The sequence below is a fragment of the Leucopleurus acutus genome, assembly GCF_964270905.1.
Source record: "Leucopleurus acutus genome assembly, chromosome: 10".
NCBI lineage: Eukaryota > Metazoa > Chordata > Mammalia > Artiodactyla > Delphinidae > Leucopleurus > Leucopleurus acutus.
Genome location: NC_139153.1, coordinates 49,417,700 through 49,527,186, shown reverse-complemented (window position 1 = coordinate 49,527,186; position 109,487 = coordinate 49,417,700). Strand labels below are relative to the sequence as shown.

At 46.1% G+C, this 109,487-nt stretch overlaps 1 protein-coding gene across 1 annotated transcript; it reads left to right on the top strand.

The window, feature by feature from the left end:
- The first annotated feature begins 15,190 nt into the window (after positions 1–15,190).
- On the top strand, positions 15,191–97,346 carry TRANK1 (tetratricopeptide repeat and ankyrin repeat containing 1). Its single transcript, XM_082848448.1, has 25 exons — positions 15,191–15,218; positions 31,919–32,050; positions 34,279–34,329; positions 36,310–36,436; positions 38,225–38,375; positions 40,991–41,109; positions 43,667–43,750; positions 44,346–44,484; positions 46,237–46,368; positions 48,533–48,703; positions 54,516–54,677; positions 55,219–55,473; positions 57,019–57,195; positions 57,835–60,726; positions 67,303–67,502; positions 67,785–67,922; positions 73,703–73,849; positions 75,170–75,326; positions 78,249–78,337; positions 80,657–80,760; positions 80,866–80,998; positions 87,366–87,511; positions 90,703–93,752; positions 94,834–94,932; positions 95,954–97,346. Exons 2-25 carry the CDS (start codon positions 31,920–31,922, stop codon positions 96,052–96,054), a joined length of 8,955 nt encoding a protein of 2,984 aa, XP_082704574.1. The 5' UTR covers positions 15,191–15,218; position 31,919; the 3' UTR covers positions 96,055–97,346.
- Positions 97,347–109,487: the final 12,141 nt, after the last annotated feature.

Here is a 109,487-nt window from a genome sequence, read left to right as displayed (position 1 = left end):
TATAGTATATATTATATCTGACCTCATTTGCTCAATATTATATTTTGAAATTCATGTTGTTGCATGAGGCTGCAGCTCATTCATTTTCATTGCTGTATTCCATCAGATGAATCTAATACAATGTATTTAGCACTCTACTGCTGATGCATATTTACGTTATTTCCAGTTTTTGCTACTGTGAATAATGCTGCTATAAAATATCCTTGTCTTGGAGATTTGTAGAAGAATTTTTTATGGGTTACTAGTATAGCATTGTTAAAATCTCCCACCAGCGTTGCAAATTTCTCTTTGAAGAAAAAGTCTGACAACTTTTTCTTTAGACATATGGAGGTAGTTATTTGGTATGTACACATTTGAATTGTTCATTCATCCTGATGACTTGAACCTTTTGTCAGCATGAAGTGGCTGTCTCTAATGCTTTTTGACCTAAATTCTGTTTTTTTGTTTTTTGTTTTGGCTGCATTGGGTCTTCATTGCTGCACCCGGGTTTTCTCTAGTTGCAGTGAGCAGGGGCTACTCTTCATTGCGGTGCACAGGCTTCTCATTGCAGTGGCTTCTCTTTTTGCGGAGCACGGGTTCTAGGTGCGCAGGCTCAGTAGTTGTGGCTCGCGGGCTATAGAGTGCAGCCTCAGTAGTTGTGGCACATGGGCTTAGTTGCTCCGCTGCATGTGGGATCTTCCTGGACCAGGGCTCGAACTCATGTCCCCTGCACTGGCAGGCAGATTCTCAACCACTGCTCCACTAGGGAAGCCCCTAAATTCTGTTCTGTATGATGTTACTAAAGCAAGATCAGCTTTCTTTCTTTCTTCCTTTCTTTTTTCTTTCGGCCATGCCATGCGGCTTGTGGGATCCTACTTCTCCAACCAGGGATCAAACCCGGGCCCATTGCAGTGAAAGCACTGAGTCTCAACCACTGCACTGCCAGGGAATTCCCCTCTTTCATTTTTTAAATTGTGGTAAAATACACATAATGTAAAATTTGTACTTTAGCCATTTTAAAATGTACAACTCAGTGGCATAAAGTACATTCACAATGACCACTATCTCATTTCAGAACTTTTTCAATCTTCCAAACAGAAACTCTATACCCATTAAACAACAACTGCCCCTCCCCCTTTCCCCTCAGCCCCTGGTAACCACTATTCTACCTTGTCTTTATGAATTTGAGTGTTCTAGGTACCTCACACAAGTGGAATCATACAACCTTTGTCCTTTGGTGCCTGGCTTATATCACTTGTTTTTGGAGCTTTAAACAAACTTGCTATAAGACATCATCTTCATATAAATGCACTAAGCAGAGATTTAAAAAAAAACAAAACAAAACATCCACTGAGCGTAAGGCCCTGTGGTAAAGCAAAGATAAATAAACCACTGTCCCTACAGCGGAGGGCATGATGGATTGTGAGATGAGTGGCGTGTGGTCTTCCTTTTGCTTGACCTCAGCTGCTGGAAAGAGAAGTCTGTGTATGACATTTAGATGCCACTGAAGTTGCATCCCTAAGCGTGCGGGGCCAGAGCTGTTTTCGCTTGATGGAGGTAAACCCCGAGTCCACTGCCCAGGTGTAGTTGCTTGCTCCGGCCTCACGGTGGCGCATTTCCAAAGCAGCAAGGGTGCTCCTACCAGGGGAGGAAACAAACCCCTTGCCAAATATGGTGGCCGTGATCAGGGTGCTGCAAAAGCTTTCTTCTTCTCATGACGCCACCTCCGTTGTCCCTACACAACCCTCACCCCACAGTCCCCCTTTACACAGTCACTGCTTTTCACCTGCGGTCTTAACATTTCCCCCTGCCATCCTCACCGTCACAGCCCACCAGGGCTGTCCTTTGAGCCCTCAGTTTCATTTCTGGATTGTTCTTCGTTTGCTCCTCCCTCTGCCATATGAGAATCAGTTTCCACATTGAATTGCAAATTTCTTGGCAAAATCCTGCTGAACTTTTTTTGTTTGCCCCAATCCTAAGCTCTTAAGATGAGACACTCGTTGTCACAAATACCAACTTGGAACTATAGTCAGCAGCTTCGAGAGGAGGGGCTCGTTACTGACATGTATTGTTTACTCATTCATTCCACAAGCATTGTGTCACTAAGTGCCAGGGAGCTAGCAGCACAGAACCAACAAGATAAAATCCTAGGGTTCAAGGTATGTGCTGTCCAGGGGTAAATAACAAGTAAACTGTTATAAAACAATGTGGTAAGGGCTGTAAGAGAGAATAAGCGGCAGTGAGCAGGAAGTGCTGAAGACGGGGAGGTGGGGCTGGTGGATGGCCAGCTTAGGCTTCCATGGGAAGCGAGGATGGAGATGAGTCATCCAGAGACTTTTGGAGTTTACCAGATGGAAGAGGGCAGCAAGGCCATATCAGGCTGCAAAAATAGCCCCTGAAAACAACATTATTTCCTCATGCCTGTCTGGAGTTCAAGAGGTCAGGGCAAACCACGTGTGGGGAGCTCCCTGCTTGCCTCAGCTTGCCAACTGGATCTGGCAGGGGTGTTTAGTTTTATTAGTGATGATAAGTGTGGCTGATCTATCTGGCCCGTATTGCTGCTCTCTCTCAGTAGTTTTCATCTCTTGCGCACTACCAGTTGCCCTGCCGTCCACTCTAGCCTCCAGTTTACATTACTGAGAAATGGTCTGGTACGGAAAATCGCTGTGGTCCCTGTCAGAACAGCTTTCTCACAAGTTGGGCTCAGTGGGAACTGGCCAGTTGGCCATGGCTGCCATTGGGATAAGTGCCTGCCCACCCTTGTCCAAGTAACTGTGTCCAGGGTTGGGATCTTGTTGTACAAACCGTGGCCAGTTGTCCCAGAGGAAGCAGCCCCAACTGGTTTATTAGCAAGTTGCTGAGGGCAGGACAGTTGTCCCCTGCTTCTTCAAAGGCAAGGTTTCCCAGTCTTGGCACTATTGACATTTTGGGCTGTGTAATTCTTTGTCGCGGGGGACTGACCTATGCATTGTAGGATGTTTAGCTGCATCCCTTCCCCCTCTCAATGAGTTATGATAAGTAACAATGTCTCCTGGGAGAAAACTCATCCCTGGTTGAGAACCACTGTTCTAAGGGGATAGGAGACTTCAGGATTGGTCCTTTCAGGTGGATGTAGTCAGTGGTCAGGACTGTGAGAATGAAGTCTACTGCGTATATACCTGCCTCTACAGGGCTGGCTCAGAGGCTGAGAGGAGCAGCTCCTGCTGTGGGCAGGGATCTGAATGGAGCATTGGTGGGTTCAGATGTGAACAGCTATGCGCAGAGTGGGGAAACCAAGACAGAGTATCGTGTGTGTGTGTGTGCATGTGTGTGCTGCATGGATTTGAATGAGCATGTGCTTTGGTTTACTCTTTGTGTACATATTTCTGAGAATGTGCAGTTCTCAGTGTGGGTGTACGTATATGCATGAGGACATAGACATCTGTGTGTTTCGAGGTTGGACTGTACATAGTCCACACTGCCCCTCCTCCTGTGTTATCAAGATAAATTAGTGTCATATATGAGACTTAATTGGTACTCTCAGTACGCTAAGATTCAGCTCTACTGAAGTTGAAATGAAACTTGGTTTGGAGTGGTTTTTCCTATTGTGTAGACCTGTCTATCTCTAGACATAAGTAATGTGTAATGAATGGGTGTTAACTCCAATGGTCTCCAATGACATCATGCTTCAGCACCAGAATCCAGGGTGGACTGAACTCAGGGTCCAAGAAGCACAGCCAAGTCCATTCTGAGTTCATCTGTGTTCTAGAGACTAGAGTCTCAGCCCTTTGACCAACTGGTTGTACAACAAACCAGTTAACCTTTCATTTCTTTAATTTCCCTTCTTGTAAAGTGGGGTTAATTAATATGCTTCTTAGGGGACTCTCTTGAGAACAACTTACATTATCATAAAGACTTAAAAAAATAGTGCTACATAAATGTTGAGTGAAAATAAATTGTTCTTCCTCATTATATAAGCTCCTCCCTTAAAAAGTCAGCTGACGTTTATTTATGTACTCTGTGTTCCTGCTACTTTATCTAAATATTTGTCTTTCTTTCTTGGTTAGTTATGTGGATTGGGTCTGTATCTTCATTTGGTATAGTGGCCATTGTGGCCACTAGTGACTCAATTGTCATTCGTGTTCATGATGTTTTTGACAGTGATGATTCTGTCCTGCCTAATTCCCCAGATCATCAATCAATTTGAAATGAGTTCTTGGACACTTTCAAGAGAGAAGAGCTTGTATTCTTTCAACCAACCAACCAACCAACCAACCAACCACATGTGAAAAGCAGAAAGATATGTGGGTCACGACTCTGGCCCTGAAAACACGGTAGTAAGGGACAAGGCACAGACTTGGAGGAGAGAGACCCATGGATGCTCTTGCCAGGTGACTTTCCTGCTCTTTTAAATTAATACTATTTTTTTCCCTCCAACTCTATTGAGGTACAATTGACAGATAAAATTGTTTATATTTAAAGTGTACAACATGATGATTTAATATACACATACTTTGTGAAATGATTAACACAATGAACACATCCATCACCTTATGTAGTCACCGTGTGTGTGTGTGTGTGTGTGTGTGTGTGTGTGTGTGTGTGGTAAAAATGTTTAAGATCTATTCTGTTAGCAAATTTCAAGTGGTCATTGTGGGTTTTCTTTCTTTTCTTTTCTTTTCTTTTTTGATCACACTGCATGGCTTACGGACTCTTAGTTCCCTGAACAGGGATTGAACCCGCGCCCTTGGCGGCAAAAGCTCAGAGTCCTAACCACTGGACCAGAAGGGAATTTCCTCAAGTGTTCAGTATAGTATAGTTAGTTATAGTCATCATGCTATACATTGTATCGCCAGAACTTATTCATCTTACTGAGGCTTATATCCCTTGACCAGCATCTCACCATTTCCCCCATCTCTAGCCCCTGGTAACCGCCATTCTACTCTCTGTTTCTATGGGATTGGCTTTTTTTACTTTTGATTCCACATATAACTAAGATCATACAGTATTTGTCTTTTTCTGTGAAGCTTATTTCACCTAGCATAATGTCCTCTAGGTTCATCCATGTTTTTTGCAAATGGTAAGATTTCCTTCTTTCTCATGGCTGAATACTATTCCGTTATACTCTATCCACGTATGTATGTATCTATCTATCTCATTTTCTATATCCATTCCCTATCTTGGCTATTGTGAATAATGCTGCAATGAAAATGAGAGTACAGGTATCTCCACAACGGACTGATTTCATTCCCTTTGGATAAATATCCAGATGTGAGATTGCTGGATCATACAGTTCTCTTTTTAAGTTTTTTGAGGAAACTCCATACTGTTTTCCAAGGTGGCTGCACCAGCTTACATTCCCACCAACATTGCACAAGGGTTCCCTTTTCTCCACATCCTTGACAACACTTGTCATCTCTTGTCTTTCTGATGATAGCTATTCTAACAGGTGAGGGGTGATATCTTACTGTAATTTTGATTTGCATTTCCCTGATGATTATTGACGTTGAGCACCTTTTCACGTACCCATTCGTCATTTGTTCGTGGCTTTTTTCAATAGTAAATACTACTACACTATCTGCAGTTGGTTGAATACGTAGAGGCAGAACCTCGGATGTGGAGGAACCTCGGATATGCAGGAACCTCGGATATGAGGGCGAACTATAAGTTATACGTGGATTTTCGACTATGCGGAGGGTCAGTGCCCCTAACACCTGCATTGTTCAAGGGTCAACTGTAGATATTTATTTATTTATTTTGGCCGTGCTGCGCGGCACGCAGGATCTTAGTTCCCCAACCAGGGATTGAACCTGGGCCCCCTGCAGTGGAAGTGTAGAGTCTTAACCACTGGACCACCAGCGAAGTCCCCTGTAGTTATTTTTAATACTTTCGTTCTTTAACCTTTATACTAGAATTAAATGATTAACACACCACTATGTTACAGTATTAAAGTATTCTGAATTTGATTATACACTTACTTTTATTTTATATGCTCATATTCCTAAGTAGCATCCTTTCATTTCAGCTTTAGGAATACCTTTCAGCATTTCTTGTAGGGCAGGTCTATTGGCAATGAATGCCCTTGGCTTTTGTGTGCCTGGCAAAGGGTTTATCTTTCCTTTGTTGCTAAAGGACAGGCAGCTTTGCTGGGTAAAGGGTTCTTGGTTGGCAGTTCTTTCTTTCAGCACTTTTATGTATCACCCCACTCTCTCATGGACTGCAAAATTTCTGCTGATAGCCTGTTGAGGGTTCCTTTGTATGTGAGATTCTTTTTTTTCTCTTGCTGCTTTAAAAATTCTCTCTTTGTCTTTGATTTTAGAAAGTTATATTGCAATGTGTCTTGGAGAAGACCTCTTTGGGCTGAATCTGTTTGGGGACCTATGAGCTTCATAAACTTGGATGTCCAAATCGCTCCCTAGATTTGGGAAGTTCTCAGCCATTATTTATTTAAATAAGCTTTCTGCTCCTTTCTCCCTTTCTTCTCCTTTGAGGACTCCAATAACATGTTGTTTTGTCTGATGGTATCCTATAATTCACATAGACTTTCTTCATTTTCATTCCCTGTGATAGCTTCTTTGCTTTCTAGAACAACAAAGTATCCCAGGATCAACCTGTACATTTCTGCCCCCAACATGGAATTAATGATTTTCTTTAAAGAGTCCTGGCTCCTTGTATAGATAGAAAGGAATGGTGTTTAGGGATCACCTCCTGGGTGTCAGGGATGCATGCTGTTATTAAACCCAGCAATAATGCATCACATCAAGGATGAAGAGAATGTACAGAGCCAGACAATAAACTACAAGTTCATACTGATATTTCCAATTTAGTTTTCAGATTATAGAATTTTCCCTAACTTCTTTGATTTTATATTTGTATTTCTTTTCTCTTACAGTGAAAATCTTGATTCTGAATGAATTTACTATAATTGATTATTTGCTTATTCTGACTTATACACATTACTGAGTAATAAAAATATTTCCAAGTAATATCTGTAAATACATGTTTTTAAGAATGTTTGTAAAACATACCAATATTACTTAGTAACAATAAGACTATGAAATTCAAGATTTCTCTGTTCTTTCTTTCCCTTAGGGTATATCCCTTTGGTAAACAAAACTGTGTTTTAAAGTCATGTGAAATAATTTTTGTCTGGTTGTGCTACCCACTTGATATACAGTTAAGTTCATTTGTCTCAGTATGGTTTCAATTTTAGGAACTACTCTTCAGAAATTAGATTTAATTTTTCAATTATATTAAAGGTTCCCATGGTTTCAAAGTCAAAACTATAAAACAAGGTGTATTTAAAGAAGCCTAGCTTCCCTATCTTTCCCCTCTACTCTGTTCCTCCTTATAAGTAGCCACTTGTCTTAGTTTTTGGTTTTCCTTCCATTGTTTCAGAAAATATAAGCAAATGCATAAAAATATCCACCTCTTGTTATTACTCTAAAGGTAGCATACTATAAACACTTTTTCCCACTTAATAGTATTTTCTGCCTACTAGCCCATAGTGTTTTATCCTAGTGATCCTCCTCATGACTCAGTGCACAGTTCTCTATGGTGTGAATATATCATGGTTTATTCAATCATTCTCTATTAATGTACATCTGGTTCCCTCATTCTTAATCCTGAGCGGATAACCATCTGAGGAAAATCCATAACAAGGAAAACAAAACAAAAAACAGAAACAGAAAAAGGAACCTGGAAAACAGAGCCTATGTAGAGAAAACAATAACTACTATATCTGCAGGGAAATTAGAAAAGTTATGTAACCATGGAAAAGAGAACAGGGTACTCCAATGAAGGAATGCTTACAGAATAAGAAAGAGCTCTTGGAAAAATCAAAGTGTGGAATCAGAAATTTAAAACAATAAAAAACCAAAAACTTCATTAAGAAGGATCAGAAGATAAAGTTGAGGAAAGCTCTCAGAAATTAGAGCAAAAAACCAAAACCCCATAAAGATGGAAAATAGGAGAGAAGTGATTTGAAAATCAGGGGACTACATCATAGAGATCAGTCCTGGAAGTCCAATATTTGAATAATAGGAATTCCTAAAAGAGAGAATAGGGAAAATGGAGGAGAAGAAATAACAAAATTATTTAAGATAACTTCCAAGAACCAAAGAGCTTGAGTTTCAAGACTGAAAGAACTCACTCAGTATACAGTGGATGGATGAATAGGCTTGCATCACAGAATATCATTGTACAACTTCAAAACATTGGGGAGAAAAAGAAGATTATTTTAGATTTCTTAAAATTAAAAAAAAAAAGAGGTCACATAAGATGAGTAATTGGATGTTTTCAGAATTTGCAACAGCAGAAGTGGAAGCTAGTGGTCATTGGAGTAATAGCTTCAAAGTCCTGAAGGAAAATGATTTCCAACCTAGAATTTTATACCCAGCCAAACTATATTGAGGGTGAAGGTTTTCAGACAAGCACAATCTAAAAAAACATAAATAACCCGATGATGCATAAAACTGGAAAAAAAAACCCCAATAAGAAGTAGAATGTTATTTACAGACACAAACACAGCCATCAAAACAATCAGCTAACAGAGGTAAAAGTGGTTGCCCCTGGGAATAGATCATATGGGAGGGGGGAATTCTTTTTCAACTGTGAGAATGAGTAATTTTGATAAAAATAGCAGATAAAAATATCAGAGAGAGAAGAAACAATTTTTTTAAAAAAGATGACTTTTGAGAACTGTTTTAAGTTGATGTGACTGTTTTGAAGACTATGATAAAAGATACAGAGGAAGAAGTATGACTCTGAGATGTTTATGGAAACTGGTTAAAGCATCAAAGTTTAGAGGCACCTTTTAAACCATCTGCACTCACCAATCTCCTGGCTTGCCCTCCTTTATGTAAGAACCTGACTAGGCCTTCTGGAAAAAGAGACTCCTTTCAGTTGGTAAAAAACAGAAAACAAAAAACAAGAGAGAGAGAGACATGCTGGAAGAGGTGGCTTGGGCCTTTCCTAAATACAGAACTGGGAGATGTTGGGAAAAACATTGAAGAAAGGATATGTCAACTTTCTTAAAAGTGAAAGGACCAGTGATGCCAGGGAAATGCCAAATAGCTCCAATGATTTAGAGAGTAATAGTGTTTCCCAAATTTATTTCATGTTATAATCACCAGGGGAGCCTTTAAAAATCCTGAGGCCCATATCATACCGCATACCAATTAAATCAGATTAAGTAGGAGTAGGGGCCAGACATCAGTATTTTTTTTCTTTTTTTTTTTTGGCCATGCAGGAGGACTTGCAGGATCTTAGTTCCCCCACCTGGGCCCTCAGCAGTGAAAGCATGGAGTCCTAATCACTGGACCACCAGAGAATTCCCCGACATCAGTATTTTTTCAAAGACCCTCAGGTGATTCCTGTGTGCAGTCAAGTTTGGGAACCATTGGGGTAGAGTGTGTGTATGAGGAGGATAAGACTGAAAGGATAGGGTAAAATTGTGAAGGGTCTCAAATGCCCAGCTACTAGAGGGCAATGGAGGTGCCACTGAAAGCTTTTGAACTGGAAGTGATGCAGTGTGGTATATGGGGAGATTAATACGTAGAAGAAGTGGGAGGAGGTAAGTTCCAGAAGCACGGAGAACACTGGCTAGACTGATAGTCTAGTTCTTAAAGTCAGAGGAAGCAGCACAGAGAAGTACGCAGGCTGTGTGCGTTTGGTGTGTCCACGGGTCACCAAGTCCTCCCTGCCTCATTGGAAACTACTGTTCCTCTCTCTCAAGCTCCATGGGGCCCGTCTGGTGTGGTGGTCCCCCAGATGGGTGGGAAAACCACCAGGAGGCAGTGTCGGCCAAAGCCCGGCCCAAGAGAGGGCGGCGGACTCTGCTCTCTGATTGGGCCAGATCCCCGGCGTGGAGGAAAGTGATCCCCGTCCCGGAGAAGTTGAGGACCAAGCAGGGGCGGTGGGTAAGGAGGCTGTGCAGCTTTTTGCGCCAACAACCGAAGGGGCAATGACAGCCTGAGGTCGTCCTAACTGCCCCCCATCTCCTTAGGTCGTCACTGCCCTTCCTTGCTATTCCCGCCTGCGGTGAGAGGTTCACTCCTCTGCCGGCGCCATGAAAAAGCCAGTGAGGGTCTAGAAGTCGGCGGCCTCGCCGGCCTCTTCCCACCCGAATCCCCAGGACCCCTACAATGGAGGGCCGAACGCACAGTAAGTACTCCATATGCAAGGAAAGACTCAACGGAGGCAAACAGGAAGTGGGAGCTGCTGGGCACGAGGGGCATCGACCCCGGGCTTGTCCCCCTAGTTTCTTTGTTGTCGGGGACGGGAGGCCAGGGGCAGAGGCGGGCCAAGGCCGTGGGCTGACCATTTCCTCAGTCCCCCCGACAATCGCGGCGACCCAGCTAGGGCGAGAAGTCACGGTGACCGAAACCTTTTGGAGGGGGGCTGTATGCTCGCCCGGTCCCTCGTGGTGATCGGCCCGAAGCACTCGTTTTCCAAAGGCGGCCGAGAGCCACCCCACTGGAGCGCTCGCCCGCAAGATGGGATACATCGAAACGCCTCTTTTGAACACACGGTGACAAAGACCCCCTCCCACACAGCGGCGACGTGCACGTGACAGTTTTCGGGCCGTCGCAACTACGTGGGAACTTGGAATAGGTCTGCGGCTGCACACAGCCGGGCGCCGGGGTTCCCGCACCCACACCCCGCTCGTCAGGGCCCGGGGTCCGAGCCACTGCGAGCAGGGGACCCCCCCGGGGGCCCCCCCCCCCCGCCGCGTCTGTCCCCCGGGAAGCGGCTCCCGAGGCGGCGGCGCCGGCCATGTGGGACCCGCGGGCAACCAGGTGCGTAGCGGCGCGGGAAGCGCGGGGCGCGCCTCCGCCTTCCGGGCCCCGCGCCTCTTCCCGGAAAGAGGCGGACCCGCGCTGGGGCCCGCTACCCCCGAGGCTGCGGTCGGGCAGGCTGCCCTCGCGCACATCCAGGTGCAGACTTGGGCCTGTTGGGCGGGGTCGGACGCGGGGGGCGGCTACGGCCTTCCAGGCGAAGCGGGACGGGGCGCGCGCTGCGACAGGACTGCGGCGGCGTGCGGCCTGCCTCGTCCCCACCCGGGCACCGAAGATGAGGCTCCCGGGCCCATCTCCCACCTCCTTCCGGGGATCCCGGGGCCGCGAATGAAAAGACCAGAGAAAGCGCCCCCGGGGCACGCCTCGGGCTGGCAGGCGCCTGGGCGCAGGGCGGGATTTGTGGGGAACTTGGGAGAGTGCTGGCCACTTCCCGGCCGGAGGAGGTTGGCGATTCCAGCTCCAGGCAGGCTTCTCCCCCAGCCTGCTGGATCGTGAGCTGGCCTTGCCCGAAAGGGGCTTCACGACCCACCGTCCTCGGCTAAACGAGTGGGAGGAGGGGATTGCAGTAGGGGCCCGGGGCTCAGAAGCAGAGTCCCCAGAAGCCCAGGCTTCTGCTTCTGAGCGTTTGCAAACGCGGACTCTGGAGCCCGGAGCCTGGGAGGCGCAGTCCACCCCCTCGCCGCGCGCCCACTAGGAGCCCTAGCCGGATGAAATTGTGCCTTTCTGCAGGCCCGCTCCCAGCTGGGGGCGTTTCTGTGAGGCTGCAAGCTTTGGTGCTTCCCCGGGAAAATACTTCGGGAGATGTGCAATTTGGAAAAAAAAAATTTAAAGAGGAGAGAGAATGGGGGCCTCTGAGGTCTCTAGTCCCCAGCCCAGTTGCTTGTGGTCCAATCAGTCCATACTCGGGAAGAAAGCAGGGAGCCAAGGGCCTTTTGTCCCCAGCACCCAGGTTCTGCCCCCTGTCTGGTGCTGAGCCTCCATGGTGGAAGACGCCTTTCTGAAGAAAGGCTGTTACCCGGATGGCTTGGTCTTTTGTAGTTCACACTGTTTTGTGCTTTAGAGGAAGTACTACCTTGTAGGAGAGTCAGAAGTTTGTTTCAACTGTTTTGTAGTCAACTCTGTTTTGTAGAATTGCAGGATGGATGCTTGAGTTCTAAGTACCCTGTGCTGGCCCTTGCATCCTCCACAGGGCATGGAGGTGGGATGGGTGTGTGTGGCATTCGTCCCTAGGGTCAGATCCCTCTGCTTCAGGCCTGTGATCTTTTCAGTCTTTTCCTGATCAAGATCCACAGTAGAGAAGCACACCCACCCACACACATCTATAAGTACAAAACTGCAAGAAGAGCTGCACAGGATATTTATTCTCTCTACAGGGAGAGACACAGTGATATTTTCTATCCTATTCTATTTTCTGATTTTTAAGAAAGTTAGTCATAATCCCTTAACTTGATTTGATGACTGACTAACCAATTCTAGGTGGCAAGCTTTCTTTGGGGCACGCCTAGAGGGGCTGAGGAGAGAGCATCAGCATTTCCCTGGGAACTAACTTTGGAAGGGATGAGCTGGTTGATGAAGAGACATGAAGAAGGCTGAGATTCAAACTTGAGTAAGGAAATTCATACTTGAGTAAGGAGAGTATTATAGGTTGTGGCTGCAAAGGTGGGCTGAAGGGTACTTCTGGCTACTCTGGCTCCATGTGTCTGGCCCCGCCAAGCTGGCCGCCTGCCATAAGCACAGTGAGTGGGGTCTTGTGTGAGTGGTGTGAGTGCTGGGGAGGTAGGGGAGTAATGGCTTCCTGCCATCATGTCTTTTTTCTTTTCTTTTGTTTTCTTTTTTGGAGGAAGAAGGAAGGAGAGTGCTGAAAGGCTGCCACGAGCTCTGGATTCATAAATTCGAAAGGGAACTCTTAAGTCTCTGTGCAGAATTTCACAGCAGGGTCAGGAGCAGGGCTGTGAATATTTTATAGATGAGGACCCTGAGGCCCATCACCTGGTAGTCATTATAGCTAATTAGTAGTAGATCTGGGGGTAGACCAAAAAGAGGCTTTGTCTTTGTGGAATTCTTAAACTTCTCATTGCTGACCAGTCCTGTTTTCCTGCACTTGCTACCAAAGTCTCATGGCTATGCTGTGTACCCTCTTATTACTTTATTTTTGCTTCTTGGGATGAAGATTCTGTTAGCAGGCAAAGTAGAGCTTGCAAGCTCCATGTTTGGGTGGGGAAGGTAAGTGACCCTGAGGATGTTTTTAAAAACTGAAGTGGGGTTGGGCTGTGGGCCTCTGGTCATTGTCATGGTGTTGGCATTGCTTTTATTGACCTCGAGGAACAAGCTCTCCTCTGCCTTTCCAGATGAAGAAGTGGAGCTGACAAATCAGTGCCCTGCCTCTGGGTTTCTAGTCAGTGACACAGCTGACCTTGGCTCCTGGCTTTTGTAATAAGTTTTCTTGAAGTGTAGCCTGAGGTTCTTAAGGCCAAGAAATCTTTGTTATGAGAAATCTTTACAAGAAAGAAGACTTTGGGGGAAATGGACAGTCTCTTTAGCAAAGATGACACTTTACGCCACTGCTGAGATTGATGGTGTGGACAGTGGCAAGGGTGGGGATAAAATTTGGGTTTAAACTTTATTTTTTTATTTTTGGCCGTGACACATGGCTTGTGGGGAGTCTTAGTTCCCTGACCAGGGATTGAACCCGCGCCCTCAGTGAAAGTGTGGCGTCCTAACCACTGGACTGGCAGGGAATTCCCTGTTTGTTTGTTTTTTAATATTTGTTTATTTGGTTGCGCCAGGTCTTAGTTGCAGCACGGAGCTCCTTAGTTGGGGCATGCAAACTCTTAGTTGCGGCATGCATGTGGGATCTAGTTCCCTGACCAGGGATCAAACCCGGGCCCCCTGCATTGGGAGCACGGAGTCTTAACCCCTGTACCACCAGGGGAGTTCCTCCCTGGGTTTAAACTTTAAAAAAAAGGTATTGAACCAGGTAAACAGACATCTTGTGAACCCCAAAATCTCACAGTGCCCAAACCAAGAGCAGTGTTCTTTCTTTGGTTAGTGAGGTTGTCCATTCTGCCTGATCAGACTTTGTTCTTTGTTTCAAATTTCCTAAGTAAGCATTGCCTTGTTTCCTTGATTTTGTGGAAAATCTGGAAGTGTGAATGAGCCTTACCTCTGACCCCCTGACCCAGCTTACCTGATCTACTCCATCTTTCGCCTGGGCGTTGAACATCAGCATCAGTGCCCCACCTGCACCCCCGTGGCACATTTGTCTGAGCTTCGGTGAGCCTGGTGAGCTGGTGGGACCTCCTGTGTGTCTGTTGGAGACAAGCCACGTCTGAGTTTAGCTATGTCTATGTTTGAAGTTCCGATGACATCTAGATTGAGATGTTTTTATCTTTTAAGCACTGAGTCCTCCGATCAATGGGGTCAGCACTTGGAAAGGGGGCGGGATTGCTAGCCTTAGAAAATGGTGATGACCTTTTGAAGGTGTGGGGGCAGAAAAATGTTCCCGTCTTCTCTTTTATGTTCTTTGGCTGGTTCTAATAATTAAATTGACATAAGAGAGTAACAGGAAAAAACCAAATTTAATTTCCTGCATATGGGAGCCCCATAAAAACATGAGACTCAAAGAAGTGACCAATACAGGAAGCTTTTATACCTTTTAGGCAAAGAAACAATACATTTGTGAAGCATTGACAAAGGGGCTTGGGGTAATAAATTGGTGAAAAAGTAACAAGGTTTGTTTACACAGCTCTCTTGGCCCTAAATTCCCTGTCTCTGGTGACAAGGATGCCTTCTACCCTCCCGGTACCGGGAGGGTGCCTTTCACATGGGAAATTTATTTTCTGCTTCCAGGGGGACAAAGGAGGGTCACAGTGTCCTTTTGGCACTGGCTGTTTGTCAAGTACCTTTAATTCGAAATAATCACTATGCCAGAGGGGCATATTATTGGGTGGCATATTTAGAGGAAACCACGCCATTTTGGGGAAAACTGCACAACAACAGAAAATATAGAGAATTATGTGCTCTACTGAGCAGCTGGATTTACTGTGAAAAATACTCTGGATCACAGCCTTGAACTGGGATGACCTTCGTGTCCACCTGCGGCCTCTGGGGCTGTCTCCTTTGGTCACCCTCGGGCCAGCTCATCCTCTGCCATCAGAGTCCACTGCACCTGGAGGCTCCAAAATTGGTGACTTCCAAGGCTTATTGGCGTCTGGGGTCTGAACTCACTCACTGTCCAGGTACTAAGGGTCCCCGTAATCTGGCCTCAGACTTTCTCTCTAATAGACCCTTGCTTCTCCCGTCAGTATCTCACCTCTTTTTGCTTTTCTGTTTTCCAAGGCAGTTTCTCTCCTCATATACCTGAGGGCTCGTACTGGCCGATGAAAGGTGTAAACACCCAAGACCTAGGCGCTGCTAACGGGGTCAGAACAGAGGCAGTGCCAGGCAGCCCTGTGAGAAAGGGTGAGTGGACCTGCAGACAAGCCCTCCAGAAGGGTTCCCAGATCCTGAATCCTTCCCAGGACGAAGTCTGGGAGGTCAGCTTTGAGCTGTGCCCGGACAGATGGAGGGCACTTCCAGCAGGCAGATTGAGGGGCGCCAGGAGGGAGGGGGGACATTCCTGGTAAAAGGGGCAGCTTCGGGCTTCCCTGGTGGCGCAGTGGTTGGGGGTCCGCCTGCCGATGTAGGGGACACGGGTTCGTGCCCCGGTCTGGGAGGATCCCGCGTGCCGCGGAGCGGCTGGGCCCGTGAGCCATGGCCGCTGGGTCTGCGCGTCCGGAGCCTGTGCTCAGCAACGGGAGAGGCCACGGCAGTGGGAGGCCCGCGTACCGCAAAAAAAAAAAAAAAAAAAGGGGGGGGCAGCTTCTTATGAAGAATAATGGCGAGCACCGGTTCCTTACATACAGACTAGAGGTAATAAGACCTCGAGAGCGTGTTTGGAGGTTCTGACTGGGGAGCGAAGCTCCTTTTAAACCCTGACTGAAACGTGGTCCTCCTCTATGGGGGAAGGGCGTCGTCTTCCACTGGGCATGCGCAGGAGGCCGTGAGGGAGGAGCCGCGGCAGATGTCATTTAAGGGTACAATCTTGCAACTACTAGTTTTGGAGACCTAATGCACAGCCTAGTGATTATAGTCAACAGTATTGTATATAAATCTCAAAGTTGCCAGAAGACTAGATCTTAACTGTTCTCACCACAAAAAAGAAATTATACTTGTGTGTCATAATAGAGGTATTAGCTAATGCTATGGTGGTAATCATATTGAAATAGATAAATATCGGGAATTCCCTGGGGGTCCAATGGTTAGGGCTCCATGCTTTCAGTGCAGACAGAGAGCGTGGGTTTGATCCCTGGTCCGGGAACTAAGGTCCCACAAGCTGTGAGGAGGGGCCAAAACAAAAAGATAAATATCAAATCACAGTGTACACCTTAAACTTACAAAAGGTTATATGTCAGTTACATCTCAATAAATTTTTTTTTTTTTAAAAGAATAGTGGTGGGCTTCACTGGTGGCGCAGTGGTTGAGAGTCCGCCTGTCGATGCAGGGGACACGGGTTCGTGCCCCGGTCCGGGAAGATCCCACATGCCGCGGAGCGGCTGGGCCCGTGAGCCGTGGCCGCTGAGCCTGCGCGTCTGGAGCATGTGCTCCGCAACGGGAGAGGCCACAACAGTGAGAGGCCACAACAGTGAGAGGCCCGCGTACCTCAAAAAAAAAAAAAAAGGAATAGTGGTGAGCAAAAGGCCTTATACGCACCAATATAATAATAATAATAATGACAATAATAATAGTTGACCCTGTGCCAGGCTCTATATTAAGTGTATTTCATATATTTTTATTTAATCCTCATAAAAATATTATAAGCAATCTCCATTGTACAGGTTTATCTGCACCAGAATGTAAGCTTCATGAGGGCAGCAGAGGTTTGGGTCAGTCCTGCTTATTCCCATGTCCCAGCATCCAGCAGAGTGCCTTGCACACAGGAGGTGCTCAATACTTGTTGACTGGCTGAGGAAAGAGGGAGTCCAGTCATGTAGGTGATACTGTCCCTGTTTTGCACTAAGGAAACTGAGGCCCAGGGTTAAGGGAATTGGCTACCTGACACCAGGCCTGGGAGAGGCCCAGTGGAACTGGATCACAGGTTTCTGGACTTTCTCTTCTGTGAGGAGGAGAGAGACACTCCTATCCTCCCCGTGGTGCTGGCTGTGCAAAGGCATGTGCAAAGGCTGTGCAAAGACATGTGACAGGGAGGGAGCCAGATGAATTTGGGTTCATGTGGTTACAACGTGGAGAAGGCTGGAAAGGGAAGTTGAAAGGTGTGTGTGTGTGTGTGTGTGTGTGTGTGTGTGTGTGTGTGTGTGTGTGTGTGTGTGTGTGTGTAACAGCTTTGTATTTTATTTAGAAGGCTGGGAGAGTGGGTGAACCACATCTTTTCAGCCTGGCCCAGGTTCGTAGTTTTTTCAAGGCCAAGTGCAAAGCCCTGTGTTTCAGGAAACTGTCAGCTGGTGTTAGAACTTGGGCTAGACCTCAGGTCCCCCCAGCACTGCTAAGGGATCTCCCTTCGAGGGCGTGCCCTTCAGGGACACCTGTAGTCTCTTATTTATGGGGAGCTCCTGGGCACCTTTGGATCCTTCCCATGCCCCAGTGGATGGTGTGTCAGGCTCTCCGCTGTGTTTGTCTTGCCTTTCAGACTGAGGGGAAAGCAGGTTGCTGTGGTCTTAGGGGTGGGAGGTGGGACAGAGGCCATTAATCTGCATCTAAAGTATTACAGAGGGGCTTGGGGAGGGATGTGGAGGTGAGCGTGACTGGGCTGCTGTTATCCAACTTGAGTTCTCCTCTGGATGAGAAAGCACCGTTGTTCATGGGCTGTCACAGGGGTGGGGTGGGGGTGGGGCTTATGCCCTTGTAGGGGCTGCTCCAACTTCACAACCATCTGTAGCTCCCAGGTGCTCTGAGGGAGAGCGCGAAGCCTAAATGAAGGGATTGTGGCAGTAGTTGGGCATCCTGGATTTAGCACAGATACTGAGTCAAGACTTATGAGCAGCCTGATCTGGCCGATGTGTAACTTCCTCATTTGTCTTGGGGCAGAGTGTGGAATGCCAGCTTTTCAGGGTCGCTTTTTCCCAGGTTTGATTTTAATTTTCAAGGCCACCCTTCCTGTTTCCCCCAGTCCCCCTGACTTCTTGTTCACCTCATCTCTCTGGGGTATTGTGAACACAGATTTTGGTATCAGACTTGGCTTTGTGCCTTGTTTGGAGAAGTCCCTTTTCTTGTTTTTTTTTTTGTCCTTTTTAAAATAAATTTATTTATTTTATTTTTGGCTGCGTTGGGTCTTTGCTGCTGCGCTCGGGCTTTCTCTAGTTGCAGCAAGCGGGGGCTACTCTTCGTTGTGGTGCGTGGGCTTCTCCTTGCGGTGGCTTCTCTTGTTGCAGAGCACGGGCTCTAGGTGCGCGGGCTTCAGTAGTTGTGGCTCACGGGCTCAGTAGTTGTGGTGCGTGGGCCTAGTTGCTCTGCGGCATGTGGGATCGTCCCGGACCAGGGCTTGAACCCGTGTCCCCTGCATTGGCAGGCGGATTCTTAACCACTGCGCCACTAGGGAAGCCCCCCCACCCCTATTCTTTGATTAAACCTGTTTTCTGATCTGTAAAATTGGGATCATAATTATACTTCCCTCACTGGCATTGTCAGGGACATTTGATGAGAAAATGTCCGAGAGGGGCTTAGCATAGGGCCTGGCACATAGTAAGTGCTCCGTGAATGTTACCTGTTATCACACAGCTGCCTGGGACTACTCTCATTCGAACTGAGCAGTGCAAAAAGGCCAATCTGTGACACCCATGGAGGAGAAATTGTGCCCACCCCCAGCCACCAACTGGGAGGGGGGGGCCTCCTTATGGCCTTCCTCTTTGGAGGTCAAGTGATTGAGACTCCACTTCAGAGCCAGGGGTTGAGATGCATCCATCTTGGCCCTTCAGCGATATTTCTTGAGCATCTTCCAGGGACCTGGTGGTTTTAGGTACTTGGAACATCTGCCTTTCAGGGTCCAAACCATCTGCACTCTATCCAAGACTAACATGTGCTGGAAAGCTCTTAGCTCTTCCTTCCTTGAGAATGAATTTCTTTAGTCTGAGTTTACATTCTTCCTCCTATTTATTTATTTATTTATTGGAGTTAAAATACTCCTCTTGTGAAATTGTGGGGACAGCAGATGGTACACCTTTATTTATTTCTTTATAAAGATGGTACACTTAAAAAAAATGTTCTGATTTGGCAAATTAAGGAGTTGGCAACCTTATTTAGATTCCCTTCGATTTCTTTTCTGTGTGTGCAAATGTTACTGTTTGTCAGTTCCAAAAGTCTACCACTGATCTACAGGATTATTCTTTGCTTTTAGCATTTCTGAATCTCTGGGGCTATCATTTCACAGGTGATACGTGGCCCTGTTCGCTGACTGTTGAATTTTCAACAGGTGCTTATAAATTTGGGTAAACGTCTTTCTCCTTTGTTTTCCCCAAATTGCCAACAGCTTTGGCAGTTTTATTTTGGTTGGAGTCATCTGGTTGTTTCTGGTTTGTACTTTGTGTGGTTGGCTTTTATTAAATTTGTGTCCTTCTCTGAGGGAACAATTGACATTTCTTGGCTTTCCCCGGAGATGGCCAGAAGGCCAAACCACCAGTGAAATCGGCTAATTTAAATGAAACCCCCCCAAACCTTTCTTCCTCTCCCATTTCTCCCGCTTAATCTGTTTTTGATAGGTAAAGAAAGCCAGAGAATCATTTATTCAGGCAACAACGCTGAGTCCTCGGTTGCAGAAATAAAACTTAGTAAAACTTAGTTTCTGCCTTAAGGGTTCAGGCTAGTGGGGAAAGGCAGAAAAACAGTGTCTAGCATGGAGCTTTTGAGACCTAGCACAAGGCCTGCAATATCGAGGTTATGGGGGAAATACATGTTGAAAGAATAATTAGATCCTAACTCAGAGCGTTAAGTGGTTATAAAAGCTACACACGGGGCCTGACAGAGGCGTTCGGAGCAGCAGTGGTGACTTCAGCTGGGGTGAGCGTGGCAGCTGACAGGTTTGCAGGGATGTAGAGTGTAGGGGAGAAGGGCCACAGAATCTGGAAGTCCTTTGGAACTTTCATGGAACTTGTGCTTGAGAGGAGGTGGGGGTGGAGGAGGCCTCATTCATGATCCTGGAGGCTTTTTTAACCTGCGCACAGCACATGATCTGATGGATCTGGGGACTGTCTTGCTGATGGAGATGAAGAGGCTGAGCGGGAGCTGGGTGAGTGTGGAGCAGGGAGCGCTAATTACAAGGCCGATATGGTAGCAATCCAGGCTGATGGGGGCGGTATCTCTGGAGGGTGTGTGTGAACCCAGCTTGGGGACTCCTGTTCCGGGGCCTGCATGCCTCTTTAGGGGAGACAAAGCTGGGGTGCGGTGGGGAAAGTGACTTGCTGTAGGGCACTGTGGGTGTTCATGCTTGGATGCACAAATTGATTTTGGCCCAAGTCTTTGTTACGCAAACTAGGAGTGGCACACAGGATTCATCTGGGGCATGAAAGTGTGGCCACCTAGAATGAATGTTGCCAAAAGGATTCTGAGGCCTCCTCAGGCCCTGCGGGCATGAGTAATGTGACCAGAGGCATCAGGTGGGAGGGGCAGGACCCTGGATAGGGACGCTTGCCTAACGGAAGTCGTAGAGAAGGGTGAAATAGGCAAGCCATTCTCACTTCCTTCCTTTCTAGTGAATGAAAGAAAAAACTCCAATGACTTAGGCCAAAGGTGGAAAGTTCTGGAAGGCTGCGGCTGTCTTCGGCAACCAGGGAAGGTGCAGGGCAGCTGCTGGGCCTCAGAGGCAGGGGAATGTGGACTTGTGGGGCCCCAGAAGGCCCTCCTTCTGCCTCTCCTCTCTCCAGGTATAGGAACTGTCATCTCTCTCCCAGAGTGGTTTCTTCTCTGGGCTGGGGGTAAGGCCACACACACTCCTCTGGAGCCTCCTACCCGAGCGGCCACCACCAGAGGAACTTTTCCCAAAGTTCCAGTCCAAACCTTCCCAGGAGGGGGGACTCTCTGGCGTGGAGGTCTGGCACCCAGAGCCCAGTCGAGGCCCTGGGCCTGCCTCCACACACTTGGGCCCATCCTTTCAAAGGAGCAATCCCAGTAGAGAAAGATTTGGGGCCATTTTCAGATGTTAACACCGCTGATCCCTCCCACCCTTCATTCAAGGCCTTGAATCACAGATTTTCCTCAACTGCTTAACTGGTAATTTCAGGGAACCCCTGTGAAAACCGGCAAATCCTAGGGCTGTGGTTTTGCCCCCCACTCCCCTCAGGGCTGTGTATATATGTTTGTGTGTGTGTATGTATATATATATATATTTTTTTTTTAATTGGAGTATAGTTGATGTACAATGTTGTGTTAGTTTCTGCTGTACAGCAAAGTGAATCAGTTATACATATATATATATCCACTCCTTTTTAGATTATTTTCCCATATAGGTTATTACAGAGTGTTGGGTCGAGTTCCCTGTGCTATACAGTAAGTCCTTATTATCAATACTTATCTATTTTAAGCCAGGACATGGAAGCAACCTAAGTGTCCATCGACAGATGAATGGATAAAGAAGATGTGGCACATATATACAATGGAATATTACTCAGCCATAAAAAGAAATGAAACTGAGTTATTTGTAGTGAGGTGGATAGACCTAGAGACTGTCATACAGAGTGAAGTAAGTCAGAAAGAGAAAAACAAATAGCGTGTGCTAACACATATATATGGAATCTAAAAAAAAAAGAAAAAATGGTTCTGAAGAACCTAGGGGCAGGACAGGAATAAAGACGCAGACGTAGAGAATGGAGTTGAGGACACGTGGAGGGGGAAGGGTAAGCTGAGACGAAGTGAGAGAGTGGCATGGACATATATACACTACCAAATGTAAAATAGATAGCTAGTGGGAAGCAGCTGCATAGCACAGGGAGATCAGCTTGGTGCTTTGTGTCCACTTAGAGGGGTAGGATAGGGAGGATGGGAGGGAGACGCAAGAGGAGATATGGGGATATATGTATTCGTATAGCTGATTCACTTTGTAATACAGCAGAAACTAACACACCATTTTAAAGCAATTACACTCCGATAAAGATGTTAAAAAAATAGTTATCTGTTTTATGTACAGTAGTGTGTGTATGTCAATCTCAATCTTCCAATTTATCCCTTCCCCCCTGGTAACCACAAGATTGTTTTCTACATCTGTAGCTCTATTTCTGTTTTGCAAATAAGTTCATTTGTACTGTTTTTTTAGATTCCACATATAAGCTCTATCATACGATATTTGTCCTTCTCTGTCTGACTTACTTCACTCTGTATGACCCCAGGGCTATGTTTTTAACAAAATATTTTCTCTTTGCTGGGTAAACAAAGCAAAGGTTCTGTAAATGTTGCAGGGATCACCACAGCCTGTACTGCTAACCTGAACCTTCCTGAACTGGGGGCAAGACCAGGTTCTGGTCCTGGCTTTCCTGCCCACTCACAGGCGGTGTGGCCCAGGGTGCTGGGTGGGGGCAGGAGTCAGCCCAGGTCTCACCCCTGGTGCTCACCACAGTGTGACTGTGGTCAGGCCCCCGAATCTCTGAGCCTGGGGTTCCTTGCTCGGGAAAGTTTAGTCCAGCCATCTCACTTTCTGAAATCCTTTCTCTTTATATAATTCTGGGAATATATTCAGAGAGGTGTTGTATTGTGTTCCTAGGTCTGCAGGAAGTAATTGTGCAATCACAAACTGGGTGACTTGACAGAAAGGTATGCTTTCCTAGTTCAGGAGCATCTTCCCCATTTTTTTCAGATCTGCTCCTCAAAGATCACCACTCTTATTCATTTCTTTTTTTTTTTTTTTTTTTTTTTTTTTGCGGTACGCGGGCCTCTCACTGTTGTGGCCTCTCCCGTTGCGGAGCACAGGCTCCGGACGCTCAGGCTCAGCAGCCATGGCTCACGGGCCCAGCCGCTCCGCGGCATGTGGGATCTTCCCAGACCGGGGCACGAACCCGTGTCCCCTGCATCGGCAGGCGGACTCTCAACCGCTGTGCCACCAGGGAAGCCCAGCCTTATATTTTTAACAACTATAGTGTTCTCTACTGAGCTGTACATTCTTTATGTAAACGTCTCCACTTGTTGGACTTTTGGATTTGTATCCTTTTTGCTTTGACAAAGAATGAGGCAATTAACATCCTCATGTATTTGAACGAAGTAGGTCTGTAGAATAAATTCCGAGTGGCTGTGTGAGAAGTTTGTGCATTTCTGAGGACAGATGCTGCACCACTTAATCTTGCCATTTTAGCTGTATGTGAGAGTGATTCTCCACCCATAATCTTGCTACTTAGGATGTTATTAAACTATTTTCAGGGCTTTTTGATGTACAGAAGTTTTAAATTTTTAATGAATTCATGGCTATCACTGTATGGTTTCCGTTTTTGGTATCATTAGAATGGCCTTCTCAAATGTGAAGATTACATACAATTTTTTTCATTGCATTAAAACCTTTTCGAATTTATGTAATTCAAGAATCAAAAAATACAAAAAGGTTACAATGAAAAGGCGGGATTAGGTCTCTCCGCTCCTTCCTCCATCCCATACCCCAATAAAGGTAAATAATTTTATTTCTGGTGCATCCTTCCAGAATTTCTTTATGCATATATAAGCAATTGCAAATATATATTCTTATTCAGCCCTCCCCTCTGTCTTTTAAAAATTTTGCACAAAATGGAACGTAATGTACACAGTTCTAAATTTGCTTTGTGCAAATATATTTTGCAGATTATCCCAGATCAGTAAATACAAAGCATCTTCTTTGTTTTTTTTTCTTTCTTTCTTTTTAAAAACTTGTGTAATACTTCACTGTGGGGGGGGGCTACGCTATAATTTATTAAACCAGTCCTCTGTTGATGGGCATTCAAGCTGGTCCCAGTCTTTTATTATTGTAAACAATTTGACAGTGAATAACGTTGTACATCTACCATTTCCTGTGTGTGCAATCGGTCTGTAACATTGATTCCCAGAAGTGGAACTGCTGGGTCGAAGGTCCTATGTATGTGGCACTTGATTAGATCTGACCAAGTTTCTTCCTGGAGCAGTTGAAGATAATCTAAAATTTGTAGCTATGGTTTCTTTCTCTCAATGCTTTTTTTAAAAAGCATTGGTATAAAAAAAATGAGATATTTGCAGCTAATAAAAGGCACAGATTTTAAGGGTACTGTTCAATGAGTTTTAACCAATGTATATACCTGTGTGACCACCATCCCAATCACAGTAGAGAACATTTCCATCCCCCAGAAAGGGCACTCACACCCCCTTTCCAGTCAGTCATCCTCCCTCCTTCCCTAGGCAACCACTCTTCTGCTTTCTTAGATATGCCAGTTCTAGAGCATCAGCCAAATGGAATCACACAGTATATAGTCTTCTGAGTCTGGCTTCTCTTGCTTAACATAATGTTTTTGAGGTTCTTTACGTTGCTGTGTGTGCCAGCAGTTTCTTTTTATTGCCGTGGTGTCTTTTATTTTTTAACCTTTTTTTAAACACTTTAAAAATTTTTATTTATTTTATTCATTTATATTTGGCTGCGTTGGGTCTTCGTTACCGCGTGAGGGCTTTCTCTAGTTGTGGTGAGTGGGGGCTACTCTTGGTTGCAGTGCGTGGGCTTCTCATTGCGGTGGCTTCTCTTGTTGTGGAGCACAGGCTGTAGGCACGCGGGCTTCAGTAGTTGTGGCACACGGGCTCAGTAGTTGTGGCTCATGGGCTCTAGAGCGCAGGCTCAGTAGTTGTGGCGCACGGGCTTAGTTGCTCCGCAGCATGTGGATCTTCCCGGACCGGGGCTCGAACCCATGTCCCCTGCATTGGCAGGCGGATTCTTAACCACTGCACCACTAGGGAAGCCCCTGCCATGGTGTCTTTTTAACACTAGCAATTTTTTCATTGACTTAAACAAATTTTGGTATATGATGTGTTAGTTTTTTACAGCTGCCATATTAAATGTCCACGAACAGTGGCTGAAAATCATGCAGATTAATTACCTCACAGTCTGTAGGTGAGACATCCGGGTTTGCGCAGCAGGTTTTACAAAGCTGAAATCAAGGTATTGGCTGGCCGGGCTCTTACAGGGAGGGTCTGCCAAGAATCCTCTTCTTCTTTTTTTTTTTTAATATTTATTTATTTAGTTATTTGGTTGCACCGGGTCTTAGTTGTGGCAGGTGGGCTCCTTAGTTGCAGCATGTGGGCTCCTTAGTGTCAGCACATGGGCTCCTTAGTTGCAGCTTGCTGGCTCCTTAGTTGTGGCAGGCAGGCTCCTTAGTTGTTGCTCACCGGCTCCTTAGTTGTAGCACATGGGCTCCTTAGTTGCCGCAGGCGGGCTCCTTAGTTAAGGCTCCAGGGCTCCTTAGTTGTGGCATACATGTGGGATTTAGTTCCCTGACCAGGGATCAAACCCGGGCCCTTGCATTGGGAGTGCAGAGTCTTATCCACTGTACCACCAGGGAAGTCCCCAAGAATCCTCTTCTAAGCTCAGTCGTGTTGTAGGCAGCATCCAGTTCCTTGCAGCTGTAGGACCAAGGTTCCTGTTTCCTGTCACCCAGGAGCCTCTCTCTGTTTCCAAGGCCACCTGCATTCCTCCCCACGATGCCTCCCTCCATCTTCGAGGCACGAAGTGATGGGGCTAATCTTTCTTGGTTTTCACATCTGCTGCTGCATCTCTCTTGCCTTCCTCTTCCCCAGCATCTTTCTGACTCCAGCCAGAGAAGGTTTCCTGCTTTAGAGGATTCATGTAATTAGATTGGGCTCACCCAATCCAGGATAATAGCCTTGTTTTACAGTCTGTAATCTTGATTACATCTACAAAGGCCCTTTTGCCACACAATGCATTGACAGGTTCTGGAGATTGGGGCATGGGCATCCTTGGGGGAGGGTGTGTGTGTGTGTGTGTGTGTGTGTGTGTGTGTGTCTATTATTCAGCCTATCAAATAGTATGCATTAGAAATTTGACTTCTTTTCCAGATATTTCACCAGTTGTGTCAATGGATTCATTCTTTCCCTATTTTAAAAGCTACCTTTTTCACACATGGAATTCTTTTATAGTGTATGTTTATTTCTGGACGTTCTGTTTTGTTCCACCGATCTGCTTGCTTTCACGTTAGTATCAAACTTTAAAAATTAGTTAAGTTTTATGAATACATTTTAAAATGTTAGAGAAGGTTTTTCTCTTGATACTTTTCTTTTTGTTAAGAATATCTTGGCTATGCTGTCTTGTGTATTCTGAGATGAATTTGAGAATTCTTGCATTAATTTCTTTAAATATCCTGTTTTTTAATTGGAATTTTGTTGAAAATACATTAATTTAGAGAGGATTTGATATTTTATAATAGTGAATTTCTCCAGACAGAATAATGTTGAGTATTAAAAGTTAAAATTCAAGACTGTTTATTGTTGTGTTTTATTTGGCAATACGCAGGCCTCTCACTGTTGTGGCCTCTCCCATTGCGAAGCACAGGCTCCGGACGCGCAGGCTCAGTGGCCATGGCTCACGGACCCAGCCGCTCTGCAGCATGTGGGATCTTCCCGGACCGGGGCACGAACCCATGTCCCCTGCATCGGCAGGCGGACTCTCAACCACTGCGCCACCAGGGAAACCCAAGACTGTTTTTTTGAGTAAAGTTTTATTTGTTTTTTTCCATATCAGTTTTGCAATTTTAAGAGTGCTAGTGGCTATTTTATAAGGAGATTTTTTTTAAGTTTCTTTGAGAATTTTATGTGTAATATATACTTACATTTCTTTAGTTAAAAGTTTTCTTATTACTCTTTTTTCTTTGAAAATCTGTGTCTGTTCCCTCAGGTTGGACAGATAACAAGGTTCTTGTTTCTGCTTATTTGGGTTTTTTGTTGTTGTTGTTCTGTGTTAATTTAAGCCTGTAAACATCAAATTGTAAAGCAGTGTAAATATAACTGACTTCCCAGGAGTCCTGCTTCTGCTTTTCTGCACATAGTGACATGTTCCATTTGTAATCGAGAATTGAACAAAAAACATGCTTTGAAGTACTGGTTAGTTGCAGGACAGGAATGAGTCAGGCTGAGGTGAATCGAGTCAATATGAATATCAGGGGAAACAGGACTTTCAGTTGGCTGTATTGACAGGTCTGAACAGTAGAGATCAGGCTTGAATAGTGGACTAAAACTATTCTGTCCCCCTCAGACAGAAACCAAGCTGCTTCATGAAATCATGTCAGAACCCTGTCTTCTTTATGTTTGCTTCGCAAGGTCAATAACAGCTTAATTGACTCGTACCTTGCTTTTGCACATCTTTGCTCTGTTTAAGGGAATAAGTAGGATGGAAACTTAAGGTTGTGTATTTATGGGGAAGCTATGGAACAGTGAGCTAGTTTCTAGTTGTACTACTGCGGCCACTAAACGGAGGATATATGGCAACCTGTGACCCCACGTTCTATGCCGAAATGTGGTGCAGAAGTAATTCCATGAGAACTTAGCTCCTGATAGCAGATATTATTCATCCCAATGTGTTAGATGTTGTGTGGGATAGAAAGACAGCACGGTGCTCAGAGGTGGGAATAAGATAGTGCAAGGAGCGTGGAAATTGCACCCCTTCCCCCAAGAGAAAAAGAAAGAAAAACAAAGAAAACAAATTGGAGTCCCCAGAATGAGTTCTGACTTTCGATATTTATCCCGGACTGTCTGTACCCACCTTCCTGTGGGGAGCAGGAGGGAGTCGGTTTTAAGAATTGCTGTCTCTGGCCTCAGTCTGGAATTGTCTCTACACCCAGCTTTCCAGAGTTGATCTTGGATCATCCACTAATTTGGGGGTGTTTTGAAAGGATTTTAATAAAAAAAGAAACACCACCACCAGAAACCAAAAAAAGTAAACACATTTGCTGTTAGGATGTCAAGTCGTACCCAGATAAGAGATAGGGGAAAAGCGTCTCTCTGCCCCTTTCAGCTGTCCCGAGCCCACCCCAGTTTTCAGTTTTGCTCCTACAAGTCAGTTTTAGAAAACTTCATGTGTATATACACAATGGAACTATAATGGAAAAGAATTGAAAAAAAAGTATAGATATATACATATGTATGTGTAACCCAATCACTTTACTGTACACCTGAAACTAATACAACATTGTAAATCAACTATCCTTCGATAACCAAAACACACACACACACACACACACACAAAACTGTAACAACCTGCATCTGCTCTGTTTCAAACTTGCTTGTTTCAGAACCTCCCCCGTTCGTTTGCATTTTTCTTGCATCTACTTCCTCCATTGTTGCCAGGCAGCCCTGGCCACCTCCCAACAACTGGACCTTGAATCCTCCTAGGGACTTAGTGAAACTGAGCAAAAGACAACTCTACCCTGTGAAACTGCCTTTACGTTCTAATCTTTCAGCTTTAGCCCCGCTGACAAAACTGAAAGTGCAGGGGTGTGATCGCTCCGTGCCAGCAAGTGTCACACTCTGAGGGGTGTGACTGCCTGCTGACCGTTTAGCCTCTGCCTTGGCTCTTCAGGGTGGAGTCGAGCTCCCAAAGTCAGCCCACCTACCTTTGGATTCCAGCACTACCACTGTCCCTGGGACTATGGCAAGGCGCTTACCTCTCCTTGCCTCAGTTTCCCCATATTGTGTCAAATGGGGACACAGTCAAGCCTACCTCCTGGGGCTTCTTGTAAGAATGAAATGACGTGATGCTGTAAAGCATGTAGCAGATGCTAACTACATATTCGTTCTCAAGGGTATTGGCATTATGGTAAATTATTACCACTTGTATTTAACGGTTTCATCCTATAAATAGACTGCTCACTTGTTAAAAAGAAGACTCAATAGCTGAGCCCTAAGTATTCAAAGGCAGAGATATAAAGCATTCTCCCCTGCAATGAGGATGGAACTGTAAATAAATCCTACTGAGAAACAAAAAACCTTCCCTGTGGTTGGCAATCTCCCTTTCCCCTGTCACGTGATTGCACCAAGAAAAAATAGAGATGTAAGTGGATGAATACATTTGATGTCTACTCACATAACGTTAAGAGCTCACTCTTGGTTTCTAGAGGAGTATGAAAAAAATTTCTGACGTGAATAATTTTTATTGTATTTGTAAATACAGTGGAAAGGTTTTGTATTTGAATTCTTCAATTAAGCCCTTAAAGAGTCTCATTTTAATAACATTTATGGTCTGATTATGAAGGTGGAACATTCTTGGGCAATTGGAAATTCAAAAGGCACGAGGGGGAAGATTAAAACCCTGCCTAATCCCTGTGGTGTGGCTGTTAACATTCTGGCGTGTTTTCAATACTTAGATGTGTTTAAAATTTAATTTGGGATTATACGCCTTTTTATGTAGCCCATATCTTTCATTTACTAACATAGCCTATCATTAAGTGTTCTTTTACAACATGACTTTAAAAATAACTGTGTGGGGCTTCCCTGGTGGCGCAGTGCTTGAGAGTCCGCCTGCCGATGCAGGGGACACGGGTTCGTGCCCCGGTCCGGGAAGATCCCACGTGCCGCGGAGCGGCTGGGCCCGTGAGCCATGGCCGCTGAGCCTGCGCGTCCGGAGCCTGTGCTCCGCAATGGGAGAGGCCACAGCAGTGAGAGGCCCGCGTACCACAAAAAAACAACAACAACTGTGTGCTGTTCTGCCATATGGATATTGTACAACTAATTCAAATCCGTTATACACTATGAAATATTTAGGGTTATTTCTGGTTTTTCACTGTGGCAAACATCCATGAGGCTAAAAATATATCAGCGATGTAGTGTATTTACCCTGTAAAAAGGATATGACTGGGGCTTCCCTGGTGGCACAGTGGTTGAGAGTCCGCCTGTCGATGCAGGGTACACGGGTTCGTGCCCCGGTCCGGGAAGATCCCACATGCCGCAGAGCGGCTGGGTCCGTGAGCCATGGCCGCTGAGCCTGCATATCCAGAGCCTGTGCTCCGCAACGGGAGAGGCCACAACAGTGAGAGGCCCGCGTACCACAAAAAAAAAAAAAAAAAAAAAGGATATGACTGCTCCCGCCACTTGGGGTCATTCTTTTAAGTATTTCCCAGTGATACCTTGCCATTTTAATTCTTCATTTCTTTTCTTACTAGTGACGGTGGACCTGGGTATCCACTCTCCATGTATTTAGCAATTACTTGTATTCGTTTGTGAATTTTCTGTTTAGGGCCTTACACGTTTTGGTCAGGGTTGTTGGTCCTTTCTTGCAGTGAAAAGGTATTTATCAAAGAGGGGTATCGGGAATTCCCTGGCTGTCCAGTGGTTAAGACTCAGCGCCTTCACTACCATGGGCCTGGGTTCAATCCCTGGTCAGGGAACTAAGATCCCGCAAGCTGAGTGGTGTGGCCAAAAAAAAGGGGTGGGGTATTAACCCTTTGTCAGTTGTTACAGCCATTTCCTTTTTCTAGCTGTCCAAAACTGGCCAGTTTAAGATTATTCATTGGACACACTGGCCTGCGATATTTGAAAGAGAAACATGTTTTTATTCTCTATTCAATCAATTCTTTAAATTTTTTTCATGTTCTACTCTGTCATCTCTGTATAACTGTGAGCCATAAAATTGAGAGATTATCTAATGCAAAGTCTAGGTGGAATTTCGTATTCTGACTTGTTTAGCAATCACATGCCTCATTCTGGTACAGCTCTGCCTGAGGAACGCAGGAATGCAGTTCAAAAGCCCAATAAGCTCATATGGGTTTAAAATAAGCCACCACTTCTATCTGCTTGAGTCTGCTTCCCCAGCCCCAAAACCCCTGGACAAGATTTGAAATAAGAACAATAAGAATTATTCACTATCCAAGAATTGTGCTGGTGGAGAAGGCCTTTGGTAATCGTATGACCCCACAGGTACAGGGCCTATGCAGCCACCTGAAGTATCCTCATTTTTAAGACCCTCCCCACTGCCTTGCCTTTGCTGCTGCCATCTTGGGAGGAGAAAATTCTAAGGGGCATCTCTTCTGCCCCTACTTTTTTTTGGGCCACAGCACGCAGCATGCAGGATCTTAGTTCCCCCAACAGGGATCGAACCTATGCCCCCTGCAATGGAAGCACATAGTCTTAACCACTGGACTGTAGGAATGAAATGACGTGATGGAAGTCCCTGACCCCCACCTGTTCCCTGCCTCGTTGGCAGCTGCTTCTCAGGGCTCTCCAAGGCCTCTCCTCTCCACTACCTTGGTTCAACAAACACTTGCTGAGGCCCATCAGCTGGGCAGGGCTCCAGGCCCTTCTCTCCAACCACCCAGAGACCACACCAGAGAGAATCAGTAACAGACAGCCTGTCTGAGTCTGGCATTCAAATTTATTACACCACAAATATTTAAGTACCCGTTCTGTGTTAGGCCATAGCATTACAAAATAAATAAAGCAAGAGTCATGAAAGAGGCAGGTGCTTCCTGGGGGATGCAGACAGGTAAGCAGGCAGTGGCAGTCTCAGAGACAAATACTCTGAGGCTTATTTTACTAGTGTTTTTAGGAAGAGAGGAGGGTGGGAGAGGCAGTGGTGGTGGCCCCGTGTCCTAGCCCCTTGAGGCCTTTAGGACTGTACCTCCCCTCCCCTTTCCCTCCTTCTAAGAGAGTGGAAGGACTGTCAGCTCCTTGTATGAGTAGGTGATGCAGGACAGGGTCAAGGGCAGAAACTTGGAATTGGAGTCAGAATCGGGGAACGCCGTTAGAAGATCCTTAGGCAAGTGACTTGAACCCCTTTGAGCCTCAGTTTCCTCATCTGAACAGTGAGGACAGAGCCTCCTTCTGGGCTGCTGTGATGGGTAAATCAGAGAGTAATACTAGTGGCGGTTATGGGAAGAGCTGCCACTACCTACCAGCTTTATGTCGGCTTGTGCATGGAAGCAGCCTCTTTGCTCAGAGCCTAGCTGGTCATTAACACAGAATAAATGGAATCATTCTGGCTGCTGCTCCTGAGGTCAGAAGAGAACTGAGGAAGAAACCATCTCATCAGAGCAGACACCCAGTCTGGTTCCCGGGTGGTGAGGGGTGTGGTCAGGGTGTAACCTAGGCCGGTGGGAGGGGCCAGGATGAACCACCTGCCTCTCCAGACTCAGCGATGCAGATATAGAGGGGAAGGAGACCTGTTCAGGCGGGCAGCCAGCCTTTCCTCCGTCTCCTCACAGGATGGACCCCACAGCTTACGCTGAGCAGTTGAAAGAATTTGGCAACCAGGTTTTTAAGAATGGAAACTTCTCTTTGGCCATCAGAAAGTACGATGAAGCCATCCAGATTCTCCGGCACTTATACCAGTGGGGGTAAGTGTTTGGATTTTCTCCCTGCCTTTTGTTTGTAATTTTTTTAAGTAAAGGGGGACTCACTCTCTTGCTTTTGTTTTCTTCTCATTTGTTGCCACACCACCTAGTTTCTGTTTCCTTTCTCCTCCCACTTTCTGTTTCTCTTCTCTGCAGTGTTAGCGCAGAGACTAGAGGAATTCAGGAAACGGAAAGTGAAACATAGGGGACTGTTGATAAACATTACAAACTTCCCCTTCTTTCTGGTTCCTGGGATGACTGAAGCCCCCAAGCCCCTCACTTGTCGTTCATTTCATCTTGTTTATCCATTCCATCAACCCCCTGGCCACAGGGCACACCACCAGGAACTAAGCCTCACCTCTTCCCCTGCCCCTTCAACTTCTAGCAGACCTGTTCCCAAACATTTCAGGATCACGACTGCTTACAGGCAGGACCCCAAAGAGCTTTTGTTGATGTAGTTTGTAACTATCAATAAAGCCTGTATTAGAACTCAAAACTGAGAAACATTTAAAATATGTATTTATTCATCTTTTTTAAAATCGCAGTAATAAACCCATGACATTAACATAAGCAGCATTTTTATGAGAAATAACTATTTTTCAAAATGAAAAATTTGGTGAGAAGAGTTTTACATTTTCGCAAGTCTCTTTAATGTCTGTCTCAATGGAAGATGTCTGTCTTCTCACATCTGCTTCTGCATTTAGTCTGTTGTGATACCACACGCCAAGTAGCCTCTGGAAAATTCCCCGTCCACGTGAGAGAATGAATGTGAAAAAGGCACACACTGTCTTGGTATTATTGTATTAGTTTCCTGTTGCTGCTTTAACAAATGACCACCAATCTAGTTGCTTAAAACAATACCTGTTTATTATCTTACACTTCTGGAGATCAGAGGTCTGAAAGGAGTCTTACAAGGCTAAAATTAAGGTGTCACCAGGGCTGGTTCCTTGTGGAGGAGACTCCATTTCCTTGCCTCTTTTACCCTCGAATGGCTGCCTGTATCCTTGGCTTGTGGTCCCTTCCTGCATCCTCAAAGTGCATCATTCCAGTCTCTGCTTCTGTTGTCACATCACCTTCTCCTCTGCTGTGGCCGGCTCTCTCAGTCTCCCTCTTATAAGGACCTTTGTGACTGTATCATAATCCAGGATAATCTCCTCCTCTCAAGATCCTTAAATTAATCCCATCTCCAGAGTTCCTTTTGCCATAAAAGAAAACATTATTTGACATATATACACTAATATGTATTAAATGGATAATTACTAAGAACCTGCTGTATAAAAAAATAAATAAAATTCAAAACAAAAAAACCCGTCATTTGGAAACCATTATTCAGCCAACTACAATTGTGAAGATATTTTGACCTTGGGAACTACTTGAAATAGTAGTTCCCAAGGGAACTACTGTTGTTCCCTCTGGGGGAACTACCCCCCAGAGTTTCCCAGATCATACTCTGGGGACAGCTGTAGTAGAGGAAGCAGAAGTTGGCATTTGTAGGGTGTATGCAGCCTAAACGTGTACCGAGAAGGGGCACTGACTTGAATTCCCGACACGTGGCTCCCACCTCCTCCCTCCTTGGTGTCTACACTCCAGCTGGACTTGAATTGACTGCAGTTGGCCTGAGCCTGTGTAGTTCTGTCATTCTGCCCCCTCAGGTCAGACTGGGCCTAGAGCTCCTCATTCGGGGGAAAACATTGACCTTTCATGAAAAGTTAATGTTGTGTCATGGTTGTGGCCATAAACTGACCACACTGTGAGTACTCAGATCTCAGCACCACCACTTACTAGCTGTGCGACCACTAATGGGACACCTGCCTGCACCCTCACATGTCGCCTGTCATGGGACCTTCCTGACACAGTTCCCCGTGCCCATCACTGCCTTCCTGCTGCTGCCAGCTGACATAGGGGTTTAGGGAATTGTGGTTAACTGAGCAGGTGCTCTCAGGAGAAGGGGACTGAGGGAGAAGCAGGATGGGGCAGGGATGGTGTCTCCGCTGGAGTGAGCTGCAGCCTGATCCCCTGGGGAGCTCTGGGGCCCCTGAGATGTACTGCAGAGCTGTCCCACTTTAGGAAAGGAGGCTGACCTTTTAATTCCCATGTCAATCAGTCACCGGTCATAGGCTGTCTGGCCCCAGGAGTTGTCCTAGGGAGTGGGGCTGGATTAGTCAGCTCAGGCTGCAGTAACAAACTACCACTGACAGGGTGGAATAACAACAGAAATTTATTCCTCACAGTTCTGGAGGCTGGGAAGTCCAAGGTCCAGGTGCCAGCCAATTCAGTCCCTGGTAAGTGCCCCCTTCCTGGTTTGCAGCCAGCCACATTCTCACTACATCCTCACATGGTGGAGAGAGAGAACGGAAACCCTCTGCCATCTCTTATAAGGGCACTAATCCTATCGTGAGGGACCCACTCTCCTGACTTCATCTAAACCTAATCACCTCCCCAAAGGCACCCTTTCCAAATACCATCACTGTGGGGGCTGGGGCCTCAACGTATGAATTTGTGGGGGGAGGGACACAGTCCATAATGGGGGTGTAACTTTCTGGGGAGAGGGCAGCTCCCATTAGGCTGAGGATAAATCTCTGGAGAACGGGGCATCAGGAGACCCTAGCTGCAGCCAACACTCATTCCTGCTGGGGTCGGCTGCACTGGCCAGGTGTCTGGGCAGGACACGTGGTGACTACTACACTGTGACCACGGCTCCATTGTCAGTTACCCTCTGACAGCCCCAGTGCTTCTGTGCTTCTGGGTCCTCATCCTTCACTGAGAGGGAATGATGGGCAGTGAGAGGAGCCGGATACACCAAGCACTGCGGGTAGGGACATAGTAGAGGAGATTTTTGCTTTGCTTTATTTTTGTGGGTATCTATATTAACTAACTTTTCTGTTTGTATTATTTTTACAGTTAAAGTATTCAATTAAAAAAAAGAAGCATAAGCCTTGCTTTTCCACCTTGTGTGTCTTGAATTCAGCAGCACTTGGGCTTCTGTTGACCTGTTATGGTATATTTTGTGTTTTGCTTCTTGCAGCCTGGTTTCAGCACTAACCTTGCAGCTGTGTGACCCCCTAGACCCAGGCAGGAGGGGCCCTGCCCTGCCAGGCTTTACAGGCCTGCTTTGGCCGTCCTCCAGCTGTACCCTCCCCACAGGTGGAGTCTGGGGCCACGGGCTTTACCCAGCCAGAGCCCTTGCCTCCTCTTTCGTCCACACTGTGGGTACCAGGCCCCCCTGGAAGTCCTGTCCATGGACCCTGCTCCTAGGGCCTACACAGGCCTCTTACCCGCAGTCCATTCTTTGGAGCGCTGTCCAAGGTCAGGAGTGTGGACAGAGCTTGGGATTGTGTCTTCTGCAGTGCAGGATGAAGGCTGAGATAGAAAGAGAAGAGGGAGTGGGCAGGGGTGCCAGCTTGGCTCACCCTCCCCTGACAGTGCCTGTGTTCTAAATTTGAAGCTTGCCTTTCAGTTATTATAAAGTAGGCGGCTAAAAGATATTTTATTGAACATTTGTAAGCTTGAGTTATGGCCTTCAAATACTTAGACTAGCACTGTCCAATAGGACTTTCTGTGATGATGAAAATGTTCTATAGCAGAGAATTTGGCTATTGAGTACTTAACAGGTGGCTAATACAACTAAGGTACTGAATTTTAAATTTTATTTAATTTTAATTAATTTTAATTTAAATGGCTACACGTGGCCTGTGGCTACTGTATCAGAAAGAGATTAGCCACATGGTGTGAGGGCCTCCTTTTGCACTCTGGCCCTGGGTTCTGCACGCATTTGGGTGGCCCTGCCTATGTAGTAGAACAGTGTTCATCCTGCATCTTTCGCAGGGCCCGTGGGGACAGTGTGGTCATGTGTTCTGATGAGCTCTGCCTCCGTGCATGTGGGGTGGCTCCCACGGTGTCTGTTCTCTGCGAGGGCTCGGTGGGAACTCCCATCCTCTCCATCTTTTCGCAGCATCTTCTCCAATGGTCTCTAAAGGATAAAAAGACCTGTGGAGATCAGTAGGAGGTAGACCCAAGGTGTTGAGAGCATTTGTCGCGAAAAGTTGGGAACAGGATTTGGGAGTGAGGAAGGGAGATTGGGACATCGCAAACATCCCAGGCTTTCCAGGCTATGAGGGTCAGATGTCATAGGCATCATTGGGACGCTTCCTGCTGAAACTATCACGATGGCAGCAACCAGCACCAGAATGGTGGCCTTCGAGCTTCTGTATTTGCAGGACGAAAGAACTATTTACTGACCACCAGTTGGTCCTTTCTCACAGGGTTCCCGGCAGGGACTTGGCTGTGCTGCTGTGCAACAAATCCAATGCGTTTTACAGCCTCGGGAAATGGAACGAGGCCTCCGTGGCCGCCAAGGAGTGTCTCCAGTGGGATCCAACCTACGTGAAGGTATGGTGACCACCAGATGCTGCGGCTGCTGCCTCTTCCTCTTAATCTGCCTCCTTCCCTTCCTTCTTTTTAAAATGGAAATGCTAGGAGTGCTTCTCATTCAACTTTCTCTGCACTTAAGACAGATGTGCACAGAGCACGCGTGCTGTATCTGGAGAAGAGCAAGAAGTTTGGTGGCCAAGTGTTGAAAGGCATTTGCAGGGGAGAGTGGAGCCAGGCCTTTTGGCAGATGGAGTCCAGTGGAGATCCTGGTGGAGCTCATTTTCTTCTGATGTAGTTGCACCAAAATTCATAGTCTGTTCATGTTCTTTGCAGTTTGCAAGTTTCACTGTCTTCTTTGTGGCCATAATAATTCTCCGGGAGAGGGGATTTATGGCAATCTATATTTCTTGGAGTTTTCTGCTTCTAATCAGAGAAGGGAGGCTCCAGGAAGGCTCCTTTCTTTCTTTCTTTCTTTCTTTCTTCCTTCCTTCTCTTTCTCTCTCTCTCTTTCTCTCTCTCTCTCTCCCTCCCTCCTTTCCTTTCCTTCCTCCCTTCCTCCCTTCCTTCCTTCCTTCCTTCCTTCCTTCCTTCCTTATTTGGTTGTGCTGGGTCTTTAGTTGCAGCAGGCAGGCTCCTTAGTTGCAGCACATGGGCTCCTTAGTTGTGGCATGCAAACTCTTAGTTTTGGCATGCATGTGGGATCTAGTTACCTAACCAGGGAATGAGCCCCGGCCCCCTGCATTGGGAGTGTGGAGTCTTAACCACTGTGCCACCAGGGAAGTCCCAGGAAGGCTTCTTTCTGCATCTGTTGAATCTCAGAGGCCTTCAGCTCAAAAGAATCCTTATGCCAAAGTGTCACATTTTGGGGTGATGTATTCTGATCCCCTTCACCTCCCTCCAAAATAAAAGGTGAAACTTAGAACTGAGGAAGGTAAAGAAATGGGAAATTCTGTACCATCTTGCTTGGTTGGTGGAGGGAACACCTTTTTTTCTTTCCTTTTTCTAATTGTTATCTACTGTTTTAGACTTTTAAATGACGGTGAAAACAAATCAGTAAATAATCAGGGATTTGGTATTAAGTGGAATTTCAGGTGCTTGCTTTTTTATGAACCCAGTTGGTGAACACCTTGTGTTATCTTAGACAGAAAATTGTTTTGGTACCTCTTGATACTGATTCATTTTGATGGTTAAAGTGAGGAAAGCAGTGCGAATCATTTTGTTCCTTCTCAAGAGTTTGACAGTTTGTATACAGGCAAAACTGACCATTTTTCTTGTATTAATCATTGTAATTTTCCTCCCTCTCCAGAAACCAAAAAATTTTTTGGCCTCTGGTGTATGTTGCCTATAATGTGGGGCTGGGTAAACCTCAGTGCTTGTCATTACCATTGGAAATTGTGTTTACTTTGATTGAAAGGAGCAGGGAACAACTCCTGTGCTGACATGACAATCTCATTCTTCTCCAGAACACGGTATTCGTAGGATTGGTTTCATTCCTCCCTTCTTGGCCAGGCTGCGAGTTGAAGCATGAATACATAAACCACACATGTCATTGGAACCAGGCCTGCTCCCTTCTCTCTGGGTCCTATGTTAGATGCTGTACATGTCATGGACTTGAAAGGGATTATTTTCTTGCCAGTTAAAAAATGGCAGGAACAATGTGGAAATCCTGTATCCAGAGCTTGTTAGAAATCTGTATGTACCTAGAAGTCAGACTCCTGCAGTCTGTTTCCTCACAGCCTCAATCTTGCCTTCAGCAGCAGGTCAGAAAAGATGGGTGTGTTAACGGTTTGCTTTTCTTCGTTGCAGGGATACTACCGAGCTGGTTATTCCTTGCTGCGGTTGCACCAGCCTTATGAAGCTGCTGACATGTTTTTCAAGGGTCTGAGACTCGTGCAAAGCAGCCAGGACCAGACCCAGGTTGCTGATTTCTTGGTGGGAGTCTTCACCACGATGGGCAGTAAGTCAGGACTGGGGGAGGCCCACCCTCTTTCTTTCTTTTAAAGTGCTTGTGATTTCTTTGAAAGCCTCCTGGGGACTCAGGTTTCTGGGGAGATAATTACAGGGTGTTTTTCTTTGTGGCTCATTTATGTAGCTTGAATGAAACTGGTTTTTACACTAGAAAGCACATGGGAAGCTTTGTTGGCTGGGGCCTTTGTGAAAACAACTGGGTCTTTTTGCACAAATCACTTAAAGCTGTCCCAATTTTCCGGTTTTGTTTCAGACTTCTTAAGTTTTCTGTGTTGCTAGCCATAGGGATTTCCCTGCTTATACTACGTGTTTTACGTGATTTTTGCATGTATCTCTCCAGTGTGTCGAGAAAATGTTCCTGTTTGCTATAAAACCAATCTGAAAAGGCTGAGGGAGGGGCCTGTGGAAGCTGACAGTCTACGAGGGACACACCAGGTTGGGCGGGGGGGTGGCGGTTTGCATCACTTATTGGGTTATTAGTCTGAAGACCTGGCCTGTGAGATGGCTTTGTCCGTGGCCTGGAATTGGCAAAAATAGACAATTCTGAAACACAATGTAATATGCTCCCTGCCAGGGACAAAGGAGCTCTTTCCCTGGTTATCACAGCGCAGTCTAAAGTTCTGCCAGTGGTCAGGCTGTTGTTTTCAAATACTGTGTTTGGTCAAATTTAAGATTGCACTAATTTAAGATGCGCCACTAATTTATGTTCTGCCGTTGAGACAGCATCAATAGCAGCACATGCCCCGATTCTACAGATGGTAGAATGTGAACAATGACACATGTTAGAATTGCTGGAAAATGCTCTCAGCTTCAGAAATGGGGAAATTACTGCTGACGATAGATTCAACTGATATAGATCCAGCTCTTCCCATTGCAGTTGTGGGAAAGCAACTTTTGTGCTCTGTGGATGGGATCCTACAGATTTTGGGAAGTTCGGCACAGAGAAGGGGAGAGAGCAGTGTCAGGCAGTGGGTGGGAAGGGGTTAGAGGTGGGCTCAGCTGTGTCTCCTGGCAGAGAAATAGGTGTCCAGACAGGTGCTAATGGGTCGCAGCTTTCCCGTCAGCCTTTTGCCGACAGTGACTAAAGCCTGCTTCCCTTTCCTCTGAACCTGATGGCTTGACCCATTCCCTACACTTCCTCATTGTTCTCTGTGTCTTTTAAAAGCCACTGTTCTGTCAGAAGCCAGGCCAGAGTTATGGGAATTCCAGACAACTGTCTCTTGGTGACTGCCCCTCTAAGAAATCTGGATCCTGAGGGGGGCAGTTAACAGGATTTCTTAGGGTAACGCATCCCAGACTTTTCTACCAAAGTATACCTGTTTGGAGGATGAATGTTATGCCCGTGGCCCAATTTCTAAATTTTGAAAAATGTATTTATGAAAATTGTGTATCTTTTTTATACAATATATGTTTTGCTATTTACTCATTTTTGGAAATTGATAATCCTAGAAGAGGTGCCATGTTATTCTGGCCCCTGACCTGTCGCCTTGGATGTTCGCATCCACGAGTTTGCAGGGTCATGAGATGCAAAAGGCCACTAGCTTGAAAGGGTGCAAATTGACCCAAAGAGCTGCTCGACCTGGGTTCCCGTCTTGGTTTTGTCATGAACTAGCTGCACGATAAGCCACGAAGCTTGATCTCATTTCTCATAGTTTCTCACTGTTGGATGAAAATGATATTTGTCACCTTTCTTTCTTTCTTTATTTTTTTTTGCGGTACGCCGGCCTCTCACTGTTGTGGCCTCTCCCGTTGCGGAGCACAGGCTCCGGACGCGCAGGCTCAGCGGCCATGGCTCACGGGCCCAGCCGCTCCGCGGCATGTGGGATCTTCCCGGACCGGGGCACGAACCCACGTCCCCTGCATCGTCAGGCGGACTCTCAACCACTGCGCCACCTGGGAAGCCCCTGTCACCTTTCTTAAAGGAAGTGAGTTTTATAACTTCCCTTAAGCGCCCATTTCCTCCTCCATATATGGAGGTAATACACTGCCTTATTGGTTTGTTTGAGGGATTAGTATAACACCCATCACTGGGCTTGGCAAATAGAGAAGCTAAGTGAGTGTTAGGTCACATTATGCTGCCTTAGGGGACAGTTTCACCCAAACTTAAAATGATTACCACTTCAATTATATAGGATTTTATATACTTTGAGAAGGCCCTTCTTTTTAAATTTAAAGTTTTAAAAATTTTTATACAGTTTTTAAAGGTTGCTTTCCATTTACAGTTATTACAAAATATTGGCTATATTCCCTATGTTGTACAATACTTCCTTGAGTCTATCTTATACCCAGTAGTTTGTACCTCCCACTCCCCCAACTCCTATAGGGCCCCTCCTTTTTTTTTGTTTTTTTGTTTTTTTGTTTTTTTTGGCTGTACTACGCGGCTTGCAGGATCTTAGTTTCCCAACCAGGGATCGAACCCTTGCCCTGTGCAGTGAAAGCATGGAGTCCTAACTCCTGGACCACCAGGGAATTCCCAGTTCTCTTTTCTTTTTGATATCTTAAATTTATCATTTGTCTATGTGTGGTCTTAATTGGAGGACCTTTTCCTAGATGTTCTAGACTTTCTCTAAGTTAAAATTTCTAAATTCTGGAACTTTCTTTCAGGTGACCCTACTGTTTTGCAAAGTTTCTTGCCCTGCTTTGATTATATTTTCACTATTGGATTCTCAACTGAAGTGTGGCAATCTGTAATAGAAAAGTTGGCAAAGAAAGGATTATGGCATGTAAGTGAAAAGAGATCTTGTGGGGAAAGTACATTCTTGCTTAAACGATTTCTTTCTGCTGGCACTGGGGGATTATAATTTAGTACTTGCTTATCTTGATGCCAAAGTAACTTTTAAACTTTAACCTCATTAAAGATGAAGAGTCACTGAGATATATTGGTTCGCCAGTTTCCATTTTTTAAGCTAGGAAAACAGTTTGTGGCAACCTCACTCTTGGCTGTGTCTCCATTGTCATCAAAGAAGTGTAAAGTCCAGATGCTAATGGTGATGTGGAATGAGGGAGATAAACAGTTGCCTATTCATCTTCATAATCCTCTCTATACGGCATTTGCTAGCCAAGGCCTGATAACGTGCCTGTGCTTCTCAGAGGGTTGCTGTATGATTTCAAGGGACTGTTACCCTCAGGAAGCAGCAAGGCTGTAGGACCTGAATCCAGAGCCGGGAATCCATAGGATGGAGGAGCCCAGTGCACTGTGGAAGCTGGGCTTCACTGCCACACAGGTGCTTCCCTGGATCCAAATCCTCCCCAGTCTAGTCTGGGCTAATTCCTTCCTCTCTGAGCCTCATTTCCTCATTTGGAAGTTGCAGGATATAAACCTTTTCCCTCCCGGTTGAGGTGAGGATTAGAAATAATGGACCAAAAGCACCTGATAATAATGTTCTTTGAGGGTTTACAGTGTGCCAGACACTGAGCCAAAGGGGTGTTATAACACCTGGCACCTGTATGCTCAGTGCCCAATGAGTAGTAGCTGTCATTGACGGCAGCCTGTAAGCGCTCTTGAGGATGGGCTGGCCCAGGCTGGGAATTTGGTTAGAAAGGGCCTGCAGGCTTTTTAAAGCCAGGCAGTCCAGAAAAGTCTGGACTGCAAGGGCAGCCTGTAAGGACTCTGGACCCAGGAAGGCTGGATGACTGTAGGATACAGGATTCTTCGGTTTTTGAGAAGGTCACGGGTGCTATTGGGAATCTAATGAAATCGATGGGACTCTCTTTGCACACACACATACACACAATTTACGAGTGTAGCTTCAGGGAGCTCATGGGAACCCCCTAAAGTCTGGCCACGGGCTCCCAGAAGCACATCCCCATATTACAGTCTCGAGAACATGGCAGTGAGGGGGCGGAAAGCAGGCTGCACTCTTGGGGAACCAGGAATCAGAAATCCGGGGCCCTGTTAACAAGAAATCTGGGATCTTCTCTTTTCCGATAAGATGGGTAAACTAAGAGATCTTTCTAGTTTTATTTTAAAAAGTCCTAAAATTCTGTGATTCCAAGTGTTAGGGTAGATCTGTGAGTGGCAGGCCCTAGGCCTCATTAACAGGAAAGTAGTTGCATTTACAGCCCCCAGGAAAGAACGTTTTACGTCCCCTCTTCCCCACGTGGGATGAATGTGAATAGAGCTCCGTAGTCTATGTGGGGAGGGAGGGAGTGGGAACCCAGTAGCTGACGGGCTATCACCTGATGGGCTATCACCCAGCCAGCCATGGAGGCCCAGGAATCCAGCCCAAGTGGTGGTCCCATATCCTACCAGCAGTGGAGCCTAGGCCATTTTCAAACACTGCAGACAGAGGCACTTTATAAAAGCCAGGCCAGCCATCAGGATTGTCAGAGCCCTGAACCTGTCATCTGGGAGTGTCTGGGCAGTGGGATCTGTTTAGGGTGAGCAGTTAAGAGTGGGCATCAAACTGAAAGAAGCTGGAAGCAAGATGTAGCCATAGACTGAGTCCCTGTGGTGCCATGCCCACCGGCAAGAGCATATGTCAGGGACGTGGATTCTGAGACTGGGTCTCCAGTCATGGCCATGCCAAGCCTAGAACTCCTGGACCAGCTGGCGTACCTGGATGATCCCAGTAGGAGCCTCTCAGGATTTGCTCTCTGTGTGACCTAGGGAAAGTTGCTTAACTTCTCTGGGGTTCAGTTTAGGGTCAGTGGTTTAACAACAGACTTTCTGAGGAAAAAAAAAAAAAAAAAAAGTCCTGATCTGCGGCATTTGCCACTTCCTGTAGTGTAAATTCTCTCGATTTCAATGGCCAATTTCAAGCTGCTAAGTCGACTGGAGGACTCACATTTGAGAAGAGATGTGCACAGTGAGCTCTCACTGATAGGAGCTGCCCCAGCACACCACTCGATAGGGTCTTGTGGACCCCAAATAGCAGTAATGTGCTAAAGAATTAATTGGGGTGGGCTATTTCAAAAGGATTTGATTCTTCTACTTGCTAAGCTTTAAGAACTTTGCAGGAAATTACTTCTTTACCTCCCTGCCCCTGTGCTGTCCCAATGCTGCCTGCCATCGGCTGCTCCTGTCCTCAGCAGGCTTTGAGGAAAGGTGGAGAGAGCTTAGCTCTCAGCACCAAAAGAAAGTTTGCCAGACAGACACTTTGGTTATCATGGCTCAGGCTGAAGAGCTTAGCAGGTGACTTAAACAAAGAGACAGGGCTAGAGGGTGTCTTGTTCTGTTTTTTTGTTTCTGTGTTTTAAAGCTTAAGATTAATTTTGTTCTAATAACCCATGTGGAGACCATTATTGTTCCAGCTTTTTCTGTTTCTCCCCTTTCATCAGTCATTTCTACTTCTGTCAGCGAGAAAAGACCGGCTACCGAGAAATCTCCACGTCCCAAATTTATCACTGAAAAGTCTCTTTGAGGTAAGGTGGCTTCTTGACACATACGGTTTCAAGTCAGGCCACTTCTGGAATGTGGTGTTTGGGACCTTCCCCTTCAGCCACCTCACTGCAAATTTGTTATTTATAGTAATCTTAGTCTGGGGCCACAGCTAATCAGGGTTTTACTGATTCTAAACTTTATGGGTGGGGGGTGGGAGAAGGGGGAATTGGATGAAGGTGGTCAAAAGGTAACCACTTCCAATTATATGATAAATAAGTCCTAGGGATGTCATGTACAACATGATGAATAGAATGAACAGGGCTGTATGTTCTATATGAAAGTTGTTGAGAGAGCAAATCCTGAGCGCTCTCATCACAAAAAGAATTTTTCTTTTTTTAATTTAATGTTGTATCTATATGAGATGATGGATGTTCACTAAACTTGTGGTCATCGTTTCATGATGTAGGTAAGCCTACATCTGCTCTACACCTTAAATATATACAGTGCTGTATGTCAAACTATATCTCAATAAAACTGGAAGAAAAAGAACCCCAAACTCTATGGGGAAGGAGTTTGAAGTTTCATATTGATATGGCCACTGCCATAATTCTTCCTGTGTATTTATTTTTCCTCCAGAAATTTGTCTTCTTCGGATTTTATGAGAAAATGGAACAGGTGCCCAGACTAGTCCAGTGGCTCATCTCCATAGGTGCGAGCATCGAGACCATAGGACCATACCCTCTGCACGCCCTCATGCGCCTCTGCATCCAGGCCAGTGAGTTCTCTCCTGACGGTGCGCCCTCCACGCTGTCCTCCAGCTTGGACCTCAGGGACTGTGCTTAGCTCAAGTGAAACCAGAATGTGGAATATTCAGATGATTTGAATAGTTCATGATTTGATCATTCAGATGAATGAAGGCAGCAGGGAAACAGCATCATTTTTCCTTCTCCCGGGACCTCATAGCTAGAGGCCCACACTGAAAGGATGCTGTGTTCTCAGACAGATCCTGGCAGCAGAGTGGAGCCCTGGGATTCAAGGACAGGCCTTGGGACAGACAGCCTTTGCTGGACAGAGCTCTCAGGGAAGCTGTGGAGGGAGTTTCCTCCCGGTGGCAAAGGCAGCCATGGTCTTCTTCCGAGTTCATTTTCTCTCGACTAGAGGACCAACTACTGTGGGGAGTGGGAGGGGGGAAACCCCAAGGGAAACACTGGCTATTGCTGATACAGTTTGCTTGTGGTTCATTTAAAGGAATCCTATTTTCATAGGTGTATATATAATTTGTCTTTTTTTAGTCTTCACCACCTGGCTATAGGATTTGAGTTTTTAAATATTTTTATCATTAAAACACACACATACAATATCCACATTTACGCTTTAGATAGAAGTCTGTTTTTCTTTTCGAAGCATATGTAGCTTCACTGTTGGACCCTGACCCACACTATCTTAGAGCCAGAAGGAGCCAAGAGAACTTGTCTACACTGTCTTCCTCTTTTAGGCTGTAGCATCTCCTCAGGATGGGAGTGGGGGTGGCCAGTGGCTTGAAGACCTGAGCCCCCATCTTTGCTTCAGCCACATTTGCCCTATCGTGATACATTTCATCTGTTGGAGAATCCATAAAAGGTTTCACTCTCATACAGTGGATAAAACATTTAAAAGTATGAAGTCTGACTAAAAGCAATCTGATCCAATCCTCCCAGTTTCAAATTAGGTGTGCCTCTGGGTATGAAAGTCACAATTCCTCTCTGTGTCTACTTTTTAAGTTTGCTCCTGCGGTTAGAGGCAGATGTGGATGAGATCAAGTCTTCAAGTTTATCCCCGATTTGTCTCTCAGAGGAAAACTGACATGGTGACAAATGGTGTCCACAGAGTTGGCAGAATTATGTGGCTTTCCAGGACTTACAAGGAAGGAGTCTGGGGAAAGAGTTTGAAATCTCTGTCCTGTTGATAGTAAGGTAGTGGGGTAATGATTGTTGCCCTGCCCAGGTCCTCTTTGCGACCAGTGCCCCCAGCCCCACCTGCTGCACCACAGCTGCCTCCTTTGCCAGGGAGCTGCTCTTTGCCAATAGGCACCATGTCCCTCTCTGGAGGCGGTTCTGTAGCTCTGGATTGATTGACACCGGGGTACAAAAGGTGAGCCCCTGCCTCAAGGTGGGTCAGCACTGTAGGGCAGTGCCTGCTGCACAGCTCCCCGTGGGATCAGGCTGAAGCCGACTCAGCTGAGGCCACATCACTGCTTGCCTTCATCCCCTGCCCTGCTTCCCTCCCCGTCTTTCTCCCTCTGTCAGTAAATCACACGTACAAGAATCTCTGTCTCAGGCTCTGCTTCTAGGGAATCTGACTTCAGTTTCCTATGAATAACTTTATATGACTCATCCTTTCAATGCACAAACTCTGTGTCTCCACACCTGTTTGTGGCAAGTGACAATGTGTGTTGGATGCCCCTTGGGTTCCCTCGGTGTGGTGCACAGTGATTTGCTTTGCAGCTTTTCTGTGTGTTGAAAATAACATCAGTAACTCATTCCTTCAGAGGAAAACCATCTTTTCAAGTGGTTAATGGACTACAAGCCCGTGTGGAAAGGTCACATCAACCAGAAGGACGAGGATGGCCGTACCGTCCTGCACGTGGTTGCCGCCCACTCCCCAGGGTACCTCCTCAAGCGTAAGTGGCAGCACCCCTCAGAGCTGTGCTGTGGGTGGAGTGACTTCAGGCGCTAGGGAACCCACACAGCTGACCGCTTTACCCGTGCCATCCCGTGACAGGCTTTAATAGTCAAAAATATCAAATTAGGCACTCCTTTTTTTATTGGATCATATTTTCAGTTGGCTTTTCAGAAAGAAGTTTACTCTGATATATTTTATCCTTGAAAGTCTTATCCAGTGATACTCTTCTTGAGCAAAAGTACTTACGTAGCTTTAAATTTTAAAAAACTTTCTGTGATTTAAGACTCTAAGCATTAATTTTTTTCTGGATTTAATTATTACAAAATTATCATTACTACAGAGATCACCAAAGCGACGTAAATATATTAAATTTTCTGTAAGTAATTGTTAAAAACAATAATTTTGGAGGGAGGTGAGAGAAGGATGTGTCGTGGTTCCTTTTAAAAGGGGCTTGACAGCTACTTGATTTTCCCGTAGGTTGATACTCTGGAGGTCACGAGCTTTCACCTCCTTCGGGGCAATACTTTGGTAATTGCATGAGTTCTCTGTACTACGTAACCAATCACCGTAAACTTAGTGGCTTAAAATGACACTCTAACTCTGTAGGTTAGTAGTCTGACATGATACGACTGAGTTTTCTGCTCAGTGTCTCTTGAGACTGTAATCAAGGTACTGGCTGAGGCTGCATCCTCATCTGGAGTTCCAGCCCTTCCTTCAAGCTCACATGATTGTGGCACAATCCGGTTCCTTGTAGTTGTAGGACAGAGGTCCCGTTTTCTTGCTGGCTGTCAGCTTCCACTGATCGCACACATTCTTTGTCCTATGGCCTCCGCTGTCTTCAAAGCCAGCAGGGGAAAACTTCTTGCGCATCAGATTCCTCATACTTTGAATCTCTGCCCTCTTCTGTCTCTGAACTCTAAACCTTTGACCTTTAGGGCTCATGTGATCAGGCCAGGATAATCTCCCTATCTTAAGGTCAACTGCTTTGGGACCTTAAATACATTTGCGAAGTCTCATCATAGCAGAGTTTAGATTAGTATTAAATGGGTAACTGGGAGAAGGTGTGTGTACACCAGGGGTTGGGAATCTCAGGGTCTGTCTGAGAATTCTGCCTGTCACAGTGAGGTACTTGATGGGTAAGAAGTATGACTTTTTAATTTTGTCTTATTTTTGTAAAATGGGAGAAAAGCAGTTGTGACTGGGGAGATGGGGAAGGAGAGCATCACCAGCAGGACGATACCTGGAGTAGAGGTGCTTTGTTAAGGTGGTGAATTTTAGGAAAGCACGGGTATGGAAGCTGGGAATTGGGCATTGATTCCTTTAACCTCTGTGCTCACATAAGTCTTGGTACCTCCAGGGATACACCTGTTACATTCTGAAATCTGTTGCACCTGTGATCACAGAGCCACCTGAATGCTTGGCAAATAGATATGTCAAAGCAGCAAATGGAGGGGCTTCCCTGGTGGCGCAGTGGTTGAGAGTCCGCCTGCCGATGCAGGGGACACGGGTTTGTGCCCTGGTCCGGGAGGATCCCACATGCCGCGGAGCGGCTGGGCCCGTGAGCCATGGCCACTGAGCCTGCGCATCCGGAGCCTGTGCTCTGCAGCGGGAGGGGCCACAGCAGTGAGAGGCCCGCGTACCGCAAAAAAAAAAAAAAAAGCAGCAAATGGAGCTGGCAGCCAGAGGTGGGGCTGCAAGGGTTGAAACAGTGACAAGAAGACCCTGATGCAAAAGCAATTGCCACTTTCTTCTCTTGTCTCCAGACAGGCTTTTTTTCTGGGAGTATATTCTGTTTCCTCTCTAGGGAATAAAGAAATCTGAAGTCACAGCTTGCTGTCATCCTTACAGCTGTAACTGTTGCCTAGTAACCAGATTCCCCCTCTCCTTGCTTGTTGCCAAGGAGAGGGGAGAAAGGTAGAGAGGAGCGCACTTCTGAACCTCTTAAAAGCTATTGTCCTTCCCACTCCACACAGGACTCCTTGCTCTGGGGACTTGGCTGAATTGCCCAAGGCCATCAGTTTCTGTAAGCAGAGAGGGACACTGGTCCCCTTGCCCCAGGCTGCTCAGGCCGGGAACTGGGAGGAAGTGCACTCATGGGGACGTCTCCTTATGGAAGAAACCATGACAAACCCCAACCCGCTTCTCACTTTGGCCTGCTCTAGGACAAACAGATGATGTGCAGATGCTCCTGAGCTTTGGGGCGGACCCCACTCTGCTGGATCGACAGTCCCGGTCCGCCGTGGATGTCCTGAAGAGGAGCAAGAACTTCAAAGCCATTGAGAAAATCAACAGTCACTTGGAAAAGCTGGCAGCATGTTCTAAGGACCTCTCAGGTACAGTTTCCAGGGAATTAACTTTTTAGAGGGGGCAAAACTGGTTCTGCGCCATTAGGTACAAATCAGTTTATCTTTTCTTGGTACATGAAGATGGAAGTGAGCACCCCCCCCCCACCCCGCCACCAGTCTTTGGAAAACTTGTTTGCTTTTTTTGAAAGATAGAATGAAGCAACTCTTACTGTGAGAGTGTCTACCACTTTCTGGAAACTTGGCAAGTCTACCTTTGGGCAGTAAGGGTGATTTTTTTTTTCCATGCATGCACACAGTAAGAAAGAAAAAATTCAGACAGAACATGAGATAACAAAAATCAAGCCCACTTTTCAGAAACCATAGCTAACAATTAAAACTACACTTATAGCTCTATTTTTTGATCTGTAAGTTTGGGACGGCATATATGGACTAATTGCTGTATAAGGTAAAGTGCAACAAGTCAGCTCTCTGTTGAATTTTGTCTAGTAAAGTTATTTGTGTCATTTACATCCTGTTCCTGAACTCTGGGTTTTCTGTGCTTCATCTATAGATTGATTCTGAACATTGAAAACCATTAAATCACATTTACATGGAGTATGATTTCTACAAATAGTAGCATAGTTGGACCCATAAAAAAGAATCACCAAATGCCCTGAAAACTTTGCTCTTTAAATGTGATACTCTTTGAGCATCCTGGCTTGATGAAACATATACATACACATTATTGTATATGTGTGTGTATAGATGTATGTACACACATAGATTTTTAGACTTTATTTAGACTTTAACTTAGAGGGTAGCCCCAGCACACATATGTTATGCTTCTTTTAGTTCTTGTGCTCATATGTGGCTCTTGTGGCTCACACTGTCTGTCTAGATTTTTCTCTTACTCTGCTAGGTACCAACTCCAGTAAGTTTTTCATGGAGGAGATATGCATAGTAGACTTATGGTGTTTTTGAAAATGTCTTTATCCTTAGATTGAGAATTGGTCTGCATATAAGCACTGTATTTTATCGGTCCTCAGTTGCACTTTCCCCCCACATGTTGCCACCTTTGAAACGAATGTGTTTCACCATCAGTGACGTGTCCCAGTTTAATGGCAGCGTTTTCTGGTGTGTTTGACAATCTGGGGTCTCTTAGATTTATGAAATACTCTGTAAAACCTCGTTCCTTACAACTTGGTATTCTAGCCTCCGTTACTGATTAGATGTCAGTTTCATTTATTTTCCCTTTTAGAATTTTCTGTCCTTAGAGTTGTGGAATTTCCCTGGGATGTGTCTAGATGTGGGTCCGTATTCATTCTTCTTGTCTGGCACCTGCTGGCCTCTTTCAATCTAACTTTTTTTAGCTCAGAGAACTTATTTTCTATCATTTTGTTCCCTTCCAGCATCTCTTTGCCACCACTTTCACGTGGATGAGCTTCCTGAATCTGTAACATGTCTCTCTACTTTCCCTAACGTCTTCTATCTCCTTTTTTTCTTTCGAGATCTTTAACTAGGACTTTAGCTTTTCCTTTTATAATTCAGCTTGCCTATTGCATTTTTTAATTTGGAAACTCAGTTTTCATTTCTAAGAACTCTTTCCGGTTCTCTGTTTATCTGTGACAACTTGTGCTTGATTGACATTTGCCACTTCTCGAATGGCCTTTAATTTAAGAATGGTGAGAATTTTTTTAAAGACCGTTGTCCTCTCTTCTGTGAGTTATTTATGTTTTTGGGGGGCTTAGTTGATCCCTCTTCTTGCTTCTCTTTTGTGCTATTGCTTTTCCTATTTTATCTTCTGATCTTTGGATGGTTTGTATTTATGAATGAACAACTAGACTTATTAATACTTAATAGATGGTTAGTGCGCATTTATTGAAGTTATTTGGATGTGTTTCTCCAGAAACACTCCCCCACTGGAATGGGTGAGTAGGCGGCAGGTTGTAGGCAGCACATGGGGTGTGTGTGGTGGGGAGAGTGGGAGGCACCCTGCCACGCTGGGGATCGTGGCAATTTTCAGGGTCAGGAAAGTTTTATGTGAGGGAGATTGAAGCTGCTTTTCCTTTAACACTGCCCCCTGTTTCCCCATCTATGTTTTAATTTTTATTCATTTATTTAAAATATCTCCTGTTGTTTCTGTGAGAACATGGGAATAAATGTATTTGCAGAGTCCTGTTTTCCTGGGATGTTCTTTTAAAGCTGTGATGTCATGTTTAGTTTTTAAATGACTTCTCTTTTAAGGAATTGTAATTGTAATTCTGTGAGGTGGTGTAATTAATAAATTATTGTGAGAGGCCTCCTGAGAGCTTATACCTGTAACCTCAGTTTCGGGGTGGTTTCTACTGTTTGAGAAATTGAAACTAACCAAACAGATTTCTCTGCCAATGAATTTCAAGGTTTTAAAATAAACTTTTAGAGAAGGACCACCAATGAATGGTAGAAAATGGCTGATATGCCTGCAAATTTATTGTTCATTAATTCTAATCTTAATTCTTAGAATGCTGTAGACTTTAGCATGTCATGCACTTTTGTTTTTGTTTTTAAAGTTTTGATTTTTTTCAGTTTCCTGGTATAATAGAATCTTAAATATCTGCTGATTCTGCCTTTCTCACTAGCTGCTGGGGGAAGCCAGAGCCCACCGGGAGTGGGCAGGGTGGGGGTGTGAACCTGAGTGATCAGGGTTACCTGTCTTTCCCTGCCTCTCACAGCCACCACTAGATGGCAGCATGTCCACCTTCTCCCGCAGCTGATGCTCGACTGTCCTCAGGACCAACAAGATTGGAGTCTTTGTTTTTCTCGCAGTTGTTTGTGATTTTCTCTGATTCACTAGTGCGTGGCCTTTCAGAGTGAGAACGAACCCAGGCCTCTGAAGCCTTTCTCTCTGGTCCTCCCCTGGGCGCCAGCTGCTTTCTGCTCTGTGAAGGCGCCTCTAGCTCTGCACTAAGAGGATGCAGACCTTCTCTGTGTGTCTGTTTCCCGCATAAACGGAGCCTGTGACTCAGAGGCCATGGTGTGTCATCCTCAAATCCCTCAGCACCACACAATGCCCTGTTTTCAGTAAATGCAGATGTGCGGTATTGATGATACCTCTTCCTCATTATAAAGCAATAGATTCTTTTTTAAAAGAGAAAATTTACAAAATGTAGGAAAGGAAAACAAGAAAATATTAATTCTGCATAAGCCCACCTGCCTGAAAAAATTAGTATAGTTGTGATTTAGTCATTTACTCTTATTCCATGCATTTATAGTTACACATTTTTTATTTTCTTTTATAAAAATGAGATGGTTACATAAATTTCAATTGATAAAATATATGTAATAAAACTTACCAGTTTCACCTTTTTTAGCTCAAAAGGAAGATTTCATGCAAAAACAAAATCTCTTTGAAATGATTTATTTCTATTTTCTAACACTTCTGAGTGCTTGCAGCTTCAGATCTCTTGTAGTTTTAATTTTTAATTTCAAATCTGCTTGTATATACCTACTAAATATGATCACTGTAGAAAATTTGTAAAAATTTCATTTTACAAAAATTTATTGTAATTACACCTTGGCATATTTTTATCCAGTCTTTTGGTTGCTGTTCAGTACTTATGTAGTCATCTTTTTTAAAAACCTGTGATTATCATGTATAAGCAATTCTATATCCTGATGCTTCTTTTCTCTCTTAGTAAGCTTATAGAAAATTTAGAAAAAAAAGAAGAAAACCAGACAAGTTCAGAGTAATAAACAAATCACCGGTACCTACCCAGAGATGCTGACCCAGGGCTACCATTGTCAGTGTTTCAGCACCTTTCCTTTTATGCTGTTTTATGTTGTTGATATATCACTCTCTGTTTTCTTTTCTGATTTCAGGACCCTTCTCTGATCTGACCGCCTTCTTAATTATTCTGAAGCACACAACCATGCCTTTATTATACAACTGCATCTAATTGTCTCTTTTGTCAAGCTTGGTATATTTCTGTTCAGTTTCAAGTGACTTTTGTACTAAACTAACTGCCCTGGTGGAGGAATGATGCCCTGAGGCATGAGGTAGGGGGACAAGTGGCAGGTTTCCATCTGCCTGGTGGTGAAGGAAGTTCCTCCTTTACCAAGCGTCCTATTCTCCTGGTTCCTGAGTTTTCATTGTTTTCTGTGTCTTCATAGGCATTCTAGGATGAAGGTGGGATGCCGAACCCAGGGGTGCTAGTCGATCATTGTTACACCACACAGTTCATGTTCTTTGCCTCAGAATAGGCAGCTCACTGAGGTGATATAAGTCTTCCTTTGCCAAGGTTCTCCATTTCCTTTTCTCTGGAGGTTAGTGCTAGGGTTAATGTTAGTTCTTGCTTCCATCTGGCACCAGAAGGTCTCTTGATTAGAGGGCAGTGGGCGTTTGCCCCCGAAGTTGGGGTGTGTGTGTGGGTGTGTGTGTTTCTGGTGCTCTGATCTGTTGAAAGGTGATCCAGGTGTGTACCAGAAGGCAGGCAGCTGACATCAGAACTCTGCTTGGGTCCCCTGGGTCCTTTCCCATTGTTGTGTGCTCCCTGGTGTGCCCTCACTTTGCAAAGCCAGCACCTAAGGCTCGTTCTCAAGGAGAACAGCCTATGGGCTTATGGAGCCTGTTTTGCTCAGGCTCCTTCAAACCAGAAGTGCCTGGGAATTTACATCCTCCCAAGGCAGGCTGTGGCCGGTGGCAGAAAGAGGTGAGAATCTGAAAGCCCGGTTCCCTTGCCTTGGCTGGCACAGCTCTGAGGTGTGACTCACTCCAGATCCCCCCAGGGGTCAGGCAAGGCACACCCCCACCCTGTGGGACTCAGCCTGAGCTCACACCCTGCCTGGTTCCTCCCCGACCCTGACCTGATCCCCCCACCCTCACTGGTCTCTTCCTTCATAAACTACTTGCACACAAATCCTTGCCTCAGGGTCTGCTGTGGGAGACATGGCTGATAATAGGATGCTTTTATTTTTCCATCTCTAAAGTGTTCCTATTCTGTTAGAACATGACATTGAACATGCATTCACCTGTTCATCACATGATAGCACTTATGCTGTGGGCCAGGCCCATCTCATTGGGTGTGAAAACAGATGTCCAGTTATCTGTTCAGTAGGATTCCATTTTAACCAAGAGAGCTTTCTGAGTGTATAATCTGATACCAAATAAAACATTTGCCTTTTTTCAACCTTTCTTCAGTGGTTGATTTCTAATCATGACTACTTTCTCAGTAAATTAAACCAAGGGGATAATGTTTTCCCTCTTATGGCCAGAGAGGTGGCTTCTTACTCTTGGCTTTTTCCACTTGCCAGTTAGATGCATGGGTGGCTGGCATGTAGTTGGATGTTGCTGCTGCAGTAAGCCACCCTCCTGCCATCACTTCCCTGAACTGTTGTATCAGTTATCCATTGCTGCATAACAAACAGCCCTCAAACTTAGTGGCTTAGAGCAACAAGCACTTATTTAGCTCATGATCCTGCAGCTCAGCCATTGAGGCTGGGCAGTTCTCATAGCCTTAACAGAACTCCTTCAAGTGTCTGCTTCTTGTTGATCTTAGCTGGGCTCTTTCACATCTCTGGGGCTCAGTTTGGACAACTGAACTGATTCCTCTCTGTTTTATGATGTTTCTTATCTAGCCTGGACCTGAATAGAACTAAACAAGGCCTCTTGAGGCCCAGGCTCAGAATTGGCACAAAAATCACATCTGCTGCATTCTCCTGGTCACAGCAGGTCATGAAGCCAGGCCAGAGTCAGGGTCGGGGAGGGGAACAGGCACTTCAAAGTCTCCTGGCTCCACAGAGGAGTGGAGAGGTGTGGTCATCCTTGCAATCTACGGGGCTGTGATCTCTGCAGTCACAAGCAGCACTCGGGGGTATTTTGCAGGACTGAGCAATGGCGGGGGACCAGCTAGCGAGGGCGACATTTTCCGGAAGGCCTCTGAGCAGCTAGTGACATACATGAATTCAGGAAGCCGCTTGCTGCAGAAAAACTTTTGGAAGCAAGGAGTGGTTCAGAGGTTCTTGCGCCTCCTTTCTTCTCGGCAAGGTAAGGTTTCTTACAACCTTCAGTAGCGTTCAAAGATGCTCTACGCACCTTAAAACTCTTTTCTACTATCTGTTTAAACATTGATTAAAAAATAAATGCCATGATCTACATGTAAAACATTCAAACAACACAGAACATTCTTCAGTGAAAAGTCGATCATCCACCCCTGAACTTCAGTCTCTAAATCTCATCCACAGAGGCAACCTCTGTTATTAGTTTTTCATGCAGCCTCCTGGAATTTGCATATACTATCCTTATTTAAAATACCACAGATGTTTCTCTTTTCTACTGGCTAGGACTCTACACTCCTTGGGTATTCCCAACCTTCCCAAGAAGCTCACGCACCAGTGCTGACACTGAGGTTCACACGTGGTTGAGTAGCATGACCCAAATAACTAAGTACTTGTTTATGGTTTCCCCACGTCTTAAAGATACTGATCCGTAACTTGGGGTGATGATGTTCCTCTGTGTTGGGTTTTGGCTGGGGACAGAAATCACATGACCCTTTTTCTGGAGTGTGGTGTGTTCTTGTTTTTGAAAGAAATCCCTCCCGACCTGGTCTATGACATTGACCGCGACTGTGCCAACGCCTTCATCAAGTTTTTACTGGAAAAACAGAAATGGCCTGAAGTGCTTCTGCTGCTGACCCGCAAAGTGAGTGGGGAGCCACCGTCCGGGGACTGTCTCATCAAAGACTGTGACCTCTCGAACCTCAGCCTCTGTGCCATCCTCCCCCGCCTCAGAGCCTGGGACCAGCGGAGGACCCTGCTGCTGGGCCACCTGATAGACCACGGAGGTGAGTCCCAGATGCTGAGTCAGCACCGGGAGGACATCCCAGGGGAGTCCAGGTGCCACAGTTCATGGGGCTTTTCGCTTGATTTCAGAGACTCCTTTAAATTCTGCCTCATTCTCTTCCTCCTCCCTATCTTCTCATTGGAAACAGTGATAGGGTCGATGCATTTTTGTGAATTCTTCCCTTTCTCTCGTGTAAGAAACCTCAGGCCTGTGGAGGGGGCCTGGGGCCTGGGCCCTGGTGTAGCCACAGCGGTCATTTCCTCCCAACCTCCGACTGGACTTTTCCCTGCACTCAGTATGCCGCATGGGTCCTTGTCAAACGCTGTGACATTCTTTTCTGATCCATGGATTGGGATTTGTGATGCTTGTTTTTTAAAGAAACAGCCAAATAATGGGTGGGGGGAAACATCTGCTGTTTTAATCGGCACAATCAGGCTTGGCTGGATGTATGTCTGGAGTGTGCAGACGTCTTGCTGGATCAGGTTTTATTTTAAAACAAATTTGGAAGCACTAACCTTCTCCTTATGCTCCCCCCACTTAGGCCACTGTAACTACTGACGTCTCCTCATTTATAAAATGGGAATGAAACTAATCCCCCTTTCTTAGAGCTGTTTGGAATATTCAATGAGTTCATGGACGCAGACTCTCGGCGGAGCGCCTGGGCTGTGTGGTTTTCCACCTGCCTTGCCGTTTAAGGGGAAATGACCTTCAGAAGGAGTGATGCCACATTGGTCCCAACTCTCAAAGTGACTTACAACGCCTTCAGGCGTTGGCTCTACCCACGGGTTTCAGGAGATAGATGGAAGGCCGCCTGTGGTTTATGTCTTCAAACCCACTCCTTGCATGGAGTGTTACTACCTTTGCCCAGAAACGATGGCGGTTATGGAATTCCTATTTTGTTCCTGATGAAGCAAGCACTTATTGAGGGCCTCCCCGGGGTCAGGTGCCAGGGCACAAGGATGGACAGTGAACATATGGCTGCCGGTGGGTGGCAGTGCAGGAGGGCTGCAGTCCTCAGGGGGTGGAGGTCAGGGAGCTTGCAGCGCAGAGGGGAGGTGTGGACTGAGCTAAAAAGAAGGTGATGTGGCAGTGGGGATGTGTCAGGGAACATGGCAAATGAGGGCCGATGGGCATTCTCGGGAAGAAGCTTCCTAGAAGCAAAGGATGTGGGAAGCACGCTCACGTCCAGGTCACCGAGTGTATGTCCAGGACTGTGTTGGGCAAACACTGGGAGTTCCGTTGTTCATGCCATCCCTACTCCGGTGCTGATGGTGGTCCCGTGGCGGGGTGGGAGGGGGAGATGGAGAGACAGAGGAGGTGAGGCCCAGGGACAGGACACCTGAAGGGGGCAGGCTTTCCCTCCAAGGGCACTGGGAAACCCTTGCCTCCCAGAAAGGGGGCGTGGCAGGAGGCCCTCAGAAGTCAGGTCAGCACCCCCTCTTGATTTGGAATAAAGGGCAGAATCGGTCCCGCCCCCCTCAGGTGGGCCCTGCTGACCTTGGCTCAGGGATGCTGCTCACCGGTCCCTTCTCTCTGCCTCCCCCAGCCTCGCCCGAGGGTCTCCAGGGCAGCCAGGAGCAGCCGCTTGTCATGTGCCTGAAGCACGGGGACTTTGAGCTGGCCTTCGTCCTCTTGACCAAGGGTGCGGACCCCCGTAGCATTTCTCTCACGGAAGGCGACACTCCTTTGCATGCCGCACTCCACATCTTTCTAGATGTCGAAGGTAGGCCTTTATTTTGTAAGCAGTCTTTTTCTTGAGGAGGAAGCTGGGTGTTAGAATGGATGCTGTGCTCCTTGGTCTTTCCTACTGGGAAAACTAACCATCTGGAAAAGGCCCATTTCTTGGCCAGGCCTGTATCTCCTGGCCCCTCACCCATAGCTTGATGGGAAGGAGTGACCATCATGGTGAACGGTCAGGGTGGGTTGATGGAGGAGGATTCTTAAGTTCCAAACTTAAGAATCGGCTGTCCATAGCTGCAGATACTTTCCATTTATTTACACCATTTCAAGGGTCCTGACATAAAGGCTCTTACTGGAATATTTACGGTGATTTCTGGGTTTCTCCACCTTTGACAGTTGGGCAGGGTAAATCCTTTGCTGGGGGGGCTGCCTTGTGTATTGTAGGATATTTACCAGCATCCCTGGCCTCCACCCACTAGATGCCAGTAGCACCTCCTAAATTGTGACAATCAAAAATGTTTCCAGACACGGCCACCTGTCCATTGGGGAGCAAATCGCCCCCAGTTGAGAACCACTGGGTTATCAAATCCTTGGGGAAGTTCAGTGTTCTGAGGACCCCCGGCTGGCGTCTCTGCTCCCCAGAAAAGCCGTTCAGCACTCACAGGATTTTTGTGTCTTTCAGCTGACATCGGTTTTAACTTCCTCAGCCACCTGCTGGATCTGTTCTGGTCCAAGCCCACTGAGTTTGACTACCTCAACCCCAATATCCAGGACAACAGCGGTAACACGCTGATGCACATCCTCTTCCAGAGGGGCATGCTGAAGCGCATGGGGAAGCTGATAGATCTGCTGGTGAAGTTTGACATCAACCTCAACCTGAAGAACAAGGAAGGCAGAGATGCCCGGCACCGAGTGAAGAAGACAGACGCACTGCTCTTGGCCTGGAACAAAGCCCTGCAGGAGAGCAGGCGCCGGGGCCGACAGGATGCTGCCGCCCACCCAGGGAAGCCCCCACGCTGTGCAGCCCCGGCTCACACGGCTCGACTCAAGGGCTCCTCCAAGTCGCTGTCCTGCAGCAGCACTGCAAGAGCCCCACCCAGAAGAGCCGGGGTCCCTGAAAGCTGGGAGACCCTGCCGGATGCCCAGACTACGAGGCCAGAGCCTGGGGCTGCCAGGCCCTGTTCGCAGAGAGACCGCCTTGTGCAGGACATCACGGCTTTGATTCAGCAGGTGGAATTGGATCCGTCCCTCCAGGAGGACTGTCCACAGGACTCCGAGCCTCTGGAGACAGGAGCTGGCACCATAGGAGAGAAACAGGAGCTACAGGGCACCCCGGGGGCGGGGGGCTCTGACTGCAGTGGGAACAACCCTGCAGTCCTTGAGGCCGCGGAGGGACATGCGCAGGCAGGCCTCGGGACCCCGCAGCTCATGCCTGCTGATCGCAGGGGGACAGAGGGCAGCGACGACCAGGACGACCAGAACGTGCCGGAGATGGAGGCCTGCCTCCTGGACTTCGAGAACATGACATGGGAGATCGAGTGCACTTCGGAGATGCTGAAGAAGCTGTCCAGCAAGGTCATGACCAAGTTCATGAAGAAAAAAATTATCCTCGCCATCCAGAAGCTCGGCAATGGTGAATGGACCAGGGGCCTGCGGAAGCGGCTGAAGAACTTGAAAGGAAGCATCCAGCTCTTCGAGGCCAAGCTGGACAAAGGGGCCCGGATGCTGTGGGAGCTCGCCATTGACTTCTCCCCGCGGTGCAGCGAGAACCCCGAGAAGATCATGGCTGCGGAGCACAGTGTGCATCCCACCGAGAAGGCGAGGCAGGTCTACACGGAAATCATCCGGATCTGGGACATCATCTTGGATCACAGCAAACTGTCGGACTCCATCAGGGCCATCTGCAGCGCCTACAACCGGGGCCTGTCCTGCATCCTGCGCAAGAAGCTGAAGGGTATCAACAAGCGCCAGGTGTCCGACAGTATGAAAATCCAAAAGCGGATACCCCGCTGCTACGTGGAGGACACAGAGGCCGAGAAGGGCGGGGCACACGTGGATCCTGAGTACTTCCCCCCTGCCAGCGCGGTGGAGACAGAGTATAACATTATGAAGTTCCACAGCTTCAGCACCAGCATGGCCTCCAACATCCTCAATGACACGACGGCCACGGTGGAGTACCCCTTCCGGGTGGGCGAGCTCGAGTACGCGGTGATCGACCTCAACCCCAGGCCACTGGAAACCATCATCCTCATCGGGCGGAGCGGCACTGGCAAGACGACTTGCTGCTTGTACAGGCTGTGGAAGAAGTTCCACGGTTACTGGGAGAAAGCCGAGCAGGCGGGAAGCCCGCTGCTGGCCAGGCAGATCTGGCTGAAGCGAAGGTTGGAACTGGAACCCGGAAAGGAGGGTCCAGGTGGGGAGGAGGAGGACAAAGAGGAGGAGGAAGAAGGACCCACTGAGGTGGTAACAGTGGACAGCCTAGAAGAGGAGCAGGAGAGTGAAGCCTGTGCAGGGGGAGCCTGTGGGGAGCCAGGGGACCCCGAACAAGGGGAGGAAGGACCCACCCCAGAACAGCCCCACCAGCTGGAGCATCTACACCAGATCTTCGTGACCAAGAATCACGTCCTGTGCCAGGAGGTGCAGAGAAATTTCATTGAGCTCTCCAAGTCTACCAAGGCCACCAGTCACTACAAACCACTGGAACCCAATGTCCACAAACTCCAGGACCTGCGGGATGAGAACTTTCCTCTGTTTGTCACTTCCAAGCAGCTGCTCCTCCTGCTTGATGCTTCTCTGCCCAGACCATTTTTTCTGAGAAACGAAGATGGCAGCTTGAAAAGATCCATCGTAGGATGGTCCATGCAGGAAGAGCTGACCGTCACCAACTGGCAGGAAGATGAGGAGGAGGCCGAGGCAGACGGGGACTATGGTGAGGAGGAAACAACCGTGGAGACACGCCCATGTGACAGTGACCCCCGGGTGTACGTGACATTTGAGGTGTTTGCCAATGAAATATGGCCCAAAATGATCAAAGGGAAAACTTCCTACAACCCTGCCCTGATTTGGAAAGAAATAAAGTCTTTTCTGAAGGGGTCTTTTGAGGCCCTCAGCTGCCCCCAGGGGAGACTCACAGAAGAAGCATATAAGCAATTAGGGCGGAAGCGGTCCCCCAATTTCAAGGAAGACCGGAGTGAGATCTATGGCCTCTTCTGCCTGTATCAGCAGATCAGGTCTCAGAAAGGGTACTTTGATGAAGAGGATGTGCTATACAACCTGTCCCGGAGGCTGTCGAAGCTCAAGGTGCTCCCATGGTCCATCCATGAGCTCTATGGTGATGAGATCCAGGACTTCACCCAAGCGGAGCTGGCGCTGCTGATGAAATGTATCAATGACCCCAACGCCATGTTCCTCACCGGGGACACGGCTCAGAGCATCATGAAGGGCGTGGCCTTCCGCTTCAGTGATCTGCGCTCTCTGTTCCACTACGCCAGCAAGAACACCACGGACAAGCAGTATGCAGTGCGCAAGCCCAAGAAGATCTACCAGCTGTACCAGAACTACAGGTCCCACTCAGGTACGTCCAGGCCTTGGGCTCTCCGAGGTGCTTGGGCACTGACCTTGGGCTACTTTTGAAGCTGTGGCCTAGCTTTTGTTGGGTTCTTGTAGCTAAGGATAATATTTTGATCTACCCACATGAACAAGAGATCTTATGATTTTTGCCACTACTCATTCTTTTCTCTCTCTCTCTCTTTTTTTTTTGGCCACTTGGCTTGTGGGATCTTAGTTCCCTGACCAGGGATTGAACCCGAGCCGTCCGCAGTGAGAGCGGATGAGTCCTAACCACCGGACTACCAGGGAATCCCCCTTTTTTCTCTTTTTTTTTTTATTGAAGTATAGTTGATTTACAATGTTGTGTTAGTTTCAGGTGTACAGCAAAGTGATTCAGTTATATATATATATATTCTTTGTCAGATTGTTTTCCCTTATGGATTATTACAAGATGTTGAGTATAGTTCCCTATGCTATACAGTAGGTCCTTGTTGGTCATCTATTTTAATATATAGTAGTGTGTATATGTTAATCCCAAACTCCTAGTTTATCCACTCCTCCTTCCCCCTTTGGTAACCATTAAGTTCAGTAGTCATCGCCACTCATTCTTAGGTTGATGATTTAAGCTGTGGTTGAATGGAAATGAACCTCTAAGTAATTACAGCTTAAGGTGTTGGCCATGACATGAAAACATTTCAGGGGAACATTTAAACTGCTTAAGAACTTTTGTTAAAGCACTTTGGAAGCACCTGCTTCTAAAATGTAAAGTAATACGTCAATTACAAGTCATTAATCCTGAAAGAAAGCAGCTTTTCTTCCAAAGAGAAGCAAGAAAAGATGGCAGGGGGTGGGGGGGGGGGCGGGAGGTTGTGGGAGATAATGCACTCTCAGGTGCTTTTAATTTGTGCCTCACGTGTGCCCCTTCCCTGTGCCAGGCACGATGCCAGGCAGTTGACATAGGTACTGAACCTGGGCCACGGAGGTGAAAGCCCGGAATCCTAACCACTGGGCCACTAGGGAACCCCCATGGGTACCTGTTTTTAAGCCTCCAAAAAACCCTACAAGGTAGACATCATTCCCATTTTACAAAGGAAGAAACTGAGGCACAGAGAATACTTCCTTTGTGGTTTATAGAATGCTCACCAATTCACCTCCTATGTCCTGCATGTGTCCATGAACAACATAGAGTAGTATTTTACATGTTTAAAAACTTTGTTTAATGGACTCATACCAGACGTACCTTTCTGCAACTTCGTAATTTTGCTTATAGTAATGTTTTGGGATTTCTGCATGTTGATACCATGGAGCTGCAGTCCATGCATTTCTCAGTGCTGTTAGTAGTCTAATTCATGACTGCACCACACTTTGTTATCCACTTTCCAGACAAAATTATTCTTCCTTTATCCCTCAACAAAAATATTTTCGTTTTTTATACTTCTCTTGCTGACAACACATATCCTACTTGCTTTACACACTGAAATGCTTCCCTTATCATTTTTACATATTACAGTTTTTAACTTAAAAGACCTTAACAAAACCAAGAAACAAGTAATTGAGCTGTTTGTTTATATCAGCATTTTCTTTTTCTTTTTTTTTTTTTTTTTGTGGTACGCGGGCCTCTCACTGTTGTGGTCTCTCCCGTTGCGGAGCACAGGCTCTGGACGCGCAGGCTCACGGGCCCAGCCGCTCCGCAGCATGTGGGATCTTCCCGGACCGGGGCACAAACCCGTGTCCCCTGCATCGGCAGGCAGAGACTCAACCACTGCGCCACCAGGGAAGCCCTATATCAGCATTTTCTGATTGGCAAGCTTAAAAACATAACCTCTAAAAACATATATTTTTCTCATAGCACAATTTCTCTTTAATGTGGTACAAGATGCTGTTTAAGGAACCCAAACATCTTTTGTAGTTCTGCTAATTAACCCAAGGCTGAAGTCTCAGGCAAAGTGGGCTGTGTTTGTATTTCAAGGACATGATAAGCGTTAATTTCAAGCTTTCTCCTAGGCATATTTTTGTTCTCTCAGGGTCAGAATTCTGAAAACAGTATTTTATCAAGCTAGCTTTCTCTAACTACATATGCAAAAAAGAACCAGTTTAAAGTGTCAGAAGAGTTTCATCTTAACCAATTTTCTCTGGAGTCTGAAGAATACTGTTGGCCCACAGTGTTAAAAAGAAAATCGTCTTTTTCTTAGTCATAGGTTCATAGCCAAAATTTTTCTTAATGAATTGAACCTGAATTTCCCATTTTACAAAAAGCAACAAGAATACCAATCACACAAATGGAATACACACTCACACACCAGAAGACAGAACTGTCACAAATGCACTGAGAGGATGACCGATACGGAGTCCCAGACAAACACTTCCCAACACAAATGGTCCTCAACGTCAGAAACACGTCAGAACCAACTGGCAAGATGCCCAGATAGCACCTCATGCTCAAAAGAAAATTTGCCTTGTGCTCACCAGTGCCCTTACTCAGGCTTGGCGCTCGTCAGCTCGTCCAGATGCGTGTTTCCGTTGCACCAAGGAAAAGCATATGTTGGCAGCCAGTGCCGAGCAAGGAAGAAACAGGGAGGATCTCCGAAACAAATGGTTAGGGCAGCTGCTAGGAACGTCCCCCCAAATCCCCCTCCCAAATCCAGTGAGCCACGAGCAATGGACTCCTCGCAGCCATCCCAGTGCTTCTTCATGGCGGCAGCTCTTCCCAGGAAAACCCTGGAAGCCAGATATCGCGAGAGCGCAGCCTCACGTTGGGTGTCAAAAACTTCCCGCAAGTGGGTCCAGGTGCTCGCTGCTCAAAAGCCAATAAAGAGGCAAGGTTGGTGGAAAGGAAAGTTTGCTTTATTTCAGAGACCAGCAACCCGGGGCTGGGGTGTCATATTCACGTCCCAAGGCCAACTCCCCTTCCCCCCACCCTGCCAATCGGTGGTCAAGAGCTTTTGTAGAGGGAGGGAGGAGGCTACATGCAGAAACAGCACAGTCAGCTCTGACAGTCATCTTGAAACTGGTCATCGGTGGTCTGATGATTGTCTTACTTAAATCCTTCTGACCTGGGGTTAAGGTAACCTCCTATGTAGTCTTTTAATGGTTTTAAATTGTGCTCCTTGTATTTAGGTAGGTGTCAAAATTTAGGTAAATTTAATTAATTCAGTTTAAAATGTATGTGTGGTGTGACATTGTCTTTATTGAAATCATGCTTCTGTGATCTAATTTTCTTTTTTTCCATAGGGATAAACAGTGTGCTGATACCATTTACCTCATGGTCCATCCTTTCCCCTCATTTGCAATTCTTGCTTTTCAAATATCTGTGAGTCTGTTTCTGGGCTCACTATTTTTTTTGATTTGTCTAATTTGTCTGTTTTTGTACTGTTATCACACTGTCTTTATTTACTATATTATCAAATTTCTCTAGTGACTCTTTGTAATTTTGATTGGAATTGAAGTTCTCACTCTTTGGGAAGAATTCACATCTTTACATTGTAGGGATTTCTGAACCATGACCTTGGCATATTTCTCTGTTCAGATTTTTTTTTTACTGCCTTCAATAATATTTTATAATTTCCCCCAGACATTTTACACAGCTCTTAGATTTGTCCCAGAAACCTTATACTTTTGGTTACTATCATGGCTGCACCTTTTTTCTCTTTTTAAATTTTCTAGCCATGTCTTGCTGGTATAGAGGGATGCTGTTGGTTCTTGTGTATTGATCTGGTATCTCACAATCTTGCTGAACACTCTTACTACATTTACCATTTTGACATTTTTATGCAGGTAAGGGCAGGTTTGATCTTCTCTTCTATACTTGTCATTTCTTTTTTGTATCATATTTTATTGGTTAGGACCTTAAACAGAAACAGTAACAGGCATCCGTATGTTATTCCTGAAGTTAATGTGAATATTTTTTTAACATTTCACCATTTAAGTCTGGTGCTTATTGTAGGTTTTTGATAGATTCTCTTTTTCTGGATGCATTTCAGGTAGGCTATGGTTTGGTGAAAAGAGAAAATACACATAGACCACACACACGTACATACACACACACATTGGTACTCTTAACACCCTTACAGTGTAAAAGTAGATTAACATTTGTTTAGCCAAGGATTCAGAAAACAATTAGAAGCCAGGTGGCCTCCCAGGGTGTAGCATACACCACACAGCTCAGCCCAGCTTTCCAGGGCTCTCACAGTCTTCCTGATGTTGCCCATCAATTACAGGGTCTGCCTGGGTCTGAGCAGCTCAGCTTCTTGCTCTTCCATGACTTTCTACTTGTGCAGGAAAAACTGGCACAAAGAAGTTTATGCTCGAAATACGAGATTTTATCCATTCAGGAAACATATATTGAGCTCCTCCCCTACCTGACACTGTGTGGGGGCTTGGTGACCAAGACGTTCACATTTCTCTGTCCCCAGGGGGTAGCTCCAGACGGCACCCCCTTTTTTGCTGTCGGACTCTGTAGAGGGGACCTGGCATGAGTAGTTGAATGAGCCCCTTATTCTGATGGTGTACATGGGTTCAGCACCACTGGTCTGGGGCAGCAGCCTTTATGATCAGCAAGATAGAGTATGGCAAAGGGAATTGTCCTGTGAGCAGTTGGTTTTTGGTTTTTTTTTTATGTAGTAGGCAACCCACCCAGATGATCACTACATAAACTCCATTTTCTACCTCCTGTCAGGATAGAGGGAAGACTGTGCGTAAATGTTTCTGTGTATAGAACCAGAAAAAGCCCCAATAATATGTATTAGATTTGAGAGACTTTAGAAAACACATAAAACGTTAAAAAAAAAAATTCAAGCCCCCTGTAAGGCTACTCACTACCCACATTTTGTTTCATTTCCTTCTGATCTCTTTACTGGCCATATACAAATATGCATTTATCACACACATTTATTGATTGATTATGTGTATTTAAATAATCAATGTTATGATTGATTAACGTTGTTTAATCAATCATAATTTAGTGAATATTTAGTGAATACTTCCCCCATCTTTCATTCTTTTTTAAATTGAGATTCACATAGCATAACATTCACCTGTTTAAAATGTGCAATTTAGTGGTTTTTTAATATATTCATAAGGTTATGCAACCATTACCACTGTCTAATTCCAGAACATTTTTATCACCCCCAAAAGAAACCCCATAACCGTTAGCAGTCACCCTTATCCCCTCCTCACCCCGTGAACTACCAATCTACTTTCTGTGTCTGTGGGTTTGCCTATTCTGGACATTTCATATAAATGGAATCACAAAATATGTGACCTTTTATGTCTGCCTTCTTTCACTTAGCACAGTGTTTTCAAGGTTCTTCCATATTGTAGCGTGTATCAGTACTTCATTGCTTTTTATAGCTGAACCATCTTTTATTCTTTGAGCTTGTTTGTATAAAAAATTTTATCTAGTTCCCTAGAAGGGCATTTAAGTGGATTCCAGTTTTTCACTGAAATGAACATGAAATGCTTTTTTCTGATCCTCTCATTAGTGTACATCTCTGAACCACAGTCGCAGCTGATCTGCTTAAATTCAACAGTTTCCACTTGTATTCTTGATTTCTTTATATTGCATAGTGTTAATAATAATAGCATTGGATAGTAACATTTCCCTTTACTATTTGGTAATAGCAATGGGTACACATATGCCCATTTCATAGAATTCTAGCTGGTGTTGGGCAAAGGGCACACGGCCCCTAAGAATAGTGGGAGACCCAGGATGATCCGTATTCAGTCCAGCTTCTTTTGGAGGTGTTTACTAACTTCTCGGACCTTGGAGTCCCTGTTTGTAAAAGTGGGGTTGTCTGGTCTGTCTCACCGGGCTGTTGTGAGAATTAAACAGGTTAATCTTTAGGAAGGTGCCTCTTGTTTAGTCGACATCACTGTCAGTGTTACTTCAGCGCTTAGACAAAAATGGGACCCAAGGAGAAAGCTCTTTGGAAAATCCTTTATCCAGCTCTGACAATTATTTAGTATACTCCTCTCTTTGCTGGGTATAAACCTGGTGGAAAAGGGCAATGGAAGCCGAGGTTGCTGCCCCACCTAACGTCCAGCTCTTACCATGTAATGTTGTCTCCAGTGCTCTAAGTACCAACGACAGGCGACAGGATAGTTCTTGTTTTTTAACTGTATATTAGCCCCTGTATTAGCATTCTAACAGCTCTAAGTGTTTAGTTACATTTCTGCCTTGACTCTTCTTCATGAGGTCATTTTCTCTCACATGAATATAGTCCAGGAATGAGATTTACAAAACCTTCTTAGGACAGCAAACACATCTCTGCCTTTGTCCGCGGTACCCGGAGTAATACAGCTCGGAGCCGGAGTGATAGTCTAACAGGATCTGGAAATTGGCTGCAATTGTATGTACTCTCAGGACCAATACTGCTTCTCAGGAGAAAAGCAAAACCAAAATAAGAAAACAAAATGCACGGGAGTTCCCTGGCGGCCTAGTTGGTTAGGATTCCAGGCTTTCAGTGCCATGGCCTGGGTTCAGTCCCTGGTCAGGGACCTGAGATCCCGCGAGCTGTGCAGCGTGGCCAAAAACAAAACAAAACAAAACAAAAACCCCAGCCATGTTGGCGTGTTGTACAGTATCTGACTTTTTTTATCCCAGGAATCCTCAATCTGGCATCTGGAGTGGTAGATTTACTTCAGTTCTATTTCCCGGAATCTTTTGATCGCCTTCCAAGGGATTCTGGCCTCTTTGATGGTCCCAGACCAATTGTCCTGGAGTCCTGTAGTGTAAGTGACTTGGCAATATTGCTTCGAGGCAACAAAAGAAAAACCCAGCCCATTGAATTTGGAGCCCACCAGGTGAGTTTCTTGAGATTGTATGTTTTAAAATAAAAGGCAGTTTGCAGTTGAAAAAAGGTTTGAGAAGCTGAGTTCTTCCACAACGTAGAATTCAGTAGCCCCTGTCCCAGAATGAGGAAGTTTCAGAGATGGGTGAGTGACGAAGTGTTATTAATACTCCCACCACGACGGCCGTTCCTCATCAAAGACATTACTTGCCTCCCACAGAAATAGTCTCAGCTTTACTAGATTTCTCTTTGTACAATGTGAAGTTTTTTCTCTCTGTCCCCCTTTGTTTCCTAGGTAATCCTTGTAGCCAATGAAATGGCAAAGGAGAAAATTCCAGAAGAGCTGGGATTGGCGCTTGTGCTAACAGTTTACGAAGCCAAAGGCCTAGAATTTGATGACGTGCTCCTTTACAACTTTTTCACTGATTCTGAGGTATGTCGTACTGAATTCTTCTTCTCACAGCGCATGTGTGTGTATGAGCTCCACTTCCATTCCAGGAAAGAGAATTTTGGAGCTGAGTAGATGAGAGTTGGTCACAGGTGACCGTTTCCCTTTTGGAGCATCATCCATTTGGTGTGGGGTTTTGTGTGTTTGGATGTGGCTTTCGACAATGTCTGTGGGTTGTTTCATAGTGTGTTGTGGGATGGCTCTCCCCGTGCCTTGCCCTTCCCTGTTTTCTTGTATTCACCTTTTCTGAATGCCTGGTACCCAAGCGCCAGCTTCCGGTTTTCACTAGCTACTGTTAACCTTGACTCCCAAGGATCCTCAAGTTGGAGCAAGGTCTAAGGAGAGCCTTACAAATGAAGGCAAGGTTAGCAATGTCCACCCTACGAGGACAGAACCGGGCAAGGTCATTCATAGGGAGACAACTGCGGGAAGACACGTGAGCCTTGGTTCCTGCCCACAGGATCAGGTAATGCAGGGGACGAGAGCAGCCATCCTGCCTGAGCTCCCTCCGGGCATGGCTTTGCCACCACTGCTTGCCACCCTTGCCCAGAATGGCAGCAAAAGAGTCCCCGGACTGACCCCCAGTGACCTCTGTGCCAGCCGATTGTCTTGACTTGGCTCCTGAGTCCTTGTGATGGTTTTTCTTCCCAACCTCAGTACATTATAGGTAGAGCCGCCAGCTCAAGGCCATTGTCCTCGGTTTCATAGCCACTGCCTCCTCTTCACCACCGTCTTCGGTGGAGGCTCAGGTTGGCTGCAGACCATGCTGTGGGGTCTCCTTTGGGGACATAGCTGGCTGTACCCTGGTCCCCGTTGCAGACTCCCCGCTGCACACAGTGCATGCTTGAAGGGGCTGTTTTCATACGCAAGTCACGAGCACTGTTAGCTTTGACTCCTTAAAATCTGCTCCAAAACTGACCCTTTAAATGGAGTCCTTTGTTTTTGTTTTGTTTTTTTCTGGTCTTTTTTTTAAATGTCACATTTGCCTCGATAATACCTATGACTAATATTGCTATGGATGTTTTACAGTTTATAAAGTGCTTTTTGAAGGCATTGTCTCAATTTATCCTCCAGCAACCCTCTGACGTTGTGTGTATTTTTATTACCCTCATTCTACACATAAGGCTGAGGGTCATGGAAGTTACATAAGTTGCCTCTAGTCGTAATGTAGGTGGCAGAGCTCGGAGATGAACTCAGATGCTTTGAATTCCAAATCTCAAGATCTTTCCACTGTACTCTCTTCCTTTTAATACCCTGCATGCAAATCGGCTTCCAGAACCTTCCACAATGAATATATCATTACCATACCTTAAGTGCACTCCTTTTCTATTGACTTTTCTGATAAAATCAGATGCATTCTCATTAATCCTGGAACCATTTTTAATCTCCGAGGACTAACTTTTTTTTTTCTCATAATACATCCATTGGTCATGGTTGGACCGAGGCTCTCCTAAAAGAGGAAAGGGTAAGACTTTGTTGTTCGTGTCCTTTATTAAGTGCCAGTTGTATGCTTGTGCTAGTAAGAAGCTCCAGGAGCTCTGGACTTATGGATCGGTAACTTGTGGTCAACTCTGTTTGTGAAAGAAAAATCTACTTAATTCTCTTTCACCCTGACCCTGGAATGGCACAATCCTGGATCCCTTGACCCTAAGCTCCCACCAATGGATCAGTGAGTTGCATGAAATTAAAACAATCACAAATTAAGTCTTGTGGTAACATCCACGTCGTCCTATACACAGAATGAGAATTCCAAAAAGACTTCTGATGTGATGCTTCCCAATTACCAGGGAATGGAATCGTGCATTCCCCAGCACAAAGCACACCCTCAGTTTATCATTCACAACCACAGGACCAAAAGGCACCAGTCAGCAAATGAGAGGAGATGCTACAATCAAAGGAGAGGAAAAACAGAGATCACAGAAGTCCCCATGCGTCTGTGGTCTGGCTGCTCACATGGGGTTTCTTTTGGGGGTGATGGGTGAAGGCTGCTGAACAGTACTTGCTGTTTGACATGGGAGACTGTGGAGGACTCCTCTCTCCATCCCTGGCCTCCTCTTCCACCCCCGTTGATGTGTCTGGAAGGTGCTGTGTGTGTGTGTGTGTGTGTGTGTGTGTGTGTGTGTGTGTGTAGGGGGCTTCTTATGGCCCTGGCTTGTGATTTTTCTCTTCAGAGGATTCACTGTTACCTGTTCAACCACATGGACACCAGGGTCATCTTCTGAGATGAGAAAGGAACCAAGGAATGGTTATGTCAAGGCCTTCTCTTGTAGAATTTTGCCTCATTTGGGGGAGGGGAAGTCATTCTCTGGTCACCTCCAAACTCTCCTCCTGTGGGGACTTGGAGGGGTGCTTGCCATTGACACTCTGCCCCAGTGGGGAGTCCCTTCCTTCACACTCATGTGTGACCAGGACAGGAGAGGCTTTCAAAACCACAACTTTTTAAGAGTTGCTGAGCTAACCTAGAGAACAGGCCCCACAAAAGAAGCCTTGCTGGTAGAGTCTAAGTCCTTTTCCTTCATAATTATTAATCCCCAGAGAAGAAGCTGGAAGACTTCTAGAGGCTTCTTCCTTTTATTGCCGGGAGTGCTGCAGGCCTGTATTCTTGCCGTAAACACGTGCTCGCTCCTAGGAGGCTCTGTCTTGAGAGTGAAATGTGTTTTATTCATGGAAACAGGTTAGTCATGTGCCATACGAGCAGCTTCTGTGTCTCCTTCGAGCAGTTTTAAGATACAGGTGCTTTGGGCTTCCCTGGTGGCGCAGTGGTTGAGAGTCCGCCTGCCGATGCAGGGGACACGGGTTCGTGCCCCGGTCCGGGAAGATCCCACATGCCGCGGAGCGGCTAGGCCTGTGAGCCGTGGCCGCTGAGCCTGTGCGTCTGGAGCCTGTGCTCCGCAACGGGAGAGGCCACAACAGTGAGAGGCCCGTGTGCTGCAAAAAAAAAAAAAAAAAAGATACAGGTGCTTCACTGGCCTTCCAAGTTCAGGCAGCCTGCACCTCCCGCTGTCTGCCGGACCTCCTCAGATGTTAGCATGCGTGTCTCTTGCCTGCTTTCTTTGGCAAACAATTAAGTTGGGTAAACAGCTTTACGAAGATGAAAAGATAGTCACAGATGTGTCCTGAAGATTTTTTTTTTTAACTTTCAACTACTAAAATTGATTACATAACTCACATCTCTTCTCATAACCTGGTGATTAATTCCCTAATTGGTTAGTAGCATAACCACTCTGATTTAATAGATAGTATTTAAAGCATTTAACCTAATGTGTTTTTTTTAATTAATTTATTTTATTTTATTATGTATTTTTGGCTGCGTTTGGGTCTTCGTTGCTGCATGCGGCCTTTCTCTAGTTGTGGAGAGCGGTTGCTACTCTTTATTGTGGTGCATGGGCTTCTCATTGCTGTGGCTTGTCTTTGTTGCGGAGCCCAGACTCTAGGCGTGCGGGCTTCAGTAGTTGTGGCATGTGGGCTCAGTAGTTGCGGCTCACCAGCTCTAGAGCGCAGGCTCAGTAGTTGTGGCGCATGGGCTTAGTTGCTCTGCAGCATGTGGGATCTTCCCAGACCAGGGCTTGAACCCATGCCCCCTGCATTGGCAGGCAGATTCTTAACCACTGAGCCACCAGGGAAGTCCCTAACCTAATGTTTATAGAGTTTACATTATAGAGGAACTGAAGGGAGGTAATGAACTGTATCCATTCCACCTTTCCATCATCCTTGAAAAGATACATAGGTGGCAAGTAGCACCATTTTATAAAAAACTGAAGGATAGGAGAATTGACTACCTACTCCCCCAAGACACACAATAAAGTATGAAATCTGAAACTTCATGGGAATTCTTCACTGTAGATACTGTGTATAATCTGGTCACGTTTGCCTCCCCAGGGTCTGCAAACTATGGCCTGGGGGCTAAACCCAGCTCACTGCCTGTGAGCTAAGAATGGTTTTTACATTTTTAAATGGTTAAAAAAATCAAAAGGAAAATCATATCCTGTGGCATGCGAAAATTTAGTATTAAATTCAATTTTAGTGTCCAAAGATAACGTTTCATTTCATCACACTTGCCCGTTCATTTACTGTTGACTAGAGCTGCTTTTGCTCTACAGTAGCGGAGTAGAGTAGTTGCAATAGAGACCGTATAGCCCACAAAGCCAAAAATATTTATCATCCGACCCTTTAGCAAAAAAATTTACAGACCCTGATCTACGAGTCACCGTGGTTTTGTGGTTTGATTTGGGTAAAGGGGAAAATGGCTAAAATGTCAACTCTTTATCGAGCATTGTAGAGACACTTGACATTGATTATCTCCTTTTATTTTTCCAACAATGTGGTTAGTTCTGTCATCCACATTTTACAGAACAGGAAAATGAGACCTAGAAGAGGCATTTGTTCAAGGTCACATAATAAGTGGACAAATCGAGATTTAATTTGTTCCATCTGACCTCAGAGTCCACCTTGCACAGCATACCCCACGGCTCCTGAATTTCACTCCATCCTTTTTTTGGGGGGACGGGGGGGCCTTGTGGCTTGCGGGATCTTAGTTCCTCAACCAGGGATTGAACCTGGGCCCTCTGCAGTGGAAGTGCAGAGTCCTAACCACTGGACTGCCAAGGAATTCCCGAGCTCCGTCCTTGATTGGATCACCTGGTTAGGAAATTTTGTCACATGTCTTTTTTTTATATCATAAGAAAATAATTTTAATTTTTTATTCTTACATTTCCTAGCATTCATATTTTCAGTGAAAATATTTCAAATTATTTACACTTTGAATGCAATTACATCTCTTAATCCTGGGCATTTAATATAACACAAATTATGTGAAAATTCGGTTATAACACAACTAGTAATTTTGCTGACATAAGGGCAAGACTCTATTTTATAGAATAGATGTAAAAATAATTTATGAATTATTACATCTTTATTACTCATTTAAACATGGCTAAACTATCCACATGTAACAGCAGTAATTATATTTTTATTATCTTGGTTATTTGTGACTCTTAGTCGTATGAAACCCAAAGCTTAACACAAATTATTTTGTATTTATATTTTTTAGACTTATTTTTTATTGAGGCAACACTGGTTTATAACATTATATAAGTCGCTCGTGTACAAGATTGTATTTCTACTTCTATATAGCCTACAGCATGCTTACCACCAAAAATTTAGTTTCTGGGACTTAGGGAACTAAGATCCCACATGCTGCGTGGCATGCCCAAAAAATTGAAGGAAGGAAGGAAGGAAGGAAAAATAAAAGGAAAAATAAAACTTAAAAAAAAATTTAATTTCCATTTGTCACCATAGAGTTGATATTTTGCCATCTGTGACAACATGGATGGACACCGCGGGTACCACCCTAAGCGTCACATGTGTCTTAATGACTGACCCTAAGTGGCATTTTTTAAACACATTGTGAAAAGAGGTGAGGATACTGGTTTTCTCTCTCCATTCTGCTTGTGGACATTCTTTCAACAACAGGAACCTCCAGGCCATAAACACTCGTGCTAGAAGTGAGCACATGTGCCTGCTTCTTGGCCGTCTTAGCTGAGCGTCGGGGGGTCTTCTCGGTAGCTGCCCTGATCCCTGCCTGCACCACCTGGGCCCCGACCCCCACTCTGAGGCCATAGGATGGCCACCTCCTCACGGCTGGTGCTGAAGGCCTGGCTGCCGTGCCAGGCAAAGGGGGCTCAGTTCTCTGTGAGGCCCAGGGAGGCTGGGTGTGCACTGCAGAAGCATATTCTGCTGGTCTTTCATTTGTCTTTGTTGTTCAGGCTTACAAGGAATGGAAGATCATTTCCTCATTTACCCCTTCATCCTCCGAGTCCAGAGAGGAAAGCCGACAGCTGATTGAGGTGCCCCTAGAGAAATGCAGCTCCTCCCAGGGCAGGGCTTTCATGGTGAATCCGGAAATGTACAAGGTGAGTATCAGCCAGGGGTCCATGAGCTTGCTTGACAGGGAGCCAGTAAGCAGGGCTTGGCGGATAAGATGGGGTTAAAGATGGAGCCTGTGCTGCGGGTCTTCCTGTCCGTCAGCACTAGGGGGTGGAGGATGGGAAAGGGAATGTGGTGGGCTCAGCGCTGGCGACCCCCTCTTCTCAGCAGAGAGCCAGGCTTGATGTGGGCCGCCAAAGGGGGAGGGTAGCACCTTCTGTTCGCCTCTGGAGCTCTGTTCAGAAACTCTGACATGGCTGACGGGGAACTCAGAAGTGACGTCCGTGACTGTAGTCAGTGGAGACCATTGTTTTCCAGCCTTGTCTGTGAAGGGACCCTGTCTCCCTTCCCCTGGGCGTCCCACTACATCACCGAGAAGTAGGCCAGAGCCGAAAAGCTCTGTGGAGTTCTAGACCGACGAAGGCCGACAGAGGCCTCGAGAGTGAGGGCAATACCACAGAAAACCGAACCGGCAAAACCCAAAAGCTTTGGGAGAAAATGCTGTCCTAGTTTTATGTCTCCTACATAGTAGAAAACAAATAAACAGAAGAGCAGTTATCCGGTTATTTCTGTAACTACCTGGAAGGCTCTGCACATAGATGTTAAATCATCGCCGAGCTGTGCAGACCTCTGGGTAGCCACAAATCCGTTGTTGTTTTGAAATGTGCATGATTTAATCAAGGAGGTCCTCCCTGAGTCTAAGACCTAGTCCCCTTATACCCAGAGTCCTCAGTCATGGGGTAGGTCTGGAGTAATATAGTGCTAATAATAATCACAGTAGCAGCGTGGGACTGCTCCATTTTTTTAATTTTTTTAATTTTTTTAAATTTTGGCCACACTGTGTAGCTTGTGGGATCTTAGTTCCCCGACCAGGGATTGAACCCTGGCTCTTGCCAGTGAAAGTGTGGAGTCCTCACCCCTGGACTTCCAGGGAATTCCCACTGCTCCAATTTTTAAAAATAAGTTACAGTAATTGCGTAGGATGTGACTTTTGGGGTAAACTGAGTGAAAGGTACGTGGGACCTCTCTGCAGTATCTTTGTAACCTCCTAGGGATCTATAATTATTTCAAAGTGGACAAGTACAGCAGATTCAAGGGTGGGCCTGTACTAACACTGCCCCCCTCGCTAGAGTTCGCTTCCCTGTGCTGCGGCCACAGTGGGCTCCCCACGTCCTGCTCAGGCCTGGGCTGTACTTCATAAAACTTACTTTTTGAATATTCCTCCAAAATCAGAATAAGCCCGTTGAAGTGAGACGCGTTGTATTGTAGCCTGAAGGCTCATGCCTTGGTCCTCATCTTGTCTTTAGCTCCTGAACGGGGAGCTGAAGCAGCTCTACACGGCCATCACCCGGGCTCGGGTCAACCTCTGGATCTTTGACGAAAACCCAGAGAAACGGGCTCCTGCTTTCAAATATTTCATGAAAAGGAATTTTGTCAAAGTCGTGAAAATGGATGAAAATAAAGGTAAGCGCTCATTAAAATATTCTGGCTGTTGGACAGAAAGCATGTTACTCTCAGCTGCCCTGTGGCCGAGGGTAAAGGGTATGGTTTTTGGAAAACACTTTCTTTCCACATTCTTCTGAGACATGAGTGTTCCTATTTATCGCTAAAGTGTGTGGGAGACTGAAGTTGTAATGAGAGTGGGAGGGTTAACTCCTTCAGGGAAGAACTTTTATTTGTCCTAAAAGGTAAGGATCATGGGCAAAGGATAGACAAAGTAGACTTTGCTGGGAGAATACAAATTAACTGTGGACTTTTGGACAGCTGTTTGGCAGTATCTATCAAAATAAAAAATGCACCTACCTTTTGACCTGGTAATTCCACTTCTAAGGATCTATCCAGAGATACTCTTTTATACAATCTCTAAGATAACATGCACGAGAGCACTCGTTACAGCCCTGTTTATAATGATAAGAAACTAAAAATGACTTAAGTGTCCGTGAAGGTGAAAGTGTCTGCAGTGGCTCCTCTGGTGCTGGGACCGGTGGGTGTGAGATTGTTAACTAGATGTGGACCTCTTTAACTTTTCACCATTTCTGTGCTGCTTGCAGTGTTTAAAAAAAAAACAACATCATTATGTATTGTTTTTCATAAGTTACAAAGGCTAGCTAATTAAAAAATGGAATGAAGGTCTCCTGATGGGATAACTGGGAGATAAATAATCAGCCCTCATGAAGAAGAAAATTGTTCTGTTTCTTGGGGGTTAGCTGTTGAGTTGGCTGCTCCAGGCCATGGTGCATTTCTCCAAAGATGGAGGAAAGCCCACAGCTCTGTGGCTGCAGAGAGGTTTGTTGGTTTCCTGAGCATTTTCCAGCCAGTTTTACGGAGACTGTTTCTGGTTACAGCCAATGGCTCAGTTGGGGACCAGGATTAGAAGCTCTATTCCTGGGACCTGACTGTGGTGCTATCATGTGAAAAGTCTAAGGCTTGGGGTTAACCTGGCTTCTCATTAGAACTTTCCACCTGTGCAGCCGTGGGACTTAATTCAGCTACCACTTTCTCCCCCTGGGCCTCCACTTCCTCTACTAAAAGGAAAACGAGTGCGTTGGCCTACCGTGGTGGTTCTTATTCCTCCCCGCAGCTCCGAGTCCCTTTATTCTCACAATATGTTCTGGCGACCCATTATAAGAGATCAAAATTGGCGATTTTTTTTTAATTTAAAAATTCAAAATGAAAAAGGATTACAATTAATATTATCTCTTGTTTGCATTAAGAATGCAAGGAAAAGTCCCGTCTTAATTGTGAATTACGAGTTGCACGTGGTAAAGTCTTTGAGGACATCTGTTCTCACTGTTCTGGGGAGCTGGGGACGAGTGTGGTGACTTTGCATTTGGGGGTCTCTTCAACGCGGCAGTAGAGGTCACCGGCCAGATGCAGAGATACTGTGTGGGGCTTTGCTGTGGGAATAAGATGTCACCTGGACACTCACAGTGCACACAGCACCAGAACAAGATGCTGCAAAGTCAGCTTTGCACACAGTGCGTGCGGGGGGCTGCAAGGATTGGCATGTGTTTTTTTTGTTTTGTTTTGTTTTAATTATTTATTTATTTATGGATGTGTTGGGTCTTTGTTTCTGTGCGAGGGCTTTCTCCAGTTGTGGCAAGCGGGGGCCGCTCTTCATTGCGGTGCGCGGGCCTCTCACTACTGCGCCCTCTCTTGTTGCGGAGCACAGGCTCCAGACGCGCAGGCTCAGTAGTTGTGGCTCACGGGCCCAGTTGCTCCGCGGCAGGTGGGCTCTTCCCAGACCAGGGCTCGAACCTGTGTCCCCTGCGTTGGCAGGCAGATTCTCAACCACTGTGCCACCGGGGAAGCCCTGGCGTGTGTTTTTGCACCACCTAAACAAAGCGGGCCTGTCTGCCTGGCCCCTCTGGTTGACCTCTGTTGGCTGAGGGGACTCTGACCTTTCTGGCTCAGATTTGACTTCCACGTCGTCCTGATATTCAGCCTTTTGTGTGTTTCGTGAAGCTGTGGCTCGGAATCCCCAGAGAGTGTCGCCTCCGCCCCCACCCCCACCACCGCTGGCAGTGCTCGGGGGTCCTCGGCAAGGGGGGCCAGTGCAGTCACCGCCAGCTGCTGAGGCTGACAGACGGGACCAATAGCAGGTGGTGGCAGTGGTCAACGTCCACCAACCAGAATGTGTCAGATCGCTTGCTGTGATGAGGGCAAAGTCTGCACATTTGGAAATACTGTCATATCCTATCACCTTTTCCCCTGCTAAGGCCCCGGCATGGGAGTTTGCCAAGAGCTACATGGCTTTGGGTTTTCAAGGAGGAACTGGAAATTGCTGTCTGTCTTCTAATTCGTATCCCTAGGAAGGGAAGGCAGACCAAAGTTCAAAAATCAAAGAGCATCTTTTCTCACCTCCACCTCCTTCTCCCAAAACCCACTACAACCTGGCTTGGTAAGCTACACTCTGCCTTACATGAACGCTAGACAGACAACGTAGGTGTGTTTGTTTGCTCAGGCCACCATAACAAATACCATAGACTGGGTGGCTTACACAACAGAAATTATTGTCTCAGTTCTGGAGCCTAGGAGTCTAAGATCAATAAAGCTGTCAGTGGTTTGATTTCTTCTGAGGCCTCTCTCCTTGGCTGTAGATGGCCTTTTCTCTGTGTGAGCCCCCTGTGTCTGTTCGTATGTGTTAATCTCCTCTTCTTATAAGGATGCCAGTCACATTGGATCAGGGCCCACCCATATGACCTCATTTTACCTTAATCACCTCTTTAAAGACCGTTGTCTCCAAATACAGTCACATTCCAAGCGACTGGGGGTTAGGACTTCAATACTTGAAATTTTGGGTGTAGGGGAACAAAATAGAGCCCATAACAGGTTTCAGTGAAGGGATCCCCAGAGAAGCAAACCCATGTTTCTCTTTCATTTTAGACCTCGACGATAGCATGTTTGTTAAAACCTCAACCCCTGCGGGGTGGATCGCCCAAGGAGATTACTATGCTAAACACCAGTGCTGGAAGGTAAGGAGAGAGAGGTCTGGGTGACCTGTGGCCTCGTCAAGCCTCACCATCAGGTTTCTCATCACTGCATTTGTCACCAGGACGGGGAGGGGGTCGGGGTCATGGTACTTGTGCTGCTGCCCCTTCTGCGACATCAGGTCACCCGCCATGCAGAGATCTCCCTGTCCCGCTCCCCACCACCCCCATGCGGTCATGACAAGCCTTCCTTTTGGCCAAGTGCCAGCGTGTGATCATAGGAAGAGGAAGGGTCCTGGCCTCTGCCTGCTGAGGAATCCTTCTGTCGGGAGGGATGGGGAACAGGCTGCACTCCCGATGGGGGAAGCTGCAGAGTTGCTCCATAAGGGGGCTAGGATGGATACAGAGAGGGGTGAAGGCCTGTGGTCACCCCTGCCATCAGGTGTAAGGGAGGAGAAAACAGTTTGCACCATTGTGTGTTTAGTCGTGTCGGGATAGTGTTTCCATAAATATGCAGCTGCAGAAGTTGACTGAGCCCTGCACTGTATTCACTGCCCATCCCTGTTGTAATTGGCAAGGAATACTAAACACCTGGCTGTTGTTATAAAACCAAGATTTTTTTTTTTCAGAAAGGGGATAGGGCAGGACAATGTGGGCAGCAGGTGTGGGTATGAAATTAGAAACCTATAAAGTCTTTCCCTTTCTCGCTTCAGAACACAGCTGGTGTTTATATGTATTGCCCGTGGATTTCCAATTCTTTATCCCTTGAAAGATACCTTTTGAATGTTTGAATCCAAAATCTTTTGAGGGGAGTAGCACAGACGAGAATGTTATAAAAAGCCTCCCCCTCACCTGACTTTATTTTGACTCTGCTAAAGGGCTTTGGGACTCAGGAAGTATATTGTTTGGGGCTGCATGTCAGTAAGTGTCTCAGAACCACCGTACAAGTGGAAGCCCTTGAGTTCCATTCATTCAGCATATCCTGTGGAGCTGTGGGCCCAGCATTGCATTTAGGTCATGGGGATGTGACAGTGGGCAGGACAGGTATACAGAAAAGGGCACAGTGCCGGCAGTTCCCGATGTCACATGTGAATGACAAGCTGCCTCCAGAACTGCCTGTCCTAGACGGTGTGGCCAGAGAAGGCTACTTTGAGTGGGAGCCTTGAGCTGGGACCTGTAGGATACATGACGTTAAGCAGGCAGAGGAGGGATGGAAGAGCATTTCACTCAGAGGGAAGAGTGTGTGCAAAGGCCCTGTGGCAGAAAGGAGCATTTCACGTGTCACAGGAATGAAAGGAGGCCCACGGGGCTGGGGAGGCTGGAACAGAGAGCCCGGGGGGAGAGATGCCATCCTGCCTGTGTTATCAGTAAGTGCCACTTAATCCTTCTCTTGCCCACACTGAGGCCTAATCCCTACATGCTGGGCAGAACATGAACTTTCTGCCCTGTAGTCCGCACTTGGAGACATGATGTCAGCAACTTTCTGCTGGTGGGGAGCAGAGAACAGGCTGACTCCCCTGGGACACTTGTCTGCCCATCTTCTCTTTGCAGCGTACAGGTCTGCATGTGCCAAGGATCTGGTCAGTCATCTTCTGGGATGTGTTGGGACACCATCTCTGTCCCCGTTTCTACCATAATAGGTGCACTGCTGCTGCTCTGCCAACACTGCCCACTAGCCTTGGTTGTTACCAACTAGAGGGGACCTATGTTGAGCCCAGAAAAGCCACTGGGCAACCTTGGGCCAGTTTCTCCATGTCCTTGACTTGAGGTTGCTACCAAATAGTGTGGGAAGGATGAAACATCTCACACGCGGCTATTGAAGATCAGATGAAGGTGTTATTACGGTGACCTGTAAAAATATGTCTGATGTGCCTTTTCCATGGCTCCTAGGTGTTTCCAAAGGGAAGCTTTGAGTCCAAAGTGTTAGCTGGTAACACAATTAGGCTTTATCCTCTGGGGCTGTTTTTTCTTTTCTTTTTTAAAAATTTTTATTGGAGTATAATTGATGTACAGCGTTGTGTTAGTTTCAGGCACACAGCATAGTAAGTTATACACACACATATATCCACTCTTTTTTAGATTCTTTTCCCACATAGGTCATGACAGAGTATTGAGTAGAGTTCCCTGTGCTATAAGTAGGTCCTTATTAGTTATATCTATTTTACATGTAGCAATGTGTATATGTCAGTCCCAACTGAGGCTGTTTTATTTAGTGTTTCAGCACCTTCCTGCCCCTCCCTCACGGATTTGGCTGGGGTGAGACCCAGTGCTTTGTCCGTGAAAACATGGAATGTGTGCTTTAACTCTTGTTCCTGTGTCACCTCTGCGACCTTGCTGGAAACAGAAACCTTTGGTCTATTCCAGGTTGCAGCCAAGTGTTTCCAAAAGGGAGGTGCGTTGGAAAAGGAGAAGCTGGCTCTGGCCCACAGCACCGCCCTGAACATGAAATCCAAGAAAGTCAGCCCCAAGTAAGAGCCTCGGGGGTCATTTCAGGTTTGCTCTGAGAGAGAGCTGCAGGTTCAATCTACTGGTATCACATTCCATGGAAACTCTGTTCTATTTCCCCCTCCCAGGGAAAAGCAGGTGGAATATTTGGAACTGGCCAAGACGTATCTGGAGTGCAAGGAGCCAAAGCTGTCCCTTAAGTGTCTGAGCTACGCCAAGGAGTTCCAGCTGTGTGCCCAGCTGTGCGAGAGGCTGGGAAAGGTACGTCTGGCCCACGGCTGCTCCTAGGAGAACTGGGCTCCGTGGGGCAGATGGAAGGGTGGCCCCCAGCCTCCGCCTGTGTCAGGAAGGGCTTCTGTCCTCCCAAGAGGGAGAGGTTGGCCCTGTCGACTCTGTGGGTGGCCCTTCTTCCTCCATCTGCTCGAACATTTAGATGGTTTCAGGGACTGTGTGTGTGTGTGTGTTTGTGTGTGTGTGTGTCCATGTCTGTGAATGTTTGCGACCCATTATTAACCACAGGGAGGCCAAATGTTCACATCAAAGGGAAGATGGGTTTAAGAATATTCCTGCCTTTTCTTTCTCCATGTTCAGTCTGGAGTCAGCCTGGGTGGATGGTCTGGCAGTTACATGGTGTTTTCTCTGTGTCCCAGCAATTACTCTAGATCTGCACTGACCAATCTGGCAGCCACTAGCCACATGTGGCTACTTAATTAAACATTTAGGTTAACTAAAATGTAATAACGTCAGAAATTCACTTCTGCAGTCTCACTAGCCACATCTCAGGTGCACGTTGTGATAGAACATTTCCATTATTCTAGAAGCGCTAGTGGACAGAGTTGCTGGTCCAGAGCACAGGGCTCACAGTGTGGTCTGCAGGCTGGCACAGGCCACAGACTCTTATTATCTGTAACAAGATAAACTCCAAAGAGGAAAGTAGACAGAGATTTTTATGGCAATTTGGCATTGTTGTGACATCCGAGAGGTGATGATTTTCATAGTGATTCATTTTTCTTCTTATTGAGATATAATTGATGTATATAATATCAAATTGGTTTTAGTTATACAGCATAATGATTCATTATATACATAAATTGCAAAATGATCACCGCAGTGTTTAGTTAATGTCCATCACCACACATAGTGATGATCTTTTTTCTTGTGATGAGAACATTTAAGATCGTTTTCATTTACGTGTGGAATCTAAAAAATAAAACAAATGAACAAAGATAACAAAACAGGAGCAGACTCACTGATACAGAGGACAAACCAGTGGTTACCAGAGAGGAGTGGAAGTAGGGGCAAAATAAGTGAAGAGGATTAAGAGGTGCAAACTACCAGGTGTAAAATAAATAAGTACAGGATGTAATGTACAGCACAGGGAATATAGCCAGTATTTCATAATAACTTTGTATAGCGTGTAATCTATAAAAATATCAAATAACTGTGTTGTATACCTGAAACTAATATAATATTGTAAGTGAACTATACTTTGATAAAAAATAATAAAACAAAAATAAATAAATATTTTAAAAGATCTACTTTCTTAGCAGCTTTCAAATACACGATACACTGTTATTAACTACAGTCACAATGCTGTACATAAAGCAGTTCATTTTTAAAATTTTAATTAAAAAATTTTTAAATTGAAGTATAGCTGATGTACAGTAATATGTAAGTTACAGGTGTACAATATAGTGGTTCACAATTTCTAAAGGTTATACTCCATTTATAGTTATTATAAGATATTGGCTATATTCCCCATGTTGTACAATATATCCTTGTAGCTTTTTTTAATATATATATATACTTTTTAAATTTTATTATTTAATTTATTTATTTTTGGCTGCATTAGGTCTTTGTTGCTGCCCGTGGGCCTTCTCTAGTTGCAGTGAGCGGGGGCTACTCTTCGTTGCAGTGCGCAGTCTTCTCATTGTGGTCGCTTCTCTTGTTGCAGAGCACAGGCTCTAGGCGCCTGGCCTTCAGCAGTTGTGGCACGAGGGCTCTAGAGCAGAGGTTCAGTAGTTGTGGCGCACAGGCTTACTTGTTCCACAGCACGTGGGATCCTCCCAGACCAGGGCTCAAACCCGTGTCCCATGCATTGGCAGGCAGACTCTTAACCACTGCGCCACCAGGGAAGCCCCTATCCTTGAAGCGTATTTATTTATTTATTTTGCGGTACACGGGCCCCTTACTGTTGTGGCCTCTCCCGTTGCGGAGCACAGGCTCCAGACGCACAGGCTCAGCGGCCATGGCTCACAGGCCTAGCCGCTCCGCAGCATGTGAGATCTTCCTGGACCGGGGCACGAACCCGTGTCCCCTGCATTGGCAGGCGGACTGAACCACTGCACCACCAGAGAAGCCCGAAGCTTATTTTTTACCTAATACTTTGTACCTCTTAATCCTCTACTTCTGTCTTGCCCCTCTCCCCCACTAGAGAACAAACCACTAGTTTGTTCTCTAAATCTGTGAGTCTCCTCCTTTAATGTTTTGTTCACTAGTTTGTTGTATTTTTTAGATTCCACGTACAAGTGATATCATACTGTATTTGTCTTTCTCTGTCTTTTTTCACTCAGCACAGTACTCTCCATCCATGTTACTGCAAATGGCTGAGCAGTATTCTTTTTTATGGCTGAGTAGTATTCCATTGTATATATGTACCACATCTTCTTTATCCGTTCCTTTGCTGATGGACACTTAGGTTGCTTCCATATCTTGGCTATCGTAAATAATACGAAGCAGTTCATTTTTACCGTATCCGTTGTGGTGTGTTGGATGTGGAACCATCTGGTCCTCACCACAGATGCTGCTGTAGGGTTCCTGGCTGCAGCTACTGCATTTCCTCCTGCGTCAGGTGTTATGACCGTCTAGTAGGGAGGGGGCTGTTCATGTCTGTATGTGAACTGGAGGGACTCCTGGACCCTCAGAGCACCCTGGGCATTGGGCTGGGTGGAGGTGGGACCTCCTGGGAAGTTTGAAGTGTGGCCCCAAGTCAGTGTCAGAGAAGATAAGGCCGTCCCAAGGCTGCCCTCCCTGCCCCATGTTTAGTATGGGACGTGACTAGTTAGCATGTGGGAGAAGGGGGTGGAATGGGGATTTCAGCGTGTGAAGGAAGTTTGGGTCATAAGATTCCAGGAACTAAAATGGTTTCTGAACTCTCCATGTTCCTTTGTCCCCCGGCCTCCATCTCTAAGGCACCCCCTTGGGCCCTAAGCAGTGACAGTGACAGGGGACAGGCCTGAACCTGTTGCTTTCCCCTCTTTGCCTGACAGCGCCCATCCTGGCTAAGCCAGAGCCCCCTTCCTTGTCTGCTCACCTTGCCTCCCCGAGGCCCGCCGAGCTCCACCTCTGAAAGCGGGGTGGGGCCCAGCAGGCCAGATGTCCGGCCGCGTTCCCTTCTCCAGGACCTCAGAGCCTTCAGGATATGGAGGCCGCCCTGGTCCTGGAGACACAGGCTGCTGGCCTTCCTCACGTCCCCAGGGTTGACCACCGGTGCCAGCTCCTTCCGCCTTCTCTCGCCAGCACATTCCAGTAGCTCTGAGCCCCAGCTGGGGAAGAGTCTGGTCCCTTTCTTTGCTCAGGCCCCTCCCTGGCAGGATTTTCAACCCTCAGACAGCATCAGACCTCTTGTGGTCATCCCACCAAACTAGCCAGCGTGATTCAAGTTGACCACCCTTTGCAAAATCCTTAGGCCACACCGCCTCCCTGTTCACAGTCCCCAGACGTGTGCTGACCCTGGAGAGAAGGGTTTGTGAAGCGGCTGTGGGAGCAGAAGGTTTCCTTGCAGGGATTCCTCTGCCTTGCCTGCTTCCTGCCTCTCCAGAGGTCAACACTGGTTTCCCTGGAAACCTCTCAGGGCCCTTGCTCTGGGCGGCAGGAGCCCAGAGACCCGGGGTGGGGGTGCCTGCTTAGAGCCAGCCCTCCTCTCTCTCGACCCAGTTGGGTGCATGCTTGCACCTAAGGGGGCCTGCGTTCACCCTGGGGCTTTTCTTCTGAGTCGTCAGCCTTGTCAAGGAGAGGTAAAGGTGGCTAGGTGTTATGGTTATGGGGTTTGATTGATGTGGGGCAATGGGTCTAGTAGCTCCCTGGTCTGTGAGGTCTCTGGACATAGAAGAACCTCACACCTGGATCTTGTTCGTATTTTGGCATTTCGTGTAGCTTGTTTTGTTAAATAAAACCCAGCAGAGATTTATTAGAGAGTCTGGCATATGCATTTTGTTTTGTTCCATTTTGATTCTGTTTTCTCTTTGGATGTCAGGTGCAGCCAGTCGAGTTAGGAAATGAAATATTCAACAAATAGGTAGCCCCCCGCTGCCCCCCGCAGTGTGTACCAGGCACTGTGGGCGCGTGGCAACCAACAGGCAGCAGAGCAGGGGCCTCTGCCTTTGTAGTGTTCCTTTCTAGTGTGGGAGAGAGGTGACAGAGCCAATAGGACAGAAGATGTCAGCGGGGATGAGGGCTGGGGGAGGGGAGAGGGGGTGTCAAGCGTTGCTGTTTTAGGTGCAGGCGGGGTCAGGGAGCTGACTTCTGCAGGGAGACCACGAGAACAGCTGCCTCCGGAGGACATGGCAGATAAAAGCCCCCAAGGTGGGAGCGTACGGGCGAGTTTGAAAAACAGCAAGGAAGCCAGTTTGGCCAAAGCAGAGTGAGTGGGGTCGAACTGGTAAAATGAGCCAGAGAGTGTGGCAGGAACAAATCAGGTAGGACCTTGTGGTCCATGGTAGGGACTGGATTTGTTCCGGGGTGAGGGGGAGCCAGTGGAAGGTTTTGATTGGAGGGGTGACATGAAGCGAATTATTGGGATGCTCTGTGGAGAGCTCTGTAGGCAGCAAAAGTAGAAGCGGAAAGGCCAGTTAGGAGGGGTGAACAGTGGCTTAGGCTGAGATGCTACGGCTTGGATTGCCTCCGTGGTGGAGGGGCTAGGAAGGGGTCCTGTCTGGGAAATGTTGGGAGAGCCAAGCCAACGCGATTAACTGATAAGCTGGACAGGAAACGTGAGAGGAAGAGGAGTGGAATATACTCTTCTGTTCACGTAAACCCACCATCGTTTTATATTCTTCATCCTCTTCCTCCTCATGGCCATTTCCATTCTCTTCTCATTGGCTGCCATTCCAATGCAGTTAATATATGTCCCCATCCACGTGCATAACCGAAGAATAAATAGTATTGTATTCTCTGTGCATATTTGTTTTAAGCTTATCTAAATAGCATCTTGTTCTGTTTGCTACTTTTTCCACCCTCTGCTATGGTGTTAAGGCCCAGCCAGGTGTCTGACCACTGTTCGTATTCCAGAATGGGCATCCAGTGCGTTTGACTTACCCATTTCCCTCGTGGTGAACATCCAAGTCGCCACCAACTCCCAGATGCCACACACAAGTATTATGACACAGCGCATGCCCTTCCAGTGCTGTGAACTGCTAGGAGTGGTTTTGCTGACCCCAGGGGGCGCATGTGTTTAATTTCACCAAGTGAAAGTTGAAAGCCACTTTGCTTTCCAGAGCAGCTGTACCACTCCGTGCATGAGGGGTCGTTGTGCCCCATATCCATGACCACGTTCAGAGGGTTCTGATTTTCTAATTTTTGCAGACCTCATGGATGTATCTCACTGTGGCTTTAATTTACATTTCTCTGGTTATTAGCAAGGTTGAGCATCTTCATTTATTTGTTAGTCATTTAAGTTCCCCCCACTGCAGACTGCCAGTTCATACCCTTTGCCTAGTTTTCTGGAAAGTCTTTTTCTTGTGTTTGCAGGAATCCGTTTTGTGTTCTAGACCTGTCCACTCTAGTACAGTAGCCAGTGGCCACATGTGGCAATTTATAATAACATTAACTAAATGAAATCAAAAATACAGTTCCTCGGTTACACTATCCACACATTTCCTGTGCTCACTATTCCCACGTGGCTAGTGGCTACCATATTGGATAAATAGATACAGAACATTTCTATCTTCACAGAAGGCTCTGTCTGACAGTGCTGGGCTAGATGTTAATGTTTGTCTTCTCTGTGTTAACTTTATTTGATGTGCTCTTTGTTGAACAGTTTTGATGTATAGCTGACCCTTGAACAGTGCAGGTATTGGGGCACTGACCCTTCGTGCAGCTGAAATTCCACATATAATTTATAGTTGTCCCTCCATATCCGAGGTTCCTCTGTACCCTTGGTTTCATATCAGGAATTCAACCAACTGCAGACCATGTCACACTGTAGCATTTATTATCGAAAAAAATCCTTGCATAAGTGGACCTGTGCAGGTCAAACCTGTGTTGTTCAAGGGTCAACTGTAATTAAATCCATCAATTTCTCCCCCAAAGTTCATGTGTTTTGAGTTTTGTTGAAGACTTTCTTTACCTCAAGGTCACAAAGATATTCTCATACATTCTCCTCCAATAGCTTTCTCACTTAGACCTTTAACCCATCTGGAGCTTCCATCTGTGTATGGTGTGAGGTTGGGATTTCACTTTATTTTTCTCCCTATAAAGCAGTAGTTTTCCTAAATTACCTATGTTTTAGTGTTTTTCACTAGATTCTAATAAATCGCAGACGTCCTCTTTATTATTCATGGTGTTGGTTTACTTTTAAGATGAAAAGTTATATTATAAATACTCTGAGTAAAATTTTACTCTGTCCTAGATAAGAGATGCCGCCTCCTTCTATAAGCGAAGCCAGTGCTACAAAGATGCTTTCAGATGCTTTGAGCAGATTCAGGAATTTGATCTAGCCCTTAAAATGTGCTGCCAAGAGGAACTTTTTGAAGAAGCTGCTGTGGCAGTGGAAAAGTAAGTGGTTTTATTCTCTTCCTTTCTCCCCCAGATCCCCCCAAGCCCTGCCCTCCTGTTGCTCCTTGAGTAGGTATTGTCTTGCTCTTCTGAAGTGACTTGACCAAGTCACCCTCCTTCCACTTGGGTGGTGACCTCCGTGCTGAGTCAAGAACTCCTTGAATACAGCGTCCTGGGGAGAGGGGGCAGAAGAAGATGACAGATGCGTTACGAGTGTCTATAACATGCCCAGCAATTTCGTGCTTAATGATAGTTCTGTCCTCTCCACCTTTACCTGCTGAGTTGACAATTTCACTGATGTGTGGATGGATAGAGGTCAGAGTACTAGTGGGCGGTCAGGATTCTGCTTCATCGTGGTTTACTGGCAGATGCCCAGCCAGGCCCTGATACATATGTGTATGATACGTATGATATGTATATACACATGCCCTCAGTTGTAGGACACACAAGTTTCATACATGGCCCGGTAGAGCCTCCTTGAGCCTTCAGCCTAACTGATGTTCCAAAGGTGAAGTGCAGATGGGTGGGGTTAATGGATGACAAGGAATCTAGAAACAGCATGTGGTTGATGCCTGTCGGAGGTCTTCCTGGTGGAGTGTAACAGCTAGAATTGTAGAGTCTGCTGTTCTGTATTTCTGCTCAACAGCTCCTGGAAAAGTAGGCTGTGGCTTAGTTCTGTATTTTCTTTGCTTTCTACCAAATTATACATGTGACAAAATGAACATGATTGACCAGGTGTTTGAAGTTTATATTAAAGTTAGCATTTATTAAAGTATATCATATATTTTTAAAAAGCATGTAATTTTCACAAAGTAAATACACTTGTGTAACCAACACCTAGATAAAGAAATTGAGTTTTATTTTTGGAAATGGAGAAGAAGGTGTCTAGTGTCAAGGTTGGTAATTGAGCATATTCCTTTATCCAGGTCTTTGGTTCCATTATGTGGAAGATATACACAGTGTGTATGTATTAGTCAGCTCAGGCTGCCATAATGAAATGCCATAGATCGGGTGGCTTAAACAACAGAAATTTATTGTATTTTCTCACAGTTTTGGAGGTTAGAAGTCCACGATCAAGGCTCCAGTCAATTGGATTACTGGTGGGAGCTCTCTTCCTGGCTTGCAGACAGCTGCCTTCTTGCTATGTCCTCACGTGGACTTCCCCTGGTGTTTAAGCATGGAGGGAGAGAGAGATTGTGGGCGACAGAGAGCTCCCTCTCTGGTGTCTCTTCTTTTTTTGTTTTTTCTTTTCTTTTTTCTTGTTTGGCCACATTGCGCGGCTTGTGAGATCTTAGTTCCCCGACCAGGGACTGAACCCGGGCCTCGGCAGTGAAAGCACAGAGTCCTAACCACTGGACCACCAGGGAATTCCCTGGTGTCTCTTCTTATTAGGACACTAATCCTATTAGATCAAGGCTCCACCCTTATGACCTCATTTAACCTTAATTACTCCCTTAGAAGCCTCATCTCCAAATACAACCACACTAAGGGTTAGGGCTTCAACATATGAATTTTAGGGGACACAAACTGTCATCCGTAACAGGGTGCCCCCTGTGACATTGATTGGGTGCTGTGTACGCTGAGTAATCAACCAGGCCAATTCCCTTGTGAGGCCATATGACAAAACCACCTGAGAGGGTTTTATTGTACTTTCAATTATTTAGTTAATCTGTTCTCACTTTTCCAGGAGAGCATTGAATAATCATAGATTTTCCCCAGAAACATTTTTTTGGGGTCTCTCATTATTTTGTTTATCTTTATCAGCTTTCCTGAGGTATTTAACTGACTCTTTTTAATGATATGTTGAGTTGAGATCTAATGTCATCAGTGTTAATTGGAGCCTCACACTTGATTTTTCTGTGTCTTTTGAATGCTCTGTATAGTGTATGTAGAATTCAATTGCTAACTGGCCTGACTCAAAACGTAATGAGGACATTTTAGATTTGAAAAGAAAATACCTAAGCAAATTTTCTTAGTTTAAGATTTTTTTTTTAACATCTTTATTGGGGTATAATTGCTTTACAATGGTGTGTTAGTTTCTGCTTTATAACAAAGTGAATCAGTTATACATATACACATGTTCCCATATGTAGTTCAAGATTTTTTTTTCCTTTGGCCATGCCGCGTGACATGAGGAAAATCTTAGTTCTCTGACCAGGGATCGAACCCAGGCCCCCTGCAGTGGAAGATGGAGTCTTAACCACTGGACCACCAGGGAGGTCCCAAAAAATTTTTAAACTTGCTGTAAATACCCCCTACTCCATCAGCCAAAGCTCACAAGAGAGGCTAATCCTCAGTTACACCCCTTCACAGAGGACCTGTTATACGAAGGGATCTGATATTTGTGGGATGACCCTGGGGCAGCAGGAGGTCCCTGGGCACCTCTCTGGTTGTGAGGAAATGTGTTTTGTCTCCTGTGAGAGTTCAAAAGTAAGCATGTTTCATTGGATTGGCCCAATGCCTTGAAATTTCGTATGTGGGGTATACTCACTTGGATCAGCAGAGTCAAGAGGAGCTTGACTTTGGGGACTTCGGGGCTTCATTCACCTCACACTAACTCAACCGCTTACATTCCTGGCAAAAGAGAAAAGTCACGGGTTGATTAATAAGAGGAAGATTGATGTAATGGCTGGTGTGTCTGCAGCCCCCATCTCCACTCTTTCTCATTAATCAGGTATCAGACTCAACAGGGTTGTGAATCCAAAGTGATTAGCAAGCTTTTATGCAAGTTTAAGGGATTTTTTTCAAGGATTATTTTGGCTATGCATAATTTCTGCCTTACAGATTGACTTTCCAGCGTAATTGCTACTTGCCTAGGTTGCAACTCCACTATATTTCTTTCTTTTTCTTTTTTGTTTATTTTTTCTTTTTTTGTTTTTTATTCTTTTTTTTTGGCTTTTGGGAGGGGTTTGTTCTTTTGCGTGTGTGTTTGTAGTATTTTTTCTTTTTCTGCAACTCCACTATATTTCATTAATTAAGCATACTATTGCTTGGTTCCTTCGAGGAATAAAGAATTAATTTTATCAGTGTAAAATGAAGCCTTGATAAAGATGCTGGATAACTTTAGGTCCTATTCTGCAGGTCCTATCTACAAGTGGTCATTTTATGATGAGTTGTTCTGTGCTGCATTTTGTAAAGTTTCTACTGGGTGGTACTGAGTTGACATTGGTGTTGTCTGTCTGTCATTGCAGGTATGAAGAAATGCTAAGGGCCAAGACCCATCCCATTCCCAAGCTCTCCTATTCAGCCAGCCAGTTTTACTTGGAAGCTGCAGCCAAGTACCTGAGCACGAATAAGATAAAGGAGATGATGGCTGTGCTCTCAAAGCTCGACACGGAAGACCAACTGGTGTTTCTGAAGTCTCGGAAGCGGCTTGCAGAGGCTGCCGACCTGCTCAACAGGGAAGGTCGGAGGGAAGAGGCCGCCCTGCTGATGAAGCAACATGGCTGCTTCTTAGAGGCTGCCAGGCTCACCGCTGACAAGGACTTCCAGGCCTCATGTCTGCTAGCAGCCGCCCGCCTCAACGTGGCCAGGGATTCCGATGTCGACCATACCAAGGCCATCCTCAGAGAAGCCCTGGACCTCTGCCATCAGACCAATCAGGCGTCTGGCATCGCCGAGGCCCACTTCCTGCAGGGGGTAATCCTGAGAGACTTTCCAAAGCTCAAGGACGCCTTCCTGATGTTTGACACCCTCAACCACTCGGCAGGGGCAGTGGAGGCGCTCTACGAAGCTGCCAGCCGCTGTGAGGCCCAGCCCGAGGATGTCCTGGCCCTGGCTCCGGCGGGCCTGGAGGTCCTTCTCAGTCTGGTCAGGGCCCTCAAAAGAGTGACCAACAACGCCGAGAAGGAGATGGTCAAGTCTTGCTTTGAGTTTTTTGGGATTTCGCAGGTGGATGCCAAGTACTGCCAGATAGCTCAGAACAACCCCGGACCCATATCAAGAATCATTTCTGATCTGGATTTGAACTTGAGAGAGAAGAAAACGAAAGAGCATTTCTTGATAATGACGGACCAGGTGAAATTAGCCTTAAACAAACACCTTCTGAGCAGGCTGTGTCAGATCACACGGAACCTGCTTGGGAAGACCTACCTGGGCGTCTGCACGAGGTTTATTGTGGGCTTAAAATGCGAGGATAGACACTGTGAAGATTTCCACAGGCCTTTGCGGCGTCATGAGGCCAAGCGTTTGGTTCAGACAAAAATACACCTGGTGGCGATCAGCGGATTGCTTTTGGAAGCCAAAAAAGTATTCCCTAAAGTCTTAGCTGAAGAACTTGAAGAAATCGATTATATTTTGTCTCCGGATAAATATGGCCTTTGCAAATCCCTGCTGAATGTCCTCTTCCCTAAGCATTTCCATCAGAGAGTATTGTCAGAAAACCCCATGGCATGCAAAGAAGTCCTGAAACCACGTTACAGATCCTTCTGGTCCTACAGGTCTGCCCTGAAAGAGTACATCCATGTCCTATTTCAAAACGAAAGGGCTCGAAGCCGCCGGGAGTCCACAGACCTGTGGCTGAGTGCCATGCAAGCTTTCCTTCTCTCTTCTAGCTACCCTGATGAGCTTGAAAAGCTGCTCCACCAGGAGGAGGACCAGTACAACCGGGAACTCAAAGCCGTCCAGACTGAAAAAGAGGAAAGGAGCACGGGGAGAGGCAGCAGGATGAAAGGAATAGAAGGGAAATTTGGCATGCTGACGCCCAACAAGGATGATGAGAGCGTGGAGAAGACCCACCTGTGCTTCATCCGGCTGCTGGAGGATTCCATCCACCAGTTCTACGTGTGCAGGAACCCAGAAGACTACAAGAGGCGCTTTTTCCGTTTCATGAACGTTGTTGTCAAGAGGTGCAAAGAGCCACTCATCCCCAGCATTGGGAACACGGTGGCCCTGCTGGAGTTCCAGTTCATCCACTGTGGGGCGGTTCTGGCCCGCCTCTGGAAGAACGCCATCCTGTGCCTCCCTAAGAGCTACATCGCACTGTTGCACTACTGGGAGTTCCTGTTCAGCAAGAAGGACCGGGAGCCTGGGGATGTGTTTGCCATCATTCAGGAATACAGACCCAAGGATGTGACCAGAGCCATTCAGAATTTCCAGTTCCACCTGTCCTACCTCGTCAAGGTGCTCTGCGGCCATGAGAACAAGAACTTCAATGTCCTGCTCGATGCCTTCAGTGAAATTGACTACCTGGTGTCCGGGGAGGCAGAGCGGACCCTGGTGCTGTGCTTGGTGATGCTTGTGAACACTGAGGGGGTGCTGCAGCCGTCATGCAGGCCTCTTCTGTCAAGCCACTTCCAGGAGATCGAGGCCAGGCTGCAGCTGATGAGCATGGACTTCCCGGGCCAGGTCCCCGAGAGGCTCCTCAGAGCGGTGAATCGGGTGCAGCTGGCGGTCAACGTGAAGTCTGTGGTGGAGGCGCTGCAGGACCTGCTCTTTGAGCGGGATGAAGAGTACCTGATGGACTGCCACTGGCAGTGGGACAGCGGGCACACCAAAGGGACCACTGTCCGAGGCCTCTACCACGAGGAGATCAGACTGAACCGCCTGTTCTCCGAGGACCCCATGGGCTACTTTGTCGAACCCGAGTGCGAGGTAGGTCAGGACGAGATGGAGGAGCTGGCCTTCGAAGACCGGGACCACCTCCTTGCCACCATCCTGTCGCAGAAGCAGCGGAAGGCCTCCATCCAGCGGAAGCTGCGGAGGGCGTACCTGGTGGTGTCCCTGTGCATCAGCTGGAGGAGGAGGGTGGGGGCCCAGGCCGAGCACTTCAGGGAGGAGGGCAGGGAACCCGGGGCTGGGAGCTTCAAAAAGGCCGATGTGGACAGGACCCAGTGTGACCTGTGTGGGGTGAAGTTCACCCGTGGGCCCGAGAACTATTTTGGCTCTGATCAGGCATTTGAGGGAGCGGCTCCTGAGGCTGTGGCCCTTTCCGGGGCCGAGCTGGAAGACGAGCAAGGTCGGGAGAGGAGCAGTGAGTCTTACGAGCAGCACATCCACCTGCAAAGCCACCAGAGGCAGCAAGCGGCCTACCAGAAGTACTCAGACTTTTTCCACAAGAAGGTGGACCCGGCTATTGATGAAGGCAAGCTGGTGGTGCAGGACATGGAGCAGAACGTGTGGGTCCGCAGCCACCTGGGCTCCAAAGAGCACAGCCACATGTTGCAGAGGAAGGTCCAGGAGAACATCAAGAAGGTCTCGGACATGGTGGAGGATCTCTACAGGCGGAAGGCCTGGGCTGGTGGTAAGGGCCCTCAGAAGTGGGGTGCAGATGGTGTCAGAACCTGGGCTTTGAGAACACATGTCCGACTCCAGTCCTTTGTAGTGATGTCTGACCTGGGGATGATGGAATCTTGGCATTAGCAGAAATACAAGTGAGGACCGTGCGTTCTCCAATTACAGCAAAGCCCCATTGTTTAGACCACCCCTCCCACAGTTAACAATATGTCATCATCTTGGGTCAGGATGGTTTCCCCTGGCACAACAGACAAGAAAAATGTTTGCTAACCAATTCTATGTAGAGCATAGAGGGGGAATGTTTCAAATCTTGAGGAAACTTTTTTTTTTTTTTTTTTTGGTGGTACGCGGGCCCCTCACCGCTGTGGCCTCTCCCGTTGCGGAGCACAGGCTCCGGACGCACAGGCTCAGTGGCCATGGCTCACGGGCCTAGCCGCTCCGCGGCATGTGGGATCCCCCCGGACCAGCTCACAAACCTGCGTCCCCTGCATCGGCAGGTGGACTCTCAACCACGGCGCCACCAGGGGAGCCCTTGAGGAAACTCTTTAAACGTCCCCTGATTCATTCATTCAGTGATTGTTTCTTGAGCACCTACTATGTGCTGAACTCTTCACTAAGATCTAGAGGTACGTAGCTGGTCTCTTCTTTTAGCAGGGTCCTCACATCATACCCAGTGTGAGCCTTTAATAAGAATTCTTATGTGGTCTGTGAATCAGATTTCCTCTGACATCCTTATTAGCTACATCTTAGCAATGTTGAGTGGAAGTTATGTATAAAATCAGTGAAATTCCATATTTTTAAATCATTCTAGAATTCAGACACTCTGGTTTAAGATAATCACAGTTTGAACAAAAGCTTCCTCGAAAGGCTTGCTACTGGCAGTGTCTCCAGACGGGCAGGACTGGTAATCAGGCTGGCATCTACTTGTGGTTTCTGCTCCTGGTGGCAGACAGTGGCCTTATGCTGCCCCTCTCCACAGGGGAAGCAGAGACGAGCTCCCAGGAGCTGGGGGCTTTGACTCTAGTACTGAGTGTCCTGGTCCCTACAGCCGCCCTTTCACTCAGAGCTCTCGTTCTTTGGTTCCCTAGCGGAGGAGGTCATGGCTCGGCTGATCAACGTCCTGATCCCGTCCGCCAGGGATGCGCGGGAGTGGCTGAGGAAAACAGAGCTGCGCTTGAAGGAAGAAGGTGAGGAGTCCTTCACCCCAGGGTGAGGCTCTGGGTCTTGTGGCCCTTGATTCTGCTGGCTCCCAGGTCAGTCTGAAGTAGGGCCGCCTGTGATGTGAGCAGTCACTGCCCCCAGTGACTCAGGTCAATAGTGATAGAGTGGCTGGGTTCCCCCATCTGACTGCGAGGGCTGTTATTCAGGGCTTGTGCCAGTTGCTTTTCCAAAAACGTTTGCCACTCATGAGCTGTTATCAGTGATGCTCTGTCACTACTCCCATGGTGGGCAAAGTGTTGCAAAGCCATCCCTAGATAAATGTTTGCCTGTGCAGACCATTCATGTAAGTCCATGAATATGTATTGAGTGTCTAGAATGTATCAGTACTGTTATGGGCTTGGGGATATAAAACAAATTTGTGAATAAAATCATTGGGGAAACTTGCATACATCTTCCTTCAGAGGGTTTAAGGCTGGTGTATAGTGAGTTGGGTTTCTTTCTTGACAGTCAGCCTTATCTTGCCGAGTTCTATTTGATCTGGAAAGTCTCCCCCTCTTGGGGAGACCTTATTTCTTCTTCCTCCCAGTATCTCACCTGCCCCAGATTGCCCTTCTGTGAGTCCTCATAATCCAGAGGCTGCTGGAAAATCCAGACCCCCGAGCTGGGGAAAACTGGAAAGGACTTGACACAAATGTCTGTGCCAATAAAAAATCTTTAGATTATAGTCACTTCTGGCACTATGACTTTTGTGATTGTTTCAAACAGGAGAATATAACTGGGATACCAGCTCAAGGCTGAGGTTGATTTTAGGCTTTGTTTGACAGATTTTTCGTTTAAAGGGCCTCTAAAATAAGGCCAGAGGAACTAGCCTGTAAAAGAACATTCTGGAGAAGGGTGTTTACTTTGGCTCTGCCTGGTCTTTTTTTTCTTTAATTCAAAACAACGATTGCAGAGACATCAGGTTTTACTAGGATGTTATATGTTGCAGTAGAGTGAAAAAGATCACCATTCTGCACTTCATTTCTGTTTTCTTTGCTTTTTAAACAGGTGTCGTTCAAGAAGATGATTACGAAAATGAAGTGGAAGACTTTGGTGAGCTCCGTCCCAGAAGGCGTTTTCGGAAGTGTGCAAAGCGGAGAAAGTTGTAACGTCCACCCGGCTGCTGCTTCCTAAACCTTCAGGACGTTCCATCCTGACTTAGAATCCCGAGTGCCGGGGCAGATGAGGAGAAGAAGATACGTTAGCATAAGAAGCGGCGGGAGGGGTCTGACAACGCCTTTGCTTTTCATTCTTGTCATTTCTCTCTCTGTGGTGGCTCAGGGTCTGACTGCTCCCTCAGAGCAGGGGCCTCTTAAGTGTTTTCCAAGTTCAAGTCCAGCAGTACTGGGTCCCCCTAAAAGAGGCTCAGGCGAGAGGAGTCATAGCTGGAGGGAACATTGGGATCCACCCCCCGAGGCCCCCGGGTTCTCTGGCTCATGATCACCATGACACTGGTCAGTAAGTAGCAGGGACATCCCTCACCTCAGAGTTACCACTGCCCTGGCCCGGGAACACTGCCCCCGGATCCTCTCATCTCTGTTCATGCTGCTGGCCACCCCCGACCCCAGGCCACACTCTGGTCATCTCTGAGCCCACCTGTGGCTTAATTCCTTCTGTTATATATGTTAGCCTTTTCTCTCGGTGGCAACGTTTCTGCCTGCCTTCCCCCCATTGTTTGAGACCATCCTCAGCTGCCCGTGCAAGTCGCGATTAGACTACCTCAGAACGTAGTCAAGCATTCCCCATTGTCTTCTGGGCAGCCAGCCTCAAGACCAGCCCCCTAGAATGAAAGGCTGGGGGATGTTGCCGGGAGTTCCCAGCCTGTCTCTCCAAGGTTGTCCCAACTCTACCTTGGCTCTGGTGCAGACGTTCCAAACAGTGTTTTGTATGTAGCCCTCTACGTCTGGTTTCCTTGGGTCTCCCTGGCAAGTTAGCTGTCCTAGCTTAGCTTGACGTCCCGATGAGTTTTCCCCCACTGAGCTCTCCACAGGAACACCAGGACCTGCAGAGCTGGAGGTTGGGGACAGATAGACAGAGGAGAACCAGCCTTGTGGTGCCCATCCAATAGGATTTGGCCATGAATCACTGCCCTGTGGCCAGCAGGTCTGGGAAGAAGAAGGGGCCGTGGGCCTGTTTGCAGGAGGCCGTGGCTGCCCACTGAGCCTTCGGTATGTCCCTTTCTGGAAGCTCTTCCGCCTCTCTCATGGTCACTTCCCTCCCTGTCCCCCACCCTTCAGCCCGGCCTGGTGCCAGAGGTCAGGCTCACACGGGTCCGTCGCTGTTTCATCGTCACCACAGAACCAGCCTTCTCCCCGTGCTGCTGCTGCTTTGGCTACTCTTTGTTTTTTTCTTCATTGTCTTTCTAAATGACTCTGTTTCCTTGAAATGTATGGTATCTAATTTTTATTAGTTTATAGTTCTAATTTTTATTCCAGGTGTTTTTATAAACTTTACTTGCCAGGAAAAAAAAAAACAAATCTTGCTGTATTATCACATTTTTATAAAGTTAAATCATTTCTCTTACATTTCTCTCCACTTGTTTATTTCTCATCTCTACTTCGAGAGTAAAGGGGTAAATCGTGGAGCAGATTCTTTCTGGTCAGCTGGTGAACAGAAGCTTGCCGTGTCTTCCGAAACTGAGAAATCCAGGGGCCCACAGCTGCAGCTGACTGCACCATCTCTTGAGGACCTGCCTGTGTAAATTCTTTCCCTTTGGGTGTTTCCAAGCAGACAGGGTGTGGACTGGAAGGGGTTTTGTCCATGCCCCATAACAAGAACATTTCTCTTGGAGACGGGAGACCTGGAATTGAATCCTGGTCCTGCCCCAAGGAGCTGTATAGCCTGGGACAAGTCAGACCCGGTCCACACTCGCTGAGGGCTAGAATGCGGGACCATCCCCGAGGGACAGGGGATCTGGTGTGGCAGGTTTGGGGCACAATATTTAATAACAACACAGCATTGTGCCTCTTGTGCTGGTCATTTCTCCTCACGCATCTGTCTCCTTCAGGGTTTTTGCAAGATGGGAATCTGGCATCCATGGGTTCTCCAGCCATGACACCATCTTAATCTCAATGCCTAACCTCTCTCTCTCTCTCTCTCTCTCTCTCTCTCACACACACACACACACACACTCACTCACTCACTCACTCACTCACTCACTCACTTCTCCCTGGCCGTCTCCAGCAGGCTGACTCAGGGTCTGAGTTGCCTGCAGTGTATTCCCACATCGATACCATGTATTGCCAGAAATCCACCCCTGGGTCGTCCTTAAGTTCCTGATCCAGAGGATGGGTAAATCAACACAGCAGGTAACGTTGCTCTCCCTCTGCCACAAGTATCTTTCCTCAGCCCTGAGACTGTCTTTGTCCGATCCTGTCCCTCTAAACGTGCTTCGGAGATTCTGCCTGTAGAGTGCAAGGCAGGTGGGGACACCAGGAGCCATCTCCCCACCCAGCAGCCCCCCGTAGCAGCCGAGAGGTCGAACGTCCATGGGGGGGTCTCCCTGTTGAACTTGACAGACCCGCCCACCTTACCACAGCAGAGACAGCAGGCCTGCCAACAGCAGTATAGAGCTGAGCCTCACTCCCACCCGCCGCCCAGAAAAACTTGTCTCCTCGCCTGCTAAGGGGGAGGGAAAGCCATCAGCCAGGTACTGGGTGTTCTTTAGGTGGGTTGTTGTTGACAGACCTGCCTCCCGGTTCTGCAGAATCCTAACTGTATTCAGAATCCTATGTTCTCTGCTTAAGACACAGCATCTCACCCTCCTCAGTGGTGATGTGACCTGAGCATCTGATAGGACCTTGGTGGGGGGATGGGCTGCACTAAAAGGAGAACTGTCATCACGGGATCTTGGAAGTGAGCCATTAAAATAGAAATTTGGCTTCTTTTACTGGCCATGGGCGTTCAGAGACGTTATTTAAAATCTCTGAGCCCATTTAGGCATTTATAAAATGGAAATAATGACACAAACTTGGAGCTTGCTTGTAATTACATTATCTTCCCTCCTCCCCTGCCTCCCTTCCCTAGTGGGACCAAGAATGCAAAAAAGATTCCAGGCACCTATTTCCGGGGCAGGGAGGGGTGGTCACGAAGGATGATGAGCTCTGGGGACAGAGCTGGGTCAGCTTTGTGATGCCTGGACGGAGGTGGGGACATTTCTGAGAGGGCTTTGTTCCCAGGGGCCTAAACTTTTTAGAGACTGAGACTATTTTTAGCCCAAGTTTTTGTGATTCTGCAGGACAGCTGTTTCAGACATGTATGTCGGCCACCCTGTGGTATTTGGAATCATTTTAAGGTTCGGGAGTGGGATAGGGGAAGAGAATGAGAATAACTCCCGAGACGTTTCCTTTATGGCTACTCTAGAGCGTCTGGAGGGGCCGAGCAGGTGAACACCCTTTTTTTGTTTGGCTGTGCCACGCAGCATACAGGAATCTTAGTTCCCCGACCAGGGATAGAACCCGTGTCCACTGCAGTGGAAGCAGAGTCTTAACCACTGGACCTCCAGGGAAGTTCCCAGATCAACATCCCTTTTTACACTTCAAGTTGAGAGTCAATGTCTGCCCACTTTTCCATTTTTCTGCCATTCCGTTCGCCAAAATGAAATCATGATGGAGAAAAGATGGGCGACACCCGCCCTGATGAGGCTGTAGGAGGTGGGCTTACCCATGGCAGCGGGAACAAAACCAGGATGGCCTTCCTAGAGGCCATGCCGACAGTATCTGTTAAGTTTGAAAACAGATTCAACTTTGGACCCAGCATTCCTACATTTTGTTTTTTAATTGCTATCATTTTTAAGTGTGGTAAGATACACACAACACGCAATTTACTGTCTTCATCATTTTTCAGTGTTAAATACATTCACACTGTTGTGCCCACCATCACCATCCATCTCCAGAACTTTCTTACTTTGCAAAACTGAAACTGTACCCATTGCGCAACAACTTCCTACTTCCCCTCCGCCCAGCCTCTGGCACCCTCCATTCCACTGTCTGTGTCTATGATTTTGACCACTCTAGGGACCTCAGGGAAGTGGAATCATACAGTATTCGTCCTTTTATGACTGGCTTATTTCACTCAACATAATGTCTTCAAGGTCCATCCATGTTGTAGCATATTGCAGAATATGCTTCCCTTTTAAGGCTGAATAATATTCCATTGTATGTATATTATCAGCATTTTTACTTTCAGGGATTTTTTTTTTTTTTTTTTTTGGCCGTGACTCATGGCCTGCAGAACCTTAGTTCCCTGACCAGGGATCGAACCCATGCCCCCAGCAGTGGAAGTACAGAGCACTAATCACTGGACTGCCAGGGAATTCCCTAGGGATTTCTATTAGCGAAACATACCTAGAAGTGCCCAAATAAATGTCCACTTCTGGAGCCTCAGGAGAGCACAAAATTGCAGACAACTAAAGTATTCAGCTGGGGTGTGGCTGAACATTGTAAATATGGGTCACATTTTAGAAAGATGGAAATGCGCTGGCATGGAAATGTGGTGAAGGTCAATTGCTCCCTGAAAACTCAAGCTATGAAGAGGAGGCTCTGTGGTTCAATCCACTTTTGTAAAACAAATAAAAATTTAATTCCAAATTGTTGTTGATGGTGATCTTGAGTACTCTATAAGACGTGGGATTTTAAAATAGTTTGGAGTCTACGTGTGGTCACAAAAACCAAAGATATTTATGGAGGTCAAAACGGAGAGGTGCAGGAGGGCAAATATTTGTTGCTCAAAGAAGCAGTCAGAGAAGAACATGCCCCCCATCGACTCAGGTGCTTACAAAGCGATATTAAGAGGTGATGATAATCCAGTAGGAAAGGATGCTCTTCAAGACACCCCTTGAGGCCTCACAGATCGACTCTGTCCTATGCTTCTCATCCAACTGATCCCATCCAACTGGTGTGCATCTGCAGCCAGCAGTAAATAAGAGGGCATCTCAGCTTCTAAGGTTGTCCGTCAATTACACCTTGAACTTTATCACCTGACCCTGCTATGTCCTATTCTTAGTAATCTTGATTCAAGGATACTCCCCGAGAACATCCTTGCCCTTGTGTCTCCTAAATGATGGCATCTTCCTGCTGCCTTCCCTGGCTTCTTTCCTAAGCTCTAAGGACACACCTAGCTGTGGGGCTTGAGACAGAGCAAACAGCAACAAGAACAGCTGTCGTTTAGTAAGTGAGTACTTCAGTGGTGGCTTATACAGGTACCACCCTAGTGAGTACCCACAGCAACCCCATGAGGGAGACGTCATGATCACACCCATCACAGATGAGAACTGAGGAGCTCCATCTAGCCCTGTCCCTCAGGACTCTCCTCTCCAGCACTAGCCCGTGGGGATCACAGATCTAAGTTTGTTTGAACTGTACACAGATAAAAAGGGTAGAAGTTTTCTTGAAATAAAAACAGTTTTCTTCCATCTTCTATTCCACCAATTTCCTCCTCCCTTTAGTTTTCCTTCATGCAGATGTCATCGTGTTTCCAATTTTCTGGGGTCCTTTGACCATTCTGACTACAGATCTTTCAGGTGCTAATTTGGCATCGGTGGGGGGAGCATCTGGTTTTTGTCACTGCTCACAAAGTCCCTTTCCCTGGGTGAGAGCTTCAGGGCTTCTTTCCCACCATGTCTTTGGTCTCATCGGCCCAGGAGTGGGACCCCGGGGCCAGTACAGGGCTCAACCATATCCAAGGGAGGGAAAGAGCCTCTCATGTAGAATGTTCCTGACTTTACAGAGGAGGAAACAACAGACCTGGTTGGTGACTTTTTCCCTTTTACTCAAAGCTTCTGGGTTAGAGCTAGGGGGAAACGCTTTATCCCTCCCTCTGGGGCTGCGAGATGTCTGAACAGCTGGACGAAAGGGAGAAGATGCAGTGTGCCTTCCTCAAGTTTGTGTGCCTGATGCCAAAAGTTGCAATCCTTGGAATCAACCACGGGATGGATGACCTTGATCATCAATTCTCTCAGCTCATCAAAACTCAGCTCTTAAGGACCCAAGTCAGGTTAGAGTTTTTAGGGACACCTGAGTTTGTAATTGAGGCATTTTCTGGAAGAATTCTAATCTTCCTCCTATCAAGGGCTTTCAAATAAAATTTTGAAAGAAGAAGAAATCCTATCAGAATAAAAGTAGACTCTGAAGATGTTAGTCTGTCAGGCTGTCTGTGCTGCAGGAGGGGGGAATGTGGCCGGGCCCCAAGGGCACAGCTGTGAGTAGGCAAGACGTGTGTGTGTGTGTGTGTGTGTGTGCGCGCGCGCGCGTGTGTATGTGCGCGCGTGTGTGTGTGTGTGTGTGTGTGTGTGTGTGTGTGTGTGTGTATAGGGACCAGGACACAGAAGAAGAAGGTGCATGTGGCAGAATTTCTCATCCCTTCTGTTCCTTCTTTGTATTTAACTCAAAGGAAGAAAAATGCAAAGGCTGCCCGGGGGTGTCCAGGTGGAATGAAGCCACCGCAGTTTAGTCCAAGTGAATGGCAATCCGCAAATATATCTGAGAAAGAGTCTTTGCCAAGGGACGAACACTGCTTGTCTACCCTTTTTACAGGAGATATTTTAAAAAGTCAAGTGAGAGCCTGCCATCTGAAGGGTCTACACACCCTTTTTTCACCCTGCACTGATAGGAGTAGGTGTGTGGGGTAGGGTCGTCAGGGAGGGGCAGGGGGAGTTCTGTGCAGTGCGGAGGCGGCTGCCTTTTCTACATATGGAGAGGAGAACTATAGCCCTTCTTGGCTAGGGCTGTCACCCCACTAATGATAACCAGGTATATTAGTCTGTTTATATTGGGCTGCCATAAGAAAGTACCACAGATTGGAGGGCTTAAACAATGAAAATGTATATTCTCACTTCTGGAGGCTCGAAGTCTGAGATCAAGGTGTTGGCAGTTTGGTCTTTCCTGAGGCCTCTCTCCGTGGCTTGTAGACGGCCATCTTCTCCCTGTGTCTACACATGGTCCTCCCTCCGTGCATGTCTGTGTCCAAATTTCCTCTTCTTATAAGGACACCAATCCTACTGGATTAGGGCCCACCCTAATGACCTCATTTAACTTAATCACCTCTTTAAAGACCGTCTCTCTAAACACAGTCACATTCTGAGGTACTGGGGGTTAGGATTTTAACATACAAATCTGGGGGGCGGGGCACAACTTAGCCCATAGACCAGGTTACAGCATCAGCTTTTCTGAGCCACTCGAGGAAGAAGGAGTTTGGTTGAACCATTAGCCTCAGTTGTCAAGTCACAGAGAGCGGAGCCTGGGATAAAAGTTCTGGCTGAGCGAAGGGGACCAAAGGCTTTAGTCATCTGGTCAACTAGGATGCTGCAGGTGCTGGAGGAGCTTGGACAACTGGCTGGCAGGGGCGCAGGAATGGTAATAAATGCTGTCCTTTGAGCTCTGCCTTCTGCTTCCCTTCTGTCTTTTCTGATCTTACTCCCAAACGTCTCCATCACTCCTGGGGCCTCAGTTTCCCTGCTGTGCTCATCACTTCTCAATCAAGTCTTCCTGTCCCAACACCTCTTCCAAAGACCTGCTGATTCCTTCTGAAAGTTCAAGGTGTAGGAGGTGCTATCTTTCTGGGAACCAAGTCTTCTGTCACTGATTATGTGTCATTTGCTTTCATTTTTTAGAGAAAGCCTTCTTTCAACCATATCTTGAATTTTTCATTACCAGTAATTTCCATTTGTACTCTTCAACTTTTGTTTTCCTAAAGACTAAGATAGTGTCTGTTCCTGCAAGGCATTTGATTGATGTTAACCTTGTTTTGCACTAGAGATCTCTAGAGGTCTGAGGCACCAAGTTCTGTAGACACGAAGGAATACGATGAATCCCACCCGTCCCTTTAAACAAAAGTTATCTTGCTGCCAAGTGCTGTGGAATTATATAATTATCAGTTTTGCTTTGTTAGATAATTGTGATATTTAAATGCTTTCCTGAAAATAGCTTTTAAAAAATCTACATTTTTATACCTTCTCTGAAACTTAGGGATCATTTAAGGTTGGTTTTTTGTTTTTTTAAAATTTTTATTTATTTTTGACTGTGGTGGGTCTTTGTTTCTGTGCGTGGGCTTTCTCTAGTTGAGGCAAGCGGGGGCCACTCTTCATCGCGGTGCGCGGGCCTCTCACTGTCACGGCCTCTCTTGTTGCGGAGCACAAGCTCCAGATGCGCAGGCTCAGTAGTTGTGGCTCAAGGGCCTAGTTGCTCCGCGGCATATGGGATCTTCCCAGACCAGGGTTCGAACCCGTGTCCCCTGCATTGGCAGGCAGATTCTCAACCACTGCGCCACCAGGGAAGCCCCTAAGGTTGGTTTTTTTTTTCCCCAATTTTCTTGTTGCTAAAATGCTGCAAGAAATGACATTATTAATAATGAACCAGAACAAAGTTAGGACATTTTTTTTCCATCCTTATTCTCTTCTCTAACACAGAAGAGGCTCTTACATTTCCCTGGGTCTCCTGTTCTCCACCTACTCTCAGTGTAAGTGGGATGGTCTAAAGATTCATGGAACACTTGCAAAATTCTTGAAATTTCAGACTGGGAAAGTTCTATGCAAGTGTGGAAAACAAAGAACAGGACTACACACAGAACAATGGCTATCCAGACGCAGCCACGGCTGCCCTGCTTTCATAATGCAAAAATAGCTATGCTGCAGTAGCTTTTTGTTTGTTTTTAATATGCTTACTTGAGAATTTATTCTGTTTTTAAATTTAGACAACTCATGGGAATTTGGATCACACCATTTACCAACTTTAGGTTCAAAAAAATCATCACAACTTCCAAATATTACAAAGCATGACATTAAAAACTCAAGATTAATAATAATAGTTTCAGATCACCCAGGAGAAGAGTATTTTTCCCCCCACTAAGGTATCTATATCTGCCAGCTTGAATAGTAGGTCATGCTAACTCTCCAGCTGTTTTCTTTTCTAACTCTTTGCTTCTTCTAAATCATAATTTTAGGCACACAGGACACCAGAAGGTGTATTGATAGCTCTGTTAATTGGTTTGGATATTGGAGCAATTTCTTACGGAAGGCTGTGCTCCAAGGCTGCTAGGCCGACAGTTACACTGCATTGGGATCCCAGGAGGGTGAATGTTTGAGCCTGGAAGGGAACATTGCCTGCAGTCCTGTTCTGCCCTTGATTGACTTGGCCCAGGAAAGAATTTCTTCATGGTCTGGTACAATGTTTGAATGTGACTTTTTAACAGGTTCAGTAACATATTGACTTCTTTCTCTGATGAATGAAGAAAATAAATGTTGAGGAAAAAATCCTGCTTGGTGATAGAGTCTTCTGTACCACAGTTCAACCTCCTTGTGAAATTCTGATACCTCTTTTTTTTTTTTTTTTTTTTTTTGGCCATACCGTACAGCATGTGGGATCTTAGTTCCCCAACCAGAGATCAAACCCGAGCCCCCGGCAGTGGAAGCACGGAGTCCTAACCACTGGACTGCCAGGGAATTCCCCTGCTATCTTATTTTCAATATTTACAATTGTGAGGTTTGAGATTAGAAGCTCAACCATCTCTAAGCATGTCACTGACACTTGCCCCTTGGAATCACAGAAGAGGTCTTTCTTTACATTATCAGCGACATGAAAAAACCATTATTATAACCTCATCCTCCTCTCCATAATTTAATGGAAGCACACCTCTTCTTGACTGCTATCATACTTGAGTATGTTTCATATAAATCATGCAAAACAGATTCTTGTTGCCCATTTCTTCTCACAGCATGCCAAGAGGGCAGAGGCTAAGTCGCTGTGATTTGAACATGCTCGTGATTTTCAGTGGCTCCCTTGACATGATACCCCAACCAGATGGCATGTTGATGACCACTGCCTGACCTCTGTCAATAAAGCTATGTATGGACTGGCCTGCAGGAGCAGGCCCTGAACTATACAGAAATACTCTTTTTTGCTTCAGGTGTGGCTGATGCTCCATTAACCCCGACCCAACACTTGTTTTCTAGTTTACAACAGAGCTGTGCAAACAATCTCTCCTCCTGCTGCATGAAAGTCATTGAGCGCTTCTCCCTTGTGTATGTGCCATGCTTGTGTCAACAGCTAGATTACTTTTTGCAGTGTTTTGTCCCAATCTAAGTTGAAGAAACTTCTATCATGCCCACACACACAATACAGGTTGCTCCTTCCTCTTGTATGTCCCACCGATTTTACGGGACTTCCTATGCTGTCATTTGGTAAGGACTTTTGCCAATAACCATCTCTGCTTTGTTTCTAGGCGTAATTTTGTCCTGACTACTGTGGTTGATTTTACAAGATACTTACTCCTGTTTTTGCTATAAGGAGTTCAAAGTGGAGTGATGCACGAGAGCCTTAGTCTTTCTTTCAGCCATTAATTGTTGGTCAGTTTCACACTGGAATATGTGACTTATTCTGGGGTGAGTGGGGAGGATTTGGTTTACCTGTAACTGTGGTTCTGTCACTGTGCTCAGTTTGAGAATAACAAATGTATAGATAACTTCCTGCCAACTGTTTGACAGTTTCAAGATAGACAGTTCTTGAGCATTAGGGGTCAGTAGATTGCTGATGCAGTGATGATCAGATTTCACATATTCACTGTTGAGGCTCCTACTTGCTTATTTATTTAAATTTTATTTTATTTTTTGGCTGCACTACCCGGCTTGCAGGGTCTCAGTTCCCCAACCAGGGATTGAACCCGGGCCCTCAGCAGCGAAAGCGCCACGTCCTAACCACTGGACTGCCAGGGAATTCCCATCCTACTTGCTTTTTTAAAACAAACAACCTTTCTGACTGTGTGAAACCACATACCAGTCACTGTTCCAGCACAGATTCACATTTGCTGTTTCTACTGGAATCTTCACTATTTACATATAAAACACTATTTAGAGTTGCAATGTGTATAATACTTTTTTTTTTTTTTACCACTTTGAGGATTCTATGAAAGCCTTCATACAGCTATGAAGATTCAGTGGAAAGAAATAATATAATCATCACTTAAGTAACCAGAGCTGTTGGAAATTAAAGATGCTCTGTCAAGATTGTAAAATGAACTTCCAATATCTTCAGCGTTAGACCAAAAAAAATTGCCCAAGACTACATTGAAGAAATAATGACACCCAAGTTAGAGACTAGGGAATAGTGACTATGTAGGTCATCACTGTCTGGTGGGTACCATGCCAACAGGACACCAGAATTAAGTCTGGTATTGTGGTTAATAGAAATTCAAAGGTAATCTAGATTTTGAAAAACTAAATTGGTTTGAGAAATTGCTTTAATTCATGAGCCAGGCAACTTCTCTGATATGATGTCAACAGTCTATATATTATGCTTATACTTCAGGGTTACAATCTAATTAGTCAACACTAGATCTTTTAGGAAGATATAATCATGGAACTATCTTTCATAAGGATATGGATACTCTTAATTTTTTAAATTAAATTATGGATTGAGGGGATTCTGACCTGTGGGAGGTCACATCAATCTTATTTGAAATGTAACCCTGGTCAATTCCTCTTCATTGTTTTTCGTGATCTTTGTGTCCTCGGGGTTTGACATAATGACTGAACATAGCAGATACCCCCGAAAGTGCTCAGTGATTATTCACTGAGTGAATAAATGAATACATTGATCAGGCAGCAAGGTATGGTGGAAGGAGCATGTGCATTGGAATCAGACAGACCTGGATTCCAATTCTGTCTCTGCATATTACTATGCTATTGTGTGACTTTGGCTGAGTTTCTTAAGCTCTCTGATTCTTGGCTTTCTCAAGTGTTTAGAAACAGGAGACAGCCTCAGAAGAATGGCAAAAATGACCCTATCTCACAGAGTTCTGGGTTTTAAAAGAGGGGTCCCTCTGTGGAAGCTCCTGATAGATGGTTCAGAAATGTTCATCTCTCTTCCCATACTGGGCTTCTCCACTTGGTAGAGATTTTAAGAATATTCAGAGGAGCTAAATCTACCAAGTGGGTTGGACGCCAACAGGGTTAGATTAAAGCAAAATGACTGTCGCAAACCTGAGAATGAGAAACTTTAATTTTTTTCCAAAACAGTTCTCATCATTATTCAACACATAAGGAAGTAAAATTTGGTGGCTTGCACTTCTCCATTTCATCCAAAGACAGAACACAGAATGTGCCGACACAACAGCAGGGGTCTGCCAACTTCTTCTGTAAAGGACCAGATAATAAATAGTTTTAGCTTTGTGGGTCATATGGTCTCTGTCACAACTATTCAAAAGCAGCATAGACAATATGTAAATGAATAGGCATGGTTGTATTCCAATAAATCTTTATTTACACAGATTGGCACCGAGCCAGATTTGGCTGCACTGTCTGTATAGTTTGCAGACCCCTGTCCCACAACAGCAACTTTCAGCTAAATATAAGAATCAGCAAAGGTCTGTCTACTTTGCTTCTGTTTATCTTTGAGGACAGCACTCATATCCAAGGTGAACTTCTATCCTTTATATGATACTAAGACGAACAGGAAGAATTTATTTGAGGCCAACTGAATCACTAATATATTTATTTAAAAATTTTATGTAAGACAATTTGAGCCCTAAATGAGGAATTTCTTTATAACATGCGCAATTTCAGTGTGGCCCATACATAGGCATGAACCATACATCACATTTTGCAAACATGCTTGTGTATATGTACAGCTTTAACTGTGTGCCTATGTGTTTTATTCTGGAATCTTAGGACTGGATATCATTTACTTATTATCTCTTCCTTTTTTTGAGGGCAAGTTTGGTAATTCAAGAGAGATTACACATATTTTTGTACTACAGTCTATCTTTTTCAGACTTAAGCCCAATTTTTCTAGCTTTTATGCCTAATTATAGGCAGTGTTCTGAGAATGTCATGTCCTATGATACTTGAAATCTTGCCCTGAATCTGCTACTATACCGTAAGGGCTGGAGAATATTTCAGACTTACCTTTTATTACCATTCCACATTTGAAGATCATTTAGTAGTTTTGCAAATGAGTTTGTTTTTATTGCTATAATACAGAAACAATTATCTGCATCTTGCTTTTTACTGCACCGAGTGCCATATTCTTGGGCATCGGGAGGGCCCAGATGGTAAGTTTAGCAGACATCGGAAATAAACTGATTCGTTTAAAAGCAGGGGCTTGTATCCAGAAAAAGTGGTATCGTATCTTTGATATATTCTTGAAATCATGTATACACACAGCTGACACACAGTTATCTGAACAAGAGTGAGAAGAGTGATCGTATGCATTAATGTCCTCCACAGGAAATCCTTCATTTTATCTTAGGCAAGAGTTTCGACTTCTTCCTTGATTTTTGTTTCTTTAGCCATGCCGCTCGGCTTGCGGGATCTTAGTTCCCTGATCAGGGTTCAAACCTGGGCCCCAGCAGCTGAAAGCAGTGAAAGCGCTGAGTCCTAACCACTGGACCACCAGGGAATTCCCTGACTTCCTTGTTGAAAGAAGTCTACTGGAGTAAGTGGACTTGGGTCAAATGGGATGAGTCTGCTGAAGCCAACGGAGGCATTCTGACTGACTTCAAGGTCGATAGGAATCACCGGCTGAATGGAATGTGCCACTGACTGGGTCACTTG

Coding starts and splice junctions, on each gene's coding strand:
- TRANK1 (XM_082848448.1), top strand. CDS start 31,920: ATGGACCCCACAGCTTACGCTGAGCAGTTGAAAGAATTTGGCAACCAG. Junction 44,485..46,236: donor GCGCCTCTGCATCCAGGCCA/GTGAGTTCTCTC, acceptor TCATTCCTTCAG/AGGAAAACCATCTTTTCAAG. Junction 73,850..75,169: donor TGAATCCGGAAATGTACAAG/GTGAGTATCAGC, acceptor TCTTGTCTTTAG/CTCCTGAACGGGGAGCTGAA.